This window comes from Apostichopus japonicus, chromosome 2, assembly GCF_037975245.1.
Source record: "Apostichopus japonicus isolate 1M-3 chromosome 2, ASM3797524v1, whole genome shotgun sequence".
Lineage (NCBI taxonomy): Eukaryota > Metazoa > Echinodermata > Holothuroidea > Aspidochirotida > Stichopodidae > Apostichopus > Apostichopus japonicus.
In genome coordinates, this window is record NC_092562.1 from 12766698 (window position 1) to 12882524 (window position 115827).

Sequence of the window (115827 nt, forward strand, 5' to 3'; positions counted from 1 at the left end):
CGACAACTTGGCTTCAGTACTGTCATAGCATTCTACGGTGAAGCTCACTTTGGTGAGGGTACGGGTGACATCTTCTTCGATGATCTGAATTGTGATGGGAATGAAGACTCTTTGGTATCTTGCCCTCATGCTGGTTTGGGAGTCCACGGATGTGATCATAATGAGGATGCTGGGGTATCTTGTGGCAACGAGTGTGAGTATTCAAGGAGCATTGCGGTACCAATGTTGTCAAGTCATGTGATACAAATATGTAAACCTTGAAACTTGAACTTGAACTTTGACATTACTGTCTTTTGATTTTTTACAAAAATGGCTTAACAAATGGCGATAATATTTTCACTCTATCGTCACGCCAAATTATGTTCTATATTAATTTCAGATCCTATCAGAATTGTTGGTGGAAAGAGCGACCGCGCAGGTCGCGTGGAAATTGAAATCGATGGAGAATGGGGTACTATCTGTGATGATGGTTTTGGCGACACAGAGGCTGACGTCATATGTCGTCAGTTAGGCTTCGCGTGGGCAGAAGTAGGTTACCAGTGGGGAGGAGCTCGATTTGGAGAAGGTACAGGCCCAATTCACTTGGATAATTTACGTTGCTCAGGGACAGAACACTTTATCACTGACTGTCCACATGGTGGTATTGGTGAGCATAACTGCCAACATCATGAAGATGTGAGTGTATCTTGCGAAGTACCGGGTAAGTTATACTGCACTTTTCTTCTTAATGTTTTGATACTGTTTTGTGGGACTGTACTTTTTTTGCTGTTCAAAAGCATTGTTCAAAAGCATGTTCAAAAGCAAAAATATATTGGGAAGTGACAAGGACTCTGAGCTCTCGATTGTAATCATTTAAGCGATTGATAACACTGGCGTGCACAATGGGACAGGAGAATCCCCTCACCCCCCCTCCCTCTTTCCAACCTCACATAAAAAAAACGTATTATGTTGCCTTTAGAGCTACTTATATAAACCTAGCACTCGGAAAATAATATGCACCACTTCACGTGATAATAATTTATGTTTCTGGGGGAGGACCCTAAGTCATAACCCCTCCCACCCCTTTATTAAGTTTGGGATTCGCCTCTTGTCTCTACTTTAATCAGTTGGGTAAATTTTCAAGTTTCAATTAGCACAACCATGCGTTAAGGGCTACTAATGTAGAACTAACGTATTGTGTCAATATATCTTGATGTCTTACTTGATGTCTAAATATTTACTTATATAGGTTTTCTTGTTTCATTGGCGAGGATCCCAAACCTCCCTCACCATGGGGGTCGGCTTCCATGACCCGAGATCAGAATCCTCTCCTTTATAATAATGTTAATTCGCCTCTAGTCCTTAAATAAATCTACCTTAATCAGTCGGAAGTAATGTTTGAATTTGTACAACATTGCGCAAGCCACTAATTGGCACCCAAACACTTTACGATTATGCTGCATGGATTACAAGCTTTGTGACGTGGTGGCGTCTTATTTACTGGACACTGAATTTTTTTGTTACGTTCAATTCACATTTCTGTTCATTTGGTGCTTAATATGTTTATTTTGGTATCGAGTCTATGGAAACTGGAAGAACATTTCATGCTATGTTTATGTCCACAGTAAGGTTAGCTGCATCTTCTAGCATCACAAGAGGTCGCGTGGAACTTCTCTATGAAGGCAGATGGGGCACTGTATGCAGTGACGAGTTTGATGATAACGCAGCCGTTGTCGTTTGTCGTCAACTAGGGCTCTCTTCTGGGTTTGCCATGACTATCGGGGGTTTCTTTGGCAGGAATAGACCAGTGTATGCGGATGATAGCGTACCAATTATTCTAAAGCAGATACATTGTGACGGTTCGGAGTTTTCACTAATGGATTGCCCGAGAGCAGGAGTAGGTGACCAGACGTGTGGTCATCGACAAGACGTCTTCGTCGGTTGTCGACCGTAATCTCTGTACGATTTACGTAACCAATGGAAGTGACAAACACCAAATACTCATGTCAACTTTATGTTAAAAAACAATAATATTACAGCAGACAACATTTTTATATTAACTTGCATTTGATCTTCTCTTCTGATAACAATATTGCCGTTTTGATGTATATTTGCAAATATACCGTGACAATAATTATAAATAGCATGCGCAATAAAAATAAAAATCTTATTATTTTCTCTTTTGAGAAGTAACACGTGCTCAGCTTTACTAAACCGTCCATTCTTGATTTCCATTGATGATATATTTTGTCACTGTTTTCTGTTAGTACGATATTACCATCTAAATGATATATGGGCTGTGGGAAGGTGTCTTCTTTTGTACCACAAATCATCGCCTGTATGATTTCTATGCGTATGCCAAGTTATGCTAAGTTGATGTCACCTAAGTCTGGAGAACTAAATTAATGATGGTCTAATACAATAAACCGCTTGCTTCAATGGACATAGATGTTTGACCAATATGAATATAGTATTATACTTCAAACATCAATAGTTTTTAAAATGGATCCCTATTCTTCAAAACAGTATCATTTAAATATTAAAAACTGACATCATAAGTGTGTGAAATGCATGTATATACGGTGTTGGCTAAGTGGTGTTGGCTATGTGACATATGAGTTATAGTAGTAAACAACAGTATCGAGTCAGACTTCATTGTGTACACTGTGTATAGTATACTATATGGGCGGTGAATTGCCAATAATCATTGTCACTACTATTACGTGTTTTTTGTTCTTTTGTTCGTGGAGTCACGCAGTTATGGTCATAAAGTATAATTATCCATTGGTGCGTTCTTTGCGGCCGCAATATCAAAAGTCAATAACCGTGAAAATAACCGACTCAGCGTCTCTGATTTGAAAGAAATATGCACTTCCTTCTTCATATGACTGGTATAAAAGCTGGGAAGGTATGCAACTTGCATTATACTCAAGTAAACAGGTATACATGTTGTGAACTTTTGAAAATTACAGATGAAAACAGGTTGAAGTATAAGGTTTATTGGAATATGCGTGGGCGGGCATGACAGTTCATTTGTCTTGTTTTTCTTTGTGTATTCAGTGCGAGGTCAGAAGTAGGCCTATCATAATACAGTACAGCATACACTTCATTACACAGTTGTCAAATTACTTTACATTCGTACGGTTGGACTGCAGTAGCTCGTCATCTTGATCGTTTATTCTGATTTAGCTGTTTTCACTATGGCTTTCAAAACACTGGTTATTACCCATTGTTACCTGGTTTGTCTCTATATCCAGTGTTGTTATGGATATCCACCTTTGGAGCTTTCGGTGGAGGGAGCGTACAGGACTGGAGCGAACACTTACACAGTTTCTACTGATTTAGATAATTATTATTATTATTATAATTATTATTATGTGACGATATTATGTGCATCTAATACTGTCGATCCTGGGTCATTTGCTCTAATAAGAAATGGAAACGTCATAAATACAACAGAGGAAGATGACGAAATCAGCTTCGAAATCAATGTAGACGAGCTTGGCAACCCTGAAACATTCTCATGTGTCCTAAAGCAATCTGTTAAAACAGCAGATGAGATAACCTTTAATTTTGAGATGACTAGTTATATGAATATCGAAACAGTTTCCTATGATGTTCCTTCTTGCACAACGTCTTTTGGAACTTCGGTTTTTAATGGCGAGGAAGTTGAAATGTATTGCTTCGGGGCAGGTGTGAGGTGGGTACCAGAATATAGTGATGTGGTGTCTGCTATAATAGGTTCTTCTAACATACAAATGTATACCTGTGAGAATAACTCTAGTTATTATTTTCCTTTCGAACTGGAATCGTGTCAATTATCGCTTGACATTTTGCCGTCACTTACCATTGCAATATCACCTACTACCTTTTCGCATACCAGTGATATGGTATTTAATTGCATTACTACACCACATCGATTGGTCTATTGGGATATTTATGGATCTAAAGGAAACTTGCTGGATGAGAACTTCGTGAATTTGTTTCTATCAGTTAGCACAAATATCACGATTGATCAAACCGACAGAGAATCGACTCTGCGTATATCTGAGTCTGTGATGCGAGGCAACGGTATACACACAATACTGTGTTACACATACGATACAATCAGACAATCGGCTATGGCAACTGTGCAAGTAAAACCTTCCGTAACTACTGAAGTAAAGTCACCGTCTGTTGCTTCGTCTACTAGTACAATACCATCGGGGAAAAGTGCATCCACTTTACAAGGTGTCGTCGCTGTGATGTCAACTACTGAAGTAAAGTCATCGTCTGTTGCTTCGTCTACTGGTACAACACCATCGGGGAATAGCGCATTCACCTTACAGGGTGTCGGCGCTGTGACGTCATTAGTTCTAATTGTCCTTCTAACAATCATGGTTGTAACGCTTCTGGTAATCTTCATTTTGTGTCGACGGAAAAAAGCTGCCAATAAAAACGCTATTAAGCAAGACCAGTCACAGCCGAAATTATACCTTAATCAAGCATACCAATCGCAAGGCCCTAACACTGTAGGCACCGCGGTACAGGTATCGGATGGACAGGAGTATAACTATATTGATATAATCTGATTTCATTTATTGCTTTATTGGAACTAGGAATTTGGGCTAGGGAAGGGGTAATGGAAAAGTAACTAATAACACAGCGGAAACTAGAAAATATAGTCATTACAAAGTTGAGAGTTAATGTTCAGTTCACTAACTCCTGTTGCTGCAGTTACCATCTTATTTGTTACATAAGAACTTTGGGTATTTGTTATATTGATTCATATCTATAGATTCGTCTTCAATATTTATCACGGAATTTTATCACCCTAGGGAATCCAATATGGAAAACCTAGGGAAACCAAAAACTGGCTTGTAATCAACGAAAGAAAAAGAAATATAGATTTCATTGCGAACGGTCGCTTCAGAAATGATACTTCAGAGGTGAATTTATTTTTGTCTGATGAAGGAGCATTTTTTTTCAATTCGTATGTACCGTTTGCGAGATAACATCGTTTGAGTTAAATACGATAGAAACAGGCTGACTGATGTTTTTATTTACACTTAACATGAAATTTCATACGTCATAAATTGGGATATATCTCTATATGAAAATATTATGGTCGTTGGTATGTTGGTAACTCTTCAGTTTTCAAGTATATGACATCACGCCCGTTTGCCTGGAGTTCACAATATATATATTTATATATATACATATATATATATATATATATATATATATATATATATATATATATATATATATATATATATATATATATATTGTGCATTTGTTACAAATTTCAATTATCAATATCTCGATAACGTTATGTGGGAATCGCAAAGTACTCCAATATGTCTAAACTCTGTTCTTCGTTAGTCGGTAAAGACTATATTTTCCATGGACTATCCTTTAAATATTCTCCAGTCATACACGATTTCTGAAGCTTACATATCGTTACCATTTCAATTAAATTTCATATTGCTGCCTTTCACTATCGCAATCATGGAAGCATGAGGTCTGCAAATAACGTATTAGAGTCGTTTGAAAGATGTCACAAACGTATTCAATACATTATAACGATATGAGCACAGGGTTGTACTTTTTGTGCAACGATCACAGCGAATGCTGTTTATTTACTGCGAAATGTTTTAGATATGCCAAGTGGAAAGGTAAGTGGTACACCCATTGTGGCGCAGCATGGCTATAACAGGGGTGCATGGGAAGTTTAATTTTTGTGTCGAACGACCTCCTTTGACATTATTTGCACTTAAATACTTGTTGGATATATCAAAATATGATTATGTTTTTTGACAGTCTGTGATTCTTGTAAATAGTCAGCAAACCAGTTACTGTCACAGTAAAGGTTTGAATTTCACACAAAAAACGTATGTTAAGTATTAAATATATATAAAAATGAGACGGTGTGACTCCCCTGTCAAAGTTAATTGGGGGATATTTAATTACAACATTGGTCTATCAAAAGCTGCTTCATTAATTGCGGATGAAAGTTACAAATAAACTATAAAAGAAATTCATCTCCTGGATCGAAATGAGTAACTGACTAATGAGCATTCATTGTTGATAAAGTAAAAGCATTCATTTGTTGATAAAGTAAGAGCTGAGATTTATTGTTTCATGAATTGTTTCTTTGATTACCCATTATTTTGTAGACAGAAAATTTTCGTCTGCCTCCCTATAGGTCCTTTACATACACATTCTGTTATTATACTTTCTACAAAGTTTCTCTTTTCGCTTTTCATGTACATTACCTATATATCTACTTATATGAATATTTTCAATGTATTATAGCGGGTCTGACAATCGGTTTATTATTTTAAGACGCTTCTCTTTACTTAGATCAAACCAATGTTTGTCTTCTCTCAGCTTTGCTACTTCAAATATAAAAAGGTTTAAATCCAAATGTCATTTTTATCTTTCTGACGTGTGGTGTATGAAATGATACGTATAACACATACGCCGATATGGAACGCCCTTACATAATTTCGTTTGCTCCCTCGGTTGCCATCGTTATTTCCGTAAGCCAGTCAATTCAATCGGTGTTTATTAACAAAGTGAGTAGATGTCAGAATCGATCTCTCTACTGTTGAATTTCTTAAAAACCTGAAGAAGAAAAAAGGCCCATGGCCCACACGTAATTTAATCATGTGCAAAGACACAAGGATAATTCCTGTAGTTGCATTGGACCCTTTATACATTGGAGAAACCAAAAAATACCATCTACGACTTTTATCTGTACCGGGCCCCAAGCAACAGAAGCCCAAGGCCCACACATGATTTCATTATGTTAACACAAAGCAGGGTAATTCTTTTAGAGGTGTTTGCCCTATTGGACATTGTGGTATCCAAAAATACCAACGACTTCATTTTTAACTGTAACGGGGCCCATGCAGCAACCTCAATAGCCCACACAGGAATTAATCATGTGAAAATAGACAAAAGGCCCAAAAATTGCACTAAGGCATCAACGTGATCCCTGTGGCTTGAATATTTTATTTCCTTCTCTCAACATGCTGACACAAGTTTTGGACATTCTCATATAAATCTCGACACATATATATATACAGTTTTGGGCATTAATGAAACGATGGCTCGCGCCAATGTGCCAAAATTATAGCATGACGTCAATATTGTATCTAGCAAGCAATGTTGACATGACCAATGTAGTAGTGGCATGCTGTTACAAGTTTTTCGACATTTATGGAACGTTTTGCTCTCCGTATATAAGAACATTACTTATATCGTACACAAATTTTCCTCTTTATTTTGGCTCTTCTTGGAGTATGGCATGATTTTGCTCAAAGTCATCTTTTAATGCAATTGTGAATCTTCGGCGTTTTTGCATTATAGAGCGCTATCATATCGGCTTTTACAGAGCCATAGAAACGGCCCTGGGTCCCGTGATACGCGATGAACACCATATAGTAGTTCGACTATTTCCCACTTTGTGTGAATTAGCACATGTGCAGTTAATTCGACCACCTGGTGTCCGTGGAATTTTGCTGAACCACACCTACGATCAGACCCTATATATAGTATAGGGTTTTGTTTTATCACAGCAATGGCACAATGATTGGATTGTTAAACCATGCCAGTGAGTCATATATATATATATATATATATATATATATATATATATATATATATATATATATATATATATATATATATATATATATATATATATATATATATATATATATATATATATATATATATATATATATATATATATATATATATATATATATATATATATATATATATATATATATATATTGAACGTTGATATACTTCAGTGCCAGATAAGATTAGAAAAGCAAAGGAATTGAAGAAATGAGGATTACTAGTATGTCGGATAATTAAACATAATTAAACCGCAACATTATATTAATTTCATGAAGTGTCAGTTTAACGTTATATATTAAGTTTACAGTACATCCCTTACAGGATATGAGAAATGGTATTTAATGAACGACCCAGCGACTCATTCAACGTATAATTTGTTTGCTATAACTTGGGCTGCGAGAGAGTATGTTTACGGCTATATAACCCAAACGTTCTCATAATGCTTCTGAATGAAGATCATCGGGAACGGCTTGTAATTAACAAAAACTGGTTGATTGCAGTGTCGAATGCAGTTAAATCTTGAACGCAACGTAATCTATACCATTATGAATTAGAGGATGAAGGGAGGTGGGGGGGGGGGTGGAGGAGGAGGAGGAGGAGGAGGAGGAGGAGGAACAAATAGGCTATAACTGTGTTGCTAACATTTCTATTTATCTTAGGCCTACTCAATGGACTAATATTTCAAATAGCATGTATTGATCAATAACAGTCGGTAAGAAGCCAATGGCGTTATCTGTTGCGTATCCCATAACTTAAACCAGACCAAGCAACCCCAGATCCACCTTTTGCACAACCAATCGATATACAAGGTATGCCATTCAGAAGAATCAACACAATTAGAGAAGATTATTATTGACCTTTAACCTTGTAACAACACAACACTTTTCATATACTTGTTACGCAAAGAAGTATTCTTATACCATTTCTGGTGTTATCACAGCAGGCTGCGAGTAGGCTATCACGCAGAATTAATTCCCTTCAACTGTTACCCATAGTGGTTTAACCAACTGTTTCAGTAACTGTAAAGTACTCAATGAACAGAGCTACATTATACATTAATGCAACTCCAAACCGAACCATTGACAAAAGATGGAGACAACCTGTCATGCTTCAAATTACAATCTCGATACTGTGTTACTGCAAACGGGCTGCATGTATATAAAATACGTTCGTAAACACTGTGCTAACTACCAAACAACTTGAGTATGCACAACACTGACTAAACGTATAGTAAACAAACGTACATCAATCGCGGCCATAGCTTGCCGCACAATACCGTTCACAGCTAAGTACGGCTACGACCAGGTGACCACTCAGAAACGTCATGTGAGTAATGGGTGACACGCAAAACCACTGAAATAAAAGCCCTCTATTTCTAAAAGTCTACGAGAGCTCCCACCTTTAAGCTACTTGGTTACAAGCAAGCATGCTTACATTAATTTCGTCTGGTAGACTTATGCAATTGGTACAAGTCACGAGGACGTGTTATAAAGTGTAGAGTATGCTTCTTATTTACAAATCATAATGTATTTTGCATGTTAGTTACGGTCACTGCAAAATTAAGACAAAAATGTTTTCAGAATTTAACAAATGTAAATGATAAAAAGAAACATATGCAGAACGACTAAAAGTATGCGTTATTTTCTTTTACTAAAAAAGAAAGAAAAGAAATTGTAGTTTCTAAATAAAGCCTTAACAGATAATCTCATATACATCGTCGAAAGCTAAGGTAGCATATCAATATCTTTTGTCTTGTAACTGCATTAGAAGGTCACTGAAGCATATATGGGGTTTATTGTTCATATGATTACTACCGTATTACAACATTTGTGTGTGTGTACGTCACGGTGCGTGTGCACATTTTGTCGTAGGCCTATACCAACATAGAAATTGATATATATACCCCAACCTTATACCGTGTGTGCTTGTCGTTTTACAGTGTGGCATGGTCTTTATCCACCGTGTATTTCAAAGGACGAGATAGAACAACTAGGATACTCTGCCAGTTGGTGAAGAACCTAACCCGAGACGAAACCATGTCACTTTGCGTTAAATTGAGAAGAAACGCGCGTGTTACCTTGATGATGCTTCTATTACTGACCGTCCTCATAGTACTGAACTACAACACGGAGCACAGCAAGAACGCCAAAGGCATGCACAAGTTAAACGGTAAGTCACAAATGCAATATATATATATATATATATATATATATATATATATACATATATCATTCCATATCAAATCACCAGATTTTGGAGTATGTTGTAGTTCGACATCCTTGAAAAATTCCCAAATTTATTGTATGACTGGAATCCCATGCATTAAGCATATTCTGAAACTTTCAGTTGCATTGCTTCACAATTGTTAGGTGTAAACATATACAGTGTGGCATGGTCTTTCCCCACCGTGTATTTCAAAGGACGAGATAGAACAACTAGGATACTCTTTCAGTTGGTGAAGAACACATTGTCCTTATCCAAATGGATCCCCACCAAACATGATACTAGCCCAGCCATTTTCACTATATTCCTGCAGATATCATTTTCATATAAACAAATACTATTTGCAATGTACTGTATGCTTCTGGTTTAATTCACTTAATTTAAAAGACTTTACTATAAAATGAATGTCAATCAAAAGATACATGTACGGGGTGTTTGATTAATTCAAATGTGCAGATCATTTGTGAAACACTTCAAAGTACAGTTTACAAAAAAATACTTTTCACAAAGTTGTGTATAAACCACACATTAGACAACCCAACATTGAAAATATATATGTTCTCCATGTTCACTTAAAGAGACAGGGTTTGATTGCTGAGAAGGATTTTATAAAGTGGGTACAGTAATCAATACAGTCAGTGCTAATGTAAAGGTATATTCACTTTAACTAACAGTTTAAATTGTTAGGCAAAAATGATAAAGCACCAAGAAACACTGGTCAGTCAGTTTAAACCTTAAAATTGTTCTTAACCCATTCATAAATTGAAGGTGGAAAACAGTAAGGACCAGCAACACAAAAGCTCCAGATTCATCTTTAAAAAGAAACTATTGGACTCAAAATACAATGCTATTGTAGTATCGTCTCAAGCTGTCTCTATCGTGGATGCACTTTACCCTTAGAGGATACTTAACTACTATGAATAAATTTATGTGCTAATACTTTTCTGTAATAATGTGAAAATGGCTGGGCTCGTATCATGTTTGGTGGGATCCATTTGGATAAGGACAATGAGTGTCAGAAGACTGTTTACACATAACACTAATACACACTGTACATGTACACCCAATACAATATATGTACTGTACACTTATATTATGGTGTTCCAATCATACAAAATCATACAAATCGCTTGGAGCAAAATGTGTCGATAGTGTCTGTTACTTAAACCACTTCAACAACCAAAGGGTATGGTATCGGTTCAAGATTGTTCTTGTTCTTGTCATTTTACGGTACTAGAAGGTAGGAGCACTGGAAGATCTCTGTCAAAGCGATTTCTCTTCATTTTAGACAAGTTTGTTGTTGCTTTGCAAAGTACTGTCACTTCTGGCTGACACCCCAGTAAATGAATTGTCCAATTTCTTAACATATCCAAACTGGTCCCACTTTACCAATAATCAGTGGGATATCAGCTAATGCAATTCCATGTGAATTAAACATTAAGCTAAACAATAAAACTTAACTGATTTACATATATGAATGATTGCAAGGAGGTTGCAATAGTGCATACAGTGTTATGGTTCCAGTGACCTCTACATGCATAACTTGTACATGAACAAATCTCAAGTACACACCCTCACAGCTAGGCCTATGAAAAACATAACAATGTTTTGAATGAATATCTTTCTTTCTTTGAAAAAACCACAACTTGTTCTACAAAGAACCAAAATTTCAATCATTTGCACAGATGATTGAATATGTTTGAAAACGAATAAATCATAACAATCAACGCAATTACTTTTTTAACAACAATTCCATTACAGAGATTTTTTGCTAAAAGCAGTCAATGGTGGTTTCCACAATTCTTGTGATTTGCTTGGCTAATAGCCAATATCATTGTTCGCAATGATTCTTGCATGTATAGGTCTTTCACACAAAACAAAATGGTAATGTATATATAGATCGAATAGACGCTTAATTTTCTTTCTTTCTTCTATAAATTGTACTTTTTTATATTTATTATACAGACCAACTAGTCAACAAAAGAGCGCAAACATAAAATGCATTACAGAGTGCATGAAGAGTACGGGTTGGAATGAAGCGGGTGGGGGGGGGGGAGGAGGGGAGGGGGACGATTGCAAGTAAATGTTCAAACTTCAATAGAATTCCACTGCCATTTTAAAAGCCTTTTTCATTTCTTGAGATGCCTTTTCTCTCATTTTTGTAGCTCAAACCAGCTATGCTGGGTTGAGCTATTGTGATACCCCACCGTCACTCGATCTATCCATCCATTCATCCTTCCAGCCATCCATCCATCCATCTACCCAGTAGAAAATAACGCTACAACAGTATAAACAATTATAACACAGCTGTAACAGTTAAACTAACAATTATAAGAACAATAAGGATGATAGTAATATTAATTGATTAATGAGCCTGCATGTATTCAGTTACTTTTCTCGAGATAACAATTATTCTCTGCTTATTTGACGAATAACATTTCTGAAGTTCTGTTTAAGTTTAACTTAATATGTTATCTACAGATGATAAGTTTACTTTGGCATATAAAACTTGATAAACTCCGCGAAATACAGCTGTCAGCCAAAAATTCATAATCTCGTAAAAAAAAAACTCATGGGTGAATTCTGCCTCGACTGTTAACGAGAACATCACGTGGGTAACACACACAGCACAAACAAATAGTAAATTTACTAACCAAGAACAGAAGTTGGAAACCTGCTCGCAGCTTTTAAAATCCTACAAAACCATTTCTTAAGTGCCCTCTGTTCTTGTGTGTGTGTTTTTTTTTGGTGGCTTGTGTACGTCGAGTGGGGAAATGTATTCCTTCGCTTTCGCATGATATTGCTTAAAAAATATATGCGTTACAAACAGCGACGTAGCCAGGAATTTGGACGGGGGGGGGGGCACATTTTGTGATTGATATGGGGGAACTCGCGTCCTGAAGTTGATTTTAGTGTACCCATTCCACGAAACGAATTCTGACTTCAAGAGTACGGCTCACGAATCTTAGATAACGTAGACACGAACCCAATGGAACGTATGTATCATAAGTCAGTTCAACATGTGATCCAAACATTAAAAGTAAAGTTAGGGCGTTTGAAGGGAAACCCCGTCACTAGACTTAAATAAGTGTCAGTGTGTAACTCAGTGTGTGTCTTCGAACTTCCAAGCGATGGTCATTATTGGTGCTGACGTTACCAGCATTCTGATTGGCTGAAAACTCCGTAATTGCAAACTTGCTTGGGAAGAAAATGTTCGCGCCCCGGTATGGCTATGGACCTGAGTATAGAGGGAATTTTGTAGTTTAATAACAAAGGATTACGATAAAGAAAAAAACATGTAAATACCTTCACTGACCATACTTACGATAAAGGGATAATCTTCAAAACTTCATGAAGTAATTTGAAATTTATTTCTTCTTCTTTCTGTAGAGGTTCTGGCAGCAAAACATCATGATATTCTCAAGACAATCAATTGGAACACTGTGAACAAATTCGACCTGGTGGACTCGGTAAGTGTTCAATGGGGATCTTCAGCATTTATGCATCAGTACACTGTCATATCGCTCCTTACAATAGCATAGATACGGCTCTGGACCCTAATGCGCGAGATCTGTACTGTTCACATATCTCCAAGGCTTTTGCACGGCGCGTTGTAATATAGCTAAATGTTTAAAAAAATGTTTTAAAAAAGATCTCGTCTTTATTAATTACGAGAAGAATCGCAGGTTTATAAGTCCAGTTTATTGCATTTCGGAGACTTGGGAACAAGTTTGGTATCACACCACAAATAATTGCTCCCATTGACTTACACACTAAACTCTTCACTTTCCAAGGTTTATAATAGAGCATATGTACAAGTTTTCAACTGACATTTCCTACCCAGCATATGATAGCTGATGACTTGTGCTATCATCAAAAATTCAACTTTTGCCACCATGACCATTTACATTTGAACTAGAAGAGCCCTAAGTTTGCCATAGTGCTCCCTTCCCCATCTGCTAGACGTCACTGCGGAATCTTCTTGTTTCACCTTATAACTTCCAGATTATGTGTATTTAGATGCTTCACACCTACAGGCTTCGAATATTTGTCTTCATTATCCGTTACTGCAGAGTAAGGAAGTGTATCGCCCTTTGAAACTCATATCGCGAATCTAAAACCGGCACTTACATATTTGCCAAGACTATTCAGTGATGTGAAGCTCAAGGCAGCAAACGCTGAACATGAGCTGTGATCCCAAATGTCACACAAGACCTCAATTAATTTGCAAAAAGATGATTAACTGTAAAATAAAGAAACAAAATCAGCTGACTTGCAAGGATAAACATCAGTCACCCTTGTTATTGCCAGATGCATTCATACAATACCACCAAATTTGAAAGCTTCATGTCTTCGCGGCCACATTAAATTATACGAAGATTTTTTATTCAAACCTCCAGAAAAGTTCACACAATTTCCTCGAGGCAACCACACAATTGACAAAATGTCTCTCAACCTCAGAAACTTCCAGAGAGAACTGGTTTCTTCTAGGGTTTTGAAAAGAGTATAGTGTGGTGTGGAGGAGGGGGAGGGGGTGGGGAGTAATCGTTATTTTAAGTGTTTACATGTATTCTATGTTGAGTTACATTGTTTTTCATTTTAATCACATTTCAGGATGACTGTGATGGTGTCTGCCAAGCTGAAATTCAAAAAAGCCGGAAGATATTAATCCACGATGTTTGCTATAAGACGGATACTACTGCACCTGATATCTCAAATCAATCTTTTATCAACCATCTAAATCATCTTTACGTTATCGATAAGTACAAACTCTTGTATTGTTTTGTACCTAAAGTCGCCTGCACTAACATCAAGAGAATATTACTTACAGGGTTAGACTTCCTTCAACCGAACCAAGAAATCCAACATATTGACATTCACGTAATGGCGGATAGTGTGCTTCCGCTTTTGAGCAACTTCAAGCCAAAAGACATAATGTATCGCTTAAACGAGTATCAAAAAGTCCTGTTTGTCCGTGAACCGATATCGCGGTTAGTTTCAGCGTATCGCGATAAACTGGAGAAACCTACTAATCAAGATTCCATTAATTTTAGAAAGAAATTTAGTGCCAAAATAAAGAAACTTAAAGACTCGGTAGATGATCTTACGAATGGCATAGAGTACAATGCCACTTTTGAAGATTTCGCTTCTTACCTTGGTGATCCTTCCACAGTTTTGGACTACACCGAGGACCACTGGCGACCAATCAGCGACCTCTGTATGCCCTGTCAGATCAAGTATGATTTCATAGGTAGATTTGAAACTCTAACCCGAGACAACGATTTTGTCATCAAAAAGTTTCTCCTCCCAGATTCTGCGGACCTTCAACTCCACCCACCAACTAACCCAACCAATAGCTCACACCGTTCAACTATCGACAAGTACACGTCAAATCTTTCGAAACAGAAGATGAGGGCGTTGTATGAGAGATTTCAAATGGATTTCAAATTGTTTTGTTATAATATCGATATATGATCGAAACATTACTTCAAATATTATACCGCGATATTAATCGAGTGATAAATTATACCACATCCAGAAAGTGTGTTTCTATTGATATAAGTCTCTCAAGAAGAGTATGCCAGAATCATCCAGAACAAAGCTAAACTGGTATAAATGCTTGGATCTTCACTTCCAGAAGACCGTCTTGTTGCCTTTCCTGTACTCAGAAACCCTATATAGATAGCATATTTGCTCCGTTGTCATAATATATTGCTACATTGTACTTGTTCAGCATAAGCTTCATTTCTAATGCTGTATATATATAATATATATATATGTATATATGTATATATATATATATATATATATATATATATATATATATATATATATATATATATATATATATATATAATTTCGTCTTTTTAGACTCATCGGGCGAAGGTAGGAATCGAACCCCGTTTCACAGACCACTCGACCACATTGTTTTTCTACTGGTGTGTGAATGCGTATATACTCGCTTTGTATAACATTCAATGAGGGCATATTACTAACGTGTTATGAATATACAGAGTGCATCGTCCCTGGTAATTTTGATTCTGACATTGTTCACGTAATTACAGGCAAGCCAAGCCGTATTTATGAACGGAATGTGACAGATATTTATCAAATTAATAACATGTTTATATCACACAGTCAGAAGAAATGGTCACGTGCATAAATTGAGTCCCTTGTCCATGCACCCCAAAACATGAGAATAAAATATTGGGATTACGAAAATACATTTGCATATAACAACTATCATTAAATAATTATCCAATCGATTATCCCATGTATTATTCATAATGATCAATCAATGATCATGAGCAGCCAGTTGGGACAATTTCCAAATGCTAACATCTCTCTATACTGTACTAAGATACCATGCTCTCATAGCACTGGTATTGTCAGTATTAACAGTTCCTAACCTTGATCTGATAGAAACATGATATTCATACTGCTCGTACTGACAAACGAGTGCTCTGAAGCGGGACATAACACTGCAGTATAGAAAAATTTGTCCCAACTGGGTGCAACGAGTCGTCAATATTCAACCACTGATCACCAGATCTTGGATGGGAACACATCTGAAATCACAAGAATACAACACTGCAGCCCATATAGAATCAAAGTAAAGTATAACAAGTGAAATACGTAACAATACGACTTGTATCGTCATATAATCCACACATGGGACTATGTGGTCGGTATTTGCTCTATAAAGAACACGGCGGCTGTTCACTGAACAACAACCCTATTTATAACATGTCAAAGATTCTCCCAACACTTCTAACATAAAATTTTAGATAGAATCTTTTCTTTCTCTCACAAAACATCTATATCTGCTACAAAACTAGATTTTATCATCGACACGGGAAGTTCTGTTCAGGTTTCACATCTTAAGCTATACCCTGCCCGGTTGTGGGACATAAACACAGTGGCGTCGCCAAGGGGGGGGGGCCAGGGGGCACGTGCCCCCCTGGAAAACCCAGTGCCCCCCGAGTGCCCCCCCCCCATCTGAGATTTGGGTTGGTAAAAAAATATATATATATTTTGTTATATTCAACTCCCATCATTTGAGTTGGTTTTTCATAAGGACAAAGAAGCACAGAAATTCGTATTTTCTTCAAATGAGCTGCGAAAAAATGAAAAAGTTTATCCTTGAACGTCGGGTATCCAAGTCGTGACCTGCGCCATCACAACAGGTGTCGATATTTACATTGAATGTGTCAGTGCTCACGCCATACCAGCGGATATACACGTCCGCTTCGCGAGCTACATGACTGTGAGAAGGGAGGGTACTGCAATATGTTGCCTTGGTCTGAGGTTGACAGGTTAGGAGCTGACGAAATGTGAGAATGTGAGGGTCCGCAGGCACCATACTTGCCTATATTTGTGGACCCATATATTAACCCTGTTGTGTAGGGGGTGCAGAGGTTATTTGAGGTTAGATGCTTGTAGGAACAAATGGCGAATGTTCACACCTGCATACTGAGCCATACTCGATGTGTGATCAAACTTTGGATTGCATGGTGAGATCCCTGATAGGAGCCAATAACGATGCTGGAACCTGTTACATCTTAACAGATATTGGGTGAAAACGAGAAAGACAAGAAAGGAGTCGGGGGTCATGCACACATTAATTCAACAAATGTAGGTTCTATTGATATAGGGTTGGACATAATATCGACAGCATGTGGTTCATATCCTCTGCAAAATTCTGCCCCTTGTTAAAATCATTACCTCAAAAATAGCAATTTCTGGAGATATCTTTAGATCGAATTTAGCCTCAAATGTGGCAGCATTTTGCATCTAGCCCATCCTCCGTATGCGAAAATTTTCCAAAGGGAAGGGGGGGCAGTGGCGGCGACACCAGGGGGGGACTTGGGGGGCTCAGCCCCCAATGAAAAAGTTGAGGGGGCAAATGCATGATAAGCCGCCCCCCCAATATTTACCAAGGCTCCGAAACGTGCATCTGCCCATTTTTCAATGCATACTTGTCGATCTGTCCGATGCACACGTATACTATATAGGTGTAATAATTTTAATAAATGCTGGGGGACCCTCGGCCCGTCCCCTGGCTATAGACCACATTGTCACCCCAACCGCGTCTTCACGCCCCGTGAAAAGTGGAAGCAGTGAGTGTGAGTACCGGTAAGCGCAACAAAACTTCGTCTTAGGCCAATGACTTGCTTCATTTCAGCCAGTTCTCCAACATCCCCTTACTACACTCAAAAACGTCTTTGCGAGTACACTACGAGTAATAGCTACTTTCTTAAAACACCATCGAATATATATACAAATTACAATGTTTTTACAGACTTTTACGTGCAATCTGAGAAATTGCAGGCTTGAGGCCCATACTTTAGGGCTAGGTATTCGCAGCATAAAACACTCGGGAAGTGCCGTTTCCGGCCATCTGGGGGTTTAAAAAACCCAAAAATTCCTTGTACGCTGCGCGCCAACCGATGGTGGCGCTCCGCTTAGATAGTCTCTACACATTAGCCCCCCCCCAATAATTTCCCGTTCTGCCGGTCTGGAGGGGCACCCCCTCCCCTTAGACCCCTCCCCCAGGACGGCGATCCGTATCCACCTAAGTGCCCCCCATCAAATGCTGGTGCCACCCCTGTGCCCCCCAGACTGAAAAGTCTGGTGACGCCACTGCATAAATAGTATAGTTGCTGTACCAGTACGAGTCGTTGGACACGTACGCGAACACTCAACGCCGACACGCATCGCTATAGCTTGCCTTCCAGACGGCTCAGTAATATAACTACGCCACAATAAGATTAACGTTACTATGTGAAACTGACGAAAACCTAATAATTTTAATAGATATATAATAACTATAATTACATGACAAGACTTCGTATGAACCAGGAGAATATTGAATTTCAGTCAATATTTCGACTATCTTCACCACATTAACTGCGGTATACTACCAAATTGACAGGGTCAAGGGAGTCTAGCAATTGGTCAATATAGTGATACCTCCTGAGCAATGGCCACTCAGACCAAGGATTTTGAGGTCAGTGTGCAAGAGCACTTGTAATCATCAATAAATCACTTAGTACGTACATTGCAATAACGCCATGATGCGACAGATAAGAAAAGGATTTACCTTCTCAGAAGGTACCACACATATAACCTACCTGTGGTCATGAGTACAAGCAATAAATACTGTGAAACGACCAAAATCGACGCAGGCGACGTTATAGCCATAGGCCGTGCACTATATTGGTATATCGAAATTATCAAGAGAAGTGCAAGTGTTATCCAATGCATTTTTATAAATTTGTTTATGCAGTGTGCCAGTAATAAAGTTCTCAAGGCCATCAGTCATCTGGGCTCTGACCACATCTTCACTGCTGGCGAGTAATGTCAAAGTGCTAAGATCATTACAATCCAGCCTCAGGATTTCACGGAATACATCGTATAACGCCTGCCTTTCTCCAGGGTTCATTTCCTGCAAGACATCATGAACATGTTTCAATCTACGAGCTTGTAACAGCCAACAGCCAAACTCCCCGCCATCGCACCTGCCAAGATAAAAACACAGATACAGGACCTTGTTCATCACCAAATTTTTCAATTCACGAATTTTCACGAAGAAGGTGCAACAGATATTTCCACTCCCCGCCGCCTCCTCCTTCCGTCGTATATGATAAATATCAAATTCCTTGTTTTCTTGTAAGCAATGCCGTAAAATGAGAATTACCGTTAATGTCTTTTTCTGATGGAAACTTAAAGAGCTTTGATAAACATGTTAGGGCTCTTTTTAATGGCTGGCACTTGAACTTGTAACTTAGGATATCACGCTCACAAGGTTCCAGGCTTTGACAAGTGTTGATTTTAAATGACCTTTGACCTTCATGGGAAACAAATACGACATGTAAAATGGAGGATCCACATATCAAGTATGAAGTTTATTCCAGCTTTGCTTTTGGGTTTTCATGTTAACAAAGTATTTAGATTTGGACCTCCACTGTTGTCAAATGACCTTTGACCTCCACAAAAAAAAACAGTAGGGCTGTCAATATGAACATATCTGCATCATGGCAGTCAATTAGGGAGGAGCCATTAACAAACAGACAATGGGGTTACGTCCATTTCTGAGTTGATTAAGCTTGGTGACTGGTGCCAGTACTGATGCTGGTGGCAACTGTGGAGCAATGTCTTATGATTTCGTCATGGTACAAAGTAGCATAGTAACTGCCCAAGAACTCCACCTTACCCCTCCCTATGCACCTGCCAATAAATGCCCCCTGAACCAACAACGTCCATGATATTTAATCAAACCTGTCAGCTTCGATTGTAGGAATTGTAGAATTTGTCACTTGGTTTTGCGCCTTCTTATATTGCTCGCGTATGAATATAACAGGATGGTTCGCATGCTCCAAATAACATTAACACACGCTCAGTATGAACGTATTCGCACACTTGAACAGAAACAAGGCACAGTTAACTTGACTATTTCACTAAGTGGTAATTTTTTGATCGCCCTCTATTTTCCCTACTTACCTGTGCTTCAATACGCTATGATGGTTACCTTTGTGTAGCTACTACGGTTTCGTTCGAAGAATGATGAACTGTTACGCAGTATGGGTCAACCACTCTATTAAGTGGGAATTTGTTTTCAGTAGAAATCGGTGTACTAAAGTGCACTATGGAAAAATACTTTTAGAATTATAACGATTGAACTGTTACCAAAGCCATTCTTAGTCCCTTAAAATTCCTTTAACACCTTGTAATTCATTAGTAAGTTTTTGTACTTTTTCTGGTCAGTTTTGGACAGACGAGACTATTATGCCATCATATGTTGACCTTGCAGTTTATTTAATGGAAAAGTCCCACAAACAAAATGAATAGCATCTTTCTATACTTTCAAGAATCAAGCAACATCTGATAGTCTTGTAACTATACGGTGGACACAACCGTTTAAGCACACTTGACAAGGTAGCTGCTGTTTAAATATTTCAAATCATCAAGCATATCTGTGATGTTGGGATTAAACTACTGACTTGTTTTGATATTTGTACCATCAATATGTTGTTCTATTGGATGTAAATTCAGGTGTATTGCCAATAGCAACATAAAATTGTTAGTTAATTACCTGTCGATACAAAATAACTTCTGAGCAGAAATAAAGACCAACAGATATTGGGCCACGGAATACTTTCTACTGTTAGGGCACCTGTTTGTGCTTGGTTGACAAGTTTTTTTTCAAACATACCATACAGATCCTTCGACGCCTCGTTACAGGTACTTTCAACGAAAAGTCACACAGGAGAGAACTTGGGCACGAAAAACCAAACTAACAAACTCGTTATAGGTATGGCTCAAAATGCAACCTCTTAAACAACAGTTCAGGTTGTAATCAAACGTAAGAATACTTTTGTTGCCCATGCATCACAATTAACCTTGGCTGTAGACCAAAGAAAGTTAAGGTTTTATATAGGCACAGATTAAATCTATATTATTTGGCATCTGTGCTATTTTTATGTGCCATTCTATCCTGTCTGCTATTGGCCATCCAATCCTTAAGTTATATTTGCCATCTGTGTTGTGGAGTATCTCTACCCAATGCATCCATGCTGTTGGCAGTGATGTTGTCCATTATATATGTGTTTGGTAACATTCAAACTGTCACTTATCAGCCATCAGTGCTGTATATTATTTGCCACAATCACTCTCAGTTATTCGCCATCAATTCTTCACAGGTAATGTACCACTGCTTCTGTGGACTATTTGCCATTAGCTAAATTATTATCTACCATCATTGTTGTCTGATATGCACCATTAGTCCTGTCGTTTATTTGCATTCCATCCTGTCAGTTACTTGCATTTGGGTATATCAATTATAACTACCACTACCACTACTACGAGCTACTTGTCATCATGTTGTCTATGTGCCATCACTTCCATCAATTTTCTTCTACCATCATTGCTGTCGGGGGGGGGGGGGGTTAGGTGCCATTACTCCTGTCGTTTATTTGCAATCCATCCTGTCAGTTACTTCACTTGCATTTGGGTATATCAATTACAACTACCAGTACCACTACTATCAGCTACCTGTCATCATGTTGTCTATGTGCCATCACTTCCATCAATTTTCCTCTACCATCATTGCTGTCAGGGGAGGGGGTTAGGTGCCATCAGTCCTGTCGATTAGCTGCCATCAATCCAGGGATTTGTATGCCACTGCTCTGTTGGCTATTTGCCATCAGTATTGGGTATTATTTATTGTCAGTGCCCACAGTCACATGTCATCAGTCGTGTCCAATATATGCAATCCAACCTATTGGTTATTTGCAGATCGTTCTGGCCATTCTCTGCTATCATTGTGATCAGATATTTGCCATCAGTGCTCTGTTACTTGATATCAACGGTAATGCTCATCCTTGCCAGTTACATGTCATGGTGTGTTATCTCTCGTCAATGTGATTTTTGTCCCCTGTGCCATGAGTGAAAGATAGATTTACAGATAGAAAAGCTGACTTTTTAATTATATGTCTAAAAATAAAGGAACCATATTTTATAAAGACTATATTACAATATATTACTAGTATAGTTTCAACAGTTCCAATAGCACTGACATGGAATTTGAACTGGGAAATTGAATGTCCACTTCTGACAAGTGGTAAGGTTGGAACGAAACTTAATATCTGTCTTGCATGTATTTGATTAGATTTAATAATTGTGTATTTCAATAAACTGCTAAGCACCGTGTGAGTTTCGAATGAAGTCATGTCAATGTCGAACAGTTGTAAATCCTTACCAACAGTCATTCCAAGAAGTCCACCCATAAATCCACCGATCGTAGCTCCTGGCACTGCCGTGAGAACAACTGTAAGTTTTTTCCCTCAACTTAACACGTTGTTTCTCGTGTTTTGCTAGCATATCTAACACTCTGACGAACTCTTCAGCAGTCACAGGCATGGTGGATGGATTGAGGCAATGTTGATGTTAGAAAAGAACACTTTGCGTTCTTGTCAGTATCTATAATTCATTAAAAGTGTGAAATATTTTTAAGTTCGGCATAAATTAAATGTTAAAACAAAGTTACTTCAATGAAGGCTGAAATTACTGCAATAATGCAATAGTGCATTAATGCAATAATGCAATGTGAAAGAACTTTGCAAATTATTTTTATCAAAATTTAATACTGTCATGTTTACAACTCTACTCTACTTCATTTCCCAAATGGATTAACTTAAGCCCATGCTGAATAACAATTATGATGCAAGTTGCAAACACAAGTTTTCAAAACTTCACAGAGTTGAATAGTGGCAACGAAATTAAATTATTTCTTTTACATAACACTCACGGATTCCAAGTAAATTTCTGATTTTATTCCTTGAGCTACTTCATGTTGATCTTGAAAGTGTTATCATCCGGTGTGAAAAGGGAATAATTATGACGCTATGTTTCGTAGAAAGGTGAAGTCGACCATGGAGTTTAGCGGACCAAATACCTTCTAGACCTTTCGAAAAACTGACGTCACTTAAAGCTCATCCAATCACAGCGTGATCATGAGTATTACTCACGAAATAGCACCAACATGCATATTCAAGTTTTCACCTGACTACACCAACCAGTTGGGATAATGTTTCTATATACCGCCGCCAATTATTCAGATTCTTGGTGACCCAGTTTTCACATTCATTCATTTTGGCGACCCTACAGTGGCGGATGTTACGGCCCGAGGCAGGGCTAGTCTGGGAGGCGGTAGGCCTTTTAGATTATTTTTTTGTTATCATTAAGTTTTCTTAGTTCAAGTGCAAAATGGTGTGCTACGTTTGCAACTTTTGGAGTGATTTTGGCTCAAAATGTTTCCACATTGTTTGCACAATAATTATCGGCAATTTTCTGTTTTCTTCCGAATTGTTTGACGACCAACCAATTTTAATTGTGTCTCGTCCATATGGCGATTTCGAAAATGATGTAATGATGCTAAATTCATGCCATTCATTCATTCATTTCAAATTATTTAATGGATTTCCCCTTTTTATTTTTTATTCTGCGGCCCACATAAAGACTTATCGTTCTTAGAGAAATGTGTAAGTCATTGCTTCAATGATCTAACACGTCCAGTCTGCAATTCTTAACGCCTTCATTGTTATTTTTTTTGATCCAACAGAGGCGTGTTCTATGTAAACCCTTCCGAACGCAGCTCAAAAATTTAAAAGTTCACAAACAACACACATAAGCTCAGTGCACTGCATACTTGTGATACACTGTACAATATAGTTCCTCATCATTTGGATTCTAGTGATTGTCCAAGATTGTCTTGAAATCATTAAAGGAAGTTGCAGACACCTTTGTTTATATTCATTTCTTGACGTGTGAAGGCTTTCTTTCTGAAGGAGAATTGTTATCGGATGAACATTAAACATTAAACCGAAGGTAAGTGTGAGAATATGTTGTAACTGTTTGAAGAAGAATTCGTAAAACAATGGCAAAACAGGTTTACAAGTCAGTGGTCGCAAGAAGTCCCAATACATTTGTTCTTCAAGCAATGTGGCCGATTCGGATATGTCCGTTTCAAATTTCTCGCTCACAAATTGTTACAAAAGCCGCAAATTTCGAATAAAGTCAAAACGAATCAACTATTGTTGGAATATATATATATGCTGTTGATACGTGCAAGATAATATTATCGAGTTATTTGTGTTCTTCTTTCGTTTTATTTCACAGTCAAAATGCATCTCCAAGTTTCGATAGTGGTGTTTACATTGACCATTCTTTCATTGACCGGTGAGTTTCCTATACTCTTTAAGTATTAATAATTAGCAATAGACCCCCCCCCCACCCCTCCCTCCCCCCATCTTTCAGTCTGAGAATTTTCATCATCATGTTTGATCTCTAAAGTAAGGCAACATTTGTCACCAAGCCACTGGATCTAGCATTGTACGATACCGGTGACAAACGCCTACAGTGGAATTACGGCCTTCCTTGCCGGTTTCGATTTATGTATATGTATATGTATATATATATATATATATATATATATATATATATATATATATATATATATATATATATATATATATATATATATATAAATGAAATCGTAGTGAGTTGGAAAAAAAAAAGTTATTAATACTTATAAACATTTCGTCACTTTTCAATGCCGCTAGCGAGAGCTTAGACGTTGTCAACTGCAATGTCCTAAGTACCATGATAATATTATCATGGTATTTACATGTTTAGTTACCGTGACCATTTATAATGTGAACTAGAAGAGGTCAAAGTTTAAGCATAGTCCTCTCAACCTTCAAGGGGAATAACGTATAATGCATAACGAGCAAATGTTTGATTTTTAGATAACCTCCACCTCCTGCCCCATCACCAGGATCACAACAACTTTCCACCTGCTCTGATATAGTACGTGGTAAGAATAGCATCACTGTGGCAAAGGAATATCCGTAAAACTTTTCATTATTTTCTCTTACTTTTGGCTTTCATTTTCTTGCACAGGGAAAAGTTTCAGCCAACAGTGTCTCAATTGCATAAGTGAAAAATTTCTGAATGCTGATTTCTCTAATGTTGATGTCCTGGAAGACAGAGATTGTGAGATGGGCGTCTTTAAATCAGAATTCTTGGGGATATGTAATTCAGTTGAAATCTGCATAACCATAGACGGCATAGCAACCTACGACATAGAAGGATGTGAGTTTACAGATATTTATAGTTGTTTGGGGATCCAGTGGCGGAGCGTCCATACAGTCAGAGGGGGCGGATCCCCCCCCCCCCGACGGACTCAAATGGACTGCTGGCGCCCTTTTCAGCTTTTTACCACTTTTTACTTATTCGCGATTATTTACTTTTTTATTGCGCTCTCATCTACCTATTGACATTTGTCACATTTTGTTGGCGATGACACCTATTTATTCTTCGTTTATCTGCAAATTAGCAAGGCCAGGAAAGGGTCATTTCCGGCTTTCTAGGAAGTATCTTTACTATATTTATGCAATTTGTATACGCTCCGCGCCAACCTGCGGTGGCGCTCCGCTTAGATAGTGTCGAAAGCGCCCCTACAGACCATCCTCGCCCCCCTTGACCAATACCCCTAGTTCCGCCACTGTGGGGATCTGCACCCTCCCCTCCCTCCCTCCTTCTCCCTCCTCTCCTCAAACAGACGCGTGGTATATTTGAAGATTTATGTTTCATGTCTGTCGAATTCAACATTTTGTCATAGACAGAATTACAGCACAAGCTACTGTCACAAAGTGTGACTTTAACAAATCTATTCACTGGATTATCAAGTTTATGATCTGTATGTAAAAAAGAAAATCTTTCCACGAGGATCTTATTGCAGCAATTATACCGTATTATTCAAGAAAGTTACACGCAACAGCAAAAAAAACTATAACAAAGAGGTCAAAATTATAGAAAGAATCTTTCTCATGAATCAAATCATTGATCAATAATTCCTTTCTGAATCCAGTGGCGATAGCATACATGCAGGCTTATTTATCAACCAAAATAGAGATATTGTTCCAAATTGGCTGGCTAAGAATTAAATTATCATTGTTTAAAGAGTCAGGATAGCTTAAATTATGAAAGAAACAAAAGGCTGACTGAAACACATCTTTCCAGAAACTTACCTTTTTATGCATTAATTCAAAGTTATTACAAATGCAAAGTTATTATTCATATTCCTTAATAAACGTGTCACGCAAGTTGTTTTAGAGCTAATGTGTCGAAATATCGATCATTTTTAGCCCACCATCTGAATAATTACGAATGATTTGTTTCCTACTCACGGTCAGGCTTGTTTTTCCAAATAAAATGAAAAAACAAAGAATCAATCTTTCTAATAAAACTTTCTTCTGGTAAGGTAAGAGTAAGCAGGTAATAATTAAACAAAGGAAGAATTACCGATTTTAAGATTGTAATCTTCCCTAAAACAGTAAGGTTACGTCTTGACCGAACGTTTGTCAACCATTGCAATATAATAATTGTTATGTAGCATACTAGAAAAGTTTGTATTAAAAATTATACCAAGCAGTTTGAAATCCTCATTATGTATACAATTGATTTCATCACTGAAACCATGGAAAGATATTGTGGATCCACAAGAGTACCAAACCCTACAAGGAAAGATTTTTCTTAGTTGATCTTTAAACGAGATATTGCACTAAAAATTATTTAGTTTGACTTAATAAATTAAGGAACGACCTCTCGCTTGCCTCAATGAAAAATGTCGTGTCATCTGCGGACTGTGTCATTTTATATTCTCGCCCTCCCATAGTAATAACTCTAATGGACGTATCATTATAAACAAGAGTATGTAAGATCTAAACACCAAAAAAAAGAAGAAAGATATATGGAGACAGTGGATGACCCTGTCCTTTCAAATGGAATGATTAAAGAAGAAACCATCAACGAGCACAGAGGACGACGCTTTGTAAGTTATAAAAAGAGTCAAACCATCGCAAAATCGCAGAACCAAAGTTGAAAAGTCTTAAAACCTTACTTATAAAAGAAAGGGATACTGAATGATAAGCCTTCTCAAAGTCAATAGCAAAAAATCTAACCAAGCCAATTTTTGTTGTTGTATCTTTTGCAGATGGCAAAACAGACACCCTTTTTGTCAGGCGCATGTGTACTGACCCTATTTTCTTAGACAGTTCGACTCGTTGTATGACGGGTCCAACTGCTGAAAGATTCGTGCTCAGGTTAGACCATCACTTGGAGCTGGATGGCTACATCTACATGTCGTCTTTTGCTGGAACTGTTTGTCCCTGTAATGACGACTTCTGTAATGACGATGTGATTAATCCAGTGTTAGTGAAGCGATCGCACACTCCAGCACCGGAGGGTAGGTGAAGCCACAGTCAAACACATACACACACACACGCATATATATATATATATATATATATATATATATATATATATATATATATATATATTGATACTAGTTGAGACTAGTGGAACACTAGTAGTTGTAACTCGGAGTTCCACGCGTTTTAGCGATCGTCAGACAACTCGTCTGACGATTGTCTGACGATCGCTAAAACGCGTGAAACTCCGAGTTACAACTACTAGTGTTCCACTAGTCTCAACTAGTATCAATATATATTCCGCTCTTTCCACTGGACATAGAGCACTCTGCGCCAACCAACCAACTATATATATATATATATATATATATATATATATATATATATATATATATATATACACACATATATATATATATATATATATATATATTTATATAAAGTGCACATTAGGTGCCCATTGCATATTGAAAATTGCTACCTTAGAGGGACAGTAACGTTAGGGGAACATTTTCGTGTTCCCCTAATGTTTAAGGGTATATTCATTCTGTTATGAGGGCTTCGGTGTACAGGTAATTAGTACCCATTGATCGTGGATGCTGCCCTCTACACCCCTTTATTTTGATTGGACGATTATACATCTGAATGGATATTTATAGCTTGGCAAATTTTGTAGTAGTATATGTGACCTGTGCAAAATTTAGCTATTAGGGACCCATCAAGATATATCTCGTTTATTTTATCGTCCTATCGGTATATGTTTTACTATCGATGCTCTTTTAATGCTGGTAAAACTGACCAATGGAACTGTGACCTTGAAAGTCACAATTTCGATCCCTATCCCTTTCGGTGATACATATACTGATATCCATGTTCATATTGACGCAGTTTCTTTTGGTATACAAACCTTGTGACGTCATCACCGCGCAATGTCGCTAAGTGTAATGTAGAGCTCATATGGACGTGTGTACAGGTAAACGTGTTGTCCGTATGGCCGCAAGTTTTCACACTGTATGCAAGCAAGAACGGTAAACCTAACTTTTGTTCGCGAATCGGCGCGGTATCCATGTTGCACTATCAAAATGAGAGCCGTCGAGATTGACTTTGGAAGCCTAGGTAATACCGTAATACTTTCTTGCAATTGCTAGATATTAATTCCTTTACGAAATGCTTTATTGACTAGCCTAGAATTAGTAATAGTATAAAGTAGACCTCAGTTCCCTGTGCAGCTGGCTGATTACCAATCACAATTTGTGCAAAATGTGATCATATGTATTGTGTTTCTGTAACATTGAAAAAGGCTTAGGGAACATAGGCTGTGATGGGGGAGGGAAAGGATGTATGATTGATGAATTGCTGACCAATGTCATTGAATATGCTAGACATGGATCTTCCATCTAGCCAAATGGATTAAAGCCATATCCGTCAAGATAGTCACAAGTCTGCCCCCCAACCCCACTCACACAACCCCAACATTTTACTCCCTATGCACGCTAGTGGTTCAACAATAGAGCCAAGAGTTTACTGAATAAAATCCGTGGCAAAAAAACCTTCACACCCATAAATACAGCCGCCCACACCCCCACCCCCCCCCCCACCAACAAAAGAATGCCTCTTATAATGCAACTTGTACCCTAATTTAATGTCATGTGGTGACCACAGTATGCCTGAAGTATACTGGCTTTGTAAAAGACCAAGCTAATTAGGTTTTCCTCGGTGGAAAAATCTGAGCAAGCTATGTTTGAGGTTAAAGCTACACAGATAAGAGAGGTAGAAGTGTGCCATGAACACTACAAACAGACTGCTAAGACTAGAACTTCGTAAAAGACTAACTTTTGCTAATTATACATTGACAGCATTTTCTGATCAAGAATAGTGTTCGACCGATAATAGGTTAGATAATCGGCATCGGGCCGATTATCAGACAATCAGTAACCGGCATCGGCAAAATCCATTGCGCTAGTACCGATTATTTGGAACCGATTATTAAGTTCCACATCAAGGATTGTATTTTACGCGCTTTTGATTCTCCACAACTACAACGGGAGAAGTTCGATTCAGCGCTATTCATAGCCGGGGAAGGTGCGCTAATCGGCCGTGAAGCGGTATCGCAAGTCCCTCACGCGAGTTTGTACTAATGCTGTTCGATATACTATCCAGTTTTAGCAGTTAACATCATACAGTATACTCGCGATAAGCTTAGAGGGACGACGTTATTATTTTTTTTTTCACTTCGCTTCTTGCATCTAACGAAACCTCCTGTTATCAGGTTTAATATTAACGATTGATATGAAAGATTAATTGTTTCGAGTAAATGTAAAACCAAATCAATATACTTTTAAACCACTTTGGCCATTTCACCGTAGGTGGAAACTGGAAAGTGAGAGTGACGTTACGCTTTGTTCATTGTGAGTTCTACACACATTAGGCTAGTCTGGCTAGAGAACTGTTGAGCTTGATAACTGTTTAGTTTGAAAATACGCCAATTTTCTACAAATGCCATAAAATTATGAAATCAAGGCGCCAAATACTCCTAAAATTCCCTAGAAATGTTTGGCGACAGTCCTCGGTAGTTCTACTGCATTACCATTTGTGATTACTAATCACTGATTAGGCAAATATTCTTACGCATATTTTTGCGAAAAACCCGAAGCAACTTTTTTCCCCTGACCTAATGTACTATACCTGCTAAAATATCACCTTTGCAGTAATTAAACTTACCGACTAAAGCATGTCTGATTTCCAGCGAAAACGTCAATGGGACTTTAGTGTGTGGTTTTCCCACGTGTAGTAATGTCAATGGAGAAGCGCCATTGACTTACTGTGTATGATCGTTTAAACAACGTTCCATCGGAAGGTTTCCCTTGCATATGGCAAAACTTGAAGCAAACGTTCGGGATTGTGTTATCTTTTTCAATGAAATATTAAAATAAAACTGCTTATCCACTAAAGGTAATAGGCATCGGCCCGATTGTCACAGAAACTAATCGGTACTCGGTAAAGCTGATTATCATTTAATAGGTCGAACTCTAATCAAGAAATCTTTACCATAATTTGGGTTTTTGTCACACCGTAACATTGGAAAATAGTGTTGTTATAATCTAATAAAATGTGTATACTGACAATTGAAAGTTCTACATTAGCTGGTTATATTTTGAGCAAATTTATTGCTTAAAATTTCCGATAATGCAGTCAACTTTTTTATATAAGATTCTTTCCTATGACATGCAATGAATGAATGACACACACACACTTAAACCGTAAACCGATCGGAGAGTTGTATAAATGCACACATTATGTGAACATATGTACTGTACTCTTAACTGTGAATAGGGGGACATATGCAAGTGTCCCTCTATCATACTATAAATTGTTTGAAGTACGTAAAGAAGACACAGTTACTATCGCTTTTCTGATATATCTGTCAATGAGTTGCATAAAAGATGCGATCCAAGTTCCATGCACTGCTATCAATCCCTCCAGTCTGCGGGGAATTTATCCTTAACGACGCATTTGCATTAAGACTTATATGTGGCTTTAAATGGAAAGTCCATCCAAGGTGGGTTTTTTGACGGTGTCCTGGTACTGTACACTTTAGGGTTATATATATATATATATATATATATATATATATATATACACACATATATATATATATATATATATATATATATATATATACATATATATATATATATATATATATATATATATAGGTGGGGTGGTGCCTTTGTTCCTGAGGTCCATCATCGTCTGGGGTAAAATGTTCATATATGTTTATCTGTATGTGCGTGTGCTAAGTTTCAGCCTCTATTATTTAAGTGATTGCAATTTTGCTCTGCTGTGGTTTGCTTCTATCTGGTATTTGACATTTTTTTCTTTAAACAGCGACTGGCTTACAGTGTGCAGTATGTGCTGATGCAGACTTTCCGGGTTCTTACAGCTTTCTAGAAGATTATGATAATCCTCACTGCGAGGCCGGTAACCTAACCGCTTCGAATGTATTCTACCAAACATGCAGTGGCGATGGCGCCTGTGTAACAATCGATGGCAGTATCACCCAATGTAAGAATACATTAAACATAATTTAGCCTAAACATGAGAAACCACCGTCACAAGATTAAATATTGACATGCACCAATCAGCATTGCCTGTCTTGGCTTCTAACTGCAGTTCAATCCCGACAGTGTATATATAATTTTTACTTTCACGAAATCATGATCATCGCATCGCCATAGCCACTAACCATAACCACAATCATCACCATCACCATTGTCACTCCCACCACCAACATCCACACTGCCACCATCACCACCCCATCACTAAAAACACCAACGTTCTCACCACTGTTCTCACCATTATCACCACCGTCACCCGTAACACCACTATTGCAACAACAACCACCACAATCATCACTTCCACCACAACCATCACTGTTCTCACCCCTAACCCTAACCACTATCACCACCGTCACCCGTAACACCACTATTGCAACAGCAACCACCACCATCACTATCATCACAACTACCACTGTTGTCACCACTATCACCACCGTTACCCTTATTACCACTATTACAACAACAACCATCACCACCATCACAATCATCACCACAGTCACTATCACCACAACCACCACTGTTCTCACCACTATCACCACCGTTACCCTGACCACCAATATAACAACAACAACAACCACCCTGTCACAATCATCACCACAGTCATCGATATTGATTTTTACTGGTCCAAAATCAGTTTTCTGTCATAGCTGTTTCCCGGCTGGTCTTTCCTTCTTACATCAGGTATAATAACAGCAGTCATATTCCATCTTCTTATGGTGGCCTGAGTAAATTATACTCCTCCCCGAACATCCCCTCCCAAACAAACACACACCGTGTTTGTTAATAAAAAATAACGTAATTAATTTTACTTCAATTATAACTGCAGCATTTCTATTCCATCTAATCGTGATAGATAGATTTGTGGAAACTCCTATCCCACCCCATACTCCCCCCCCCCACACTGCTCCAACACCCCTCCCATATCCCAAACATACATACACTGTTAAAATGTATTTGACTGATCTAGTGTGTCAATCTTTTCTATCTCTCTGTTTCTTTCTTTTACAGTTGGAATCATGTACAACGTATATCAGAGGCTCTGCGTTCATGGATTTTTAGAGAGTTACAGTAAGAGTGACAAAATCTTTTGTTTCTCAAGGTCCCAATCCGCATCAGTTGGCGAAAACATCTTGCTTGATGAAGAAGATTATTACTTTGGAAACGATTTTACTTTTGACGGTGTAGTTTGTTATTGTACCAGCGATTTATGTAATCTTCCAGGACGTGGTGTTGCCAGTAGGCCTACTGGTGAAGGGGATGAAGATGGTACAGGGGATGGAGATGGTACATCAAGCAGTTTGGACCTACCACCTGTAGCAATTGTGGGCATAGTGGTAGTAGTGGTGGTCTTAGTGATATGCTGTGCAGTTGCTTCTGTGGTAAAGAAAATTGGCAATTTCCGTTAACGTAAGCGCAGAACGCTTACATTTTATATTTAACACAGACACACCTAGCACAGACCTATGGTAGGAGTAGTCCAGTGGTAAAATTGAAGGGGCCCATGATACACTTTCTCGACAAGGGGTAACCGCAAATTTGTGAGGGGGGAAACAGAAGTTATTACGATCTATGAGACTATAACACACGCAGATTTTTCAGGGAGTGGGAGAGGAAGGGGCGCTTGTGGTTGGATACCTATTTACAGCCATGTTTTATCAGAAATATTGAGTGATGTTGCTCCAATTTGGGCTGCTTACAATCGGCTTTTAACGATATCCGCGGATATCAGCCGATACACGGATCCGATAAACCATACTTGAACAAAATACCTGTCCAAGCATTGCTTGCTCGAGACGGGTGGGTCAGCAAATATCTGCAGTTTATGCATTTTTTTATATTTCGGGCGAACCGATATTTCACCGATACATACCTAACATTGGCCTATACCAATAATGGCATACCTATAATCGATAGTTTTCAATTACCTTACATTAATTGCCATTTCGTTCAGTGGCCTTTTTTTTATATCACTTTTTTAAATTTTCAAATGTGATCGACTTTCGAATCATAATATTTCATTGTTAATGACAACGCAACTTTTGCAGCTATATTAACTGAATTAGTTAGTTCAAATATTTGGTGTGGGGACCGTGTTTGGTTACAGGAAAAAATGTATAAGTTGCTTTTTAAATTCGCATTTACTATTTTTCGCTTACATTTGTTTTTGTAATGTACCGTTTTTCCGTTTGTTTTGCTCATTCCATTTGTCAACAAACAACATTGTGTACCAACATCTCAACATACCCGTGCTTTGTTTGCACCAGTATAGAGGTCTAGATTATCAGTGGTTTCATTTATTTTATGTTTGTCTAAGGGCGTCTCGGCCCCGATTGAGTGGTTTTATTCTTCCCTGACTGAATGTACAAAAAAAATCCCAATTAGACGTTTTCCATCGACCGACAATGGAGCATCCCACACCCCCCCCCCCCACCCCTCCCCAGTTACTCAAACCACTGTACCTCGCCGAGGCTTTGTACGATCATGTACACTTGCTATGTAAAAACATGTCCTTTCACAATGTAACAACCATGTTCAATGTACTATTCAAATGAAGTTTAAACTACGACAAATAACATTCTAACAGAACGTCAACCACCCCACAACCATCCCCACCCTACCCCTGACAGCCACCCTCACGCCGGAAAGGTGTGTTTCTTGGTTAGACAATACCGACGTGGGGTACCCAAGGGAGAAACGAAAATATCAAAACCGACATAATGTTGTTTTTCCAGCAAGCTTGTATTAACCACCCTCAAACGAACAAAGTATGAAAGACTGTAAGGTATATAGTGGTAGCGCAATCAAGCATTAAACTGTGAACTAGAATTACCGCCACACATATAGGCTACACTTCAAAATATACACTGGGTAAGTTTATAGGTCTCTACATGGAACGAAGATCGAAAAACAACAACGAAACAACCGTACTATTTATACAACCATAACTTTGAACACACAACTTTCTTTTTTCTTTTCTTTCTGATTTAAACTCTTTCGGGTATTCTGGTATGATTTTTGTTTTATCAACACCTGGGAATAAATAAAATTGATTTATAATATCACGGTTATGTGTATGTGTTCTTGTTTTTTTTGTTTTTTTTAATAATCACAGCCCCTTGAGTTCAATGCCATCCAGTTGGGACAATTTTTTTCTTTACTGTAGTGTCATTTCCCGCTTTCAGGGCACTCGTATTGTCAGTACGAGCAGTATGAATATCATGTTTCTATCAGATAAAGGTTAGGAACTTTTTGTACTGTCAAATACCAGTGCTTTGAAGCATGATATTGGAGTACAGTTTGAAGAGGTATTAGCATTAGGAAGTTGTCCCAACTGGCTGGCTACTTTCTCACTATTCCACAGTTTTACAAGAACAGCCTGGAAACTGACATTCGTAGATTGTTTTTGGTTCAAGCAACATGATACTACTTATAAAGCTGTTTCCCCCGATCACTATTAATAGAGCTTACTTACTCTTACAAGTTAAAGGCACATGAAAGTAATGCATATTGAAATCAATTCGACATAAGACATACTTAAAGAGCTCTATGCATAAATTACAAAGACTTTAAGCCCCTCTCAACCGCCCCCCCCCCCCCCCGCTCCTCATACAGTCAGTACCATGGACGACAAAGTAGGTGTCTTTAAGTTTGTCTTCACAAAGGCAACTCTGAATGAAGACAACTTTCCCAGACAATTTTTTTCCAAGTTTTAAACATACCCTAAAGTCTAGGACACTGAAGTGCTTCACGTAATGCTGACATTCGTAAATGTGACTCAAGGTAGGAATTCTAAATGTCATCTTAAGTGACCAGGAATATGCAAACAGTCCAATTATGGTCACTCATCCTCCTCTCCCCCATCCTTCTCCTCACCCCCATCCTCCTCTCCCCCATCCTTCTCCTCACCCCCATCCTCCTCTCCCCTATCCTTCTCCACACCCCCATCCTCCACACCCCCATTCTTCTCCTCTCCCCACCCACAATCCTCTCCTCACCCCCATCCTCTTCTCCCCCATCCTTCTCCACACCACATCATCCACACCCCCATCCTTCTCCTCACCCCCATCCTCCACACCACCATCCTTCTCCACACACCCATCCTCCTCTCCCCATGCTTCTCCTCACCCCCATCCCCAGTGCCTTGCATTCTAAGAGGTAATCAACAACTTAAGAAGAGGGCACACACAGTTTTAAACTCCAGCATCAAATCAATCCATAAATTTTGACAGTCCTCAATATCAGAGATCATTTCCAGGATCACAATGAGCTGGACAACATTTTAGATATAAACTTTTTAACCGATATAAATTAGAAGGTGGTGAGGGGGTGGGGTGGTGTTAATGCTGAAGAACTTTACAATTCTGCACAGTTCATGAATGGTAGTAGATACAATAACTTATATATATGTATATTTATATATATATATATATATATATATATATATGTATATTTATAATTCTAACTGATATTTTCCCGCATTTTTTTTAAAATCCCATTCAGTTCCAATGATTAATTCCAACAAATAAATATTCTTTATATACTTATACATCATCAAGCGGAAGACTCCTCTAAACTTTCTATCAAACAGAGAAAAGAGAAACATATATATATATATATAGAGAGAGAGAGAGAGAGAGAGAGAAAGAGAAAATTCAGCTGAAAAAGTTTCAAATGTGCATCGAAAGATCTCAAAACGAGAAAAAAAGAAAAAGGTAAAAAACTAGGAGAAAGAAAAGGAACAACCTAAGTTACTTGAATATGTACAAAAAGGAAAAATCTCTGCAAATTTATACTATAGATTATAGATATTCTAATCTCGATGGAGACTAAGTTAATATATATATGTTATTGCCGATAATTAATACCTTCATAGACGCCTTCCTCCGACATCGATTAAATATGAATTTCTCCTAAAATAATAAAACTCTGTTCACACACATTTGCCATATTTATATAAATTTTCTATCATATATCCATTAATTTTCTCTACTTTGGACGAAGATCTCTCTTAGTTTTTTTAAGTTACAAGTTCACATCAACTCCATTTGTATCGTTATGACCCACTTGAATGGGTGTTACCATTACTTCACGATATCAAGAAGGACAAAATATCATGGCTTGGGTACATCTCTGAGTATCCCCTCACCTTACTTGGGAAAACCATTTACTTTTGACATGACACAAGGTCACGCGACCTCAATTTAGGATCAGAGTGTTTGACGGCGCTGTTACTTTCACCGACAATTGACCTTTCCATACTCATACTGGACTAGCTAGTAGAAGGTCAAATCATCGTGGCCCCCATCTTTTGAAGTCTCAATTTAGGAATTAGTCTATATTATAAATTGAGAATACATTTTACCACATCTCATATTTCTCCCGGTAATAGAATTGACCCCGGGAGCACCAGGGCTTGTATACATTTTTAGGCCATAAATTCAATTGGGGGGGGGGGGGAAATGGAAGCCTTTCCAGTTTTATGATATAAAATCAGGGATGTGCACAGGAAATATTTGAATGCTGGTCGAATTTCTGCTGATAGTATGTTCCAAGTCCTGAGGGAGGGTCTCACAGGGGTGGGACTGTGGGGTTGCCCCCTCCCCTTTTGGAAACATTTTGCAAATGAAGTATGCTTAGATGACAAAAGGTGCTATTTTTTTGCTATTCTGGCGCTAACTTCTGTGCCAAGTATTCACCCATATTTGGGTAATGATAAACTTTGTTAAATTATTAATCGAAAAATGTTCCGGGCAGAAATGTTTAAAATACTGTTTGTGCCGGGTGGGATTCACAACTGCCGCCGGCCGCCGCATGACGTTAGCACATCTCTGTATAATAGTAATTGGACATCTATAACAGACTACATACTCTTAATGCAAAAAAAAAAAACCTCTCATATTGGCTACTGCAAGCTTGTTGTTCTTCGGTATATCAACTAATAAAAACATTTAATATTTATAAGGCAAAGACATTCATCCAGCTAATATACACAGAACAGTAAACAATATCTTGCATATATTCATATCAAGGCCATTTGATAATACACTATATAATAAGCATTAACACTTGCAGGAGTTTCCCTGAACTACACGGATAGAACAATGGTATTTAAAACATTTAATGCCTATACTGTAGCCTAACACAGAGAATGTGTTTTACGCACAATAGCTGACACTATTTATGACGGAAAGACATCTAAAGCAATTTAAGGGGTTGGTGATCGACTTCCATATGTTTATTGGCATGGTTGACACAGACTGTTGGCACACATGGATGACACTCTCAAACATAAAGGGAAGTCAGAGAGTATCGAGATAGAGAGACATACTGCACGAATAATGCTGATGGTTTTGTCTTTGGGGGCCATTTGCTTCCAGTTCCTGCTCAGCTGCCTCCGAAATAAAGCCTGGACATCTTCTGGCTAAGAGGAACCACACCATCTGTAGAACTATTATTTTTACCCCACGGGTTGGCTGCGTTCATTGGCCTTACAGGTGGTCCTCTGTGAAGAACAACAAGAGAAAAATTAAAAGGACTATGAACAGTCTATTCCACTGACTATATATATTAGTGCTTCACTTTTGATGGTTTTCAGAAACTAATTCTAAAACTGTTAAACATGGACTGAATTCCTACAGTTCATGATGAATATATTGCATCTGAATTTGAGGAAGTTACAGGCAGGGGAGAGGAAAAGGATGGTAGAGGGTGGGGGGATGAGAAGGATAGGGGGGCGGGGAGAGGAGATGATTGGGGATGTGGAGTAAGGTGGGGGTGTGGAGAAGGATGGGTGTGGAGAAGGATGGGGGTGGGGACGGATGGGGGTGAGGAGAAGGATAGGGGTGTGGAGAAAGATGGGGGTGTGGAGAAGGATGGGGGATGTGGAGAAAGATGGGGGTGTGGAGAAGGATTGGGGATGTGGAGCAAGAGGGGTGTGGAGAAGGATGGGGGATGTGGAGAAAGATGGGGGTGGAGAAGGATGGGTGTGGGGACGGATGGGGGTGAGGAGAAGGATGGGGGTGCAGAGAAGGAGAGAAGGATGAGGGTGGCTTAATCAGAGTTGAAGTCCACTATAAAAAAAAAGAGCATTTTTAAGGGAACTTGCTAAGGAAGATTGAGTTAAGGTGGTACCTGGAATGAGGGGTCATGGTCCTCTCAAGACCAACGGATGTCGATGAAGACCTCGGAATGGGTGGGTTACTCCTTGACTCTGCCGCAAACTGGTACACGATGAGGAGACAGTCTCTGCACAGCTGGACCACACGACGGCAACAGCTCATCTCAACCGGTGTAACACTTTCAGAGCTCTTGCTAAACATGGTTTCCCACGAATCACTGGAGACGAGAAGAGGATTAACGTGGAGAAAAAAGAAATAAAAAAAAAAAACATTTTAGAGAGGTTTCCACAATTTTGTTACTTGTGTATCCTATAACGCTAAAATATGTACCACACCGGCACAGAGTTGCACCTCTATATATACAGCATTACAGATCCACTTATTAAATGTGTACCATTCAAGACAAGCATTAGGCGTAGTAATAATCTGTATGACTGCTACTAACGAGGTATTTCGTTGTCTTGTCTTTGTGTTTCACCCAAGGTGATACACACAGGTTGACACTGGTTCAATCACTAAATCGACCCTGATTTCCACTGGTAAATTAAAGCTATGGAAACCTAATGAACGAGTACCGATGAAAGTCTTGCTAGCTACCCTAGACAAATTCAACTGTTGATAGATTGGTTTTAATAATTTTCTTCACATAGGAAGGTTGCAATTTGACTTTCTTTATCCTCTTAAATATTAATTTAATGAACTACTTGTTCGACACGTCGACTTGCTCGACTTTAATCGAAGAGGCGACGACCTCGCAACAACTTTGCCGATGACCATCAAACTGACTGTTGCCGTTAATTCTGAGTCAAAATGAAATTCAGAATTATGAATTATGAATTAAGATTATTGTCAGTTGTGCTCCATTCACCTCTTCCAGGAATTTCTAAACAAGAAAGTGAAGGTATTATTTCAAAGCAAGCGGCTGTCATTCAAAATTCTCTCCGCTACTCGAGTCACCAAAAAAGTGTGTTTTCCGTTTGTCAAAACATTTCGCCAAACTTTCCCGCCCCTAGGATACTCACCCTGCCGAAGAGAAGCAGTTCCACAGACCCTGGCCGTGACTCCACAACAGCCTATTGAAGACCTTGCTGACTATTCGGTAGATCCGCAGACTCTCCATGTCGCTACACTTCCAGGTCCGTTGCAGGACTGCCTTCACGTTGGTCCGGACGATGTCGATGACTTTTCTCCTTTTGATGGAGTCTAGTTTGACCAGCCAGTACGAGGCTATCCGCGGCTTGTGATACTTCCAGTGTTCCATTATCTATTGTCAGGATATCAAATGAACAGTTTTTAACAGAATTCGATCATAATCTATAAAAATATATATATACACCATCAATTCATATATCGATAATCTCGTTCAGCGATAAAATACCCTCCCCCCCCCCCCCATAAAAAAAGAAAAGTGGTTCAAATGCTTCTGCTCTGTCAATATAAAATAACACAAATTAATCCAAAATATCTGGAGAAAAGGCAACATGAAAATAGTCCCTTGGTCTCTTGTAAGAGAACTAGAAAGGTATCGCTTTGTTAAATTCCGAGTGGCAATCCCCCGGCAAAGTGAAAGATTTATTTGAAACAGACGACGGGCTTACATGGTCTAATATATCTTTGGCTTCCCCATCCGTCTTCCCGGGAAACTTGATTTTCATTTCGTTGAGCGCATCCAGAGTCTTGCCCATGGTCTCTTCGACTCGCGATCTGGATTCATTCGACAGAATGTTCTCCGTCTGTGATGATAAATTGCATTTTACATATTAATGTCACATATGCTGAGACTAGATCACACATCCAGGGATATTTCAAGGCATTTCATTGGAATAACTCATATCCTGTCACAACACAGTTTTCTTCTTTTTTTTCGCTTTGTGTGTGTTTTTTTTTTATTTGGCAAATACATAATTGTTAGAACATTTTTGGCAAAATATCATATCTGTAGCAACTATTTTAAGCATAAACACTTTATTACAGTATTAAAGGCTTTAATCATTGTAAAGGGTACATCTGGAATTCAATGCATTTCCATGAACAAACTTTCCTTCATACGTTTCCTCCTTCAAAGACGAGAATATTTCCGGACAACGGATATTTGCGAGCAAGGGATGTGGATAATCGCGGTGGGGCCTTCTTCTGTTTCATGCATATTAAAACAATATGACAATAATGAGATCAACATAGATAACAATCACTGTTTGTATCACTCCCTTGTTCTCCCATCTCCTCTACCAGATCTCGAGAAACCTCCCAGAAGAAAGTTTCGATCCGTAGGAGTTAGAGCGCCCAAACTTTCGACCCTAGCAGGAACTTCCTCAGAGGCAGACTGAAACGGCAACAGGTCAGAGGAGGAAATAAGTTTTGGAATCTCACCAAAGATTGACGGGATGAAGACCTGTGCATCCCTCTTGACGATGATGTCGGCCTGGTCAGGGATCTCGACTTCTGTCCGGTCGGAACCCTCCCCCTCGATGAGGTGGGACGGGCCGACCGGGGCCTTTGAGCAGACCGGTTGGGTCGGACCGCTGACGAAGCCGTGTGAGACGGTCTGCCTTGGCCGGCAGAATCATCGTCGTCTTCTCCATCTGATGAACCTCTCCGTACGGCCGCAAAATCATCCTCTGGTCTGTCGCTTGCGATGGTCGGCATGGACGACAGAGGCTGTTTGAGAAATTGAGGGAGAATCTTAGCTTGCAAAATCAAGTATTTAAATATGCTGGATATCCACACAAAAATGAGATCATGGTCAATTCAAAATGGTTCAAACAGTCTTTGCTTGAGGAAATATCAAATACTATCATTGTGAATTTAGAAAAGCTCAAACAGTCACTGCTTGAGGAAATAACTTGCAACAAATAGTATCATTGTGAATACAGAAAAGTTCAAACAGTTGTTGATCGAACCACAAAAGAACAAAGACCATAGCCTTTGTATTATCTGCCATACAAAACAGTTCCTGGTTCTATTAACTTTATATGAACTTACTATTAAACTAAGACTATCTAAAATGTCTGGTTCTATGAACTTTCTATGAACTTACTTTTAAACTAAGACTATCTAAAATGTGGTAGTCCACAGAGCAGGATGTTTGCCCCAAACTAAGCTTAGAGTTTTTTTAGATATTTTGAGGGGGTTGTCCATGTCAAAGATTTCTATCATATGAATTCTACGATAGGGTTTGCTTCTCCTTTGAACGTTACCAGTGACATGAAATCCGTGGCTAACATTTATCTTTTTGGAACTTAAAGAAGAAATGGACTTCAAATGCAGAGAAGACTTACCTTTGGACCTCTGGATAACTTGCCAGCTTCCTCTGCTTCCAGATCACACTGCTCTAACATGTCCAAAGTACCATCCTCCTGTAATGAAAGATTAGAGACATATAACAAAGTGACTTAGCGTTCACCAAGATGGACGGTATGACCATATTATGCAATCATGACACCTCCAAACATGACTGGAGGGATCTAAAAAAGAGACGTTATGTTCACCATGATGGACGGTATGACCATGTTATGCTATCATGATACTTCCAAACACCAACGGAGTGATTTAACAAAGAGAGGTAACACAAAGATGGAGGGTATGCCCATTTTATGCTATCATGACACGTCTTAACACGAACGGAGGGATCTAACAAAGAGTCGTAACACAAAAACACTGAAAAGAAATGAAATGGGGGTGTAGGCGGTTTTACACTATCTAACGCAACGTAGTGGCCAAGAACCTGATGTATTTTTAAGGGAGGGCCCGAAGAACATGAACTTATAGCATGCTCCTCATGGTGAAACATAATTGCACCTATTAGGTGAATTGAGTGTACTTTTAATAGTAGGAAAGACTAGCGTTGGTTCTTATGTTATGACACAGGTGGCCCCAGATGCAATTTGGTGCAATATAGCACACTTCAACACCCACTCCATTTTTAAATTTTTTTTGCATTTTCACCTGGCCTTAGATGCAATTTGGTGCTCCAAATGAGATTTTTTTCTCATTTGGAAATGAAAAAGGGGTTTTCTGACTTGCGAAGCGGGGGGGGGGCGGAATGATACTTCCGCCCCCCATATTTTTCACTGGGGGAGCTGGCGCCCCCCCCCCCCCAGCCCCCCCCCCCGATTCCTACGCCCTTGAACTTTTCTAGTATGCTACATAACAATTATGATATTGCAATGGTTAAGTTACAACATTTGACAAACGTGTTGGTCAAGACGTAACCTTACTGTTTTAGAGAAGATTACAATCTTAAAATCGGTAATTCTTCCTTTGTTTAATTATTACCTGCTAACTCTTACCATACCAGAAGAAAGTTTTATTAGAAAGATTGATTCTCTGCTTTTTTAATTTTATTTGGAAAAACAAGCCTGACCGTGAGTAGGAAACAAATCGTTCGTAATTATTCACATGGTGGGCTTAAAATGGTCGATATTTCGACACATTAGCTCTGAAACAACTTGCGTGGCACGTTTATTAAGGAATAGGAATAATAACTTTGCATATGTTTATCTTCAAAGTTGTCATCTTTCAGTTGATGATTTCTTTACAAATGGGGAAATGTACGTTGAATTAATACATAAAAAGGTGACTAATCCTTCCTGGAAAGATGTGTTTCAGTCAGCCTTTTGTTTCTTTCATAATTTAAGCTATCCTGACTCATTAAACAATGATAATTTAATTGTTAGCCAGCCAATTTGGAACAATAGCTCTATTTTGGTTGATAAATAAACCTGCATGTATACTATCGCCACTGGATTCAGAAAGGAATTATTGATCAATGATTTGATTAATGAGAAAGGTTCTTTCTATAATTTTGACCTCTTTGTTATCGTGTTTTTGCTGTTGCGTGTAACTTTCTTGAATAATACGGTATAATTGCTGCAATAAGATTCTCGTGGAAAGATTTTCTTTTTTACACACCGATCATAAACTTGATAATCCAGTGAATAGATTTGTTAAAGTCAAACTTTGTGACAGTAGCTTGTGCTGTAAGTCTGTCTATGACAAAATGTTGAATTCGACAGACATGAAACATAAATCTTCAAACATACCACGCGTCTGTTTGAGGAGAGGAGGGAGAAGAAGGGAGGGAGGGGAGGGTGCCGATCCCCAAACAACTATAAATATCTGTAAACTCACATCCTATGTCGTAGGTTGCTATGCCGTCTATTGTTATGCAGATTTCAAATGAATTACAATACTCCAAGAATTCGGATTTAAAGACGCCCATCTCACAATCTATGTCTTCCAGGACATCAAGATTAGAGAAATCAGCATTCCCTCCCCTTAGACCCCTCCCCCAGGTCGGCCATCAATGTTCAGCCCCCCCCCCACTCAAAAATACCTTCCTACGCCACTGGAAAAGTTGTATTAAAAATTATACCAAGCAGTTTGATATCCTCATTATGTACCCAATTGATTTCATCACTGAAACCATGAAAAGGTATTGTGGATCCACAAGGAGTACCAATCCCTAAAAGGAAAGATTTTTCTAAGTTGATCTTTAGACCAGATATTGTACTAAAAATATTAAGTTTGACTTAATAAATTAAGGAACGACCTCTCGCTTGCCTCAATGAACCAGAATGCAAAATGCGTTGAGGTTTCGATGACTTCAATGCACTAGACTTCTGCTTGTTAGTATAACCAGAACTAGCTGTTACAATAACACTATATGGCATGATAACACAGGTCAGTCTACTGTACGTTGCTATACACACCTCCACCAAAAACTAGAGGGGTCTTGTACTCAATGTTATGAATCCACACACCAAGTACTAGAGGTATCCACGATTTCCATCGTTATATATCATGGCACTGGCATGAAACCCAAATGCAGGTCGACTATTGGATTACAATAGCGTAACTCCCAACCTTGACGGACATTTTGTTCTCAAGTTGTTGCAAAAATACTAGTTTTTGACCCCTGATTGACCTTTGTTGACCTTGGATCATATAACCGTTATGTTTGGAAACAATCCCTTACCCCATTCACAACTAGTCCCAAAATATCAACCATGTCGGACCCTGTCAGTGGTAGTTTCACACGTTATTGAGAAAAAACACATTTTGACCCATAAATGACCTTTGGTGACCTTGGATCACATCACAGTTATTTGGAAAATGTGCCCCTACTTCATTCACAACTTGCCTTAATATACCGGCCTTGTCAATTTTTTTTTTGCACATAAGCAACCTTGAATGACCTTGGATGACCTGATAGTTTTTATCATAAATGTTCCTCTTGATGACTTGCACTCTGTCCTAAAAAGTTTTTTGCTACAATGTACATACATAATGTTATTGCTAGAAAGGTATCAAATCCAACCTTTGGCCCCTCATAACTTGAGAACTGGGTTTCCGATTGAAGCGGGAGTTGGTTTCCTCTATATAGCACAAAGAGCTCTACCATATATCAAAATATTGACAATTTTTTTTTGGCCTCGTATCTCCTTAAATCAGCATATTTTTCAAGATTTGACCTTTGACCTTTTGACCTCGCGGTCAGATGTAGTTTGAAACGCTGATTCCAAAAAGCAACATGACAAGTCTGTACGACCATCCTAACTGTACTTATTAAAAGCCAAAAAAAAATTGACCTCTGATAACTTCGCACACGAAGGTCGCACAGGGGTCAACCCATTGACAATTTTGATCGGAAAGTACCTTTGAGATCCGATTATGGCCACGAAAATTCAAATAACCAAAAAAATTAATAAAGGTCACCGGAGGTCAACCTGAGGTCAAAGGTCACCTAGATGCAGGTCAACTACTGGATTACAATGGTGTAACTCCCAACCTTGACGGACATTTTGTTCTCAAGTTATTGCAAAAATACTAGTTTTTGACCCCTGGTTGACCTTTGTTGACCTTGGATCACATGACCGTTACGTTTGGAAACGATCCCTTACCTCATTCACAACTTGTCCCAAAATATCAACCACGTCGGACCCTGTCAATGGGAGTTATTGCTTGTTTTAATATTTTGGTTTTTGGCCTCTAACTGACCTTTGGTGATCTTCACAGGCACCTAAAACAATAGGGTTCATCTACTCAATGTGGTACTCATATACACCAGATATTAGATTGGTCCAAGCTTCCCTACTTGAGATATCGTGTTTACACACATACACAAGCACACACACACTCTCCGCATAGGTTACGATTATCATCGAAACCAAAATGGTCGTATCATCTGCGTACTCTGTCATTTTATATTCTCGCCCTCCCATAGTAATAACTCTAATGGTCGTATCATTATAAAGTAGAGTATGTAAGATCTGAACACCAAAAAAATATGGAGACAGTGGATGACCCTGTCTACAACCCCTTTCAAATGGAATGATCATAGAAGAAACCATCAACTAGCACAGAGGACGACGCTTTGTAAGTTATAAAAAGAGTCAAACCTTCGTAAAATCGCAGAACCAAAGTTGAAAAGTCTTAAAACCTTACTTATAAAAGAAAGGGATACTGAATGATAAGCCTTCTCAAAGTCAATAGCAAAAAAATCTAACCAAGCCAATTTTTGTTGTTGTATCTTTTGCAGATGGCAAAACAGACACCCTTTTTGTCAGGCGCATGTGTACTGACCCTATTTTCTTAGACAGTTCGACTCGTTGTATGACCGGTCGAACTGCTGAAAGATTCGTGCTCAGCTTAGACCATATCTTGGAGCTGGATGGCTACATCTACATGTCGTCTTTTGCTGGAACTGTTTGTCCCTGTAATGACGACTTCTGTAATGACGATGTGATTAATCCAGTGTTAGTGAAGCGATCGCACACTCCAGCACCGGAGGGTAGGTGAAGCCACAGTCAAACACAAACACACACACACACAACCACACATATATATATGTATATATATATATATATATATATATATATATATATATAATATAATATAATATAACGAAAATCCACGTTTACTCCAAAAGAAAATATTATTAGAGAAAACCAGAGAAATAAGATATGACTCATAATTGACAAATAAGGAGTAAGTTTAAGAAAATTTATTGGAATTTAACACATAGTAATATATAATAATTTTTTTTTTATCTCATTCAATTGGTTTTCTTAGAAAAAAAAGGTTTTACACTTTTCACAGTCATCCTGTATATTACCTTATGAGATGAAAGAAACGTTACAGTATACCGTGTCAAGAATAATGTTGGTTTAACTGTTTCCGGCTTAGAAGCATTGGCAGCCAGTTGGGACAACTTCCTTATGCTAATACCTCTCTAAACTGTACTCCAATATCATACTTCAAAGCACTGGTATTTGTCAGTACAAACAGTTCCTAACCTTTATCTGATAGAAACATGATATTCATACTGCTCGTACTGACAATACGAGTGCTCTGAGATCGGGAAATGACACTAAAGTAAAGAAAAAAAATTGACCCAACTGGATGGCATTGAACTCAAGGGGCTGTGATTATTAATAAAAAAAAAGACAAGAACACATACACATACCTGTGATATTATAAATCAATTTTATTTATTCCCAGGTGTTGTTAAAAAAAAGTCATACCAAAATACCTGAGTGCTAAGTTTCAGCCTCTATTATTTAAGTGATTGCACTTTTGCTTTGCTGTGTTTTGCTTCCATCTGGTATTTGACATTTTCTTCAATTTTTTTTACACAGCAACTGGCTTACAGTGTGGAATATGTGTTGATGCAGATTTTCCGGATACTGATTATGATTATGATAATCCTCACTGCGAGGCCGGTAATCTGACCGCTTCGAATGTATTCTACCGTACATGCAGTGGCGATGGCGCCTGTGTAACAATCGATGGCAGTATCACCCAATGTAAGAATACATTAAAGATAATTTAGCCTAAACATGAAAAACCACCGTAACAAGATTAAATATTGATATGCACAAATCAGCATGGCCTGTCTTGGCTTCTAACCGCAGTTCAATCCCGACAGTGTATATAATTTTAACTTGCACGGAATCATCGTCATCGCCGTAGCCACTAACCATAACCACAATCATCACTGTGATATGATGTTACATAACTTTATGTAAAAACGTTACGTGTACATGTTATTCGAGTAGACCAATCAGAAGCGTCCAACCAGTGATATATAAGCAGTACACGAGGCGTGTGCCTCCACTTCACTTTCCTACTTTCTGTCTCTAAGTTGTGTATCCGTGCTCGTTATATTTATGTTATTTATTGTAAATATATATACGTTGAAGTCAGAGACTGGTTATGTTCTTCTTTGATATGTCCACCCAAGTCAGTAACATTACAATCACCATCACCATTGTCACTCCCACCACCAACATCCACACTGCCACCATCACCACTTCATCACTACAAACACCAACGTTCTCACCACTGTTCTCACCATTATCACCACCGTCACCCTTACCACCACTATTACAACAACAACCAGCACCATCACAATCATCACCACCATCAATATCACCACCACAATCACTGTTCTCACCCCTTACCCTAACCACTTTCACCACCGTCACCCTTATCACCACTATTACAACAACAACAACCACCACCATCACACACATACATCGTGCTTGTTAATCTCAATAATGTCGTTCTCACTTTATTTGTTTACCCGTAATTTTATTTTGACTTCTTATCATGAAGTTGTTATGGTTTCTCACTGTTAAAATGTATTTGACTGATCTAGTGTGTCAATCTTTTCTATCTCTCTTTTTCTTTCTTTTACAGTTGGAATCAGGTACAACGTATATCAGAGGCTCTGCGTTCATGGATTTTTAGAGAGTTACAGTAAGAGTGACAAAATGTTTTGTTTCTCAAGGTCCCAATCCGCATCAGTTGGCGAAAACATCTTGCTTGATGAAGAAGATTATTACTTTGGAAACGATTTTACTTTTGACGGTGTAGTTTGTTATTGTACCAGCGATTTATGTAATCTTCCAGGACGTGGTGTTGCCAGTAGGCCTACTGGTGAGGGGGATGGAGATGGTACATCAAGCAGTTTGGACCTACCACCTGTAGCAATTGTGGGCATAGTGGTAGTAGTGGTGGTCTTAGTGATATGCTGTGCAGTTGCTTCTGTGGTAAAGAAAATTGGCATTTTCCGTTAACGTAAGCGCAGAACGCTTACATTTTATATTTAACACAGACACACCCAGCACAGACCTATGGTAGGAGTAGTCCAGTGGTAAAATTGAAGGGGCCCATGATACACTTTCTCGACAAGGGGTAACCGCAAATTTGTGAGGGGGGAAACAGAAGTTATTACTATCTATGAGACTATAACACACGCAGATTTTTCAGGGAGTGGGAGAGGAAGGGGCGCTTGTGGTTGGATACCTATTTACAGCCATGTGTTATCAGAAATATTGAGTGATTTTGCTCCAATTTGGGCTGCTTACAATCGGCTTTTAACGATATCCGCGGATATCAGCCGATACACGGATCCGATAAACCATACTTGAACAAAATACCTGTCCAAGCATTGCTTGCTCGAGACGGGTGGGTCAGCAAATATCTGCAGTTTATGCATTTTTTATATTTCGGGCGAACCGATATTTCACCGATTTATACCTAATATTGGCCTATACCAATAATGGCATACCTATAATCGATAGTTTTCAATTACCTTACATTAATTGCCATTTCGTTCAGTGGCCTTTTTTTATATCACTTTTTTAAATTTTCAAATGTGATCGACTTTCGAATCATAGTATTTCATTGTTAATGACAACGCAACTTTTGCAGCTATATTAACTGAATTAGTTAGTTCAAATATTTGGTGTGGGGACCGTGTTTGGTTACAGGAAAAAATGTATAAATTGCTTTTTAAATTCGCATTTACTATTTTTCGCTTACATTTGTTTTTGTAATGTACCGTTTTTCCGTTTGTTTTGCTCATTCCATTTGTCAACAAACAACATTGTGTACCAACATCTCAGCATACCCGTGTTTTGTTTGCACCAGTATAGACGTCTAGATTATCAGTGGTTTCATTTATTGTGTTTTTCCAAGGGCGTCTCGGCCCCGATTGAGTGGTTTATTCTTCCCCGACTGAATGTACAAAAAATAAATCCCAATTGGACGTTTTCCATCGACCGACAATGGAGCATCCCACCCCCCCCATCCCCCTCCCCAGTTACTCAAACCACTGTACCTCGCCGAGGCTTTGTACCATCATGTACACTTGCTATGTAAAAACATGTCCTTTTACAATGTAACAACCATGTTCAATGTACTATTCAAATGAAGTTTAAACTACGACAAATAACATTCTAACAGAACGTCAACCACCCCACCCACCCCTGACAGCCTCTCTCACGCCGCAAAGGTGTGTTTCTTGGTTAGACAATACCGACGTGGGGTACCCAAGAGGGAAACGAAAATATTAAAACCGACATATTGTTGTTGTTTTTCCAGCAAGCTTGTATTAACCACCCTCAAACGAACAAAGTATGAAAGACTGTAAGGTATATAGTGGTAGCGCAATCAAGCATTAAACTGTGAACTAGAATTACCGCCACGTATATAGGCTACACTTCAAAATATACACTGGGTAAGTTTACAGGTCTCTACATGGAACGAAGACCCCAAAACAACAACAAAACAACAACAAAACAACCTTATTTACACAACCATAACTTTGAACGCACAACTTTCTTTTTTCTTCATTTCTTTTCTTCATTTCTTGACGTGTGAAGGCTTTCTTTCTGAAGGAAAACTGTTATCGGATGAAAATTGAACATTAAACCGAAGGTAAGTGTGAGAATATGTTGTAACTGTTTAAAGAAGAATTCGTAAAACAATGGCAAAACAGGTGTACAAGTCAGTGGTCGAAAGAAGTCCCAATACATTTGTTCTTCAAGCAATGTGGCCGATTCTGAAATTTCTCGCTCACAAATTGTTAAAAAAGCCACAAATTTCGAATGAAGTCAAAACGAATCACCTATTGTTGGAATATATATATGCTGTTGATACGTGCAAGAAAATATTATCGAGTTATTTGTGTTCTTCTTTCGTTTTATTTCACAGTCAAAATGCATCTCCAAGTGTCGATAGTGGTGTTTACATTGACCATTCTTTCATTGACCGGTGAGTTTCCTATACTCTTTAAGTATTAATAATTAGCAATAGACCCCCCCCCCACCCCTCCCTCTCTCCATCTTTCAGTCTGAGAATTTTCATCATCATGTTTGATCTCTCAGTAAAGTAAGGCAACATTTGTCACCAAACCACTGGATCTAGCAATGTACGATACCGGTGAGAAACGCCTACAGTGGAATTACGGCCTTCCTTGCCGGTTTCGAATTATGTATATGTATATATATATATATATATATATATATATATATATATATATATATATATATATATATATATATATATATATATATATATATATATATATATGTATATATATATATATAAAATGAAATCGTAGTGAGTTGGGAAAAAAAGTTATTAATACTTATAAACATTTCGTCACTTTTCAATGCCGCTAGCGAGAGCTTAGACGTTGTCAACTGCAATGTCCTAAGTACCATGATAATATTATCATGGTATTTACATGTTTAGTTACCTTGACCATTTATAATGTGAACTGGAAGAGGTCAAAGTTTAAGCATAGTCCTCTCAACCTTCAAGGAAAAAAAGTATATTGCATAACGAGCAAGTTTTTGATTTTTAGATAACCTCCACCTCCTCCCCCATCACCAAGATCACAACAACTTTCCGCCTGCTCTGATATAGTACGTGGTAAGAATAGCATCACTGTGGCAAAGTAATATCCGTAAAACTTTTCATTATTTTCTCTTACTTTTGGCTTTCATTTTCTTGCACAGGGAAAAGTTTCAGCCAACAGTGTCTCAATTGCATAAGTGAAAAATTTCTGAATGCTGATTTCTCTAATGTTGATGTCCTGGAAGACAGAGATTGTGAGATGGGCGTCTTTAAATCCGAATTCTTGGGGATATGTAATTCAGTTGAAATCTGCATAACCATAGACGGCATAGCAACCTACGACATAGAAGGATGTGAGTTTACAGATATTTATAGTTGTTTGGGGATCCAGTGGCGGAGCGTCCATACAGTCAGAGGGGGCGGATCCCCCCCCCCCCCCTGACGGACTCAAATGGACTGCTGGCGCCCTTTTCAGCTTTTTACCACTTTTTACTTATTCGCGATTATTTACTTTTTTATTGCGCTTTCATCTACCTATTGACATTTGTCACATTTTGTTGGCGATGACACCTATTTATTCTTCGTTTATCTGCAAATTAGCAAGGCCAGGAAAGGGTCATTTCCGACGATCTAGGAAGTATCTTTACTATATTTATGCAATTTGTGTACGCTCCGCGCCAACCTGTGGTGGCGCTCCGCTTAGATTGTGTCGAAAGCGCCCCTACAGACCATCCTCGCCCCCCTTGACCAATACCCCTAGTTCCGCCACTGTGGGGATCTGCACCCTCCCCTCCCTCCCTCCTTCTCCCTCCTCTCCTCAAACAGACGCGTGGTATATTTGAAGATTTATGTTTCATGTCTGTCGAATTCAACATTTTGTCATAGGCAGACTTACAGCACAAGCTACTGTCACAAAGTGTGACTTTAACAAATCTATTCACTGGATTATCAAGTTTATGATCGGTATGTAAAAAAGAAAATCTTTCCACGAGGATCTTATTGCAGCAATTATACCGTATTATTCAAGAAAGTTACACGCAACAGCAAAAAAAACTATAACAAAGAGGTCAAAATTATAGAAAGAACCTTTCTCATTAATCAAATCATTGATCAATAATTCCTTTCTGAATCCAGTGGCGATAGCATACAGGCTTATTTATCAACCAAAATAGAGCTATTGTTCCAAATTGGCTGGCTAACAATTAAATTATCATTGTTTAAAGAGTCAGGATAGCTTAAATTATGAAAGAAACAAAGGCTGACTGAAACAAATCTTTCCAGGAAGGATTAGTCACCTTTTTATGCATTAATTCAACATACACTTCCCCATTTGTAAAGAAATCATCAACTGAAAGATGACAACTTTGAAGATAAACATATGCAAAGTTATTATTCCTATTCCTTAATAAACGTGCCACGCAAGTTGTTTCAGAGCTAATGTGTCGAAATATCGACCATTTTAAGCCCACCATGTGAATAATTACGAACAATTTGTTTCCTACTCACGGTCAGGCTTGGTTTTCCAAATAAAATTTTAAAAAAACAAGGAATCAATCTTTCTAATAAAACTTTCTTCTGGTGAGGGAAGAGTTAGCAGGTAATAATAATTAAACAAAGGAAGAATTACCGATTTTAAGATTGTAATCTTCTCTAAAACAGTAAGGTTACGTCTTGACCAACACGTTTGTCAAATGTTGTAACTTAACCATTGCAATATCATAATTGTTATGTAGCATACTGGAAAAGTTTGTATTAAAAATTATACCAAGCAGTTTGATATCCTCATTATGTACCCAATTGATTTCATCACTGAAACCATGAAAAGGTATTGTGGATCCACAAGGAGTACCAATCCCTAAAAGGAAAGATTTTTCTAAGTTGATCTTTAGACCAGATATTGTACTAAAAATATTAAGTTTGACTTAATAAATTAAGGAACGACCTCTCGCTTGCCTCAATGAACCAGAATGCAAATTGCGTTGAGGTTTCGATGACTTCAATGCACTAGACTTCTGCTTGTTAGTATAACCAGAACTAGCTGTTACAATAACACTATATGGCATGATAACACAGGTCAGTCTACTGTACGTGGCTATACACACCTCCATCAAAAACTAGAGGGGTCTTGTACTCAATGTTATGAATCCACACACCAAGTACTAGAGGTATCCACGATTTCCATCGTTATATATCATGGCACTGGCATGAAACCCAAATGCAGGTCGACTATTGGATTACAATAGCGTAACTCCCAACCTTGACGGACATTTTGTTCTCAAGTTGTTGCAAAAATACTAGTTTTTGACCCATGATTGACCTTTGTTGACCTTGGATCATATAACCGTTATGTTTGGAAACAATCCCTTACCCCATTCACAACTAGTCCCAAAATATCAACCATGTCGGACCCTGTCAGTGGTAGTTTCACACGTTATTGAGAAAAAACACATTTTGACCCATAAATGACCTTTGGTGACCTTGGGTCACATCACAGTTATTTTGGAAAATGTGCCCCTACTTCATTCACAACTTGCCTTAATATACCGGCCTTGTCAATTTTTTTGCACATAAGCAACCTTGAATGACCTTGGATGACCTGATAGTTTTTATCATAAATGTTCCTCTTGATGATTTGCACTCTGTCCTAAAAAATTTTTTGCTACAATGTACATACATAATGTTATTGCTAGAAAGGTATCAAAACCAACCTTTGGCCCCTCATAACTTGAGAACTGGGTTTCCAATTGAAGCGGGAGTTAGTTTCCTCTATATAGCACAAAGAGCTCTACCATATATCAAAATATTGACAATTTTTTTTTGCCCCGTATCTCCTAAAATCAGCATATTTTTCAAGATTTGACCTTTGACCTTTTGACCTCGTGGTCAGATGTAGTTTGAAACGCTGATTCCAAAAAGCAACATGACAAGTCTGTACGACCATCCTAACTGTACTTATTAAAAACAAAACAAGAATTGACCTCTGATAACTTCGCACACGAAGGTCGCACAGGGGTCAACCCATTGACAATTTTGATCGGAAAGTACCTTTGAGATCCGATTATGGCCACGAAAATTCAAATAACCAAAAAACTAATAAAGGTCACCGGAGGTCGACCTGGGGTCAAAGGTCACCTAGATGCAGGTCAACTACTGGATTACAATGGTGTAACTCCCAACCTTGACGGACATTTTGTTCTCAAGTTATTGCAAAAATACTAGTTTTTGACCCCTGGTTGACCTTTGTTGACCTTGGATCACATGACCGTTCTGTTTGGAAACGATCCCTTACCTCATTCACAACTAGTCCCAAAATATCAACCACGTCGGACCCTGTCAATGGGAGTTATTGCTTGTTTTAATATTTTGGTTTTTGGCCTCTAACTGACCTTTGGTGATCTTCACAGGCACCAAAAACAATAGGGTTCATCTACTCAATGTGGTACTCATATACACCAAATATTAGATTGTTCCAAGCTTCCCTACTTGAGATATCGTGTTTACACACATACATAAGCACACACACACTCTCCGCATAGGTTACGATTATCATCGAAACCAAAAAGGTCGTATCATCTGCGTACTCTGTCATTTTATATTCTCGCCCTCCCATAGTAATAACTCTAATGGACGTATCATTATAAACAAGAGTATGTAAGATCTGAAGACCAAAAAAAAAAAAAATATGGAGACAGTGGATGACCCTGTCTACAACCCCTTTCAAATGGAATGATCAAAGAAGAGACCATCAACGAGCACAGAGGACGACGCTTTGTAAGTTATAAAAAGAGTCAAACCATCGCAAAATCGCAGAACCAAAGTTGAAAAGTCTTAAAACCTTACTTATAAAAGAAAGGGATACTGAATGAAAAGCCTTCTCAAAGTCAATAGCAAAAAATCTAACCAAGCCAATTTTTGTTGTTGTATCCTTTGCAGATGGCAAAACAGACACCCTTTTTGTCAGGCGCATGTGTACTGACCCTATTTTCTTAGACAGTTCGACTCGTTGTATGACGGGTCCAACTGCTGAAAGATTCGTGCTCAGCTTAGACCATCACTTGGAGCTGGATGGCTACATCTACATGTCGTCATTTGATGGAACTGTTTGTCCCTGTAATGACGACTTCTGTAATGACGAAGTGATTCGTCCAGTGTTAGTGAAGCGTTCGCACACTCCAGCACCGGAGGGTAGGTGAAGCCACAGTCAAACATATATAGTATATATATATATATATATATATATATATATATATATATATATATATATATATATATATATATATATATATATATATATATCGGGCCTCGACAATTTATTTAAAACTACTCGTCAACTGGCGACCGAGTCTAAAATTCTACTCGCCAAAACGTTAAATTTACTCGCCATTTTTTCTCGCAAAGTGTTTGTGTGATATAAGCCTAGGTAGTATGGCCTAACTTAGGATATCGCGGTTTAGTGTTACTGTTAGCTGTTTACAGAAAAAACGATTTATTTAAATTGTGCTTCGTCAAAAGTGTTTAAAACATGATATTCATGCGTTACCCCCGTTCGAGTTGTCGTTACGCATTTGCAGTTTTCCAGTTTGGTTACACCTATCGTGCATCGATTAGTCGATTAGTATCAAATTAGTTTCGAGCTTTTGAACAGAGCTGTTCCTTAGGACCTACTTGTAACAGTGCACTTGATAATTCTACTGTGATGTGTAACATTAGGCAATAGGCCTTTGTTGATTGGCTCACAAGTTAATAGTAAGCCTATCGTATAAAGCCAGTGAGCGAATGCGCCACTGGCCAAAATGTCGAGCGTAATGCATATTTTGCTCGCCAGTCGCAAATTCTAGTCGCCATTGGCGAGCTGGCGACCGTATTTGTCGAGGCCTGATATATATATCATAGATAGATAGATAGATAGATAGATAGATAGATAGATAGATAGATAGATAGATAGATAGATAGATAGATAGATAGATAGATAGATAGATAGATAGATAGATAGATAGATAGATAGATAGATAGATAGATAGATAGATAGATAGATAGATAGATAGATAGATAGATAGATAGATAGATAGATAGATAGATAGATAGATAGATAGATAGATAGATAGATAGATAGATAGATAGATAGATAGATAGATAGATAGATAGATAGATAGATAGATAGATAGATAGATAGATAGATAGATAGATAGATAGATAGATAGATAGATAGATAGATAGATAGATAGATAGATAGATAGATAGATAGATAGATAGATAGATAGATAGATAGATAGATAGATAGGTGGGGTGGTGGTGCCTTTGTTCCTGACGTCCATCATCGTCGGGGGTAAAATGTTCATATATGTATATCTGTATGTGCGTGTGCTAAGTTTCAGCCTCTATTATTTAAGTGATTGCAATTTTGGTCTGCTGTGTTTTACTTCTATCTGGTATTTGACATTTTTTCTTTACACAGCGACTGGCTTACAGTGTGCACTATGTGTTGATGCAGACATTCCGGGTCAGTCTTACAGCTTTCTAGAAGAACTTGATAATCCTCACTGCGAGGCCGGTAACCTAACCGCTTCGAATGTATTCTACCAAACATGCAGTGGCAATGGCGCCTGTGTAACAATCGATGGCAGTATCACCGAATGTAAGAAAACATTAAACGTAATTTAGCCTTAACATGAAAAACCACCGTAACAAGATTACATATTGACATGCACAAATCAGCATTGCCTGTCTTGGCTTCTAACTGCAGTTCAATCCCGACAGTGTATATATATAATTTTTACATGATCCTCGTCATCACCATAGCCACTAACCATAACCACAATCATCACCATCACCATTGTCGCTCCCACCACCAACATCCACACTGCCACCATCACCACCCCATCACTAAAAACACCAACGTTCTCACCACTGTTCTCACCATTATCACCACCGTCACCCGTAACACCACTATTGCAACAACAACCACCACAATCATCACTTCCACCACAACCATCACTGTTCTCACCCCTAACCCTAACCACTATCACCACCGTCACCCGTAACACCACTATTGCAACAGCAACCACCACCATCACAATCATCACAATCATCACTATCACAACAACCATCACTTTTCTCACCCCTAACCCTAACCACTATCACCACCGTCATCCGTAACACCACTATTGCAACAACAACCACCACCATCACTATCATCACAACTACCACTGTTGTCACCACTATCACCACCGTCACCCTTATCACCACTATTACAACAACAACCACCACCACAATCATCACCACCATCACTATCATCACAACCACCACTGTTGTCACCACTATCAACACCGTCACCCTCACCACCACTATTACAACAACAACCATCACCACCATCACAATCATCACCACAGTCACTATCACCACAACCACCACTGTTCTCACCACTATCACCACCGTTACCCTGACCACCAATATAACAACAACAACAACCACCCTGTCACAATCATCACCACAGTCATCGATATTGATTTTTACTGGTCCAAAATCAGTTTTCTGTCATAGCTGTTTCCCGGCTGGTCTTTCCTTCTTGCATCAGGTATAATAACAGCAGTCATATTCCATCTTCTTATGGTGGCCTGAGTAAATTATACTCCTCCCCGAACATCCCCTCCCAAACAAACACACACCGTGTTTGTTAATAAAAATAACGTAATTAATTTTACTTCAGTTATAACTGCAGCATTTCTATTCCATCTAATCGTGTTAGATAGATTTGTGGAAACTCCTATCCCACCCCATACCCCCCCCCCCCCACACTGCTCCAACACCCCTCCCATATCCCAAACATACATACACTGTTAAAATGTTTTTGACTGATCTAGTGTGTCAATCTTTTTTATCTCTCTTTTTCTTTCTTTTACAGCTGGGACCAGGTACAACTTATATCAGAGGGCCTGCGTTCATGGATTTTTAGAGAGCTATAGTAAGAGTGACAAAATGTTTTGTTTCTCAAGGTCCCAATCCGCATCAGTTGGCGAAAACATCTTGCTTGATGAAGAAGATTATTACTTTGGAAACGATTTTACTTTTGACGGTGTAGTTTGTTATTGTACCAGCGATTTATGTAATCTTCCAGGACGTGGTGTTGCCAGTAGGCCTACTGGTGAAGGGGATGGCGATGGTACATCAAGCAGTTTGGACCTACCACCTGTAGCAATTGTGGGCATAGTGGTAGTAGTGGTGGTCTTAGTGATATGCTGTGCAGTTGCTTCTGTGGTAAAGAAAATTGGCATTTTCCGTTAACGTAAGCGCAGAACGCTTACATTTTATATTTAACACAGACACACCTAGCACAGACCTATGGTAGGAGTATTCCAGTGGTAAAATTGAAGGGGCCCATGATACACTTTCTCGACAAGGGGTAACCGCAAATTTGTGAGGGCGGAAACAGAAGTTATTACTATCTATGAGACTATAACACACGCAGATTTTTCAGGGAGTGGGAGAGGAAGGAGCGCTTGTGGTTGGATACCTATTTACAGCCATGTGTTATCAGAAATACTGAGTGATTTTGCTCCAATTTGGGCTGCTTACAATCGGCTTTTAACGATATCCGCGGATATCAGCCGATACACGGATCCGATAAACCATACTTGAACAAAATACCTGTCCAAGCATTGCTTGCTCGAGACGGGTGGGTCAGCAAATATCTGCAGTTTATGCATTTTTTTATATTTCGGGCGAACCGATATTTCACCGATACATACCTAATATTGGCCTATACCAATAATGGCATACCTATAATCGATAGTTTTCAATTACCTTACATTAATTGCCATTTCGTTCAGTGGCCTGTTTTTTATATCACTTTTTTAAATTTTCAAATGTGATCGACTTTCGAATCATAATATTTCATTGTTAATGACAACGCAACTTTTGCAGCTATATTAACTGAATTAGTTAGTTCAAATATTTGGTGTGGGGACCGTGTTTGGTTACAGGAAAAAATGTATAAGTTGCTTTTTAAATTCGCATTTACTATTTTTCGCTTACATTTGTTTTTGTAATGTACCGTTTTTCCGTTTGTTTTGCTCATTCCATTTGTCAACAAACAACATTGTGTACCAACATCTCAACATACCCGTGCTTTGTTTGCACCAGTATAGACGTCTAGATTATCAGTGGTTTCATTTATTTTATGTTTGTCTAAGGGCGTCTCGGCCCCGATTGAGTGGTTTTATTCTTCCCTGACTGAATGTACAAAAAAAAATCCCAATTAGACGTTTTCCATCGACCGACAATGGAGCATCCCCCACCCCCCCCCCCACCCCCGTCCCCAGTTACTCAAACCACTGTACCTCGCCGAGGCTTTGTACGATCATGTACACTTGCTATGTAAAAACATGTCCTTTCACAATGTAACAACCATGTTCAATGTACTATTCAAATGAAGTTTAAACTACGACAAATAACATTCTAACAGAACGTCAACCACCCCACCCCCCATCCCCACCCTACCCCTGACAGCCTCCCTCACGCCGCAAAGGTGTGTTTCTTGGTTACAATACCGACGTGGTGTACCCAAGAGAGAAACGAAAATATCAAAACCGACATATTGTTGTTTTTCCAGCAAGCTTGTATTAACCACCCTCAAACGAACAAAGTATGAAAGACTGTAAGGTATATAGTGGTAGCGCAATCAAGCATTAAACTGTGAACTAGAATTACCGCCACGTATATAGGCTACACTTCAAAATATACACTGGGTAAGTTTACAGGTCTCTACGTGGAACGAAGAAGATCCAAAAACAACAACGAAACAACCGTATTTATACAACCATAACTTTGAACACACAACTTTCTTTTTTCTTTTCTTTTTGATTTAAACTCTTTCGGGTATTCTGGTATGATTTTTTTTTTATCAACCTGGGAATAAATAAAATTGATTTATAATATCACGGGTATGTGTATGTGTTCTTGTTTTTTTTTTTTTTTTAATAATCACAGCCCCTTGAGTTCAATGCCATCATACAGTTGGGACAATTTTTTTCTTTACTGTAGTGTCATTTCCCGCTTTCAGAGCACTCGTATTGTCAGTAGGAGCAGTATGAATATCATGTTTCTATCAGATAAAGGTTAGGAACTTTTTGTACTGTCAAATACCAGTGCTTTGAGAGCATGATATTGGAGTACAGTTTAGAGAGGTATTAGCATTAGGAAGTTGTCCCAACTGGCTCGCTACTTTTTCACTATTCCACAGTTTTACAAGAACAGCCTGGAAACTGACATTCGTAGATTGTTTTTGGTTCAAGCAACATGATACTACTTACAAAGCTGTTTCCCCCGATCACTATTAATAAAGCTTACTACTCTTACAAGTTAAAGGCACATAAAAGTAACACATGTTGAAATCAATTCGACATAAGACATACTGAAAGAGCTCTATGCATAAATTACAAAGACTTTAAGCCCCTCTCAACGCCCCCCCCCCCCCCGCTCCTCATACAGTCAGTTCCATGGACGACAAAGCAGGTGTCTTTAAGTTTGTCTTCACAAAGGCAACTTTTTTAAATCCCATTCAGTTCCAATGATTAATTCCAACAAATAAATATTCTTTATATACTTATAATCAAGCGGAAGACTCCTCTAAACTTTCTATCAAACGGAGAAAAGGGAAACATATAAATATACATATATATAGAGAGAGAGAGAAAATTCAGCTGAAAAAGTTTCAAATGTGCATCGAAAGATCTCAAAACGAGAAAAAAAGAAAAAGGTAAAAAACTAGGAGAAAGAAAAGGAACAACCTAAGTTACTTGAATATGTACAAAAAGGAAAAATCTCTGCAATTATACTATAGATTAAAGATATTCTAATCTCGATGGAGACTAAGTTAATATATATATGTTATTGCCGATAATTAATACCTTCATAGGCGCCTTCCTCCGACATCGATTAAATATGAATTTCTCCTAAAATAATAAAACTCTGTTCACACACATTTGCCATATTTATATAAATTTTCTATCATATATCCATTCATTTTCTCTACTTTGGACGAAGATCTCTCTTAGTTTTTTTAAGTTACAAGTTTACATCAACTCCATTTGTATCGTTATGACCCACTTGAATGGGTGTTACCACTACTTCATGATATCAAGAAGGACAAAATATCATGGCTTGGGTACATCTCTGAGTATCCCCTCACCTTACTTGGGAAAACCATTTTACTTTTGACATGACACAAGGTCACGCGACCTCAATTTAGGATCAGAGTGGTTGACGGCGCTGTTACTTTCACCGACAATTGACCTTTCCATACTCATACTGGACTAGCTAGTAGAAGGTCAAATCATCGTGGCCCTCATCTTTTGAAGTCTCCATTTAGGAATAAGTCTATATTATAAAATGAGAATACATTTTACCACATCTCATATTTCTCCCGGTAATAGAATTGACCCCGGGGGCACCAGGGTTTGTATACATTTTTAGGCCATAAATTCAATTGGGGGGGGGGAATGGAAGCCTTTCCATTTTTATGATATATATATATATATATAATCAGGGATGTGCTCGGGAAATATCTGGGTGCTGGTCGAATTTCTGCTGATAGTGTGTTCCAAGTCCTGAGGGAGGGTCTCAGGGGTGGGACTGTGGGGTTGCCCATAGGTGCTATTGTTTTCCTATTCTGGCGCTAACTTATGTGCCAAGTATTCACCCATATTTGGGTAATGATAAACTTTGTTAAATTAATCATCGTAAAAAGTGCCGGGCAGAAATGTTTAAAATACTGTTTGTCCCGGGTGGGATTCACAACTGCTGCCGGCCGCCGCATGACGTGAGCACATCTCTGTATAATAGTAATTGGACATCTATAACAGACTACATACTCTTAATGCAAAAAAAAAACCCTCTCATATTGGCTACTGCAAGCTTGTTGTTCTTCGGTATATCAACTAATAAAAACATTTAATATTTATAAGGCAAAGACATTCATCCAGCTAATATACACAGAACAGTAAACAATATATTGCATATATTCATATCAAGGCCATTTGATAATACACTATATAATAAGCATTAACGCTTGCAGGAGTTTCCCTGAACTACACGGATAGAACAATGGTATTTAAAACATTTAATGCCTATACTGTAGCCTAACAAAGAGAATGTGTTATACGCACAATAGCTGACACTATTTATGACGGAAAGACATCTAAAGCAATTTAAGTGGTTGGTGATCGACTTCCATATGTTTATTGGCATGGTTGACACAGATTTTTGGCACACACGGATGAAACTCTCAAACTTCAAGGGAAGTCAGAGAGTATCGAGATAGAGAGACATACTGCACGCATAATGCTGATGGTTTTGTCTTTGGGGGCCATTTGCTTCCAGTTCCTGTTCAGCTCCCTCCGAAATAAAGCCTGGACATCTTCTGGCTAAGGGGAACCACACCATCTGTAGAATTATTACTTTTACCCCATGGGTTGGCTGCATTCATTGGCCTTACAGGTGGTCCTCTGTGAAGAACAACAAGAGACAAATTAACAGGACTATGAACTTGTCTATGACCATGTCTATTCCACTGACTATATATATCAGTGCTTCACTTTTGCTGATTTTCAGCAACTAATTTTTAAACTGTTAAACATGGACTGAATCCCCTACAGTTCATGATGAAAATATTGCATCTGAATTTGAGGAAGTTACAGGCAGGGGAGAGGAAAAGGATGGTAGAGGGTGGGGGGAGGAGAAGGATGGGGGGCTGGGAAAGGAGAAGATTGGGGATGTGGAGAAGGGTGGGGGTGTGGAGAAGGATAAGGGTGTGGAGAGTTAAAGTCCACTATAAAAAGAAAAGAGCATTTTTAAGGGAACTTGCTAAAGAAGATTGAGTTAAGGTGGTACCTGGAATGAGGGGTCATGGTCCTCTCAAGACCAACGGATGTCGATGAAGACCTCGGAATGGGTGGGTTACTCCTTGACTCTGCCGCAAACTGGTACACGATGAGGAGACAGTCTCTGCACAGCTGGACCACACGTCGGCAACAGCTCATCTCAACCGGTGTAACACTCTCAGAGCTCTTGCTAAACATGGTTTCCCACGAATCACTGGAGACGAGAAGAGGATTAATGTGGAGAAAAAAGAAATAAAAAAAGAAATAAACAATTTTAGACAGGTTTTCACAATTTCGTTACTTGTGTATCCTATAACGCTAAAATATGTACCACACCGGCACAGAGTTGCACCTCTATATTTACAGCATTACAGATCCACTTATTAAATGTGTTCCATTCAAGACAAGCATTAGGCGTAGTAATGTTCTGTATGAATGCTACTTACGAGGTATTTTGTAACCTTGTCGTTATGTTTCACCCAAGGTGATACACACAGGTTGACACTGGTCCAGTCACTAAATCCATCCTGATTTCCACTGGTAAATTAAAGCTACGTAAACCTATGAACAAGTACCGATGAAAGTCTTGCTAGCTACCCTAGACAAATTCAACTGTTGATAGATCGGTTTTAATAATTTTCTTCACATAGGAAGGTTGCAATTTGACTTTCTTTATCCTCTTAAATATTAATTGAATGAACTGCTTGTTCGACACATTGACTTGCTCGACTTTAATCGAAGAGGCGATGACCTCGCAATGACTTTGCCGATGACCACAAACTGAGCGTTGCCGTTAATCCTGAGTCAAAATGAAATTCAGAATTCAGAATTATGAATTAAGAATATTGTCAGTTGTGCTCCATTCACCTCTTCCAGGAATTTCAAAGCAAGAAAGTGAAGGTATTATTTCAAAGCAAGCGGCTGTCATTCGAAATTCTCTCCGCTACTCGAGTCACCAAAAAATGTTTTTCCAGTTGGTCAAAAAAATTTTGCCAAACTTTCCTGACCCTAGGATACTCACCCTGCCGACGAGAAGCAGTTCCACAGACCCTGGCCGTGACTCCACAACAGCCTATTGAAGACCTTGCTGACTATTCTGTAGATCCGCAGACTCTCCATGTCGCTAGACTTCCAGGTCCGTTGCAGGACTGCCTTCACGTTGGTCCTGACGATATCGATGACTTTTCTCCTTTTGATGGAGTCTAGTTTGACCAGCCAGTAGGAGGCTATCCGCGGCTTGTGATACTTCCAGTGTTCCATTATCTAGTGTCAGGATATCAAATGAACAGTTTTTCAACAGAATTCAATCGTTATATATAAAAATATATATACACGGTCAATTCATGTATCGATAATCTCGTTCAGCGATAAAATACCCCCCCCCCCCCCATAAAGAAAAAAAGTGGTTCAAATGCTTCTGCACTGTCAATATAAAATAACACAAATTAATCCAAAATATCTGGAGAAAAGGCAACATGAAAATAGTCCCTTGGTCTCTTGTAAGAGAACTAGAAAGGTATCGCTTTGTTAAATTCCGAGTGGCAATCCCCCGGCAAAGTGAAAGATTTATTTGAAACAGACGACGGGCTTACATGGTCTAATATATCTTTGGCTTCCCCATCCGTCTTCCCGGGAAACTTGATTTTCATTTCGTTGAGCGCATCCAGAGTCTTGCCCATGGTCTCTTCGACTCGCGATCTGGATTCATTCGACAGAATGTTCTCCGTCTGTTTAGATAAATTGCATTTTACATATTAATGTCACATATGCTGAGACTAGATCACACTTCTAGGGATATTTCAAGGCATTTCATTGGAATAACTCAAATCCTGTCACAACACAGTTTTCTTCTTTTTTTTCGCTTTGTGTGTGTTTTTTTTTTATTTGGCAAATACATAATTGTTAGAACATTTTTGGCAAAATATCATATCTGTAGCAACTATTTTAAGCATAAACACTTTATTACAGTATTAAAGGCTTTAATCATTGAAAAGGGTACATCTGGAATTGAATGCATTTCCATGAACAAACTTTCCTTCATACGTTTCCTCCTTCAAAGACGAGAATATTTCCGGACAACGGATATTTGCGAGCAAGGGATGTGGATAATCGCGGTGGGGCCTTCTTCTGTTTCATGCATATTAAAACAATATGACAATAATGAGATCAACATAGATAACAATCACTGTTTGTATCACTCCCTTGTTCTCCCATCTCCTCTACCAGATCTCGAGAAACCTCCCAGAAGAAAGTTTCGATCCGTAGGAGTTAGAGCGCCCAAACTTTCGACCCTAGCAGGAACTTCCTCAGAGGCAGACTGAAACGGCAACAGGTCAGAGGAGGAAATAAGTTTTGGAATCTCACCAAAGATTGACGGGATGAAGACCTGTGCATCCCTCTTGACGATGATGTCGGCCTGGTCAGGGATCTCGACTTCTGTCCGGTCGGAACCCTCCCCCTCGATGAGGTGGGACGGGCCGACCGGGGCCTTTGAGCAGACCGGTTGGGTCGGACCGCTGACGAAGCCGTGTGAGACGGTCTGCCTTGGCCGGCAGAATCATCGTCGTCTTCTCCATCTGATGAACCTCTCCGTACGGCCGCAAAATCATCCTCTGGTCTGTCGCTTGCGATGGTCGGCATGGACGACAGAGGCTGTTTGAGAAATTGAGGGAGAATCTTAGCTTGCAAAATCAAGTATTTAAATATGCTGGATATCCACACAAAAATGAGATCATGGTCAATTCAAAATGGTTCAAACAGTCTTTGCTTGAGGAAATATCAAATACTATCATTGTGAATTTAGAAAAGCTCAAACAGTCACTGCTTGAGGAAATAACTTGCAACAAATAGTATCATTGTGAATACAGAAAAGTTCAAACAGTTGTTGATCGAACCACAAAAGAACAAAGACCATAGCCTTTGTATTATCTGCCATACAAAACAGTTCCTGGTTCTATTAACTTTATATGAACTTACTATTAAACTAAGACTATCTAAAATGTCTGGTTCTATGAACTTTCTATGAACTTACTTTTAAACTAAGACTATCTAAAATGTGGTAGTCCACAGAGCAGGATGTTTGCCCCAAACTAAGCTTAGAGTTTTTTTAGATATTTTGAGGGGGTTGTCCATGTCAAAGATTTCTATCATATGAATTCTACGATAGGGTTTGCTTCTCCTTTGAACGTTACCAGTGACATGAAATCCGTGGCTAACATTTATCTTTTTGGAACTTAAAGAAGAAATGGACTTCAAATGCAGAGAAGACTTACCTTTGGACCTCTGGATAACTTGCCAGCTTCCTCTGCTTCCAGATCACACTGCTCTAACATGTCCAAAGTACCATCCTCCTGTAATGAAAGATTAGAGACATATAACAAAGTGACGTAGCGTTCACCAAGATGGACGGTATGACCATATTATGCAATCATGACACCTCCAAACATGACTGGAGGGATCTAAAAAAGAGACGTTATGTTCACCATGATGGACGGTATGACCATGTTATGCTATCATGATACTTCCAAACACCAACGGAGTGATTTAACAAAGAGAGGTAACACAAAGATGGAGGGTATGCCCATTTTATGCTATCATGACACGTCTTAACACGAACGGAGGGATCTAACAAAGAGTCGTAACACAAAAACACTGAAAAGAAATGAAATGGGGGTGTAGGCGGTTTTACACTATCTAACGCAACGTAGTGGCCAAGAACCTGATGTATTTTTAAGGGAGGGCCCGAAGAACATGAACTTATAGCATGCTCCTCATGGTGAAACATAATTGCACCTATTAGGTGAATTGAGTGTACTTTTAATAGTAGGAAAGACTAGCGTTGGTTCTTATGTTATGACACAGATTGCCCCAGATGCAATTTGGTGCAATATAGCACACTTCAACACCCACTCCATTTTTAATTTTTTTTTGCATTTTCACCTGGCCTTAGATGCAATTTGGTGCTCCAAATGAGATTTTTTTCTCATTTGGAAATGAAAAAGGGGTTTTCTGACTTGCGAAGCGGGGGGGGGGGCGGAATGATACTTCCGCCCCCCATATTTTTCACTGGGGGAGCTGGCGACCCCCCAGCCCCCCCCCCCCGATTCCTACGCCCTTGAACTTTTCTAGTATGCTACATAACAATTATGATATTGCAATGGTTAAGTTACAACATTTGACAAACGTGTTGGTCAAGACGTAACCTTACTGTTTTAGAGAAGATTACAATCTTAAAATCGGTAATTCTTCCTTTGTTTAATTATTACCTGCTAACTCTTACCATACCAGAAGAAAGTTTTATTAGAAAGATTGATTCTCTGCTTTTTTAATTTTATTTGGAAAAACAAGCCTGACCGTGAGTAGGAAACAAATCGTTCGTAATTATTCACATGGTGGGCTTAAAATGGTCGATATTTCGACACATTAGGTCTGAAACAACTTGCGTGGCACGTTTATTAAGGAATAGGAATAATAACTTTGCATATGTTTATCTTCAAAGTTGTCATCTTTCAGTTGATGATTTCTTTACAAATGGGGAAATGTACGTTGAATTAATACATAAAAAGGTGACTAATCCTTCCTGGAAAGATGTGTTTCAGTCAGCCTTTTGTTTCTTTCATAATTTAAGCTATCCTGACTCTTTAAACAATGATAATTTAATTCTTAGCCAGCCAATTTGGAACAATAGCTCTATTTTGGTTGATAAATAAACCTGCATGTATACTATCGCCACTGGATTCAGAAAGGAATTATTGATCAATGATTTGATTAATGAGAAAGGTTCTTTCTATAATTTTGACCTCTTTGTTATCGTTTTTTTGCTGTTGCGTGTAACTTTCTTGAATAATACGGTATAATTGCTGCAATAAGATTCTCGTGGAAAGATTTTCTTTTTTACACACCGATCATAAACTTGATAATCCAGTGAATAGATTTGTTAAAGTCAAACTTTGTGACAGTAGCTTGTGCTGTAAGTCTGTCTATGACAAAATGTTGAATTCGACAGACATGAAACATAAATCTTCAAACATACCACGCGTCTGTTTGAGGAGAGGAGGGAGAAGAAGGGAGGGAGGGGAGGGTGCCGATCCCCAAACAACTATAAATATCTGTAAACTCACATCCTATGTCGTAGGTTGCTATGCCGTCTATTGTTATGCAGATTTCAAATGAATTACAATACTCCAAGAATTCGGATTTAAAGACGCCCATCTCACAATCTATGTCTTCCAGGACATCAAGATTAGAGAAATCAGCATTCCCTCCCCTTAGACCCCTCCCCCAGGTCGGCCATCAATGTTCAGCCCCCCCCCCACTCAAAAATACCTTCCTACGCCACTGGAAAAGTTGTATTAAAAATTATACCAAGCAGTTTGATATCCTCATTATGTACCCAATTGATTTCATCACTGAAACCATGAAAAGGTATTGTGGATCCACAAGGAGTACCAATCCCTAAAAGGAAAGATTTTTCTAAGTTGATCTTTAGACCAGATATTGTACTAAAAATATTAAGTTTGACTTAATAAATTAAGGAACGACCTCTCGCTTGCCTCAATGAACCAGAATGCAAAATGCGTTGAGGTTTCGATGACTTCAATGCACTAGACTTCTGCTTGTTAGTATAACCAGAACTAGCTGTTACAATAACACTATATGGCATGATAACACAGGTCAGTCTACTGTACGTTGCTATACACACCTCCACCAAAAACTAGAGGGGTCTTGTACTCAATGTTATGAATCCACACACCAAGTACTAGAGGTATCCACGATTTCCATCGTTATATATCATGGCACTGGCATGAAACTCAAATGCAGGTCGACTATTGGATTACAATAGCGTAACTCCCAACCTTGACGGACATTTTGTTCTCAAGTTGTTGCAAAAATACTAGTTTTTGACCCCTGATTGACCTTTGTTGACCTTGGATCATATAACCGTTATGTTTGGAAACAATCCCTTACCCCATTCACAACTAGTCCCAAAATATCAACCATGTCGGACCCTGTCAGTGGTAGTTTCACACGTTATTGAGAAAAAACACATTTTGACCCATAAATGACCTTTGGTGACCTTGGATCACATCACAGTTATTTGGAAAATGTGCCCCTACTTCATTCACAACTTGCCTTAATATACCGGCCTTGTCAATTTTTTTTTTGCACATAGGCAACCTTGAATGACCTTGGATGACCTGATAGTTTTTATCATAAATGTTCCTCTTGATGACTTGCACTCTGTCCTAAAAAGTTTTTTGCTACAATGTACATACATAATGTTATTGCTAGAAAGGTATCAAATCCAACCTTTGGCCCCTCATAACTTGAGAACTGGGTTTCCGATTGAAGCGGGAGTTGGTTTCCTCTATATAGCACAAAGAGCTCTACCATATATCAAAATATTGACAATTTTTTTTTTGCCTCGTATCTCCTTAAATCAGCATATTTTTCAAGATTTGACCTTTGACCTTTTGACCTCGCGGTCAGATGTAGTTTGAAACGCTGATTCCAAAAAGCAACATGACAAGTCTGTACGACCATCCTAACTGTACTTATTAAAAGCCAAAAAAAAATTGACCTCTGATAACTTCGCACACGAAGGTCGCACAGGGGTCAACCCATTGACAATTTTGATCGGAAAGTACCTTTGAGATCCGATTATGGCCACGAAAATTCAAATAACCAAAAAAATTAATAAAGGTCACCGGAGGTCAACCTGGGGTCAAAGGTCACCTAGATGCAGGTCAACTACTGGATTACAATGGTGTAACTCCCAACCTTGACGGACATTTTGTTCTCAAGTTATTGCAAAAATACTAGTTTTTGACCCCTGGTTGACCTTTGTTGACCTTGGATCACATGACCGTTACGTTTGGAAACGATCCCTTACCTCATTCACAACTTGTCCCAAAATATCAACCACGTCGGACCCTGTCAATGGGAGTTATTGCTTGTTTTAATATTTTGGTTTTTGGCCTCTAACTGACCTTTGGTGATCTTCACAGGCACCTAAAACAATAGGGTTCATCTACTCAATGTGGTACTCATATACACCAGATATTAGATTGGTCCAAGCTTCCCTACTTGAGATATCGTGTTTACACACATACACAAGCACACACACACTCTCCGCATAGGTTACGATTATCATCGAAACCAAAATGGTCGTATCATCTGCGTACTCTGTCATTTTATATTCTCGCCCTCCCATAGTAATAACTCTAATGGTCGTATCATTATAAAGTAGAGTATGTAAGATCTGAACACCAAAAAAATATGGAGACAGTGGATGACCCTGTCTACAACCCCTTTCAAATGGAATGATCATAGAAGAAACCATCAACTAGCACAGAGGACGACGCTTTGTAAGTTATAAAAAGAGTCAAACCATCGTAAAATCGCAGAACCAAAGTTGAAAAGTCTTAAAACCTTACTTATAAAAGAAAGGGATACTGAATGATAAGCCTTCTCAAAGTCAATAGCAAAAAAATCTAACCAAGCCAATTTTTGTTGTTGTATCTTTTGCAGATGGCAAAACAGACACCCTTTTTGTCAGGCGCATGTGTACTGACCCTATTTTCTTAGACAGTTCGACTCGTTGTATGACCGGTCGAACTGCTGAAAGATTCGTGCTCAGCTTAGACCATATCTTGGAGCTGGATGGCTACATCTACATGTCGTCTTTTGCTGGAACTGTTTGTCCCTGTAATGACGACTTCTGTAATGACGATGTGATTAATCCAGTGTTAGTGAAGCGATCGCACACTCCAGCACCGGAGGGTAGGTGAAGCCACAGTCAAACACAAACACACACACACACAACCACACACACACACATATATATATATATATATATATATATATAATATAATATAATATAACGAAAATCCACGTTTACTCCAAAAGAAAATATTATTAGAGAAAACCAGAGAAATAAGATATGACTCATAATTGACAAATAAGGAGTAAGTTTAAGAAAATTTATTGGAATTTAACACATAGTAATATATAATAATTTTTTTTTTATCTCATTCAATTGGTTTTCTTAGAAAAAAAAGGTTTTACACTTTTCACAGTCATCCTGTATATTACCTTATGAGATGAAAGAAACGTTACAGTATACCGTGTCAAGAATAATGTTGGTTTAACTGTTTCCGGCTTAGAAGCATTGGCAGCCAGTTGGGACAACTTCCTTATGCTAATACCTCTCTAAACTGTACTCCAATATCATACTTCAAAGCACTGGTATTTGTCAGTACAAACAGTTCCTAACCTTTATCTGATAGAAACATGATATTCATACTGCTCGTACTGACAATACGAGTGCTCTGAGATCGGGAAATGACACTAAAGTAAAGAAAAAAAATTGACCCAACTGGATGGCATTGAACTCAAGGGGCTGTGATTATTAATAAAAAAAAAGACAAGAACACATACACATACCTGTGATATTATAAATCAATTTTATTTATTCCCAGGTGTTGTTAAAAAAAAGTCATACCAAAATACCTGAGTGCTAAGTTTCAGCCTCTATTATTTAAGTGATTGCACTTTTGCTTTGCTGTGTTTTGCTTCCATCTGGTATTTGACATTTTCTTCAATTTTTTTTACACAGCAACTGGCTTACAGTGTGGAATATGTGTTGATGCAGATTTTCCGGATACTGATTATGATTATGATAATCCTCACTGCGAGGCCGGTAATCTGACCGCTTCGAATGTATTCTACCGTACATGCAGTGGCGATGGCGCCTGTGTAACAATCGATGGCAGTATCACCCAATGTAAGAATACATTAAAGATAATTTAGCCTAAACATGAAAAACCACCGTAACAAGATTAAATATTGATATGCACAAATCAGCATGGCCTGTCTTGGCTTCTAACCGCAGTTCAATCCCGACAGTGTATATAATTTTAACTTGCACGGAATCATCGTCATCGCCGTAGCCACTAACCATAACCACAATCATCACTGTGATATGATGTTACATAACTTTATGTAAAAACGTTACGTGTACATGTTATTCGAGTAGACCAATCAGAAGCGTCCAACCAGTGATATATAAGCAGTACACGAGGCGTGTGCCTCCACTTCACTTTCCTACTTTCTGTCTCTAAGTTGTGTATCCGTGCTCGTTATATTTATGTTATTTATTGTAAATATATATACGTTGAAGTCAGAGACTGGTTATGTTCTTCTTTGATATGTCCACCCAAGTCAGTAACATTACAATCACCATCACCATTGTCACTCCCACCACCAACATCCACACCGCCACCATCACCACTTCATCACTACAAACACCAACGTTCTCACCACTGTTCTCACCATTATCACCACCGTCACCCTTACCACCACTATTACAACAACAACCAGCACCATCACAATCATCACCACCATCAATATCACCACCACAATCACTGTTCTCACCCCTTACCCTAACCACTTTCACCACCGTCACCCTTATCACCACTATTACAACAACAACAACCACCACCATCACACACATACATCGTGCTTGTTAATCTCAATAATGTCGTTCTCACTTTATTTGTTTACCCGTAATTTTATTTTGACTTCTTATCATGAAGTTGTTATGGTTTCTCACTGTTAAAATGTATTTGACTGATCTAGTGTGTCAATCTTTTCTATCTCTCTTTTTCTTTCTTTTACAGTTGGAATCAGGTACAACGTATATCAGAGGCTCTGCGTTCATGGATTTTTAGAGAGTTACAGTAAGAGTGACAAAATGTTTTGTTTCTCAAGGTCCCAATCCGCATCAGTTGGCGAAAACATCTTGCTTGATGAAGAAGATTATTACTTTGGAAACGATTTTACTTTTGACGGTGTAGTTTGCGATTTATGTAATCTTCCAGGACGTGGTGTTGCCAGTAGGCCTACTGGTGAGGGGGATGGAGATGGTACATCAAGCAGTTTGGACCTACCACCTGTAGCAATTGTGGGCATAGTGGTAGTAGTGGTGGTCTTAGTGATATGCTGTGCAGTTGCTTCTGTGGTAAAGAAAATTGGCATTTTCCGTTAACGTAAGCGCAGAACGCTTACATTTTATATTTAACACAGACACACCCAGCACAGACCTATGGTAGGAGTAGTCCAGTGGTAAAATTGAAGGGGCCCATGATACACTTTCTCGACAAGGGGTAACCGCAAATTTGTGAGGGGGGAAACAGAAGTTATTACTATCTATGAGACTATAACACACGCAGATTTTTCAGGGAGTGGGAGAGGAAGGGGCGCTTGTGGTTGGATACCTATTTACAGCCATGTGTTATCAGAAATATTGAGTGATTTTGCTCCAATTTGGGCTGCTTACAATCGGCTTTTAACGATATCCGCGGATATCAGCCGATACACGGATCCGATAAACCATACTTGAACAAAATACCTGTCCAAGCATTGCTTGCTCGAGACGGGTGGGTCAGCAAATATCTGCAGTTTATGCATTTTTTATATTTCGGGCGAACCGATATTTCACCGATTTATACCTAATATTGGCCTATACCAATAATGGCATACCTATAATCGATAGTTTTCAATTACCTTACATTAATTGCCATTTCGTTCAGTGGCCTTTTTTTTATATCACTTTTTTAAATTTTCAAATGTGATCGACTTTCGAATCATAGTATTTCATTGTTAATGACAACGCAACTTTTGCAGCTATATTAACTGAATTAGTTAGTTCAAATATTTGGTGTGGGGACCGTGTTTGGTTACAGGAAAAAATGATAAATTGCTTTTTAAATTCGCATTTACTATTTTTCGCTTACATTTGTTTTTGTAATGTACCGTGTTTCCGTTTGTTTTGCTCATTCCATTTGTCAACAAACAACATTGTGTACCAACATCTCAACATACCCGTGTTTTGTTTGCACCAGTATAGACGTCTAGATTATCAGTGGTTTCATTTATTGTATGTTTTTCCAAGGGCGTCTCGGCCCCGATTGAGTGGTTTATTCTTCCCCGACTGAATGTACAAAAAATAAATCCCAATTGGACGTTTTCCATCTACCGACAATGGAGCATCCCACCCCCCCCCCCATCCCCCTCCCCAGTTACTCAAACCACTGTACCTCGCCGAGGCTTTGTACCATCATGTACACTTGCTATGTAAAAACATGTCCTTTTACAATGTAACAACCATGTTCAATGTACTATTCAAATGAAGTTTAAACTACGACAAATAACATTCTAACAGAACGTCAACCACCCCACCCACCCCTGACAGCCTCTCTCACGCCGCAAAGGTGTGTTTCTTGGTTAGACAATACCGACGTGGGGTACCCAAGAGGGAAACGAAAATATTAAAACCGACATATTGTTGTTGTTTTTCCAGCAAGCTTGTATTAACCACCCTCAAACGAACAAAGTATGAAAGACTGTAAGGTATATAGTGGTAGCGCAATCAAGCATTAAACTGTGAACTAGAATTACCGCCACGTATATAGGCTACACTTCAAAATATACACTGGGTAAGTTTACAGGTCTCTACATGGAACGAAGACCCAAAAACAACAACAAAACAACCGTATTTACACAACCATAACTTTGAACGCACAACTTTCTTTTTTCTTCATTTCTTTTCTTCATTTCTTGACGTGTGAAGGCTTTCTTTCTGAAGGAGAACTGTTATCGGATGAAAATTGAACATTAAACCGAAGGTAAGTGTGAGAATATGTTGTAACTGTTTAAAGAAGAATTCGTAAAACAATGGCAAAACAGGTGTACAAGTCAGTGGTCGAAAGAAGTCCCAATACATTTGTTCTTCAAGCAATGTGGCCGATTCTGAAATTTCTCGCTCACAAATTGTTAAAAAAGCCGCAAATTTCGAATGAAGTCAAAACGAATCACCTATTGTTGGAATATATATATGCTGTTGATACGTGCAAGAAAATATTATCGAGTTATTTGTGTTCTTCTTTCGTTTTATTTCACAGTCAAAATGCATCTCCAAGTGTCGATAGTGGTGTTTACATTGACCATTCTTTCATTGACCGGTGAGTTTCCTATACTCTTTAAGTATTAATAATTAGCAATAGACCCCCCCCCCCCACCCCTCCCTCTCTCCATCTTTCAGTCTGAGAATTTTCATCATCATGTTTGCTCTCTCAGTAAAGTAAGGCAACATTTGTCACCAAACCACTGGATCTAGCAATGTACGATACCGGTGAGAAACGCCTACAGTGGAATTACGGCCTTCCTTGCCGGTTTCGAATTATGTATATGTATATATATATATATATATATATATATATATATATATATATATATATATATATATATATATATATATATATATATATATATATATATATATATATATATATATATATATATATATATATATATATATATATATATATATATATATGTATATGTATATATATATATAAAATGAAATCGTAGTGAGTTGGGGAAAAAAAGTTATTAATACTTATAAACATTTCGTCACTTTTCAATGCCGCTAGCGAGAGCTTAGACGTTGTCAACTGCAATGTCCTAAGTACCATGATAATATTATCATGGTATTTACATGTTTAGTTACCTTGACCATTTATAATGTGAACTGGAAGAGGTCAAAGTTTAAGCATAGTCCTCTCAACCTTCAAGGAAAAAAAGTATATTGCATAACGAGCAAGTTTTTGATTTTTAGATAACCTCCACCTCCTCCCCCATCACCAAGATCACAACAACTTTCCGCCTGCTCTGATATAGTACGTGGTAAGAATAGCATCACTGTGGCAAAGTAATATCCGTAAAACTTTTCATTATTTTCTCTTACTTTTGGCTTTCATTTTCTTGCACAGGGAAAAGTTTCAGCCAACAGTGTCTCAATTGCATAAGTGAAAAATATCTGAATGCTGATTTCTCTAATGTTGATGTCCTGGAAGACAGAGATTGTGAGATGGGCGTCTTTAAATCCGAATTCTTGGGGATATGTAATTCAGTTGAAATCTGCATAACCATAGACGGCATAGCAACCTACGACATAGAAGGATGTGAGTTTACAGATATTTATAGTTGTTTGGGGATCCAGTGGCGGAGCGTCCATACAGTCAGAGGGGGCGGATCCCCCCCCCCCCCCTGACGGACTCAAATGGACTGCTGGCGCCCTTTTCAGCTTTTTACCACTTTTTACTTATTCGCGATTATTTACTTTTTTATTGCGCTTTCATCTACCTATTGACATTTGTCACATTTTGTTGGCGATGACACCTATTTATTCTTCGTTTATCTGCAAATTAGCAAGGCCAGGAAAGGGTCATTTCCGGCGATCTAGGAAGTATCTTTACTATATTTATGCAATTTGTGTACGCTCCGCGCCAACCTGTGGTGGCGCTCCGCTTAGATAGTGTCGAAAGCGCCCCTACAGACCATCCTCGCCCCCCTTGACCAATACCCCTAGTTCCGCCACTGTGGGGATCTGCACCCTCCCCTCCCTCCCTCCTTCTCCCTCCTCTCCTCAAACAGACGCGTGGTATATTTGAAGATTTATGTTTCATGTCTGTCGAATTCAACATTTTGTCATAGGCAGACTTACAGCACAAGCTACTGTCACAAAGTGTGACTTTAACAAATCTATTCACTGGATTATCAAGTTTATGATCGGTATGTAAAAAAGAAAATCTTTCCAGGAGGATCCTATTGCAGCAATTATACCGTATTATTCAAGAAAGTTACACGCAACAGCAAAAAAAACTATAACAAAGAGGTCAAAATTATAGAAAGAACCTTTCTCATTAATCAAATCATTGATCAATAATTCCTTTCTGAATCCAGTGGCGATAGCATACAGGCTTATTTATCAACCAAAATAGAGCTATTGTTCCAAATTGGCTGGCTAAGAATTAAATTATCATTGTTTAAAGAGTCAGGATAGCTTAAATTATGAAAGAAACAAAGGCTGACTGAAACAAATCTTTCCAGGAAGGATTAGTCACCTTTTTATGCATTAATTCAACATACACTTCCCCATTTGTAAAGAAATCATCAACTGAAAGATAACAACTTTGAAGATAAACATATGCAAAGTTATTATTCCTATTCCTTAATAAACGTGCCACGCAAGTTGTTTCAGAGCTAATGTGTCGAAATATCGACCATTTTAAGCCCACCATGTGAATAATTACGAACAATTTGTTTCCTACTCACGGTCAGGCTTGGTTTTCCAAATAAAATTTAAAAAAAACAAGGAATCAATCTTTCTAATAAAACTTTCTTCTGGTGAGGGAAGAGTTAGCAGGTAATAATAATTAAACAAAGGAAGAATTACCGATTTTAAGATTGTAATCTTTTCTAAAACAGTAAGGTTACGTCTTGACCAACACGTTTGTCAAATGTTGTAACTTAACCATTGCAATATCATAATTGTTATGTAGCATACTGGAAAAGTTTGTATTAAAAATTATACCAAGCAGTTTGATATCCTCATTATGTACCCAATTGATTTCATCACTGAAACCATGAAAAGGTATTGTGGATCCACAAGGAGTACCAATCCCTAAAAGGAAAGATTTTTCTAAGTTGATCTTTAGACCAGATATTGTACTAAAAATATTAAGTTTGACTTAATAAATTAAGGAACGACCTCTCGCTTGCCTCAATGAACCAGAATGCAAAATGCGTTGAGGTTTCGATGACTTCAATGCACTAGACTTCTGCTTGTTAGTATAACCAGAACTAGCTGTTACAATAACACTATATGGCATGATAACACAGGTCAGTCTACTGTACGTGGCTATACACAACTCCATCAAAAACTAGAGGGGTCTTGTACTCAATGTTATGAATCCACACACCAAGTACTAGAGGTATCCACGATTTCCATCGTTATATATCATGGCACTGGCATGAAACCCAAATGCAGGTCGACTATTGGATTACAATAGCGTAACTCCCAACCTTGACGGACATTTTGTTCTCAAGTTGTTGCAAAAATACTAGTTTTTGACCCATGATTGACCTTTGTTGACCTTGGATCATATAACCGTTATGTTTGGAAACAATCCCTTACCCCATTCACAACTAGTCCCAAAATATCAACCATGTCGGACCCTGTCAGTGGTAGTTTCACACGTTATTGAGAAAAAACACATTTAGACCCATAAATGACCTTTGGTGACCTTGGGTCACATCACAGTTATTTTGGAAAATGTGCCCCTACTTCATTCACAACTTGCCTTAATATACCGGCCTTGTCAATATTTTTGCACATAAGCAACCTTGAATGACCTTGGATGACCTGATAGTTTTTATCATAAATGTTCCTCTTGATGATTTGCACTCTGTCCTAAAAAAATTTTTGCTACAATGTACATACATAATGTTATTGCTAGAAAGGTATCAAAACCAACCTTTGGCCCCTCATAACTTGAGAACTGGGTTTCCGATTGAAGCGGGAGTTGGTTTCCTCTATATAGCACAAAGAGCTCTACCATATATCAAAATATTGACCATTTTTTTTTTGCCCCGTATCTCCTAAAATCAGCATATTTTTCAAGATTTGACCTTTGACCTTTTGACCTCGCGGTCAGATGTAGTTTGAAACGCTGATTCCAAAAAGCAACATGACAAGTCTGTACGACCATCCTAACTGTACTTATTAAAAACAAAACAAGAATTGACCTCTGATAACTTCGCACACGAAGGTCGCACAGGGGTCAACCCATTGACAATTTTGATCGGAAAGTACCTTTGAGATCCGATTATGGCCACGAAAATTCAAATAACCAAAAATCTAATAAAGGTCACCGGAGGTCGACCTGGGGTCAAAGGTCACCTAGATGCGGGTCAACTACTGGATTACAATGGTGTAACTCCCAACCTTGACGGACATTTTGTTCTCAAGTTATTGCAAAAATACTAGTTTTTGACCCCTGGTTGACCTTTGTTGACCTTGGATCACATGACCGTTCTGTTTGGAAACGATCCCTTACCTCATTCACAACTAGTCCCAAAATATCAACCACGTCGGACCCTGTCAATGGGAGTTATTGCTTGTTTTAATATTTTGGTTTTTGGCCTCTAACTGACCTTTGGTGATCTTCACAGGCACCAAAAACAATAGGGTTCATCTACTCAATGTGGTACTCATATACACCAAATATTAGATTGTTCCAAGCTTCCCTACTTGAGATATCGTGTTTACACACATACATAAGCACACACACACTCTCCGCATAGGTTACGATTATCATCGAAACCAAAAAGGTCGTATCATCTGCGTACTCTGTCATTTTATATTCTCGCCCTCCCATAGTAATAACTCTAATGGACGTATCATTATAAACAAGAGTATGTAAGATCTGAAGACCAAAAAAAAAAAAAATATGGAGACAGTGGATGACCCTGTCTACAACCCCTTTCAAATGGAAAGAATGCAAAGAAGAAACCATCAACGAGCACAGAGGACGACGCTTTGTAAGTTATAAAAAGAGTCAAACCATCGCAAAATCGCAGAACCAAAGTTGAAAAGTCTTAAAACCTTACTTATAAAAGAAAGGGATACTGAATGAAAAGCCTTCTCAAAGTCAATAGCAAAAAATCTAACCAAGCCAATTTTTGTTGTTGTATCTTTTGCAGATGGCAAAACAGACACCCTTTTTGTCAGGCGCATGTGTACTGACCCTATTTTCTTAGACAGTTCGACTCGTTGTATGACGGGTCCAACTGCTGAAAGATTCGTGCTCAGCTTAGACCATCACTTGGAGCTGGATGGCTACATCTACATGTCGTCATTTGATGGAACTGTTTGTCCCTGTAATGACGACTTCTGTAATGACGAAGTGATTCGTCCAGTGTTAGTGAAGCGTTCGCACACTCCAGCACCGGAGGGTAGGTGAAGCCACAGTCAAACATATATAGTATATATATATATATATATATATATATATATATATATATATATATATATATATATATATATATATATATATATATATATATATATATATATATCGGGCCTCGACAATTTATTTAAAACTACTCGTCAACTGGCGACCGAGTCTAAAATTCTACTCGCCAAAACGTTAAATTTACTCGCCATTTTTTCTCGCAAAGTGTTTGTGTGATATAAGCCTAGGTAGTATGGCCTAACTTAGGATATCGCGGTTTAGTGTTACTGTTAGCTGTTTACAGAAAAAACGATTTATTTAAATTGTGCTTCGTCAAAAGTGTTTAAAACATGATATTCATGCGTTACCCCCGTTCGAGTTGTCGTTACGCATTTGCAGTTTTCCAGTTTGGTTACACCTATCGTGCATCGATTAGTCGATTAGTATCAAATTAGTTTCGAGCTTTTGAACAGAGCTGTTCCTTAGGACCTACTTGTAACAGTGCACTTGATAATTCTACTGTGATGTGTAACATTAGGCAATAGGCCTTTGTTGATTGGCTCACAAGTTAATAGTAAGCCTATCGTATAAAGCCAGTGAGCGAATGCGCCACTGGCCAAAATGTCGAGCGTAATGCATTTTTTGCTCGCCAGTCGCAAATTCTAGTCGCCATTGGCGAGCTGGCGACCGTATTTGTCGAGGCCTGATATATATATCATAGATAGATAGATAGATAGATAGATAGATAGATAGATAGATAGATAGATAGATAGATAGATAGATAGATAGATAGATAGATAGATAGATAGATAGATAGATAGATAGATAGATAGATAGATAGATAGATAGATAGATAGATAGATAGATAGATAGATAGATAGATAGATAGATAGATAGATAGATAGATAGATAGATAGATAGATAGATAGATAGATAGATAGATAGATAGATAGATAGATAGATAGATAGATAGATAGATAGATAGATAGATAGATAGATAGATAGATAGATAGATAGATAGATAGATAGATAGATAGATAGATAGATAGATAGATAGATAGATAGATAGATAGATAGATAGATAGATAGATAGATAGATAGATAGATAGATAGATAGATAGATAGATAGATAGATAGATAGATAGATAGATAGATAGATAGATAGATAGATAGATAGATAGATAGATAGATAGATAGATAGATAGATAGATAGATAGATAGATAGATAGATAGATAGATAGATAGATAGATAGATAGATAGATAGATAGATAGATAGATAGATAGATAGATAGATAGATAGATAGATAGATAGATAGATAGATAGATAGATAGATAGATAGATAGATAGATAGATAGATAGATAGATAGATAGATAGATAGATAGATAGATAGATAGATAGATAGATAGATAGATAGATAGATAGATAGATAGATAGATAGATAGATAGATAGATAGATAGATAGATAGATAGATAGATAGATAGATAGATAGATAGATAGATAGATAGATAGATAGATAGATAGATAGATAGATAGATAGATAGATAGATAGATAGATAGATAGATAGATAGATAGATAGATAGATAGATAGATAGATAGATAGATAGATAGATAGATAGATAGATAGATAGATAGATAGATAGATAGATAGATAGATAGATAGATAGATAGATAGATAGATAGATAGATAGATAGATAGATAGATAGATAGATAGATAGATAGATAGATAGATAGATAGATAGATAGATAGATAGATAGATAGATAGATAGATAGATAGATAGATAGATAGATAGATAGATAGATAGATAGATAGATAGATAGATAGATAGATAGATAGATAGATAGATAGATAGATAGATAGATAGATAGATAGATAGATAGATAGATAGATAGATAGATAGATAGATAGATAGATAGATAGATAGATAGATAGATAGATAGATAGATAGATAGATAGATAGATAGATAGATAGATAGATAGATAGATAGATAGATAGATAGGTGGGGTGGTGGTGCCTTTGTTCCTGACGTCCATCATCGTCGGGGGTAAAATGTTCATATATGTATATCTGTATGTGCGTGTGCTAAGTTTCAGCCTCTATTATTTAAGTGATTGCAATTTTGGTCTGCTGTGTTTTACTTCTATCTGGTATTTGACATTTTTTCTTTACACAGCGACTGGCTTACAGTGTGCACTATGTGTTGATGCAGACATTCCGGGTCAGTCTTACAGCTTTCTAGAAGAACTTGATAATCCTCACTGCGAGGCCGGTAACCTAACCGCTTCGAATGTATTCTACCAAACATGCAGTGGCAATGGCGCCTGTGTAACAATCGATGGCAGTATCACCGAATGTAAGAAAACATTAAACGTAATTTAGCCTTAACATGAAAAACCACCGTAACAAGATTACATATTGACATGCACAAATCAGCATTGCCTGTCTTGGCTTCTAACTGCAGTTCAATCCCGACAGTGTATATATATAATTTTTACTTGCACGAAATCATGATCCTCGTCATCACCATAGCCACTAACCATAACCACAATCATCACCATCACCATTGTCGCTCCCACCACCAACATCCACACTGCCACCATCACCACCCCATCACTAAAAACACCAACGTTCTCACCACTGTTCTCACCATTATCACCACCGTCACCCGTAACACCACTATTGCAACAACAACCACCACAATCATCACTTCCACCACAACCATCACTGTTCTCACCCCTAGCCCTAACCACTATCACCACCGTCACCCGTAACACCACTATTGCAACAGCAACCACCACCATCACAATCATCACAATCATCACTATCACAACAACCATCACTTTTCTCACCCCTAACCCTAACCACTATCACCACCGTCATCCGTAACACCACTATTGCAACAACAACCACCACCATCACTATCATCACAACTACCACTGTTGTCACCACTATCACCACCGTCACCCTTATCACCACTATTACAACAACAACCACCACCACAATCATCACCACCATCACTATCATCACAACCACCACTGTTCTCACCACTATCACCACCGTTACCCTGACCACCAATATAACAACAACAACAACCACCCTGTCACAATCATCACCACAGTCATCGATATTGATTTTTACTGGTCCAAAATCAGTTTTCTGTCATAGCTGTTTCCCGGCTGGTCTTTCCTTCTTGCATCAGGTATAATAACAGCAGTCATATTCCATCTTCTTATGGTGGCCTGAGTAAATTATACTCCTCCCCGAACATCCCCTCCCAAACAAACACACACCGTGTTTGTTAATAAAAATAACGTAATTAATTTTACTTCAGTTATAACTGCAGCATTTCTATTCCATCTAATCGTGATAGATAGATTTGTGGAAACTCCTATCCCACCCCATACCCCCCCCCCCACACTGCTCCAACACCCCTCCCATATCCCAAACATACATACACTGTTAAAATGTTTTTGACTGATCTAGTGTGTCAATCTTTTTTATCTCTCTTTTTCTTTCTTTTACAGCTGGGACCAGGTACAACTTATATCAGAGGGCCTGCGTTCATGGATTTTTAGAGAGCTATAGTAAGAGTGACAAAATGTTTTGTTTCTCAAGGTCCCAATCCGCATCAGTTGGCGAAAACATCTTGCTTGATGAAGAAGATTATTACTTTGGAAACGATTTTACTTTTGACGGTGTAGTTTGTTATTGTACCAGCGATTTATGTAATCTTCCAGGACGTGGTGTTGCCAGTAGGCCTACTGGTGAAGGGGATGGCGATGGTACATCAAGCAGTTTGGACCTACCACGGTGAAGGGGATGGCGATGGTACATCAAGCAGTTTGGACCTACCACCTGTAGCAATTGTGGGCATAGTGGTAGTAGTGGTGGTCTTAGTGATATGCTGTGCAGTTGCTTCTGTGGTAAAGAAAATTGGCATTTTCCGTTAACGTAAGCGCAGAACGCTTACATTTTATATTTAACACAGACACACCTAGCACAGACCTATGGTAGGAGTATTCCAGTGGTAAAATTGAAGGGGCCCATGATACACTTTCTCGACAAGGGGTAACCGCAAATTTGTGAGGGCGGAAACAGAAGTTATTACTATCTATGAGACTATAACACACGCAGATTTTTCAGGGAGTGGGAGAGGAAGGAGCGCTTGTGGTTGGATACCTATTTACAGCCATGTGTTATCAGAAATACTGAGTGATTTTGCTCCAATTTGGGCTGCTTACAATCGGCTTTTAACGATATCCGCGGATATCAGCCGATACACGGATCCGATAAACCATACTTGAACAAAATACCTGTCCAAGCATTGCTTGCTCGAGACGGGTGGGTCAGCAAATATCTGCAGTTTATGCATTTTTTTATATTTCGGGCGAACCGATATTTCACCGATACATACCTAATATTGGCCTATACCAATAATGGCATACCTATAATCGATAGTTTTCAATTACCTTACATTAATTGCCATTTCGTTCAGTGGCCTGTTTTTTATATCACTTTTTTAAATTTTCAAATGTGATCGACTTTCGAATCATAATATTTCATTGTTAATGACAACGCAACTTTTGCAGCTATATTAACTGAATTAGTTAGTTCAAATATTTGGTGTGGGGACCGTGTTTGGTTACAGGAAAAAATGTATAAGTTGCTTTTTAAATTCGCATTTACTATTTTTCGCTTACATTTGTTTTTGTAATGTACCGTTTTTCCGTTTGTTTTGCTCATTCCATTTGTCAACAAACAACATTGTGTACCAACATCTCAACATACCCGTGCTTTGTTTGCACCAGTATAGACGTCTAGATTATCAGTGGTTTCATTTATTTTATGTTTGTCTAAGGGCGTCTCGGCCCCGATTGAGTGGTTTTATTCTTCCCTGACTGAATGTACAAAAAAAAATCCCAATTAGACGTTTTCCATCGACCGACAATGGAGCATCCCCCACCCCCCCCCACCCCCCTCCCCAGTTACTCAAACCACTGTACCTCGCCGAGGCTTTGTACGATCATGTACACTTGCTATGTAAAAACATGTCCTTTCACAATGTAACAACCATGTTCAATGTACTATTCAAATGAAGTTTAAACTACGACAAATAACATTCTAACAGAACGTCAACCACCCCACCCCCCATCCCCACCCTACCCCTGACAGCCTCCCTCACGCCGCAAAGGTGTGTTTCTTGGTTACAATACCGACGTGGTGTACCCAAGAGAGAAACGAAAATATCAAAACCGACATATTGTTGTTTTTCCAGCAAGCTTGTATTAACCACCCTCAAACGAACAAAGTATGAAAGACTGTAAGGTATATAGTGGTAGCGCAATCAAGCATTAAACTGTGAACTAGAATTACCGCCACGTATATAGGCTACACTTCAAAATATACACTGGGTAAGTTTACAGGTCTCTACGTGGAACGAAGAAGATCCAAAAACAACAACGAAACAACCGTATTTATACAACCATAACTTTGAACACACAACTTTCTTTTTTCTTTTCTTTTTGATTTAAACTCTTTCGGGTATTCTGGTATGATTTTTGTTTTATCAACACCTGGGAATAAATAAAATTGATTTATAATATCACGGTTATGTGTATGTGTTCTTGTTTTTTTTTTGTTTTTTTTTAATAATCACATCTCCTTGAGTTCAATGCCATCCAGTTGGGACAATTTTTTTTCTTTACGGTAGTGTCATTTCCCGCTCTCAGAGCACTCGTATTGTCAGTACGAGCAGTATGAATATCATGTTTCTATCAGATAAAGGTTAGGAACTGTTTGTACTGTCAAATACCAGTGCTTTGAGAGCATGATATTGGAGTGCAGTTTAGAGAGGTATTAGCATTAGGAAAGTTGTCCCAACTGGCTGCCAATGCTTTTAAGCCGGCAACAATTAAACCAACATGATTCTTGACAAAGTATACTGTAACGTTTCTTTTTTCTTTCATCTCATATGGTAATATACAGGATGACTGTGAAAAGTGTAAAACCATTTTTTTCCAAGTAAACCAAATGAATGAGATAAAAAAATAAAAAAAATTATGATATATTACTATGGGATAGGGATAACAGTCATGAACAACTTCCCTTTGCTAACAGCTTATTGAAAAAGAAAAAAAAGGGATTCCATTTGGGAGATATCCCCGATTAATTGTTTCTTCACATGTAGTAAGGTTGAAGACTTGATCAAGTCTAAACTATGACATCATCAAGCTACGGGTATTCCAGATTTTGTGGTCCCCCCCCCCCCCTTATTTTCTTATTTTGTGCAATGTTTTATTTAATGCTAATGAAATGCAAACTGCTGAATCTAAAATATTGAAACTGGTTTCATTTAACCCAGTGCTGACAGCATTGGTTTCAGGATCAAAGCTGTTTAAATATTCCACCTTGAAAATATGAGCAGGAAGGCAAATAGAAAATATACCATGTCGGATCCTAGTGGCCTAATGACATCACACGTTTAAAAAAATAATGACAGCTCCCAGACACGATATTTAAACTAGGACATCTCCCAAACAGAGCCACATTTTGCTTAGCTGTTTGTGGGGGTGAGAAGGGGAGGGGGGGGTCTTCTTGACAAAGATCTCTATCATAACTATAAGCTTGTGTCACCTCCCTTCAAAACACTGGAACAACATTAATGCATAACGGCTTGCAAACTACTTTCTCACGATTCCACAGTTTTACAAGAACAGCCTGGAAACTGAAATTCGTAGATTGTTTTTGGTTCAAGCAACCTGATACTACTTACTTACAGAGCTGTTTCCCCCGATCACTATTATTAAAGCTTACTACTCTTACAAGTTAAAGGCACATAAAAGTAATGCATATTGAAATCAATTCGACATAAGACATACTGAAAGAGCTCTATGCATAAATTACAACAGGTGTCTTTAGGTTTGTCCTATCCTCCTCTCCCCCATCCTCCTTCTCCACACCCCATCCTCCACACCCCATCCTTCTCACCCACATCCTCCTCTCCCCATCCTTCTCCACACCCCATCCTCCACACCCCATCCTTCTCCTCACCCCCATCCCCCTCTCCCCCCATCCTTTTCCTCACCCCCATCCTCCACACCCCATCCTTCTCCTCACCCCCATCCCCCTCTCCCCCCATCCTTTTCCTCACCCACATCCTCCTCTCCCCCATCCTTCTCCTCACCCCCATCCCCCTCTCCCCCATCCTTCTCCACACCTCATCCTCCACACCCCCATCCTTCTCCTCACCCCCATCCTCCTCTCCCCCCATTCTTCTCCTCACCCCCATCCCCAGTCCCATAGCCTTGAATTCTAAGAGGTGATCAACAATTTAAGAAGAGGAGGGCACACACAGTTTTTAACTCCAGCATCAAATCATTTTCCCATTCATGAGATTCTAAGTCCATTAATTTTGACATTCCTCAATGTCAGAGATCATTTCCAGGATCACGATGAGCTGGACAACATTTTAGATATAAACTTTTTGGCCAATCTTAACCGATATAAATTAGAAGGGGGTGAGGGGGTGGGGTGGTGTTAATGCTGAAGAACTTTACAATTCTGCACAGTTCATGAATGGTAGTAGATACAATAACTTATATATATGTATATTTTTATATATATATGTATATTTATAATTCTAACTGATATTTTCCCGCATTTTTTTTTAAATCCCATTTAGTTCCAATGATTAATTCCAACAAATAAATATTCTTTATATACTTATACATCATCAAGCGGAAGACTCCTCTAAACTTTCTATCAAACGGAGAAAAGAGAAACATATATATATATATATATATATATATAGAGAGAGAGAGAGAGAGAGAGAGAGAGAGAGAGAGGTGGAGAGAGAAAATTCAGCTGAAAAAGTTTCAAATGTGCATCGAAAGATCTCAAAACGAGAAAAAAAGAAAAAGGTAAAAAACTAGGAGAAAGAAAAGGAACAACCTAAGTTACTTGAATATGTACAAAAAGGAAAAATCTCTGCAAATTTATACTATAGATTAAAGATATTCTAATCTCGATGGAGACTAAGTTAATATATATATATGTTATTGCCGATAATTAATACCTTCATAGACGCCTTCCTCCGACATCGATTAAATATGAATTTCTCCTAAAATAATAAAACTCTGTTCACACACATTTGCCATATTTATATAAATTTTCTATCATATATCCATTAATTTTCTCTACTTTGGACGAAGATCTCTCTTAGTTTTTTTAGTTACAAGTTTACATCAACTCCATTTGTATCTTTATGACCCACTTGAATGGGTGTTACGATTACTTCATGATATCAAGAAGGACAAAATATCATGGCTTGGGTACATCTCTGAGTATCCCCTCACCTTACTTGGGAAAACCATTTACTTTTGACATGACACAAGGTCACGCGACCTCAATTTAGGATCAGAGTAGTTGACGACCCTGTTACTTTCACCGACAATTGACCTTTCCATACTCATACTGGACTAGCTAGTAGAAGGTCAAATCATTGTGGCCCCCATCTTTTGTAGTCTCCATTTAGGAATTAGTCTATATTATAAATTGAGAATACATTTTTCCACATCTCATATTTCTCCCGGTAATAGAATTGACCCCGGGGGCACCAGGGCTTGTATACATTTTTAGGCCATAAATTCAATTGGGGGGAAAAATGGAAGCCTTTCCATTTTTATGATATAAAATCAGGGATGTGCACAGGAAATATTTGAGTGCTGGTTGAATTTCTGCTGATAGTGTGTTCCAAGTCCTGGGGGAGGGTCTCAGGGGTGGGACTTTTTGCAAATGAAGTATGCTTAGATGACAAAAGGTGCTATTTTTTACCTATTCTGGCGCTAACTTATGTGCCAAGTATTCACCCATATTTGGGTAATGATAAACTTTGTTAAATTAATCATCGAAAAATGTTCCGGGCAGAAATGTTTAAAATACTGTTTGTGCCGGGCAGCATTCAGAACTGCAGCCGCATGACGTGAGCACATCTCTGTATAATAGTAATTGGACATCTATAACAGACTACATACTCTTAATGCAAAAAAAACCTCTCATATTGGCTACTACAAGCTTGTTGTTCTTCGGTATATCAACTAATAACCATTTAATATTTATAAGGCAAAGACATTCATCCAGCTAATATACACACAACAGTAAACAATATATTGCATATATTCATATCAAGGCCATTTGATAATACACTATATAATAAGCATTAACGCTTGCAGGAGTTTACCTGAACTACACTGATAGAAGAATGGTATTTAAAACATTTAATGCCTATACTGTAGCCTAACACAGAGAATGTGATATACGCACAATAGCTGACACTATTTATGACGGAAAGACAGCTAAAGCAATTTAAGTGGTTGGTGATCGACTTCCATATTTTATTGGCATGGTTGACACAGATTGTTGGCACACACGGATGAAACTCTCAAACTTAAAGGGAAGTCAGAGAGTATCGAGATAGAGAGACATACTGCATGCATAATGCTGATGGTTTTGTCTTTGGGGGCCATTTGCTTCCAGTTCCTGCTCAGCTGCCTCCGAAATAAAGCCTGGACATCTTCTGGCTAAGAGGAACCACACCATCTGTAGAATTATTACTTTTACCCCATGGGTTGGCTGCGTTCATTGGCCTTACAGGTGGTCCTCTGTGAAGAACAACAAGAGAAAAATTAAAAGGACTATGAACAGTCTATTCCACTGACTATATATAGTAGTGCTTCACTTTTTGATGGTTTTCAGCAACTAATTCTAAAACTGTTAAACATGGACTGAATTCCTACAGTTCATGATGAAAATATTGCATCTGAATTTGAGGAAGTTAAAGGTAGGGGGAAAAAAGAAGGATTGCAGGGGGTCAGGGGAGGAGAAGTTTGGAATGAGGAGAAGGATGGGGAATGGAAAGGGATGGGGGAGAGGAGGATGGGGGTGTGGAGAAGGATGGAGGAGAGTAGGATGGGGGTGAGGAAAAGGATGGTGGGTGGGGAGAGGAGAAGGATGGGGGTGTGGAGAAGGATGGGTGAGAGGAGGATGGGGAGTGGAGAAGGATGGGTGAGAGGAGGATGGGGAGTGGAGAAGGATGGGGGAGAGGAGGATGGGTGTGTGGAGAAGGATGGGGGAGAGGAGGATGGGTGTGTGGAGAAGGATGGGGGAGAGGAGGATGGGTGTGTGGAGAAGGATGGGGGAGAGGAGGATGGGGGTGTGGAGAAGGATGGGGGAGAGTAGGATGGGGGTGAGGAAAAGGATGGTGCGTGGGGAGAGGAGAAGGATGGGGGTGTGGAGGATGGGTGTGTGGAGAAGGATGGGGGAGAGGAGGATGGGGGTGTGGAGAAGGATGGAGGAGAGTAGGATGGGGGTGAGGAAAAGGATGGTGGGTGGGGAGAGGAGAAGGATGGGGTGTGGAGAAGGATGGGTGAGAGGAGGATGGGGAGTGGAGAAGGATGGGGGAGATGAGGATGGGTGTGTGGAGAAGGATGGGGGAGAGGAGGATGGGGGTGTGGAGAAGGATGGGGGAGAGTAGGATGGGGGTGAGGAAAAGGATGGTGCGTGGGGAGAGGAGAAGGATGGGGGTGTGGAGGATGGGTGTGTGGAGAAGGATGGGGGAGAGGAGGATGGGTGTGTGGAGAAGGATGGGGGAGAGGAGGATGGGGGTGTGGAGAAGGATGGGGGAAAGAAGGATGGGGGTGAGGAAAGGGATGGTGGGTGGGGAGAGGAGAAGGATGGGGGTGTGGAGAATCGGGGTGTGGAGAAGGCTGGGGAGAGGAGGATGGGGGTGTGGAGAAGGATGGGGGAAAGAAGGATGGGGGTGAGGAAAGGGATGGTGGGTGGGGAGAGGAGAAGGATGGGGTGTGGAGAAGGATGGGTGAGAGGAGGATGGGTGTGTGGAGAAGGATGGGGGAGAGGAGGATGGGTGTGTGGAGAAGGATGGGGGAGAGGAGGATGGGGGTGTGGAGAAGGATGGGGGAGAGTAGGATGGGGGTGAGGAAAAGGATGGTGCGTGGGGAGAGGAGAAGGATGGGGGTGTGGAGGATGGGTGTGTGGAGAAGGATGGGGGAGAGGAGGATGGGTGTGTGGAGAAGGATGGGGGAGAGGAGGATGGGGGTGTGGAGAAGGATGGGGGAAAGAAGGATGGGGGTGAGGAAAGGGATGGTGGGTGGGGAGAGGAGAAGGATGGGGGTGTGGAGAATCGGGGTGTGGAGAAGGCTGGGGAGAGGAGGATGGGGGTGTGGAGAAGGATGGGGGAAAGAAGGATGGGGGTGAGGAAAGGGATGGTGGGTGGGGAGAGGAGAGGAGAAGGATGGGGGTGAGGAGGATGGGGGTGGCTTAATCAGGGTTGAAGTCCACTATAAAAAGACAAGAGCATTTTTAAGGGAACTTGCTAAAGAAGATTGAGTTAAGGTGGTACCTGGAATGAGGGGTCATGGTCCTCTCAAGACCAACGGATGTCGATGAAGACCTCGGAATGGGTGGGTTACTCCTTGACTCTGCCGCAAACTGGTACACGATGAGGAGACAGTCTCTGCACAGCTGGACCACACGACGGCAACAGCTCATCTCAACCGGTGTAACACTCTCAGAGCTCTTGCTAAACATGGTTTCCCACGAATCACTGGAGACGAGAAGAGGATTAATGTGGAGAAAAAAGAAATAAAAATAAAAAAACATTTTAGAGAGGTTTTCACAATTTCGTTACTTGTGTATCCTATAACGCTAAAATATGTACCACACCGGCACAGAGTTGCACCTCTATATATACAGCATTACAGATCCACTTATTAAATGTGTTCCATTCAAGACAAGCAACTGGCGTAGTAATGTTCTGTATGAATGCTACTAACGAGGTATTTCTTTGTCTTGTCGTTGTGTTTCACCCAAGGTGATACACACAGGTTGACACTGGTCCAATCACTAAATCCATCCTGATTTCCACTGGTAAATTAAAGCTACGTAAACCTATGAACAAGTACCGATTAAAGTCTTGCTAGCTACCCTAGACAAATTCAACTGTTGATAAATCGTTTTTAATAATTTTCTTCACATAGGAAGGTTGCAATTTGACTTTCTTTATCCTCTTAAATATTAATTTAATGAACTACTTGTTCGACACGTCGACTTGCTCGACTTTAATCGAAGAGGCGACGACCTCCCAATGACTTTGCCGATGACCACCAAACTGAGCCTTGCGTTAATCCTGAGTCAAAATGAAATTCAGAATTCAGAATATTGTCAGTTGTGCTCCATTCACCTCTTCCAGGAATTTCAAAACAAGAAAGTGAAGGTATTAATTAAAAGCAAGCGGCTGTCATTCAAAATTCTCTCCGCTACTCGAGTCACCAAAAAAGTGTGTTTTCCGTTTGTCAAAACATTTCGCCAAACTTTCCCGACCCTAGGATACTCACCCTGCCGAAGAGAAGCAGTTCCACAGACCCTGGCCGTGACTCCACAACAGCCTATTGAAGACCTTGCTGACTATTCGGTAGATCCGCAGACTCTCCATGTCACTGCACTTCCAGGTCCGTTGCAGGACTGCCTTCACGTTGGTCCTGACGATGTCGATGACTTTTCTCCTTTTGATGGAGTCTAGTTTGACCAGCCAGTACGAGGCTATCCGCGGCTTGTGATACTTCCAGTGTTCCATTATCTATTGTCAGGATATCAAATGAACAGTTTTTCAACAGAATTCGATCGTTATATATAAAAATATATATATACACGGTCAATTCATATATCGATAATCTCGTTCAGCGATAAAATACCCCTCCCCCCATAAAAAAAAGTGGTTCAAATGCTTCTGCACTGTCAATATAAAATAACGCAAATTAATCCAATATATCTGGAGACAAGGCAACATGAGAATAGTCCCTTGGTTTCTTGTAAGAGAACTAGAAACGTATCGCTTTTTTAAATTCCGAGTGGCAATCCCCCGGCAAAGCGAAAGATTTATTCGAAACAGACGACAGGCTTACATGGTCTAATATATCTTTGGCTTCCCCGTCCGTCTTCCCGGGAAACTTGATTTTCATTTCGTTGAGCGCATCCAGAGTCTTGCCCATGGTCTCTTCGACTCGCGATCTGGATTCATTCGACAGAATGTTCTCCGTCTGTTTAGATAAATTGCATTTTACATATTAATGTCACATATGCTGAGACTAGACCACACTTCTAGGGATATTTCAAGGCATTTCATTGGAATAACTCAAATCCTGTCACAACACAGTTTTCTTTTTTCTCTTTTTTCTTTGTGTGTTTTTTTATTTGGCAAATACATAATTGTTAAGAACATTTTTGGCAAAATATCATATCTGTAGCAACTATTTCAAGCATTAACACTTTACTACAGTATTAAAGGCTTTAATCATTGTAAAGGGTACATCTGGAATTGAATGCATTTCCATGAACAAACTTTCCTTCATACGTTTCCTCCTTCAAAGACGAGAACATTTCCTACGGATATTTGCGAGCAAGGGATGTGGATAATCGCGGGGGGGCCTTCTTCTGTTTCATGCATATTAAAACATTATGACAATAATGAGAACAACATAAATAACAATCAATGTTTGTGTCACTCCCTCGTTCTCTCATCTCCTCTACCAGATCTCGAGAAACGCCCACCGGAAGGAAGTTTCGATCCGTAGGAGTTAGAGCGCCCAAACTTTCGACGCTAGCAGGTACTTCCTCAGAGGCAGACTGAAACGGCAACAGGTCAGAGGAGGAAATAAGTTTTGGAATCTCACCAAAGATTGACGGGATGAAGACCTGTGCATCCCTCTTGATGATGATGTCGGCCTGGTCAGGGATCTCGACTTCTGTCCGGTTGGAACCCTCCCCCTCGATGAGGTGGGGCGGGCAGACCGGGGCCTTTGAGCAGACCGGTTGGGTCGGACCGCTGACGAAGCCGTGTGAGACGGTCTGCCTTGGCCAGTAGAATCGTCGTCTTCTCCATCTGATGAACCTCTCCGTACGGCCGCAAAATCATCCTCTGGTCTGTCGCTTGCGATGGTCGGCATGGAAGACAAAGGCTGTTTGAGAAATTGAGGGAGAATCTTAGCTTGCAAAACAGTCATTTCAAACAGTCATTGCTTGAGGAAATAACTGGCAATAAATACTATCATTGTGAATTCAGAAAAGTTCAAAGAGTCATTGCTCGAGGAAGTAATAGGCGACAAATACTATCATGGTCAATTCCAAAAGGCTCAAACAGTCATTGATCGAACCACAAAAATACAAATACCATATCCTTTGTATTATCTGCAGTACAAATCGATTCCTGGTTCTATTAACTTTCTATTAACTTACTATTAAACTAAGACTATCTTAAAATTGCTAGCCCTCAAAGCAGGATGTTTGCCCCAAACTAAGCTTGGAGTTATCTTAGATATTTTGAGGGGTTTGTCCATGTCAAAGATTTCTATCATATGAATGCTACAATAGCGTTTGCTTCTCCTTTAAAATTTACCTGTGACATGAAATCCGTGGCTAACATTTATCTCTTTAGAACTTAAAGAAGAAATGGACTTCAAATGCAGAGAAGACTTACCTTTGGACCTCTGGATAACTTGCCAGCTTCCTCTGCTTCCAAATCACACTGCTCTAACATGTCCAAAATACTATCCTCCTGTGATGAAAGATTGGAGACATATAACAAAGTGACTTAGCGTTCACGAAGATGGATGGTATGACCATGTTATGCTATCATGACACCTCCAAACACGACTGGAGGGATCTAAAAAAAGAGACGTTATGTTCACCATGATGGACAGTATGACCATGTTATGCTATCATGACACCTCCAAACATGACTGGAGGGATCTAAAAAAAGAGACGTTATGTTCACCATGATGGACAGTATGACCATGTTATGCTATCATGACACCTCCAAACACAATTGGAGGGATATAACAAAGAGACGTTATGTTCACCATGATGGACGGTACGACCATGTTATGCTATCATGACACCTCCAAACACAATTGGAGGGATATAACAAAGAGACGTTATGTTCACCATGATGGACGGTACGACCATGTTATGCTATCATGACACCTCCAAACACAATTGGAGGGATATAACAAAGAGACGTTATGTTCACCATGATGGACGGTACGACCATGTTATGCTATCATGACACCTCCAAACACAATTGGAGGGATATAACAAAGAGACGTTATGTTCACCATGATGGACGGTATGACCATGTTATGCTATCATGACACCTCCAAACAGGACTGGAGGGATATAACAAAGAGAAGTTATGTTCACCATGATGGAAGGTATGACCATGTTATGCTATCATGACACCTCCAAACAGGACTGGAGGGATATAACAAAGAGACGTTATGTTCACCATGATGGACGGTATGACCATGTTATGCTATCATGACACCTCCAAACAGGACTGGAGGGATATAACAAAGAGACGTTATGTTCACCATGATGGACGGTATGACCATGTTATGCTATCATGACACCTCCAAACAGGACTGGAGGGATATAACAAAGAGACGTTATGTTCACCATGATGGACGGTATGACCATGTTATGCTATCATGACACCTCCAAACAGGACTGGAGGGATATAACAAAGAGACGTTATGTTCACCATGATGGACGGTATGACCATGTTATGCTATCATGACACCTCCAAACAGGACTGGAGGGATATAACAAAGAGACGTTATGTTCACCATGATGGACGGTATGACCATGTTATGCTATCATGACACCTCCAAACACAACTGGAGGGATATAACAAAGAGACGATATGTTCACCATGATGGACAGTATGACTATGTTATGCTATCAAGACATGCCCAAAATACCATCCTCCTGTGATAGAATGGAGTTAAAACATAAGAAACATAACCACACCAAGATGGAGGCCACAGCCATCCTCGCCATGTCCGATACACTTCTTCCAATAATACGGAGGCAGGTGTATTGTACCACAATACCCATGTAGGGGAACAGTCCAATCGATGGAATGCACACGCTACATACTGGGCAGCAAATCAATTTGAGTAAGCAACCTTACACTACTTTGAATTCTGTGTTGCTATTTTAGAATGGCCACTTCAGTCTTCAGATCATTGACTGGGGAAAGTCATGGCATGATGGCTGACGATAAAACAGACTCACACGTTGATATTCCGGTGTTCCTAAGCCATGACCTTCCATGAGATAGGCATCCTGGCTTCTATCCTAAGACCACAGTACATTGTCTTTGTTTGGAGGTCTAGCTTCAGGATTTGAGATGAATTTGTCATGCATTTTCATTTTTTTTTCATGTGGTCACAAAGGGTTTTTTCCTGTCTGTAAGCAGCATCACTCAACTATCCTCTTAATGACTTTCTTTCTATGAAATAAAGTGCTAGTTGTGAGTCATAGATTTCTGATAACACATTGGAACACATGTGTCATTCTCACCAATACCTCCCAAACAGACCTACAAGCTGCAGCCCTAACTAAACCAAGTTTCGGAATCATAAAAATCTATTCCAGCCTAACATTGAGTATGAAAATTGTTTTCATGGTTTATTAAAACTTATTTATGTGTACATACCTTATATTAATTAACAAAACCTATGAGAGGTGCAGTTACTAGATGTTCATTACTGAACTTGTACAACATTACACCATTTTCCCCCCCCCCCCCCCATTTTTTTTTATTGGGAACTGTTGTATAGCTAGCATAGTATAATTCAGTCTTTATCACTGATACAAAGTTCTGAAGGTTACCTGAAGTTTACTCGGAAACAACCCCGAGACATCTTTTCTCCAGGAGGATGACGGCTTGCCTGCTCCAGAGAGCAGCAGTTGGAAGGCATCGCCCAGCAGCCTTTCGTAGACGTCCCTTTTGGCTTTATCGACCGGTGGAAATATTCGTTGGAAGTGTCCCATGTTACGGTTCTCGAAGTCTTCTCTGGCATTCTCTTTCCTGACCTGGGCTAGTCTGCCTCTTAGTTCTTCCTTCCTCCTCTCTATGCTGGCTCTCCTCCTGTCAAAGTCCTGAATGCAAAAGACAAAACGACAACGACGATATCAATGTAATCGAAGATCGTCACCGGGTGATACCGATTCAATAACCAGGCCGGAGGGCGACACAGTTTCAGAAATGGTGCAGTGATTTCGGTAAGTACCATCGAGGGGTGCAAAAGAGTAACCCGGTATTCTCCCTCTTCTGAACAACTTGGGTCATATGTAAAAGCATTCTGCCCTTTTTTATCCTGTTTTAGACAGATTTAAGCAAGCCTGCATGGCTGTCACTGAGGTTATTAGATGGAAAGCCGGATGTGAGAACAACTTGGCCACTGCGGATGGCTTGCGGGCGGCACAAATTACCCTGTCACATTTCATGATTTTTTACTTTCTGACTTACCACAGTTTTGGCTTGACTGGAGACATTAGAGAATGTACCTTATAAAGTCTTAAGAGCTGCCGCTAACTGATGTCAAAATACCAACACAAAATGAGCCAATTTTTCCACTTGTACTTAATTTTTCTTTCTTAATTATGTAGATTTACAACTGCATAATTCTGACAGTGAACTCAAACAAAACCATATATGAAACACCCACCATTCTTTCTCCCAGCCCCCTCCTGTCCTCCCCCACCCCACAACAATATTTTTATTTATTATTTTAGGTTTACAGTCTTGTTCAAGGTCAAGGCCCTCTCACACGACTTTCCAACTTAACCCTGGCCATTAGTAACTTTTCACACCTACACACCAAAGTGTGTATAATTCTATCAATCTTTCCTGGGGCACCACAGTGCACCACAACCACGTGTCCCCATGGGGACTTCCCATAGGGTGCAGCCACAAGCCGGCTCATGCAACTATTTTTACAAGTCACCTCGCAAGTCCCCATTTATACACCTGGGTGAAGAGAGGCAATGGAGAAAAAGTGCCTTGCCCAAGGACCTGTAATCCTTAGATCCTTAGATAAGTCCACTGCCTTAACCACTTGACCACAACCCCTTCTCTATATGCAACTTCCAAGAAGTTTCATTTTTCTAAATTCAACAGGATTTCAGTAGTAGTTTCCCAGCTGTCAAGGGATATTACTTTAACCTACGATTTTTTTTCGTTGACAAAAACGACAAAGTGGGTTTTACAGATATCATAAGCTTACGTTTAAATCATTTTCTGCTCTCCTTGTCGGCCTCATTAGTCTCTTCTGAGTCTCGGCCTTCTGAGCAGCCATCCCTTTCCTCTTGTCCGACAGTTTCAAGTTGAGTAACCTAAAGGAGTCCGTCAAGAGTGCACTTTTGATGTCATAATCCAGTTGAGTATCGGTGTTGTAGCTCGGAGCTCGGTTAATCTGGGAAAGGATCGTAAGGAAACAAAAGGAAAAAAATTATATAAAAAAAAGGTTAATTTAAAAATTAAAAAAACATTTTAAATTAAAAAAAATTTAAAATAATATTAAAAAAAATGATAGAAACTTCATAATCCGCTTGAGTTGTATAAATCAGTGAATGTTACATACTTCAACCGAGAGGAACATGACGATTTTGAAAAGGTGTTGAAATGGGCAGTAAAGATCCATCTATGAACGAAAGAAGTTGATATTCTTTCGCGGGTAGACCAAATGTATTACACAAACCTCTGACTTTGTTCATCTCAATTTATTGTGATCATTTTCAATTATTAATACAGATGAAATGTTGTTGGTCTGTCCAACATTATTACCAAATTAAAGCCAATTATCTTTTACATGTGCCATCAACATGAACTGCATAAATGAAAATGGGTAGTACTGCCATCAATACCCCTCACCATGACCCCTGAAGGAAACACTTAAATAACCAGTTTTAAATAAAATGCTCCAATCATGCACCAGGTTTGATAACTGATTGAAAAAAAAATTGGCTTCATACACAATTCCAGTAATGACATGCTGTCAGTCTACTGAATGTACTTCCAGAGAAGGGTTAATTCCTAAATCCTCAGTTCCCTCTCCGGTTTCTTCTTCCTTTTTTCTTTACCTTGTAAGTATCTTTCTTGCTTTTCATTTTTTACAGTGTTTGTATGCATGTTTTAGATGTTTTAATAGTAAATTTCTTATCTTTTGTATTTTTAAGGTTATAAGGACCCCTTTGGAAATAAGCTTTTAGCTTAAAGGGTTATCTTTGGCATGTTATTTTCTTTTTGATGCATTTAAGTATATTTCCATCTTGTATTTTAAATGTTTCTCTATATGTGCAAATTTTTGTATGTAGATGAAGAATGATAATTTGCTGAATAAAATCAAATCAAATCAAACCTCGATTAGCCAGGGTCTTAGTTTCCGATCCAACATGATGTCAAAGCCAAGAATTTCGAAGCAGACGCTCTCTCCGACCTGACCTGGACGACACATCCTGTAATTGTGGAGGACGTGGGGTTCTGCCACCAGGATAGTCTTCACTAAAATATCCTATAAATACAAACACATTGGACAGACAGACAGACAGACAACAACGAAAAAGAGAAAATTTTATGTTAGCATTGTTGAAAATCACAAAATGAGACCAAAAATAATGAAGGTCATAACTTTCTAATATCTCCAACCCTGGGAATCTTTTTTTGTGTTTTGTTTTTTTTGTGTTTTTTGTGTCTTTTTGTGGCTTTCACACCTTAGTTTTATCACCTCTTTGCCCCATTTTGCAAGTGTAGTTGGCAGTGTACTTTTAGGCATTGACCCAGTTTTTCTTATTTATTCATGTCTTAAGGAGTACAATGTCATCACCACCTTCTTCTTAGTATTATCAATGAGACTTGAAGCAAGCCATCATACAAGGTAAGCTTTCTTGCAGTGCACCTTATATGGGAATCCATTCAATATTGTATTGTAACGAAAGCTGGCTAAACGCCAGCTCACCTGTGTTGCAGCAAACTTTCAGCTACGTTCGGTGTATTATGTTAAGATCTGTTCGTACTGTTATACCTTCATGTTTTCATCGGTGAATTGTTTCTAATTTTCTATGCTGACTATATAAGAGATGTATCAGCCATCCTGTATCCTGATTTAGAACTGTCCGATCAGTAAACAGCTACACCTACGAACGAAGCTATCCCTGTGTTTATTACGTTCAGCTACCGATTTGTTTTACCACTACTGCGGGGCCTATCTTTTTGTGTTTATGTTTGGAAGCCGTTGACGTGTACCATAGGGAAAAGAAATCCAAGTAAGTGGAAGGACATTCTACGGATGGTTGAGTTGAAGTTTGGACTTGCTCTTGCCCGACAGAGAGAGAAGAAAGATGCGAGGGTGAGGTACATACAGCAATGTTTTTCCAGAGGGTGTTGACATCTATGTCTTCCATTCGTAGCATCTCCTTCAGATACTGCAGCGACCTCTTGCTGCCCGCGCTGACGTCCTCCGTCCGATCAAAGTTGTCATTTTTCTTGTTGATGGAATAGTTTGTGAGGTGCATGTACAACTGGTCCTAAGGCAAAGAAAAGGTGAAGAAAAAAAAAATAACATGAAACATGATAATTAACTAAAAGAGTCCATATGTAAACAAGGTTGAAATGTAACAAATGCTGATTTGTAACAGAATTATTTCTATGTAACAACTATGTTTGCAAACTGTGACCCTGTGGGTTTAAATATAACATACAACACTCCACCATTGAAAGATAGTTATGTTGAAAGCCATTGCTAACTGGGCAGCAATTCTTACCCAAAGAGACCAGATAATGCTCAATCCATCGGTCCAATAGCTGAAAACTTGTTACACAGTCCTAGTTTTCACAAATCGGAGAAAACCTAACAAGCAGTCAGTTCATGTGTGCCATTAAATTCTGACGACAAATTCTTGTCGATTTAGAGATTTCCGTAACTTTTCAGAAAATGACTTTCTCCTAGTTTGCCAATGAGCCAATATGAACAGAGATGATATTGACTGCACTTATTACTAACCACATTACTCTCGGTGGGTGCGGAGTACCTCTCTGTGCTCATTCGGACCAGACCGTCGTTGAAGAGGAACACGCGCAGGGGGTCACACGAGGTCATCAGGATGTACACTCGGAGGTCAAACTTGAAACCATCGATGAGGAACGGTTTCTCGATGTACTCTTGCACGACAACGTGCTCCAGCTGAGGTATCTTATCAGCACTTCGATATAGGGATATTCTGTGCGGGCAAATGTACGAAGACAGTGATTCCAATGAGCAACACTGTGTTTGTCAACAATTTACATAAACAAATTCAATGCAACTTACTCTTTTAGAATTGAAAGAATTTTTAGAATTAAGATTTCCGGTTGTCTATAACATTCAGTTTAAGGTAAAAAAAAATCATGGGGAATTTGTTCTTCATACAGTACCACAAAATCTTGATCCATTTCATAATACATCACTGCTATCAGCTTGTATGGAGGATGTATGAGATACGGTACATGATATCGGCTACCACCGTACAAACTATACGGTACGATTCATTCTGTTCTTGTTCACATGAGTAAATGGTGACGTAAGCTTAAATTACACACTCTGTCTGCTATAGTGCCTTCAGTGTTGTTTAATTCAGAAGCTGTTTCTTACCCATGACCCATTGCACCATTGGCAGGCTTTATGATGAAGGTCTTATGTTTCCGTTTCTTCTTGAGTTCCAGACCGTAATTTTGGAGGGCGGTGTAATCCCCTGGCAAGATCCATGTTTTTGGAATGAAGTTGTAACTGTCTGGGTTGGCTTTGACCATTCTACAATGAAAGCACAAAAAGGAAAAAAAAAAATGGGAAAAAAGAATGTGTAGATGAAAAGTGGGACATTCATCACTTCTTTGAACTTTTGAATAGAGTAACCATTTTCAGCCCTTAAGCAGTTTGCATATTTATTATCAACCTGCTGCCACCACTGGTCAGGTTCTTGATGGCTGCCATAGAGCCATCATGGATGATTAACATTATTAACTGGTAACAACAAGACTAGGTGGCATTTTATATAGCATCACACACTATAAATGGGCCCATATCCAGCTTATCAAATTTGGAGGGGTAGAGTGTTTGTTTGGAAGGGCAGAACTTTTGTTTCAGGGGGGCATTTGCATGGATCCCCTATAAGGGTCCATTACTGAAACCATAAATTTGAAAACTGTGGCTTCGGGCCCAAACACTGTACAGTGTAATTATTATTCTACTGTTCATTGTCGTATCACTGAATACAACTCCACTGTGCAGTGTGTAAGTGGCATGTCATTTTATGGCTACACTTCTTACACTATTCAACATTACAGTGCTACATTTTGACTGATGACACACCATATCAATTAATGTAACAATTACCATGGTGCTAACTGTAATGACCCTCCCACACTGAACACATCTTCACTCAGTCCACTGTGCGGTACATGTAATGCCACATGTGTTATTAATGGCTTAACCACACCTTCTCATTATAGTAACACCATTTTGACTGATGGCACCCTATATCAATTAATGTAACAATTACCATGGTGCCCACTGTCATGACCCTCCTACACTGAACACATCATGTGTAATGCCACATGTGTTATTAATGGCTAAACCACACTCATTCAGCCTCTGAAGAAGATCCTGCTAGGATCGAAACGTCACGCCCACTTACTTCTACACATTCACTAACACAGGTTCTATAGTGGATAAGCAGTGTGCTAACAGTTTTTGTTTTATTTTGCTAAACGACAACTTCTCAGTATAGTAACACGATTTTGACTGATGACGACGACACATTTTAGGGATACAAAATGGCCTTTCGAAGAAAATCGTTTCGAAGTGAATAATCCCGGAAGCTAACGAAAAGGCCACTGTAAGAAATAAATTCTAACTTACTTTGTCATGTTACGAGCAAGACAGTCCTTACGGCATATTTCACCCATTCCGGGGAAATGGTTGACTCTCTGAAAGTGGAAACATCAAAACGTCATAAATTCAAGTCCTATTTATATCCTTTTGTACCGAAAAATATCATTGCTTTACGCTATAATTTTTTGTTTAATAATGATTTATTAATGAAAGGAAGAAGGTTACATTTCTTTACTTACACAGGTTAGTAAAATCATGCTCAACCTCAACCTCTTCAGATCCATACATTTTCTCTCATAAATGTTGTTGGAAATCGTTATTTCATTGTCTGTCTATTAGTAATTTTCTATTAAAGGGTGTGAAGACTGGCGCACAAAGAAATGTCTAATGCCGGTAATCTGACCAAGTTTCGAATGAGGTTTTAACAGAAGTGTAAGACACCACCATCGATCCCAGAAAATACACACACAGCTAGCTACCGTCGGTAATTAGACACTAGTGTACAGTCAGTACATACAGCTACCGTCAATACCCACAACACAGAGTACAAAGCAGCGATGGAAATCTCAGCAGGAAGTTGTTATGGAGCTCCCTGATCTCAGGTCCAGATAAAAGATAACAAGGTATCATGTTTCATTACTGTCTGCATTTTGTAGCGACATGAAGAAAACTTCACTTGCAAGCAACGGAGAAGTTAACTTTTTCAAAGGGCGAGTCTTCAATGCCTTTAGTCCATAAATATTGCAATCAGCTGGTACTTAATATAACCTCTCTCATCCTAAATGGAGAGTTCAGGGGAGAGCTCTTTGACAACAACTTTCCTTCTTTTCATAGAAGGGAGTCTGTTACTTTGTTAAGCCCACCAGGGTTTTTTTTTTTTTTTTTTTTAAATGCACTCCTTTTCACAGCTTGTAAATTCATTTGTATATCTATATATGCTTTGTCTTTTCTCTTGTAAAGTCAAAATAATTTAAGAAAATGCAATCAGTGAATTAGGTCAAGCAGCTGGTACCGACTCTGTATGTTCAAGCGTACAACATATGCAATCTGTTCCTACTGTTCGTACTTCCACCTATGGGGAACGTTGCTTTGCTAGATCAGCTCCACAGCTCTGGAACAGTCTCCCCATACATCTGAAAACAATCCAGCATGTGTCAACTTTCCAAACAGAACTCAAGACGTTCTTATTCATGAATACGTATCCATTTGTTTAATAACTGTTGTGTCCATTTTGGGTACTTTGCTCCTGCAGCGCTTCTGAGCAGTTTTTTCTTTAACTGGATAAAAGCACTGTACAAATTCTGATATTGTTATTATTATTATTACACCCAGGTTGCAGTATTAATATTTCAATCACACTGGTCATATTAATTTTTTCAAAGGTGCAAACCAGGAACCACCTTCACTTGATACGTTCAACGTTTTAACAAATTCAGACTTCTCGCCGCCCTTTTCATATACAACGGTGTCATTTCATAAAATATGGCAAATTTATCCTTCCCTTCTAATATAAACTGAAGTCTCATTTGCAAACCGTGTGCGGCCATCTGAAAAAGTTAACTTTCTGTTGCTTGCAAGTGACGTTTTGTTAGTGTCGCTACAAAATGCAGCCAGTAATGAAACGTGATACATTGTTATCTTTAGCTGGACCTGAGATGTCCATCGCTGTATCGTTTGTATACTGTGCTGTGGGTATTGACCGCAGCTGTATGTACTGACTGTACACTAGTGTCTAATAACCGACGGTAGCTAGCTGTGTGTGTATTTTCTGGGATCGACGATGGTGTTTAACACTTCTGTTACACCTCATTCGAAACTAGGTCAAACTACCGGCATTAGACGTTTCTTTTTGCGCGAGTTTTCACACCCTTTAATGAGTATTGTTTCTAGGTGTTTTATTTTTTACTTTTCATCTTTCATTGTTCCTGTGCTATTCTGTTTTCTGTCATTATCCAAGTTTGCCATTTTGTAAAAGGAGGGAACTGCTGGACAAAGCTCTGCTTCTTCAGTCCTCCTCCACCACCTTCTTAACAAAATGTTGTACCATTGTATATTTATTACTGTGGTAATACACTCAAACTGAAGCAGGGCTGACATGGTAGACTTCCTGGATCAGGACCAACTCTCTGTGAAGAGGCTCCTGGTTCACAGGTTCTTTTAATGGAACCAGGGCGGGTAAACCCATGTGTAACCAGGAGTTTAATCTATCATATATACTGTCCAATTTATGAGAAATTGCCCCAGCTTCATGCACTTTCATGGATTCTCATATCTGTTGATTTTGTACCACAAAGTCGTACCGATTGGTGCACTTACCTGGTATGGCTTTAGATCGGCTACTCGTTCCGACGGGATAACCGAGTCACTCCAAAAGAGAAAGCTGTAAACGGTAAACAGAAATGAGAGAATGAAAGAGAGATGGGGATAAGCATTTCTACTAAATATAATGTCCAAAACATAATCAAGGGAGACTTTAACTTGTTTTTCTTTGTAGTGTTTTCTTTATTAATCAAGTCTTAATTGTGTAACATCCCTTCTTGAAACACCCTAACATTTTTCTAAACGTTAAAACTGTCCAGTTTGCTTTTAAAGCCAGAAGCGGTGTTCTGCTATTAGTAATTTAGTATACTGTATACATATTTCTGTCATTAACAATCACCTCATCTAGAGTGTGAGGGGCTGAGGGCAGCCTCCACTTACCAATTTAAGTCATCTTCTCTGGACGTCAAGTTTCCAAACTGTTCTCCAACTTGTCTGACTGTAGAACGAAGAGATGAGAACGATAAACAATTTGTGTTGGTTTACATGTTGCTCGTGGCAACTAGCAATGAGGTTTTCAATGTTTGTATTGCTTATTACAAAATGCCATGCTGCAATATCTACTTACAGTGTGTACATCGTGATGGATGGTATGTTGGGAGGTTTATCAAATTATCTCATATTTCTAGATATTTAACTGATCTTTTCACCGGCAAGTCCCGTCATCTGAACATCACCTTCCGTTGAACGTAATTAGTAGGTTTAAAGGTACGAACGTACAGACTGCACCCAACCAATATTGGGTGCTGCCACATATTGGAAAATTGTGGTAACTTGATGAGTGTGTCCTTGGAAGCTAAAAGTGATTTCAGGTCTACTGTCATAGTCATCTAAATACTTTCAGAGAGCAAAAATAAAAAATTCCATGGAATCTTTGAAGTGGCATTTAGGTCCAGCTGCTACTGTAGGTTGCAGCTCAGTTATACCACAGTGCAATACCAACTATGACAGTCTCTGGTGAATTAATTAAACTATGGAAGACTTTATCCTAGCAGACGGCTAATTAGTACGTAATTAATTATGCGTGCCCGTGCAATTACAACACCTACTGTATTTCACAAGCACTTTTCTCTATGTTACTTAAATCATACGACACAAAACAACGGTTATCCCGTTCATGATAAAAGCTACTTTTAATGACCCTACTGTTGTATGGTAAACATCTAATTAGTACTTAATTAATTATGCGTGCCCAAGCAATTATGAAACATATTTCACAAGCGCATTTCTCTCTACTGTTGTACTGTAAAATCATATCAACGTTTGGTCTCACCAACTTGGTATCTCGTTAAGGTCACGTTTATAAGTATCGGGTTCTTCTTTTTCTTGGCTCTCTTCCTTTGCTGGGCTGCAAGTTGTAAGCGGACTTCTTCATCGTTGCCAAACCCGCTGTCTAATGAAATGCTAGTTTTCAGGGCAAAGGAAGATCTTGCAGGATTCGCTGTGCCAATAGGACCTGAGAAAGAAATCAGTCTTTGTATGTGCGGTACGCTCTGGTCAGTAATATTGTCCAAAAAATAAGAAGAATTTGTCTTGAGAAAAAACGAAAAGTTGCCAATTTATCAAAATTAGCCACACAGACAATTAGTGAATGAAGAACCCAACAGTGAATAATTTATAGTTCAAATGCTGTTTGCTTTGCTCTTCGCTTTTTAATTTTTCGTAAATGTTACTATTAAAGGAGAGGAAATTAATTGTTACAACTTTTGAACCGGAATGTTGCAACTGCAGACATGGTCTTGACGTGTGATCAATGTTATTCATCGAAGTCTGTCCGAAATTAACGCAGGTGAATAGATGGTGAGAAAATTGGCATTACGTTGCAGATTAATCTGAATAAATTGTGACCAGTTACCTCAAGAATTAAGGCTCAGATTACAAAATATTAGGATTTTACAGATCCGTATGTGGTTGATTTAAAACAAATTAATGTTGGTTGATTTCTCTCTTTGAAAAAAGTAAGCTTTCTTGTTAATTTGCAGTTGTCCCAGTAGTAAAGTTTGCTGTCTGTCTAACAAGGCTAATTTGAAACGTAAAATATTACATCAGTGCTTTTACTTTATTGAAACAAGCTACGTGTATATACTGTCCTCAACGACCCTTCCGAATAGTCCAGACGAAGATTAATTTTCGACAAATCGAAAGAAGAACACGCTGTACATAGTTAATCATTGTGGTGAAATTTGCATGCAATTCCTGCACTACATTTATTTGAGATATTGAGAGTTGAAATTGTCAAAGTTTGTACCATACCGTAAGTTAACTTTAAGCAAACGGGTGTTATGTCATAGTTGCACACTGACAGCAGAATGTATTGTTCTATTGTTTCTTTTCTTTCTTCACATTTTGACCTTGGATAGGACAAGGTACCAAATTCACTGTAGGGGATCTGAGGTTCTCAGCCATGACCGAAGTGGATTCATACTGTATTGTTGCTTTAAAATCTTTCCAATTTTGAATCAAATTGGATGAAAGATTTTAAAGAAGAAACTAACAGTTTGTCTAGGTATGTGCATCTATGTATGACATCACACCTGTTTGCTTCAAGTTCATGTTTGGCATGAAACTTCATGTCAACTTCAAACATTGTTACAGGGAATAATTCATTCAGTGTTCAAAGTTTGTGTACATGTGTAGCAGTTTTGAAAGCTGTAAACATTTGTCTTGTATAAGATACTACACACCCTGTGAACAAATTTATACTGTACATCTACATCTTTGAACTATTGAGCATTCTACAGAGCATTTTGCGATGAGATACCAGGAAACGTTAGTACTCCCTGTGTTAGTGTCTTATCTTGAAAACGATACACCAGTCCTGAATGCAAAAGATCACCAGGATGGGTTAGAATATTTATTTGGCATTCATGAATAAAATTCCGGACTTTAATTTCAAGGATATATGAATTCGTTATCCGCCATGACAGCCCGGTAATTTCAGATAAAATGGAAAGCTAATAAAATTCTGCTTTACAAAACCAGAAGTTTCAAAAAGAATGTCCCATGTTAATCCTTGTTTTTAATATGGAAAAAATGTAGACAAAAAGAGATTTACAACTAAACTCACCACTGCCATCCAGAAGACTACTAACGTTAGATTCCACGGCCCTCTCTCTAGCCTCGCTAGCAGTCAGAACACCTGAACTTGCAGTGGCCATCTTGTTAGACCAACTGAACTAACGGGTCAGGGTGTGGTGAAATCAAGGGCATTGTGATGGGTTGCTAGAATAAAAGGAGACAAGTAGAATGAAAAGGAGTAACAAACTTTAGATTCATGGCACTAGTAATGAAACTTGCTGTACAGACATGAATTCAATATCGTACACAGATGGAATGGTTAACAATTACCAATACATGGACAATTTTTAATTCATATCACTAAAATAACTTAGCTACATGAGTTTTCCAAGCCATGAAAATGTATCTCATTTTGACATGACTGCAGAGGTATTGCTTGTGTTAACAGCATGATTGAAAGTGTGTCTGGCACTACAAATGAGGGAAAATTTGAGCTCCATCACCCCAATCTGCAGTTTTCAACTTTAAAAAAATGTTATGAAATACTTTTTAATGCTACAGTATCAAATTTGAGAAGGAAATATTATTATTATTTGCCAAAAACCTCTGCCAAACTCTTTCCAGATAAGGGTGCTTGAATGAAGTTCTCTTGTACAGGTATATCCTTGTACTTAACAAGCACAACAAAACTCAAAGCCAGTGCTAAAAACCTTGTAAACTGCAGATAGAAGTATCGTACTGACAATGGTAAGGCTATGGATATTACCTTAGCACTGTATAGAGAAGGTTTGCAGTTATTAAATAGGCTAGAAATATAGGTGTTTACTTTAAGCTACATAGACTCATAAGTTTTTTGCTGCAGGGGTCAGGTGGCAGTTACAGAACTTTGCTTAATTGCATAATACCCTGCAACTCTTGAATCTCACAGATTATGACAGGTCATCCCTATAGTTTAGTAAACAATGTATTGTCCTTCTCAAAAAGCCCTGTGCGTGTGAGTTGCTGGGTATTCTGCAATAGCTCCCATAACTCCCATAACATTTTTTCCGCACACGTTACTTTCCGCTGAAACAAAACGGTGTTTTCCGCACACAAATTTGTCAGTGGAAAACAACGTTTTTTTCAGCGGAAAGTACCATTTTTTGGGAGGAACAGAATGATTTACTGAAATGATTAGGCACATGGAAGGATTTAGGAGGAGAAGATATCATTAAACTGGCAGGATAAAATGTAGCTTCGAGACTAGATTATCATTAGGATAGCTAAGGTTGTAGCTTAGGCTGTAAGCACTAGCTTAGGCTGTAAGCACAAGTTTAATTTTAGTTAAACAGCGCCACCTTATTTGGTTTTAGTTTTCGATAAGGCGTGAAGGTGAAAAAAGGTGAGCTGCCATGACGATTTGGTCTCGCTAAGTTTCATCCTTTGGGGGCGGGCAGAGGGGGTGGGGTGTCTTTTGTGATATTTTCACATAAACATTACAGAGTACAGAGTCACAACGCGGGCGTCCCTTTGCCCTTTTATCCGCCGACCGCCTCATACTTCTGTAATAATCCCTAATTACTTTATCGACGTTCTTTGATACTTTCTCATGTTATTTTCATCATCCTGCCTGAATTTGGTATCCTAAAATTGAGGGAAAATATAGTGTACAGGTAAGTGGAAAAAAAGTTATTTTCTGCACAAGAATTTTTTCAGCGGAAAGTAATGAGCGGAAAGTAACGTGTGCGGAAAACAACTGCAACCAGCAGAAACACCCTTAGGCCTCAATTACCATCCAGGGGCTTAACTATTAGTATAAAGTTCTATTCCTTGTTCCTTGCACTCACACTTGCCAAAATACATTCCTGCTTGTAATCTGATTCTTTGAGGAAACGTCAGCAACAACAAAAGGATATTAACCCCTGATCGACCTCGCGAGAGGTCCTACAGGGGATAATAGTATTGTTTTTATAGAATAGAGTTGACGAAACGTGGTCATGATCGAGTGCCTTTATATGTCCTAGGCTTATAGAGTATGGTTTAACTTACTCATCATAAGTCCATGATCTGATAACATGGGTGTTGTCCCATGATATCACATTTAGGCCTAGCCTAGGCCAAACAATAGGCTTGAAGTTTGAAGCAGCCTAACTTAGCCTAGGCCTAGTCCAAAGTTTGCCTAGGCTAGGTGTAGGCCTAGAGGCATAATCAACTAGGCCTAGGCCTAGTAGTACAGTAGATAGTAATGATGTTCATCAGCACTTACCTATAGCACTGTAAATTGTGGTCTGACTGTAGGGCAATTCATAGGTTATCCGATTCTTGTAGTTGTAATGTCAGTTCAGTCAGCCACCTGTACTTTGCAGCTAGGCCGAGGAACCTAGCCCAGCTTCCTTGGCCTAATTACTGTGTAGCCTAAATTAGGCTAGGCCCTAGGCCAGCGTAGCAATAACGTAAGGCCCTGGTATTTCTTTATTCAAAGACCTGGACTAGCCTAAGGACAGTTTTCTGCATTCGGATCACTGAATTCAATGAGCTATCATCTGCTTAGTATCTCAGCACAGTCCTCCCTGATCATAGGACTACTTCGAAGTCAACTCGCCCTGTGCGGTGGTTTCCATTATTTTTGATGCAAAGAATCCATTCTACAATATTAACTACTGTTACATGCTATACAGTACAAATAGAGGCGCTAACAATGCAATTTTTTACCTGATGAGATAAGGTCCACAGTTGACGCTTTTCTAATAGGAACATTGAGAATCGTATAATTACGACAAGACTCCCTGCCACAAATTGCATGAGTTATAAAGATAAATATTACATAAGTTCGAATCACGTATCATAATAATATCGGTGTATAAATCAGTGTTTTTATATGGAAGACTTCAGTACATTCAGTCATTAACATGCTAAATTCTGGGAACCCTTTCTCAATAGGCCGTATGTATATTACTAAACAAAAGTAACCATTTGACGCCGGTTATTAGCAACGAGGACGCAATCTGACAGAGCGCCATCTATTTTCTTCACGACGGCCGTGACACGTGACGGCTGAAGTCTTACATTGTCTAACGTTTATTCCTGGATTTTAAAGGAGACGTATACGTACACCCAACCGACATCATTGGTCAATGTGATAAGAATTACTGTCAACTTCCCAAAACAGATAACAAACATCTCATTCTATTTAGAAGATACAACAGATTAAATGTTCATTCACAAACAAGGCAGAAGACTTGATCAAGTCTAAATATGACATCATCGTGCCATTTTTTTTATGTTTTCTCCTATTTCTTACAATGTGTTTTGCTATGTTTTCTATAATGAAGATGGAATGCGCAACATAAAGTATCGCTCCTCTTAACATTAACTAACTGGTGTCAGAGTCAATCTGGTAACATTTTACTTTAAAATCTGAAAAAGAAAAAATGAGAGAGTGAGAGAGAGCAAAAAGTTCTTATCCTCGCTAATGGTGTTACGTATTGCTAAAAACATGGCTACACTGCAACCTGGGTTAGCTTTTATGTAACCAGCTCCAGTTGCGTGCACAGGATTCAACGTTGGAGGGGGGATGCCAAATTATTCCGTAGTTAGGGGTGTTTAATAATCTACTGTATCTTCCACCGACCAGCCTATAGATAAAATGTGTGTTACGCCTCATAAGTATGAGAGGCTGTTAGCAAGTGGAAAATAGCTTATGTGCATCCGTAGAATAAGAACTCGGAAGTCGAACAAACTGCCGTTGGCTTCACTGTGTCGCTACCTGCATACGTCTGTGTACAAAGAGTAATTTGTACATACAGCGTTGATACTGGAATGTACGATATCATTGTGAAGGCCTATTGTATCTTAAAGTCTCAATACGTGTTTGCTGATGAATTTCGGAAAACAAACTTCCGAAGCAGATTAAGTGTTTCTTATTCTAAATGCACTCTGACCACGTGGGTTTGGGGATGGAGAAAAGCGGTCACAATCGAAAGAAAGAAATTTATTTTCTGTTGCCCTTATGGCGCGAACGATTTACTGTAAATCACTGGGACCGCCCATATCAGCATGTTCATTACACAAATGTAACTATATATATATATACTCGTACCGTCCACTTTTTTACCCAATTTCACGTAGGAAAACGTTTCAAAACACATGTTTATTCATAGCAATGGAAGGAAATTGACCCAATTTTGCTAGCTACATCGGTAAGATATACTATTCAAGAGAATGGACCTAACACAGGCTAAACACAAAAGTGATAGTCCTAGGCCTAACGGTCGTATACAAGACAGAGAGATTTGGTTGGCGTATGATCTGTTGGGCGGAGCTTGCAAATATTGATTGAAGTTTGTAGAATCTACGGACTCGTTAATAAATCTGGCGAATTTTATTCAGCTCAAAATGTTTAACGACAGATAACTCAATAAATATAATGAATATTGACATGGAAATTGCATAGAACGGTGTTATTTTCACTAAGCTGAAATGGTCGAAGTTTAAATTTGGCAAACACGTACTGAGACTTCAAGTTGCATCCGTTGATGAAGTTTTTCGTCGTATTTTCAGCCTAAAAGACAAGATAAATAATTAGGAAAATGTACGAAGTCGCGCAAATCGGATAGCAGTTCAAAGCAGCAGTGCACGAGGTGTCATGATATAGGCTTAGGACTCATGCACACCTAGCAATACTGCATATATAGTATATGCTTATAGTACTAGAGGAGCCCTGATGTAACAGAACTGAGCCAAGTTATCTTCGTAGGTATATTTGCAGTTGTTGTATTTTTAATTTTTCGAAACACTACTGTAGACCTAGCTGTTTATTTATGATTCTGCGAGATGTTTTACTTTGTTTATCAAGTATTGGATAGGGTTACTAGTTTGTATAAAGGGGATGTGAAGTTTATAAAATACCAATACCTATGGTGCATTCACATTATGGATGCATCCAATTGTGGAGTACAAAATTAAACGTACATTTTAAAGGAAAACAAAACAATATTTATCATTGAAGGAGGAAACTGTCAATATCTCAAAAACGGTACATAGGAATTGATAGCAAATTTTACCAGAATGCTTAGATTATGTTCCTCTTTAACATATCCAAATTAAATGTTGACCTGGATGACAATGCCCAGACTTCACGGTACATCATCCCCCGCATCTTCCCTCCCCCGCCTCTTTCCTCCCCCGCCTCGTCCCTCCCTCACCTACCAGCAGAATGTACACTTGGATACTTGCCCAGGCCGGTATAGGAATGAACACTGACATTTAGACCAACCCCAGTACCGCAGCCAAATATACTATAAATATAGATGAAGGCGTCTCTTTGAGTAGACGGCTGCTATCTACATTATACCATCAATATACCATTATACCATCATCCTTATGGTGTTTGTTTGCTTTAGGCTTTCGCCGCACTGAAAACTAGGGCAGCTCTTAGACCTGATATTTATCGAGATACAAAAATCCAGATATGACATGTATGTAGGAATATTCCCATTTTTCTCGTATAACACAGACAGGCAACCATTTTCAAGTTCAATTCACTTCTTCTTACACATGTGATTGATATGTTAAAATTGAAAAGTTTTTATGGCTGAAGAAATGTCACTGATTGAATGGTTACTCATTAATTGATTTACAGGCTGCATTTAAATCTAAATGATTTAATGGGATTGGGGGGGGGGGAGGGAGGAATGTTTGAACAAATGGAATTTTAGTTAAAGTAATACTATCCGTATACAACTAGCTGGGGGAGGGGGGGGGGCTGGTGGGAGTTGGAAGCATGAATTCAAATTACAGCTACTGTTCAGTGCTCTTGCTAAGATAGGCACTAGTCAAGGTATCTGGCCAGATTGCTTAACCTGATTTGTGTTGTCTTACTGTACAACCTACAGTATTTATGTACACTCACTTTCAAAAAGCACATCTTATAGACACATGTAATCAAAGCGATATAGTGAGATGTTCGCATATCTAGTGGAATTTAGCTGTGGTGTAGATATAGTCACATTGTTCTGACAGTTTCCTCACTGTTTGTCTGGAAAATTTGGGAGAGTATACTTCCTGCACACATCATCAACCTGATTTCACTTTCTTGTGATACATTGATTACACTTGGCATTTTCTATATAACACAAGTTACATATATATATATATATATATATATATGTATGCGATAATTTGATATATCTGGGAGATACAGGAATATATTGTACTTATGCTGTACAAACCAAAGGATATGTATACAAATAATGGTTGGGCACATTAGGGAGACATAGAATCAAACTGATTTTAAGAGATGTGGCTTGCATTACGTAGTTGCTAGTTAGGAAAAGTTGTTAATTTAAGTAGGAAATGATACTTACATTGGAACAATAAACAATCAATTTCAAACCTTAACTCAGATTTGCTACAAATTATATAAACGATTACATTTACGACATAACAAAATAATATAAAGAAACGAACAGAATTAGTGGGAAAGGAATTCAAATATCCCAAAATAAATTAATTAATTTCTTCTTTGTTTTTGAGAAAGTAATTGATACATTCAGTTTTTGAACATGTCATTTAAGAGTGTACTAGGGTATTCCTTATTCGCTTTGCTAACTATTCTACTAGTAAATAATATTTGAGTTTGTAGTAAAAAGCAATAGCACCTGGCAGCTTATCATTTAATTTGCAACTGAAGACATAATAGTAAACTTTGCATATAAAAGATAAAAGTTGATCGGATGTTTAGCTTCGTCTATATAACCAAACTTAACGTGATCATAGTTAATATCAAAGTGACTCTTCAGGCAAAGGTTATATATAAGACTCTAACCAGAAGGATTTTACATATATATAATAATAATAATAATTATTATGATAATAATAGTAATAATAATAACAACAATAATAATAATAATAATAATAACTGTATGTAGGCCATATATATATATATGTATATATATATATATATATATATATATATATACATATATATATATATATGTATATATATATATATATATATATATATATATATATATATATATATATATATATATATATATATATATATATATATATATATATATAATGGTCATATGGAGAATAACTGTGTATAAGGCGTTTCTGAATTTCTCTGCTTGGTCGTTAACTATCTGACAAATCGTCCCAACCTGCCAACCAGTTTTCTGCTTGCCAAATTATACTATTAAGCTAAGAAAAACAAAACGAATAACAAAATGAGTGACAGATAAATATTAATACCAGCATATATTACCTTTACCTTACGGTTCGAAAGACTTGATAAAGTTGATTGTCCTTGAACTTCTCAATATCGTGTTCAGTTTATTTTATAACAGAAAGAAATATGAAGACCTGGTATCGATAAAGCCGAACTTCCCCTCCCGCCCACCCCCTGTGTAAGGAGTCTGGGAAAAATCCTCCTTCAGGTCTAAGCACATGGTTGTTCGAATAAATACTTATGTTTGAGGTTGC

General features: G+C 38.7%; 9 protein-coding genes across 9 annotated transcripts in view; 6 read left to right on the forward strand and 3 right to left on the reverse strand.

Annotated features, from left to right (window-relative positions):
* LOC139978409 (scavenger receptor cysteine-rich domain-containing protein DMBT1-like) overlaps positions 1 to 3088 on the forward strand; it is a 25455-nt gene extending 22367 nt beyond the window's left edge. The window contains exons 20-22 of the mRNA XM_071988625.1: positions 1 to 193; positions 380 to 700; positions 1605 to 3088. The exon at positions 1 to 193 is cut by the window's left edge and continues 116 nt beyond it. Of these exons, the coding sequence (XP_071844726.1) occupies positions 1 to 193; positions 380 to 700; positions 1605 to 1933 (843 nt within the window). The 3' untranslated portion in view covers positions 1934 to 3088. The remainder of the gene's footprint in view (positions 194 to 379; positions 701 to 1604) is intronic.
* A 6412-nt stretch (positions 3089 to 9500) lies between these two features.
* On the forward strand, positions 9501 to 16767 carry LOC139978521 (carbohydrate sulfotransferase 11-like). Its single transcript, XM_071988814.1, has 3 exons — positions 9501 to 9783; positions 13228 to 13307; positions 14452 to 16767. The coding sequence occupies exons 1-3, from the start codon at positions 9651 to 9653 to the stop codon at positions 15310 to 15312; spliced, it is 1074 nt and encodes a 357-aa protein (XP_071844915.1). The 5' UTR covers positions 9501 to 9650; the 3' UTR covers positions 15313 to 16767.
* A 5076-nt stretch (positions 16768 to 21843) lies between these two features.
* LOC139978512 (uncharacterized) lies at positions 21844 to 35184 on the forward strand. Its single transcript, XM_071988803.1, has 7 exons — positions 21844 to 23547; positions 23960 to 24225; positions 24517 to 24576; positions 25300 to 25491; positions 27395 to 27646; positions 31500 to 31676; positions 32738 to 35184. Exons 3-7 carry the CDS (start codon positions 24522 to 24524, stop codon positions 33133 to 33135), a joined length of 1074 nt encoding a protein of 357 aa, XP_071844904.1. The 5' UTR covers positions 21844 to 23547; positions 23960 to 24225; positions 24517 to 24521; the 3' UTR covers positions 33136 to 35184.
* Positions 35185 to 35918: 734 nt separating this feature from the next.
* On the reverse strand, positions 35919 to 48374 carry LOC139978075 (uncharacterized). The gene is made up of 7 exons (XM_071988043.1): positions 48111 to 48374; positions 42126 to 42203; positions 41218 to 41505; positions 40446 to 40580; positions 39870 to 40111; positions 38861 to 39064; positions 35919 to 38231 (listed from the first exon to the last, which is right to left on the reverse strand). Exons 1-7 carry the CDS (start codon positions 48372 to 48374, stop codon positions 38114 to 38116), a joined length of 1329 nt encoding a protein of 442 aa, XP_071844144.1. The 3' UTR covers positions 35919 to 38113.
* On the forward strand, positions 46395 to 60830 carry LOC139978534 (uncharacterized). Its single transcript, XM_071988835.1, has 9 exons — positions 46395 to 46639; positions 47487 to 47654; positions 48550 to 48902; positions 50520 to 50574; positions 50851 to 50910; positions 51660 to 51851; positions 55432 to 55683; positions 56954 to 57133; positions 58400 to 60830. The coding sequence occupies exons 5-9, from the start codon at positions 50856 to 50858 to the stop codon at positions 58777 to 58779; spliced, it is 1059 nt and encodes a 352-aa protein (XP_071844936.1). The 5' UTR covers positions 46395 to 46639; positions 47487 to 47654; positions 48550 to 48902; positions 50520 to 50574; positions 50851 to 50855; the 3' UTR covers positions 58780 to 60830.
* Positions 60831 to 62161: 1331 nt separating this feature from the next.
* Positions 62162 to 66721, reverse strand: LOC139978544 (uncharacterized). The gene is made up of 6 exons (XM_071988844.1): positions 66647 to 66721; positions 65739 to 66026; positions 64967 to 65101; positions 64396 to 64637; positions 63385 to 63588; positions 62162 to 62999 (listed from the first exon to the last, which is right to left on the reverse strand). The coding sequence occupies exons 1-6, from the start codon at positions 66704 to 66706 to the stop codon at positions 62882 to 62884; spliced, it is 1047 nt and encodes a 348-aa protein (XP_071844945.1). The 5' UTR covers positions 66707 to 66721; the 3' UTR covers positions 62162 to 62881.
* Positions 66722 to 66775: 54 nt separating this feature from the next.
* Positions 66776 to 73422, forward strand: LOC139975193 (uncharacterized). The gene is made up of 4 exons (XM_071982883.1): positions 66776 to 66782; positions 70905 to 71156; positions 71992 to 72159; positions 73055 to 73422. Exons 1-4 carry the CDS (start codon positions 66776 to 66778, stop codon positions 73420 to 73422), a joined length of 795 nt encoding a protein of 264 aa, XP_071838984.1.
* Positions 73423 to 74458: 1036 nt separating this feature from the next.
* Positions 74459 to 84053, forward strand: LOC139975239 (uncharacterized). Its single transcript, XM_071982982.1, has 6 exons — positions 74459 to 75061; positions 75338 to 75397; positions 76208 to 76399; positions 79983 to 80234; positions 82413 to 82592; positions 83764 to 84053. The coding sequence occupies exons 2-6, from the start codon at positions 75343 to 75345 to the stop codon at positions 84051 to 84053; spliced, it is 969 nt and encodes a 322-aa protein (XP_071839083.1). The 5' UTR covers positions 74459 to 75061; positions 75338 to 75342.
* Positions 84054 to 87501: 3448 nt separating this feature from the next.
* Positions 87502 to 111028, reverse strand: LOC139978528 (tubulin polyglutamylase TTLL7-like). The gene is made up of 18 exons (XM_071988826.1): positions 110606 to 111028; positions 108410 to 108564; positions 106616 to 106798; positions 105724 to 105781; positions 105340 to 105403; positions 103051 to 103118; positions 101785 to 101943; positions 101158 to 101374; positions 100517 to 100681; positions 99517 to 99669; positions 98383 to 98571; positions 96986 to 97255; positions 94788 to 94865; positions 93985 to 94269; positions 93217 to 93351; positions 92650 to 92891; positions 91656 to 91859; positions 87502 to 89898 (listed from the first exon to the last, which is right to left on the reverse strand). Exons 2-18 carry the CDS (start codon positions 108498 to 108500, stop codon positions 89781 to 89783), a joined length of 2679 nt encoding a protein of 892 aa, XP_071844927.1. The 5' UTR covers positions 108501 to 108564; positions 110606 to 111028; the 3' UTR covers positions 87502 to 89780.
* Between the last annotated feature and the right edge of the window lie 4799 nt (positions 111029 to 115827).

Coding starts and splice junctions, on each gene's coding strand:
- LOC139978544 (XM_071988844.1), bottom strand. CDS start 66,706: ATGTTAGAGCAGTGTGATCTGGAAGCAGAGGAAGCTGGCAAGTTATCC. Junction 63,589..64,395: donor AACTGCTTCTCGTCGGCAGG/GTGAGTATCCTA, acceptor TCTCGTCTCCAG/TGATTCGTGGGAAACCATGT. Junction 63,000..63,384: donor ACCATGACCCCTCATTCCAG/GTACCACCTTAA, acceptor TGTTCTTCACAG/AGGACCACCTGTAAGGCCAA.
- LOC139975239 (XM_071982982.1), top strand. CDS start 75,343: ATGCATCTCCAAGTGTCGATAGTGGTGTTTACATTGACCATTCTTTCA. Junction 75,398..76,207: donor GACCATTCTTTCATTGACCG/GTGAGTTTCCTA, acceptor TTTCTTGCACAG/GGAAAAGTTTCAGCCAACAG. Junction 76,400..79,982: donor AACCTACGACATAGAAGGAT/GTGAGTTTACAG, acceptor TATCTTTTGCAG/ATGGCAAAACAGACACCCTT.
- LOC139978512 (XM_071988803.1), top strand. CDS start 24,522: ATGCATCTCCAAGTTTCGATAGTGGTGTTTACATTGACCATTCTTTCA. Junction 25,492..27,394: donor AACCTACGACATAGAAGGAT/GTGAGTTTACAG, acceptor TATCTTTTGCAG/ATGGCAAAACAGACACCCTT. Junction 31,677..32,737: donor CGATGGCAGTATCACCCAAT/GTAAGAATACAT, acceptor TTTCTTTTACAG/TTGGAATCATGTACAACGTA.
- LOC139978521 (XM_071988814.1), top strand. CDS start 9,651: ATGTCACTTTGCGTTAAATTGAGAAGAAACGCGCGTGTTACCTTGATG. Junction 9,784..13,227: donor AGGCATGCACAAGTTAAACG/GTAAGTCACAAA, acceptor TTCTTTCTGTAG/AGGTTCTGGCAGCAAAACAT. Junction 13,308..14,451: donor AATTCGACCTGGTGGACTCG/GTAAGTGTTCAA, acceptor ATCACATTTCAG/GATGACTGTGATGGTGTCTG.
- LOC139975193 (XM_071982883.1), top strand. Junction 71,157..71,991: donor GCACACTCCAGCACCGGAGG/GTAGGTGAAGCC, acceptor TTTTTTACACAG/CAACTGGCTTACAGTGTGGA. Junction 72,160..73,054: donor CGATGGCAGTATCACCCAAT/GTAAGAATACAT, acceptor TTTCTTTTACAG/TTGGAATCAGGTACAACGTA.
- LOC139978534 (XM_071988835.1), top strand. CDS start 50,856: ATGCATCTCCAAGTGTCGATAGTGGTGTTTACATTGACCATTCTTTCA. Junction 51,852..55,431: donor AACCTACGACATAGAAGGAT/GTGAGTTTACAG, acceptor TATCCTTTGCAG/ATGGCAAAACAGACACCCTT. Junction 57,134..58,399: donor CGATGGCAGTATCACCGAAT/GTAAGAAAACAT, acceptor TTTCTTTTACAG/CTGGGACCAGGTACAACTTA.
- LOC139978075 (XM_071988043.1), bottom strand. CDS start 48,374: ATGGTGGTGGTTGTTGTTGTTGTAATAGTGGTGATAAGGGTGACGGTG. Junction 42,204..48,110: donor TGGGAGTGACAATGGTGATG/GTGATTGTAATG, acceptor CTTTCATTACAG/GAGGATGGTACTTTGGACAT. Junction 40,112..40,445: donor CCAAAGATATATTAGACCAT/GTAAGCCCGTCG, acceptor TCCTGACAATAG/ATAATGGAACACTGGAAGTA.
- LOC139978528 (XM_071988826.1), bottom strand. CDS start 108,500: ATGGCCACTGCAAGTTCAGGTGTTCTGACTGCTAGCGAGGCTAGAGAG. Junction 93,352..93,984: donor CTTCATCCCGTCAATCTTTG/GTGAGATTCCAA, acceptor TTATCTAAACAG/ACGGAGAACATTCTGTCGAA. Junction 91,860..92,649: donor AACTGCTTCTCTTCGGCAGG/GTGAGTATCCTA, acceptor TCTCGTCTCCAG/TGATTCGTGGGAAACCATGT.